This window comes from Alligator mississippiensis, chromosome 3 (genome assembly GCF_030867095.1).
Source record: "Alligator mississippiensis isolate rAllMis1 chromosome 3, rAllMis1, whole genome shotgun sequence".
NCBI lineage: Eukaryota > Metazoa > Chordata > Crocodylia > Alligatoridae > Alligator > Alligator mississippiensis.
The window spans coordinates 201,671,443-201,815,621 of NC_081826.1; the positions used below are offsets into that span (position 1 = coordinate 201,671,443).

The 144,179-nt window shown below is 41.4% G+C and overlaps 1 protein-coding gene across 7 annotated transcripts; it reads right to left on the reverse strand.

Moving 5' to 3' along the window:
* Positions 1-10,922: 10,922 nt before the first annotated feature.
* Positions 10,923-102,461, reverse strand: TLE1 (TLE family member 1, transcriptional corepressor). 7 transcript variants are annotated; one of them, XM_014608710.3, is made up of 20 exons: positions 101,997-102,459; positions 101,212-101,312; positions 99,025-99,088; positions 98,878-98,922; positions 80,632-80,694; positions 78,539-78,613; positions 48,384-48,588; positions 47,584-47,600; positions 37,424-37,540; positions 36,120-36,173; positions 33,430-33,582; positions 32,374-32,518; positions 31,460-31,650; positions 30,146-30,222; positions 19,121-19,370; positions 17,158-17,405; positions 12,766-12,913; positions 12,261-12,411; positions 11,707-11,783; positions 10,923-11,546 (listed from the first exon to the last, which is right to left on the reverse strand). In XM_014608710.3, exons 1-20 carry the CDS (start codon positions 102,018-102,020, stop codon positions 11,439-11,441), a joined length of 2,313 nt encoding a protein of 770 aa, XP_014464196.1. In that variant the 5' UTR covers positions 102,021-102,459; the 3' UTR covers positions 10,923-11,438. The 7 variants fall into 7 exon arrangements, with proteins under 7 accessions (XP_014464196.1, XP_014464195.1, XP_059580793.1 ...); XM_014608709.3 differs by having other exon boundaries at positions 78,509-78,613; XM_059724810.1 differs by lacking the exon at positions 101,997-102,459 and adding an exon at positions 101,589-101,675.
* Between the last annotated feature and the right edge of the window lie 41,718 nt (positions 102,462-144,179).

The window sequence follows — 144,179 nt, forward strand, 5'->3', positions numbered from 1 at the left end:
GCACTATGTTTGATTACTTAATCTTCAAACTATGTGTTATCTTAATCTCTTTCTTGGCAAAAAAACAGAGATATATGAAGGATGTTCAGGCGATAGTATACCTTTAAGCCATGCAAAACGGCAGCCCTTGGCAAGCCACATACAGTATCAAAATTTCACACTACTGTGTACAGTATCTCTGCTATGAATCATTACGGTCTTAACATGAAAGAAGTCTACATGGAAAATTACAAAGAAGGATTAGCCAAAACTTATCACAAAAAACCCTTAATAGCCCAAAAAAAATGGATTCTCATAAAGCATGGACTCAAAATCTCTTGCTTCTGTATCCCTCACTTTTAGAAAGGATGGCGGGGGTGGGGAGGGGGGGAAGACACTACATTCATTGCTTACTTTCTAGAACAATTTTCTCAAAAATATATTTAAAAAACTTTTAAAAAATAATGAGAATAATTTCCAAGGAACAACTACAAAATACCCAATACGTATCTCATGATTATAACCTTACATTATTTAGCCTGCTGAAACTGCCAGACAAATGTTACAATTAGTGATTCACCGATATTGATTACCTGATATTTTAAAGGATATGATTTAAAGTGTGGTTATTCTTACAAGTAGGGAACAATGATAACTTCTTTTTCCAAGCTGTTCCCTGATCAGATTTTTAAAGCCTTTTGTCTCTCACTTCAGTGAGAAAAATAAGTTGTTATAGTTGACTCCTACTAATGCTACAAAGCCAATGCAACAGCGAGAAAATGAACCAGATTCTTTTCTGGCCCACTCATTGAGAGCAGACTTGTTAACTCTCAAATGTGGATTCTTTCTGCAATACTAATACACAAGCCAGAAAGGACACAGCTTGATTTTCAGATTCTAGGAGGAGTGTGTGGTACCCACAATTAGGAAATAGGAAAGCCATCTTTTTACTTGTAAACTGTGCAAATTTGATAAGGAAGTCACTGAGATAACAAACATGGAACCCTGCAATGACAATTTTACAGTCATTTTTCAGAGCAGAATTGTACTTTAAATCCAATCCAAGGAAATATAACTTCAGCCTTGTGAAGAATACATATGAACACAATAGCACCAGATTCCCTTCCTCCTCCATCCTCTCCCCACTCCCCAGACCTTCAAGGCAACTGTCTTCTGAGCCCAGGCTGCTGCTTATTCATTTTTTTCTCATTTCCTTTGTTTGTTTTCATTATTTGTCATACTCATGCTGCATAGCATTTTTTTTGGTTTTTTTTAAAGTTATTTTGCTTATGTACTCATTCTCTGAACCAAGTTTATCAGCACAATTAAGGCAAAAAAAAATTGAAAGCAAAACGTGCAACCTCACCACTTCACATTATCTGTAGTTCAGGTTCCTTTCTAGGCTGGATGTTAGTAACTTTACTCATGTAAAGCTTTAGATCTCAATAAGACTAATGACTGTTTGTTTTCTTCAAATGGGCCTCCAGGTTAGAGCCATAAAAGGATGCAGGCATTGTACATAACTTTTAGATGGTTGGCTCCCAGATTGGAATCCATGGCCCTGAGTTAAGTCATTTAAATTCCTAACAAATACCTAGTAAAGGTTATGCATCTCAGAGTAGGGTTCACAACAGCCAGCATGCTTAACTGAGAGCTATCTAAATTAGACAATAGCTGAAAATAGGGATATCTTAAATCCCTTCTGTGATGGGGCTTTAAGCATGTCACACTGGTCTGGAGGGGAGGCACTTATCTCCAATTGAGATTCAGAGTCCAGACATCTCTAGGCTATTGTACGAAAAGAACTGGATGACCCTGAAAAACAGAGCAACAGAAATAGGTTAAATTGCAACAATTTAGAAGACAAGGTCATATGCTTGGTGACTAATACAAAATAAATTCTGCTGTAATTTGATAGTCATTGGTTGGAAATGACTGAGGAGAAGGACTTGGATATATCAGTTGATCTTAAGAAGACTATGAGCTATCAATATGATGAAGATATGAAAAAAGCAAAATGATATCCTAGGATGTTTCAATAAAGGTGTTACCAAGGAGATGGAAGCATTAATGTCATTGTACAAGGCACTGCTATGACCTCATCTGGAATACTGTGGACAGTGTTGGACACCCGACATCAAGAAAGAAAAATTCAAACTGAAAGAGGTGCAGGGAAAAAGAAACAACGATGAGCAATGGAGGGCTTATTTTACAAAAGGTGACTGAAAGAACTTAACTTGTTTAGCTGGGTGAGGATGTGCTTGCCCTCTGTAAATGCATCAGGGCTGGTTGAACACCAGAGAGAGAAAAACAAGCTATTTAAAAAGATAGGCTGCCTATACACATGCTCAGGGGTTGTAGGGGATAGGTGTTTTAATTAGAGCGGTTCTCAGACAGCTGTTCTAATTAAAATGACTCACTGTCACATGTATTAAGCCCCTGCACATTTCAAAATGGCCATGGGACACTTATTCGACAAGGTTTAGATAAAGCACCCCCACGGCCATTTTAAAATGATGGTGGGGGGTGGTGTTTAATGCATGTGATGGTAAGGCAATCCTGGAGTGTTCCAATTCAAATGCAGATTAAGCAGGTCTGCTCTGACATGAATAAGCATGTCTATAGGCACCTTGTGTTAGTACAAGAACAAAGGGATATAAACTGACCAGGCCTAAATTTAGTCTGGAAATTAGACGGTTTAACCATCAGAGCATCCTTGCAATAGGAGGAGCAGGGGCAAAAACCTGATAACTTTTAAAGTGCTCATAGAAAGCAGGGGACTAGACTCAGTCATTAAGAAACTCCGTTCCTATGTTCCCCTCAACTTAGGAACCTTATTCCTTTCCAAAAAGAGTCCTGTACCTGGGTCTGGGCACTCCTCAACCTCTCAACCCCGCCTATCTTCCTATCTTGCCTTCCAGAATGTGTCCTAGTTAATTGGCTGCAGGCTGTTCAGAGTATATACATAAGATATGAAATTCTGCATCCTTTCTGTCCAAGCTGAATCACTGTACAGAAATGTATTCAGAGTTTGTTGGCTTAAGGAGCATGACACTATCCCAGTAACTAGGGAACTCCCTTGACAGAGGGTGCTCATTTTTTGGATCTGGCTCAAAGTAACTTCAGCACTTAAGTGATATGGGTGCTTTTAAAAACTGTACCCCCTTCAAAATGAAGTTACTGAAGTGCAAACGAGTGAAGGATACAGTCTCTATTTTGTTTACTAATGCATATATAATTACATGACAGACAGATTCATCTTTGACAAGATGTAAATTGGCCATTTTTGTAATCTATGCACTTCAGGTTCCATTTGCTACACGCATTTTTAAAAAATAAAGAGTACTTGAAATACTAAAAGCTCTTAAAAGAATTCATCACAAGAATTCAGATAAATTCAATGTCTTCAATTAAGGACTAGGTTTTTGTGGGCTGATATGGGGAAATGTTCTTTGCTTTGAATTATATAAATAGGATGTTACTACTGGGAGATACATTACTTGCAACTACATCATAACATTATATGCAATTGATTTAAGGGCATGCATAATATACACATGCTATATAGAGAGAGACACAGAATAACCAGTACGAGGATCAAATGGAGTAGCTATTTCCATAAATCTCTTCTCCACCAGCCTTCATTTTATATTGACTTCCAATATACAATTTTAAGGACTCCCTGTCTCTCTCCAACATTAAAGTGCTCTTGTGTACTGAAAGCCACACAGCAAAGAAAGACAGATAGTTTCAGAAGGGAACTAAGCAGGAAGATACTTTGCAATTTTAATTGAACTGGCAAGCAAAAAAAAAGTGATGGTAGATTCAGGCATAACCTCACACATCCAAATAAGACAGGCACCTTTTCTGGCAGAAGTCTAAATGAAGTATTTTTCCAGAGTTATAGCTGCATAGAGCAGGGACAAAACCTAATCTTCAGCTCATTCCTCTTCTCTTTCCTGCTCAAAGGAAAGCCATAACCCTTCAGGTGTGGCTGAAGACTGGTTTCTAAGGTTGGATCTACAAATTTGAAAAGAGATAAAATCAATCTGTAGAGCTATGAAATAGGAGGAGAGAGACCAGGAGTAGTTAAAAGATGGCAAAATTGCCAGAAGACAGGTTAGCTAGATTAGTGGAACATCAAAATCACATTCCTTACCTCCTCATAGAGGACCTGGGTGGTAAGGGTCAGGGATTGGCAAGGCCGGGAAAAGCTGAGCCTGAAGATTTACCTTCTCATACCTTGCAACACCCTTCAGTTCCTGGGACCCTGGTTGAGAATCATTACATTAAGCCAACTGACTCAGTCAGCTGCCAGAATAAAAAAATGCAACTGTTGCTGCCGCCTGGTGGAGCAGCAATTAAAGCAGGGCGCTTCTATTCCAGGCAGAAAATAAACTTCGCTGCTTAAGACACACACCCCAATTGTAGGGGGGGGAGGGTAAGTTTGTTTGGGGGGAGAAAAAAAACGCGAGAGATATGGTACTTAAACTCCTCTGTAACTACCACTAGAATTTCCCAGATGCTCATTTTTAACGTCAATTTTTCAAAGCCATTTCTGCTACTGCAGGAATATACAACAGGAAAATTGTTTTGAGTTTGTTTCCCCAACATTCTCCTATACTTCCCATCTATATAAATTACAGCTCTTATTCTGGAGGCCAGATCATGGGGGTTGGTAGCTCACCCATGTCAAAAATTTCAATTACAGTCCACAAGAGAAGAAAGCAGATGGAAACAATGGTCTGAAAGCTTTTGAAGTTGGAACAGGCAATGATGAACAAACCATAAAGTGAAGATGATGATGATGATGATGAGAAAAGGTTATAAAAAATAAAAAATGAAATTAATCATCTGCAGCAAAGCGTGGGTTCAACTAGTTATTTTATGAAATGAGGGCAATGGTAGAAGTAGAAAGTTACAGGTTCCACATTTACGGATTTTATATGTAAAATTTGGAGAAACATGTGCTGAGGTTTAACTGAATGAGGTACCATCACTTCATAAAAAAATTTTGGAAACATATTTAAAAAGACTTTGCAATGATGAGTGCCAAGGAGTCTCACAACTTGACAGTTACATTCAAATACATTTCTACAATTTGCAAAAGCGAATGTATGAAGGCACAAGACCTCCATCTTGTGTGAGAGAGGACTGCTGTGCTCATGATGATCTTGACTGGCCTTCATGAAGTCTGGCTCCTTGCAAACACAAAGTCTTCCCACATAAAAAACTGCAGGTTCAGCCCTAGAAGAAGCATGATCAGGGATTACAGGGGTCTTATAAAAACAGACACTGACTTTTAAAACAGCACCCAAATCATTTGTATTGGCTAAACTTCTCTACACAAATAAAATTCCAATTCTGTAAGCGTGCAGTTTTACCACGTAGAGTAGCAGATACCAATACATTTGTCATCGAAGAAAATACTTTATCTAAGCAGTGAAAAGAAAATCTTAAGATATGTCTTTCTCCCACTATCAGTCATATTCTTTGCAACTGCCCATTTGCAAAAAACAAAAACAACCCCCGCCCCGCATTCCAGATTATCAGGATTTGGTTATCAAGTAGGGGTGTGCGAAGTGGGCCCTATTTGATTTGGATTCAGCCCGAATCAGGGACAGGGATTCGATTTGTTGATTCAGATCACTTCCCTGATTCAATTCGGCTGAATCCGAATCTGAAGATTCGATGCTGATTTGGAGAATCAGCAATTCAGACATAGACACAGCTTTAAAAGTTTTTTCTACATACCTTGACATAGCAGGCGCAGCTCGTGATTGCTGCAATGCTGAGGGGCATGGAGTGTCTCACAGGAGTGTGGGGGGGCCCTCCACATGCTTGGTGGCAAACCTGGAAGTGGACTGAAAGTACTTCTGATCCACTTCCAGGTTGCCGGGGAGCATGCTGCCCCCACACCCCAGCGCCTCCGTGGCTAGGCAATCAGCTGCAGGAGAAATCATGCTGCCCCCCTGGACCCAGGAGAAACCAGTCGCTGAGCCAAGAGGGTGCAAGGAGGCCCCCCAGCACACTCCCTGGCAGACCCAGAAGTGCTTCTGGTCCACTTCCACGTCTGGTGCTGAGCATGCTGGTGAGCCCCCCATGCTTCTGTGGAACACTCCATGCACCCCAGCACTGCAGTAATCATGAGCCTCTGCCACCTAGAGGTATGTAGAAAAAACATTTAAAGCTACCTCTATGTCCTGATCTCCAAATCTTTCCGAATCTCTCAGAATTGATTTGGAGGGTTCTGATTTGATTCAGAGATTAAAAGGTCCTCTGATTTGGCCACCAAATTGGGCCAAACCTCCGCCGAATTGAATTGGGGACCGAAGCTTTGCACACCCTTAGTTATCAGCTACTAACCACCACTGTGGTGTTATTTAAGGAAAAATATACCTGAAATAACCTTATCTACAAGGCAAAGGTTTTTTTGTGATATCTTCTATTGATCACACTGTATAGTTGGGAGACTTGTTGGACAAGATTTCCAGCATCAAGTGCCCTTCCTTAGGTCTAAGAGGCAAACACACGCTGAGCTAAGTATCAGAGGAAAGCCTCCATGCAAATGCAGTGTTCTTGGAGGGATGGAAGACAGCTTATGAACTAAGTGTCAGGAGATGTTACAAAGGAGCCATTGTGAGACAAAATTGCAGTAGAATAGACAATCTAGTTAGTGCCAGAGCCAGACCATTCTGAAAGGGAGAGTAGTTTTTAGTTGTGAAAGTGCAGGGAGATGAGTTATGTTATGTTGTAATGAGCCAGAGACAGTGTCTGTATTAAGTACAGATTTCATACTGTCTAGTGGGGTTATAAATTCTTGTTTCCAGGCCTGTCTTCTGGAGCTGGTTTTAAAGTCCTTTTGAACACGAGGATTTGGAAGTCAGATAGGGAATGGTTCATTTGTGAAAAATGTGCTCATAACTAGTGTACAAGTGCAAGAGAGAGTGAAGGAATGCAATATTTTTTCTGTAAGAGTTCATTGTGGTGAGTAGTTTGTTTACCTCCACCCACAGTTTCTATGAGAGCATCTGGAATCCTGAGGCCCGGAACAGAAGTTATACGTAAGCTGGTTTAAGTGATCAGAAACTGGTTTAAACCTGTAACTGAAGTTCAGTGCACATAAACCATTTTCAAAATGGCTGAAACTGATTTAAGATAAGCCTGGTTGAATGTAGTATCATACTTAACTGATCTAGGTTAAACCAGTTTATCAAACTTCTGTCCCAGAGCCCTCCCTGGTTCAAGTTAAATCATAGTCCCCCAGCATGCTTTCCAGCCCTGCACTGTGCTGTGCTCTCTGCTCCAGAGAGCAGGGAAAGCCCCCTAGCTGGAGCAGTGAGGGCTGGCTAACAAGGCGGGAGGGGCAAGCCCAGCAGGGGATGCAGCCCAGTCTACAAGGGGGGGAGGTGGACTGCCCGCTGCAGCAAGCCCCAGCTGTGGTCTGAGGCCAGGCAGGGAGGGTTAAATACCCTTTCCACTGCTCAAACTTACTGTTAACTGCAACTGTGGACTGCAAATCCCAGAAGCACCTGAAAGCAGGAAGAAGTGATGAGCAACCCTGCAGAGTCCTGCTGCTGTAATTCTGGACTGCAAATCCTGGAGATCTTGGGGGCAGCAGGCAGAGGAAGTGAACACAGCGCCAGAGATCTGTGCTCTAGCACCCCCTGGCTTCTGGCCTGAGCCACTGCAGGCATGTGGCTGCATATCCTGAATCAAAGGTAAATGCCTGTTCACTTCTGTTTCCATTTAATCTGTGCAGTTTAGACTAACCTGCAAAGACTGAATTGATTTAGCCTAGGGCTTTTTAACTGTCTGTACCTAGCCTCAAGAGATATACTACAGAATGAGATATACTACATTCTGTAATATGCAAGTGTAGGACCTGGGGATTCTGGTAGTTTTGTTGTAAGAGGCATTGATAGTTGTGATGCTGGAGATGTGTTGAGAGCTTGTTCATCATTATCAGAAGCAAACTTCCCTATGAGTTGGGCCAGGCATGAGGGTTGTGTGAAAGCCAGGAGTGTAGGAGATGGAAATATTTCCCTGAAGGTCTCATCTTTTTTTATTATAATCTGTAATTTTTTGATGACTCCTGTTTGAAAGAGATCTTCATCTACCTCTTCCTTAAACCTGAGGATAGGCACTCCATGCATGAGAGCTTGTCCAACAGCTCTCCCAACTATACAGCTGGTCCAATAAAAGACATCACAGAAAATCCCTGCCCCTCGTGCTTTTCCTGGACCATCATGGTGCCGATATTACAACACTTCAGCTAAAAGGAAACTTTTTATAAAGTAAATTTATTGAAAAATTAGAGTTTTTTGGTCCAAACACTAGTTTTATGGAAATAAAAAGGCCTCCCATTAAATGAAAGCAGGAGTTATAATTTGCAGATATCAACCATCAGCTGTCTAGATCTACAAGTGCTGGTTACCAAAGTCAGCTTCAAACAGTAGGCTCTTAATATTTGTAATATTTTCAAAATGTAAAACAGTAGGGACATTTTAAAATTAGTCATTTTAAATAATCCCACATGTTTGTTTAATTTTTAAAAACATTTCATTTTTAAAATAGTTCAACATATAAAATCAGTATTTCACCTATATCAGACAACCAATTCCTTCTGGTTGGTGGGAAACAGTTTTGGCTTCATACCTCACAATGCACCAAAGGGCCACAAGCAACTCTTTAACCACACCCTGTCAGCCTGCTATTTTCATACAGATGTATATTCATTATGTAGCAATAGCATTATTATTTACATTATAGGCAGAGCACTAATTTTGAAAGGCTATGAAACTAGACTATCAAACACGGTTAACATTTTATATTCCAAATGCAAGTTATATATTGGGGCTATTACAATTCCATGGTGCTGTTTCAGTAGAATGGTCATGTAAATTGAAAAGAAAACTAATGTCTCTTCAGGCACTGGAAACCAGACAGAACATTTGCTCTCAAATGGGAAACTCCACAGCCAGACAATGATTCTCTCAACCACATCCTTATCTTCCCAGGAACCTGCCTTTTTGTAAGGATGTGGGGATATGGGTTGCTTCATGAAACATCAGGAAGAAAATCAGAAAAGACTAGTCTTAGAAAAACATATCTGAGTTTGTCCACCATTTATGCAACCTAAACTATTAATTTGAAGCTTGCATTGCTGTTAATACTATAGTTCCTTGCATGTAAACTTCTTCTTTCCCCACAAAATCAGCTCACAAAGTCTGGGGTATGCATTATATACAAGGAAAAGGGCTTCCCACAGGCCTGGAAATTGGCTTAGGGGGGCAGTGGCAGCAATGCAGCTTCAGGAACCCCACTACCCACTGACAAATTTCTGGACCTGTGGAGACTCCTCTCCCCAACTGCATGCTGGATCAGGACAGTATGTGGAGTTGATCCAACCTAGCACATTGCCACATAACCAGCACGTGGCTCCAGACCTAGTATTAGACTGGGCCCCACCATGCAGCCTCAGCACCAGCATGCGAGACTAGGCCCTGCCACAAATCCCCAGTACCAGTAAATGGGGCTCAGACCTCTGGTACTTACCCATACTTCATGGTAAGATTTGTTTTCGTTCTTGGGGTCTTCCAAAAATTGGGTGCATGTTATATTCAGGGGTATGTTATGTTATATGTGAGAAAACATGGCATATAGCATGCTGCAATTTGAACTGACCATCCAAGTACACAAAAGACTGTCATTAGTAGCTGAGTTTATCCTGTATACACTTGATAAAGCCCCATTAATTAGCAAAACCAAACCCAACTCTCTCCACACACACACACACACACACACACACAGTTTAACAGCATCAAAAGAAATAGTTCCCACTTTTTTTGAGCGTATGAAGACAATTCAGATACTTTTGGCAATTCTAACCTTTGGTATCTAGCTTTACAGTATGGCTTTTTAGATCTGTTGCACACAAAGATCCAATTAATGGCAAGAACACTGCCAAATCTGGTTTATTAATCTGATTGGACTTTTCATTCACAAATTAATGAGATTTTAATTCAGTTTAGTTTATTTTACTTCCAAAGTTAACTAAATTAAACCTGCTAATTCTACCCAAATTTAAACCAAATTGAAAGCACCAAACTGAACAAGTGTCCAAACAGGGGTCAAATTCAGTTTAACAAATCCATTAGCTGCCAGGCCACATCACCTCCCTAAAGAGAAGCTAGAATATGAAAGGGTGTAATTTGTCTAATAATGTTTAACCAGTATAATCTCCCACTTATACATCAGGGATTTGTTGCAGCAGTTTCAAATGTGGTGTGACCTTAACTCATTAGGTGAATAAGAAAAGCTGCCTCTTACTCTGTAATATGTAGATTGTCAAACAAGTTATGACTGAGCAGAAATATCCCTAATACAAGGGTGTTTCATGAAATAATGGCAATTTTTAAATAAAACCATTGTGTGTGCAATGATCATTTTCTGGACCACATCAATGTTCCACAGTGTCATAAACGATGGGTGCCATTCAACAATACCACCATTTGTGTTCCCTGCTGCTAAGTAGCTTCCCAGTCATGGCACACAAAACAGTTTCATTTTGAAATTGCCATTACTTTCTGAAATGCCCTGGTACATCTGCCAAGAAAATAGTTTGAGACACCTGAGTAAACTTATAATAAAATGCACATCTTTACAAACTGTTCTTTGATTTTTATATTTACACTAAAACTAATTCATTACAAAACTTTGCCTTTTAAATTTTCTAGAGCACAAGACAGTACCTACTGAATTTGATACACAGGTGTATGAAACTACTAGTTTCAGATATTATACTGAACTGTAGGAAGGGTTAGCATATAAAGAATAGCACACTGTTCTCAAAATATACATAGTGTTTGCATTATAAAAGGTAATTACATCTCAAAGAAGTTTTAAATAGAACACTTAATAAGTGAGGGGAAAAAGACTGCTTGTTGGTACTAAAGCCTTTACTGTAATAAACTAAATATATTTACAATTTATACAAATGTTTGACCTTCAACAAAAATACAAAAAACATATCACAAGATGCAAAACCAGGAAACAAGTTCTTCTGAGACTTCACTGCTCTACACGGGACAGAATGCAAGTTGAACTGCAAAGAACAGAAAGGTAATCCCACATATTCAGGCAATGAGAACGATTTGCATGAGGTCACAAGGAAAGAAAAGAAAGAAAAGGCTCGGACATTCTCCAGTCAACTCAGTTTTTAAATCTCAAAACCTAGGCTACATCCACCCATCCTGAATCCATGCTTCTTTTGGTCCCAGTAGCTGATATCTAGTTGCTGGATGCTGCCTTCTATTTTGTACACTTGGGAGTCATTTCATGTCATGTTCTGACACTGTATTGTTCCTTTTTTAAAAAGGTAAAACCTTTCTACTTCTACAAATTAAGAACATTTTGGCCCAGTTCAACTTCTAAAATGTATGTCCCCGTCATGTTTTTCAGTAGATAACTTCATAGACTGTAGCTTTCTTGTCTCCGGAGCCAGTGACTATGTATTTATCATCCACAGAGATGTCACAACTAAGCACTGATGAGGATTCTTTGGACTAAGAGAAAAAAGAAAAAAAGATTATTTAAAAAAATGAAAATACCTTCCCTTTACCTCCCCCCAGCACAGTGATTGGTCATGCACTTAGCTGAGGATAAAAAGCTAGATCTTTGTACATCAATTTCATCTTTTTCTTTAAAAAGGCTATTTATTCCTACCTGGAATATGCTGGCTCCGTAGGGGGTCCGCCAGGCATTAAGAAGGTTATCTTTTCCAGTACTCACAAACCACTTACCTAAGAATGTAACAAAGCAATGTTACATTGCAATGTAAAAGCAAAGAGACCATATAAGAAAAGATCTGACAACTGACAGATGTTATATTTTCAACTCACATTGTCTATGCGATTTGACTCAATAGACTTATTAACCTCAGGGGTTATTAGTTGGCTGATTAGCACTATTCAAAGCTCTTAGTACTAATCAACAGGGTATTTTGCTTCTATCAGTGGGGGTATATGTCACCCACCCACATAGGTACACAGTTGCTGCTTATAAAAATAATACTTAAAATAAACTACTTGGCAAGAGTAAATTGTTTTACAAATATGTACTAATTCTTACAACAGCTTTATAGACACGTATTATCTTTGTTTTACAAATGGCGAATAGAAGACAGAAAGGTAAAGTGACTTTCCCAAGCCCCACAGCAGGTAACAAGCGGAGTATGAATTAGCACTCAGGCTTTCAGTCTGATCCTCTGTCCGACTTACCACAATAAGCAAACTTAAGTGACAATACACAGCTCTCATGAAGATGCAGTTGATACTTGTCTGGTTTATTCACATGCAGTACTTCTACATTACTGCTCTCCATTCCCACAGCCAGCCATTCACCAGTAGGACAATATCCAAGGGAAAAGATCTGGGGACGGAAAAATATTTACTTCTGCAAGGTCAGTAAATGAAGCAAGACCATGGGGAAGAGAAGAAAACATCCAAACTTTTCAAGGATTAACAAGAATTTAATTCAAAGTCTTGCAAATAAGTATTCTGTTCTCCTAGCTATTTATGTAACTCATAATATTTTAAGAGAAACAGTGAGCTGTCATTTAAACTGTAGATGTGCTCTGTGAGAGTTTTAAAAACATTATGCATGTTTTGGCTTTTAAACAGCATAGTAACTATTTCCCACTTACACTTAGTTTAGTTTTTGACTATCATCCTAAATAAACTAGCATGTTTAAAAAAAAAAAAGATGACAAGAAAAACAAGTAACCTGTGATGTGAAGTCATGCTGTTGTAGCTGCCTCCCTTCTCTCAAGTCCCAAGATCTGACGGTGTTATCCAAACCTCCTGTCCATAGCTTGGTGCCATCATTAGAAATGTCAATACAGCTGGCTCCATCTGTGTGGCCCTGGAATTGCCTGATAAAACAAACCCGATTGAATAATGATTTCCTGCCAGAGCTCAAGGTAAACACTGTTGTGTTGTTAGTTTTGGACTCTGTATGCGTGTGTCATCTCTTCTGTGTCTGCTGATGTGCAAGGTTCTGCCCCTCCCTCTGGCTACAGATGAAATACACTCATATTACAAGAACCATTTTGCAGGTGCTGGGGAAATGAAATTTACCACAGCCAACTAAACAAAAGCAGTCAAATATTTGCTATCAGATTATGGGAGGGAAACAAGTTATTTAAAAACCATGAAGTTTAGTAGCTATCACATCTGGAAGGAAAAAAAAAAAAAAAAAAGCAAAAAACAAAGCCTATGAATCCAAACCAGGATTAAATAAAAAGAATAACTGGAGAACAAATAATTTCCTTATGTTAAGCCACTTATTTCTGGGATTTTCTTTAACATTAAATACCTATCAGATTTGGGTATATAAACAGTAATAGTTTGTAAAAAAACCCAAAGCAAACCTATTTAACTAGTAAAATATTAACACCTCCTTGGCTGCCACAACTAAGCTGGCAACATTATACCCTATGAGGCAGCAAGTCATAAGATCTCATAGTTATAAGCAGTATGTATAGTTTTAAGAAGTTGTGCATTTGGAATTTACACGTCTGAGAAACAAAGGGTTGATTTACATTTTTCTTAATCCTGTGAAAGGAGTCTTCTGAGACTCCTGCATTTTTCATCAGCAATTAGTTTGGAGGAAGTCCTATGTTTTAGCCTCAAAGGCGGAGGGGGGAAAGCAACTATCTTGGGACTGATGGCTAGGGATCATTTATAACTGCCACAGAAAGGTCACATGACATGTTTTGTTTTGAGCTGATCATTTGAAAACTCAAAGAGGTTATCAATTAGTAAAGAGCAGCAGGCAATAGGACACTTCAAACAAATACACAAATGGGTAAAAAGTGCATTAAGGGCACAAAGGCTAGGGACAGACATTCAAAAAACCTGAACCTGAATTGATTCAGTCTTTACAGGTTAGCCTAACCTGCAGAGAGTTAACTGGTTTACAAGTGGATAGACATTCAGCACATGTCTGCAGTGGCTCAAGCCAGAAGTCCAGGGGCTTCTGCGATAGAGGTAGCCAGCACTGCGCTGGGGGCGAGGAGCACAGCCCCACACAGCTTGCCCGGCTGCTTCTATCCCCATGGCTCCACGCCGCTCCCACAGCTCTGCACTCAGAGAGGAAGCCCCCCACTGGACTCTGCGGGGAAGCAGGGGGTGAGGCTCCCTCCACTCCTGGCAGAGTGTGAGATCTGCCCCATGAAGAGTGGGGGAAGCAGCTGGCTCCAGTGCGGGGCTTCTCCTGATGCAGGCTCAGGCTCAGAGAGCAGAGCTGTAAGGATAAGGCAGGCAGGCTTCACTCCCTCCCCTTGCACACCACTGGCCAGAGCTGTGCCTGTGCTGAGCACGAGCATTCTGACCTCCCTGACTGCTGCTGCTGCCAGGCAGTGGGGGCTGCATGCCATGGGGGGAGTGTGTGCAGGTCCCTACACCCCACCCACCCTCCCTCACCCACCCACTCCCTGCCCAACTGAGCTCCATGCTCCCACTGCTCCTGTGGGAAGAAGTGGAGGAAGAAGAAGAGTTCCCCCCAGCATGGAACAGAGCATTGCCTAGCCCCCTCCCCCCCACTCTGGGGCTAGGTAGCATTGCATGGAGCCTGCCCCCCTCTCAGCCCCTCAGAGGCAGGGGGGGAGGAGGGGGAAGGAGAAGAAGGAAGAGGAAGAAGAGTCTCTATCCAACACCTCAGAGTCCTCCTCCCCACCCTGGAAGGAGGGGGAAAGCACAGAACAGAGCTCCCCTCCCAACCCTGTGGGACAACCTACCCAGCATGGCCCCATGGGGGCAGGGAGAAGGGTTAATTCCTCCCTCCATCCTTTCCCTGCAGCGGGGGTCTGCCAGTTCCAGGGGCCACCACTGCAGCCCCCTCCCCTGTGCTCCCTGGCAAACAGGTTGACCACAGCTGAGGTGGGGAAAGAGGGGCAGGAGGGAAGAATTAGCCCACTACCTGCCCACTTTGCCTTAACAGGGCCATGCCAGCCAGTGTCTCTGCTAGGGCTGGTCCCTCCCTGCTCCAGCTAGAGAGCAGAGGGGAGGGGCCAGCCCTGCAGCTGGAGCAGACAGCCCTGCCCAGCCCAGAGAGCATGCTGGGATGCTGGGAGTATCTAGTTTAACTTAAACCAGGAAGGGGTCTGGGACAGACATTGCATAAACCAGTTTGAGCTTGAGCCAAATCAGTTTAGTCTGATACTACCTTCAACCAGGTTTATCTCAAACCAGTTTAGGCCATTTTCAAACTGGTTTATGTGCACTGAATGTCTGTTCTGTTACAGGTTTAACCCATTTTCTGATTACTTGAACTGGTTTGTGTGTAATGTCTGTCCCTAGCCAGTAGCAAGTAGTACTAGTCATTCACAATAGATTCATAAACATCTGTTCATAAAAAATCATAAAAACTAAAAATCAAACAGATCTTTTCTACAGAGATATAGCATAAATATACAGCAAAAAAGTAAAAAAAGGAGATTGTATATAGATAGCATAGGACATACAGGTTAGACAAACATTTGTCTGGGACGGTTTAGACAGGGATGATTCTGCTTCAAGCAGGGGGCTGGGCTAGATGACCACCCATGGTCCCTTTCAGCCTTAATTTTCTATGACAAAAACTAATTTGTCATAGAAACTTGGATCTTTTCATCGCATTTACACAAAAATCATCAATATGAATATCTGGGCCTAAACTTTAAATAGTAACTAATGATTTTGGGTACCTTTTCTGAGGCACATTAAATAGATCTGTTTTTACAAGCACTTTCTGAAATCAGGCCTCTTTTTAATCCAGGCTCCATTTCCTGATAATATTATGGACTGCTGCAAACTTACTAGGAATGTACTATCATTAACTTTTAGTGGACCACAGGACTAATGTGCTGTAAGCTACCCCAGGCACTATTAGATCCACCCTCAACACGATGACTAAAAGGAGAAATATTGCTATACCAGGCACTCGCATTTAGAAATGGATTCTTCCTCCAACATGTTCATTGTTTTTGTTTTTGAGTGTTTGAAAGGAAGTGGTTTAAGGAAATAGCTTATGTGGGCAGTAAGTTAATCATAATCTTTGCCAAATAAACCTAAAAGCATCAGAGATTAGTGACAGGGAGAATCATTTCTCAAAAAAACTGAACTACTGCCAAAAACAATATCTTAAAAATGTGAGAGGAGAAAACCAAGGGGGGATGGAAGAAAAGCAGAATGCATGAACTACTTTAAACTTTCATTTAACATCATTTAAAATTTGGTTATATGAAACAATTTAAGAGCCACCTCAAGTCATGTTTACAGACTTGGGTGAAGCCCAGCATCAGTATGACCAGTGATGTAGTAACAGATCTTAAGCAAAAGAGCCGAAGGATTCATGGAGTTTCCCAAAAAGCATGTCAAACGAGCAATGCATTGGTCTCATGCATTAAGAGCTTTTTACATTTCAAGCTTTAATGACATAGTTATCAAAATCCATATTCTTCTACATTCCTCCTGAATACTGGAGTATTTGTTACCATAATCGGGTAATTTTTTATGTTTACATTAAGTATTTTAGACAAGAAAAGAAAACCCAACATACCACAACTGGCCCTGCAGTTCGCATTTGGTTTTCAACAACCACAAAAATTAAGTGACGTTTATTCCAAGGTTTGTAGTGTTTTGGAACCATATAAAACTCAAAGCCTATGGAAATTTTACATCCAATAGGCTTTGTGTATCAGGCTTTTAATGATCTGTAAGAATGTCTTTCAGAACCACTAAAATTTGCTATGTCAGATTCAGACCATGTTCTCTAGACCAGTGGTTTTCAAACTTCCTAAAAGTCAAAAGAACTCTTTCATATCACTTCTGCTGCTGTGTAACCCCTACCCCTGGCTTTGTGGGCTGTGTAGGGTGACGTGGAGCCAGGCAACCTGGAATGGCACTGGCAGTGTACCACCTCTTGGCCGTTACCCCCAATCTCTTTGAAGCACTCATGATCGTCTACCACGAAACTCTAGGTTTCCACTGAACACAGTTTAAAAACCACTGTTCTAGACACTGGGACATCTACTCAGCACTTCTACCATGAAATATACTTGACACAGGTATTTAGCTAGTCTTCCAAAGAGTAACTTTATTAAGCCCGCTTTTGCGTAGCGAGAAGGATTCTCACCTGACCAAGGTCTGGTTGTGCAGGTCCCACACTGCAATGTTCCCATCACTACAGCAGGAGAAGCAGACCTTGGAATCGGGACTGATGGCCAGAGCGTAGCAGGCTGGGGCAGAGGATGTCAGCTCTGCTTTTATACGAGGAGTTGGAGCTGCCAGGTCCCATATGGATAACGTGCTGGCTTCCCCACCAACTATGAGGGTACATCCATCAGGCAGCAATTTACAGGAGCGGATGTAGTTATCTCTGTTCTGTATAACACAAGCCACCTCAGTTACATTAGTAAGTACCTACTGATAATGACCAACGATACCATTCATGTCGCTTCCAAGTTTTAAACACTAGACTGTATTTTCCTGGTGCCAAAGTATACAAAAATCACCAGCTGATCCTAAATGGTTTCAATCTCCTACTTGCAATCATCATAGAACAGAAACTGCAGCTGTGGAAATTAAACTCCAGTTTTCGTATTGCGAATCCGGCAGCATACTTTGTTCTGAACCTGATGGATGGCAATTCTTCCATCTCATTATAAACTGACAGAGCCAAGTTCACAGAGCCAAGGTAAGCTCACTTTTGTGCAAGCTCACTCCTCCTGCTATTACTGCCAACACCGCAGGAGTATTTCCGAAAAAGCAAACGACCTCTCTGTTTGGCAACATGAAGAAACCATCTATGAAAAAGCAGTTTTCAATCCAATGCCCAAGAATTTGGGATTTTCTAAAAATACTACTTTGTGCTTACCACTGGTAACTACAAATGCTGCACATGTGTTCTCACTGCTCTTAACCTATTTCTTGGTATTTGTACTGAATCTTCATTGGGTTCTAATCAGATTTTTACATAATTGGTTCAAGATTTACAATATTGCTGCTGACCAAAAGTACCACGGGGAAACTGGGAAAGAAATATTCCAGCTATTATAAGTTTCACTCCATAAATGTATTGGCCATCCTAACTTCTTCATTTTTAATAGACAAACTAATGTGGTGAGGGTTTTATAGCCGTCAGAAGCATAAAGCCTGTAACTCAAAACATCCAAAACTAGTAAAAAGAAATCCGTATTACTTGCTTTGTCTAACACCTTCCTTACTGGAGCAGAGCAGCAATACATTGTGTAGGCCCTGCTGTAGGCAGCAGTAAATAATTGAAATTTAGGCAGGAATACTGAACCCTGGAATGCATTTCCCACAAATCATTGTATATATTATTGTAATCAGAAAAGCAGTACCAAAGGTCAGGTAAAGACAAAGTATACACCTTTGCTTCTGTCACAGCACTGTCAAATACTGAAACCACAATGACTGCGTTTTTAATAGGTATTATTGGGCTTCCTAACTTCAGCTCCCTGAAAGGACATTTGCCCTCACAATTCACATTTTATTCACTACCCTTCTTTCCAACCATTTTAATTGACATAGGAGTTTGAGAAAAGGGTACAGAACATTATACACTTTGCTCAGCTCACTGTCAGCGCTAAACAAAGGTATAGGTGTTTGGAACAACAGCAAATGCATTAGTGCCATACTAATTGTAAGACCATTTCTCACACTGTTTAATCAGGTACTTGGTAACTACCTCTTTTAGAAATGAAGTGAAGCAAAAAGAGAAACATATTTTTGCTATACTCTGTCTTGCAGTGCAAGCTTGACTGCATTCCTTTTCAGATGTTTTTGTCTCATCTACTGGGAAAGCTTCCTATAAGGGTGCAGATTAAAACAACTTTGGCAGATTCTTGCTTAGAAGTCCTATGTCCACTCAACTCTGATTAACCAATGTTGATCATATTTATGATAAATAAATAAGGCTTCTTTTTTCATTTAAAAAAAGACTTAAATATCTAAAGCAGGAAACAGATCTGCTGGCTATTTCCTCATAATATGAATGTAGTCCAGGGCTGGACAGCTATTTCCTTATTGGGTCTCCAAGGAGAAATTACTTTATGCACATGTTCCTGTTCACTTACCAGGCAGTCCAGCTGAGAGACAGGGCTCTTGTTGCCAGGTTGGCTGATATCCCAGACTTTAACACACCCTTTTCCACCAGTGTACACATGCCTTGTGGGGTTGCTGATGGTTACTGCACATACTACTTCCCCATGATTCAGAGTGTTGATCTGACGTGCATGCCGAGGGATTCCCGGACCAATGAGGGCATCAGGAGGGAAAGGTACAGGCTGCATCTGGCCATCTGCAGTAACATGAAAGGAGTATGCTCTTTTTTGAAGCAGAGAAAGGAAAAAAAGGAAAAAGAATTAGGTCAGCTAGGTACATTGCTGAGTTGTGAGAAAAAGTATTTAACAGGTCCTTTGCTTTGCTGATTCTATTTTTCACATGGCATCAATCAATGCTGCACTGCAAAGTGGTAGAGGCACAGAAAATCTGGGATGGGAGGAGAGCACTCACAACAGACAGTTCCATTATCTCTTACACAATAAGTATTTCACAGGAAAAGTACACATTAAGTGGTACAACTTACAAGGCCTTCTCTAAAGGCATCTACAAGGTTATTGCTGCTACCCAGTAGTGTAACAAGCTGAACTGGAGTCCAAGGCAGACTCTGTAAAAGCTATTCCCCCACCCCCTCCCACATCACTACCCCACCACTTAGCTGGATGGTGAAGTGGAAAATGTAGAACTGGCAGGAACTGGAAGCCAGGTTAGAGAAGCTTTTTTGGAGCCCTGCTCCAAGCTGCCAGTTTTTACATTGCCGCCTTGCTCCTCACCTGAATAATGGGAGCTGGCAAAGCCCCCTGCCTCGTCCCAAAACCAGAAACTACTCAGCTTGCGGAAGAGACAGGTAGTGGTAGCTGCTGCTCCCCTTGCCTCAATCCGTGGAAGGTGGGCAGCAGCTGCCCTGTGCACCTTCTCAAGACTGGGATGACTGGTCTCAGGAAGGCAGGAAGACTTTCCCCCAGCTCCACTCCTCCTGATCCCTAACAGGAGTTAACCCAGGGGAAGCATATACATGTTTAGTCTCCCAGGAGAAGTTATTTCAGAAGCAATTGAACCCTGTTTGTTGCTGGGTTATTTTTACCCTGGAGCAGCCATTTTTGCTTCAGGAGAAAAAGCCTGAACATCTGTACGTTTCTGGTTTCTATCAGGAGAAAAGTAATTCTCCCGATAAAAAATGAAAATCTGTGCCTGGCCTCAAGTTGCTTCATTAACAGTAATGCCTAATGTTTTGAGCATTTCTTTTACAGCTTGAACATTACTGCCTTGGTGAGATCCTGTTCAAATCTTTCTTCATTTTTTTAATGTACATCTGATTCACATCAAAGATCATTGTCACCTTTAGGGAAGATTCAGAGGTCAAATCCCAGATAAATACAAAGTAGTGAATGAGTTACCATCTCACTAATCAAAGCTAAACCAAGCAAAAGTATGTATTTTTCCCTACCTTCACTGTTGGAAACGGTTTATACTTTTGGATTTACATTTATTTTTAAAAATTCAGCCTAAGCGAGCTGAATATGTACTTTCACATGGAAAATTTAAGCCAAAATGATAAAGGTTTGTAAAAGTTTCAAACAACTGAAAATGTATCCTAAAATAGGAGGGGGCAGGCATGCTTTAATAAGCTGTGCTACCAACCCTGGCTATAATAAAAGCATATCCAAGGTAACAAAATAACACTGAATCAGACTTCTTTACATTTTCCATGAACAGATGCTACCGATTCCATCTTCTTAGATCCATTTTTATGATTTCTCCTACACTCCCCTCACACATAAGAGCTAAAGTTAACCCAGATGGAGGTTGAAGACTACTAATGGCATACAGCAATGCTCAGAGACTCCCAATGAAGATCAGAACTTCATTGTACATGGCACAAACACTCAATCTCCCAAGAGTTTATAAACCAAGCATGATACAGACAAAGGGTAGGAGAGAAAACAGATGAATAGAACAGTGAAGTAACTTGCTCAAGGTCACATAACTGGTCAGATCCAGTAAAAGTATCCAGGTACAGAATCAATACAGTTTAGAAAAGCCCAAAGGGCAGTCTCCCACATCAAAATCAGAATGATAAATTCCAGCTGGAGAATGCTTCTTACTTGTAAAGATACATACGCAAAACTTTAATAGCGGCCCTAAATTTTAGAGCTCCCACTGATTCTTCAGGGCTGGAAGTTATAATAAATATCTTTCCACTTATAAAATGATCTTTTCTCTCTGCTGGCAGTAACCGAGAGAAAAGCAACAAAGCACCAAGACATTCTTTTCAGACATCTTTCAAAGGAATTGCCACACTTGTATGGAATTTTTTTTTAATAGGTAAAAGGCACTGCTTAATTCCTGATATTTCACATGAAAATAACTGGTTTCAAAACACCAGTTTTCCAATATTCTAGTTTATTCATAAATGACTGTGCACAAAGTGTGCTACGGGTTGGGAAAGAAGAAAAGGAAAGGGCAGGCTCTTCCTGTGTGTGTAAAGTGTTGGTAACATCATTAGTATTCTACAAGTAATAATTACTATTCCTGGAATGCAAAATCTTGAACTGATTTTTTTAAAGGTTTGATAAGTATACTGTTGTGTGTTCATTCCCTAATTATTTAAGTTTGATAAATAACATAAGCTGAAAATGTGGAAAGAACTGAGAACCTGATTCTCTTTTTTCCTTTTGAAAAATTTAAGTGCTTGTGAGATTTCCAGGGTACTACTCCTTCAGTCACTAGCCCAACATGAGGCCTACAAGCTCTGGCATACAGATAAGAAATTGCATGAGTGACTTCAAACCTGTCTACATCACATATGACTGCTAGAGAGAGCTGCCCTGAAAACGTACCTCACCTGCCTGGCTTCTGATTGATGCAAGTCAAATGCTTAAAAAAAAGTAGCTTTTATTTGGCATGTGCCCACAACTCAGTCTCAGGTGTGCTTTTTTTTTTTTTTTTTTTTTTTTTTTTTTTAAGGAGTACTTGGCTCTAACAGCAGCTTCATGACATTTTCTTTTTTGGCAAGTGGTACACATGAACCATGGTTTCGGACTGCACTCTAGCAGCTGAATACAGTATAGACAGGGCAGAGACCTTTGGGTCTCTGTTACATTCTGTGTATACATAGGCCAAGGTTTTCAAAAGTGACAAGTTATTTTAGATATCCAAGTGGAGTCTTAAGAGGAGCCTGATTTTTCAAGAGTCTCAAGTGCTGAACATTTGTCCCTTGGAGTTCAGCTATGCCAAAGGTAATTCAAGTTGGGCATCCCAAATTACAAGTCACTTTTAAATGTCTTAGCATTGCACATTCTCCTTCATCATGTGTGCTTCCCTCATCCTAAGGGGATGAGCAAGTTTGACAACCTAGGCCAAGAGTGTTGTACCAGATGAGTGTCTTGGGGCAGGCCCATGTGTTAGATCAGGCCCACAGACCCACTGCCCCTTCTGCATGTCTGATCCACAACAAGAGGTACCTACCTAGGGTGCCACTGGCCAATGCGAGAGTCATAGGCAGTGCTTATCCCAGACATTGTGGGGGGATAGTCTGGGGCAGAAAAAGGGTCAGAGGTTCCATGGGTCATACGACACCCCTGGCCTACGCCAAAAAACATTACATGGCTCCAGAGTGAGTAAGCTTACCCTTTTTTGGCTGCTAAATCTCAGCTTCAATCTGCTGTTTTATTTATAATACAATGTATAGCAAATCTTTTCACCTTTGGCAAGATCATTTGTCATTCCAGGAAATAATTACATAATTGAATGCATGATATATTACAAGGAAGAAGTCAGGATAATAATGCATAAAAACTATTTGTAAATATATATGACACGTAATTATATAATAATATACTTTGCATAATAGACGCCTAAAACAAACTGCAAAAACTGCAAAAAGTGAACACAAAAACAAAGCAAGGATAGAACAAAGCACTAGAGGTTTATGCTCACCTCCTTTCCTAATATAAAACACCCGCTATCATTTATTGCTGTATTCTCCAGAACACAGCAGAAGAAGAGGTGTTTTTTTTTTTTTGCTTCCTGCATTTAGGGTTTACTTTCTATACCAACATAATGTATTATTAGTTGCAGTTTTCCCTGCAGACATTGAAAGAACCTAGCAAGGTATCTCTCTGCATACAGAGCAAAACAGCAAGGGATAAAGTTTCCACAAAGGGACCACTACTCCTTTTGACCAATAACTTCTTTTGATAGTGCATCCAAGAACAGTTTTACAGAAACAGATCATTCCATTCATACCAATGCCTTTATGACTGAACAAGCCACTTCTAGAATATTTCCCAACAGAAATTATAACAAATTGCAAGTATAAAAAATATTATTTGTAAAATGTAGCAGTTTTGACATTACTGACAGTGTTCCAATCAGCTTATTAGAACTTTTACAGTAAAAATTTAAACAGATGCAATCACCCTTTCCTATTAAAGCAGCTAGTAGTATTTTTGAAAGAAGTTGTATTTCCCCTCTATCTGTCCCTGACTATTTCAAATCAAATGAGATTTGATAAAAACACTTGTCCTCTGTATAATCATATCATTCCATTTTAAAGCAGTATAGTTCCCAATTGAGAGGTCTGTGATACTGCTGCCATTTAAGTCTAGTATGAATGACTAGTACAGCGAGCTCATGTGAGAAGTTCGTGTTACTCACTAAATGAGGAAGTCCATGATACCTGTTCCTTCCATAAGACACAGGAACTAAAAACCATTTGTTCCACAAGAAATATGAATTAAAGGGGCAAACAGAAATATAGCCTTAAACCAAAAAGTATAAATACTGTATGCTGCGTGCTGTAATGTAGAGAGAGAAAGCAGGCGGTCATTTCTGAAAATAGTACCAATTTCTGGAAGAAAAGTAATTAATGATTTGGAAACTGCATATGAAGAGAAAGAAGAACAGAACAGGAGCTGCCAGGAACATCTAAAAATTGGCCAACAGCTGAAGAAACTGAAGTGGTTTAAGACCACATGACCTCTTCCAATCATTACTGTCCATGGGGTTTCAATATGAGGTTGAACATTTTGTTACAGTGACAGAAGTATGGCTTGAGCCAATGAGAAGTAACAAGTAGCAAGTAGTACTGGTGAAGGGCAAAAGGGGAAATGGGATTTGTAAATACAGATAAATTAGTCAGAAATCTACCAGAGTAATGTGCGGGGGAAAGCAGCAGTGGGTTTCTTCAACAGCACTGCACCCACTGTCTGTCTCTTGCCTCACAGGCCTCAGGGACCTATAATCACCTTAAATATAGCTTTCCTTAGCCTCATATCTTGTACAGGCCCCTTCCACCTTGTTGCAACTTTGCCTATCCCTTCTAGATCAGTTTTTAATGTTATCTTCCCATCAAGGTCTGATACCCTCCACTTCAGCTTCCAAAAATCTGCCTCTTTAATCAGTTCTCATGATATGCCCTGCCTGTTTCATTTTTTTGTGCTATTATCTTACTCAAGACATCAGGCCCTGCAACCACACTGAGGATAAAATGCAGAAGAGCTGCAAAGAGCATTCATCTAGACCTTTTTCACAAGCAGAGGTGTAAGGAGTTTAACCAGCGCTCGAGGTTGTGGGGGCGGGTTGGGAATATGCTGACCATTATAGAAAGGGGACAGGAGAAGAGAGGGATTCTTACCTGCCTGGGCCTTCTGCACACTGAAGGCAGCCTTTTTGCATGAGCTCCCTGGGAGCCCACGTAGTACCTGGCTCATAACCCTACTCTCTCCTCCCCTGCAATATATTACTGCAGGGTTGGGCAAAATACAGCCCATGGGCCAGATTCAACCCACCAGACCATTCTATTAGCCCCCAGGGTCCCTAAAAATTTTAGAAAATTAATATTTATCTGTCCCAGCAGCCTGTGAAAGCTGCCAAGAGCAGGGGTAGTGGGACCCAGGGGGAGCCTCAGCAGGACTGAACAGCCCCAGTCCACCCCAAGCCATTTCACTCCCTTCCTGCCTCTGCCTTAATCCAGCACTATGTGGCTGCCGGCTGCATTGCCCAAACGGGGAGCACAGGGCTGAGCCAGTACAGGGGTGTGAGGGGTGTGCGTGCATGCGCAACTGTGTGTGTAGGCAGGGACAGTACATGGGGAAGCAGGCAGGGAGAGAGAGAGAGAGAATGTGTGTGTGTGTGTGTGTGTGTAGGCAGGGGCACTGCAAGTGTGAGTGCGTGTGTGTTCATAGGTTAAGTCCCACATGCACACCCCACAATACCCATGCACCCACACCCCCTTGCACCACCATACATGCAGACACCCACACCCCCTCATATACCCCCCACACCCAGGTGCTCTCACCCCACACACCCACAGCCCCCCACAAACTGATACCCACCCCCCCAATATACAAGAGCAAGACTTCATTTTAAGCTATTTTGTGCAATCGCCTCTATGCACACTACACAAACATGTGTAAACCAGGGCAAAAAGATATCTGAAACCAAATTAATGAATGCTGTAGATGTTTGCTTTTTAGAATATAATTTGGTATTTTTCTGGTTCCAAGATGGCAAAACTTCTTGCTGAAAGGAGTACTTCTGGGGGCAAGGGGAGGGATTTCTGGTGGCAGAGGTCAGGGATTAGGGAGCGGGACTTCTGGTCACAAGATGTCAACCAGGGGACGGGGCACCTGTCAAGAGGTGGGGCTACCAATGCGGCCCTCGACAGCTTGCCAAACCTCAGTAAGCAGCCCTCCACCCGAAGTAATTGCCTGCCCCTGTACTATTGGGAACAGGACTAGATCCATGTCAAGGACTCTTGGAGGTAGAGGGGAGCACCACTCCACTTGCCCTATTTGCTCCCTGCCCTGCCAAATATACTGTTGCACTCTTGGGTGTAGGGCTGCACTGCCTGGCTCCTATGGCTGAGCAGCAAAGACTCTTGCGGAAGGGATTCTGGCACCCTCTCATAGGGCTGTATGTGCTCAGGGCTGTTGCTCCACTTGCTCTACCCCTGCTGCCCCCCCCACCCTTCCCTCCCTCAGCTCACTACTGTCCATAAGTTAAGTTTATTTGTAAAGCTGCACTTGCCTTGTCAGGCAAAAACTGAATCTTTTCCCAAGATGATATAGGAAGATAGGAAAACTCCACAAAACCACAAAGTAAATGCAGAAGAAACTGAAGGATAAACATTGGAATAAGTTAGACAGGAGGATGAAGAGGAAAATGGAAGGGATGGTTTCTGGGGAAGAAACGTAGGAAAATAAAATAAACAAGTGCCTGCAGGCAACCTGCTATCAACTGCATACAGACCTGCTAATTTGTGGCAATGAGAAATGAGAGTGGCAAGACCCTGCCACTTTTTATGTCTGTATGCAGTGAACCAAGATCGCCAATATAACTAATGACAGGATTAGGCTCAAGAGCCAACAAACTTGACCAGGGTCACAATTAAAAAAAATTAAAAAAAAGGCTGGGAGAAAGGGACTTGCTTAAATTCAGCTACATTTAGCAGAAAGGAAAGAAAGACAAATTTAGGAGTTTTCCAGAGGGAGTTTTTGTACCAACAACAGACTGGAAAACAAGCACAGGTTCCTAAGGGGCAGCTTATTTTCCTAGCAGCAATTTATTCTATTAATAAGGCCTCTGTGTGTTCAGTGGTCAAAAGAGAACAGGTGCTCATAGAAATACTGGTTCTTTAGAAAGAGAACAGAGTCAATTGTATTTAGAATGAAAGCTGCAGAGTAGTTATAGATAACTGCAGCAGCTAACACACACAGATGGCTGGGGATTCAGCATTTCTAGCTGAAAAATCCCCACCCTACTCACCTTTACCCACAACAGGATACACAACTAAAATGCCACATCTCATTTACAACACAAACTGAATGTGGCATCACAATTTGTGTCTGGGAGAAAGTAGGCTTCAGATATAAACTGAGAATTCTCCTGCAGTCTGTGCAATTCCATGACAGATGTCATGTTATCCATATTTTGTACCAGAAAATTTCAGTAGAGTTGTCTAACCCAGATAAGAGATGCTATCAGAAAGTTGCTATGGGTAACAGAAAGTATCCTGCTAGCTGTTAATGAACAGGGCTAAACTAAGTCTAGATTTAGAGGCATTCAAATGAAGAATAGCCCAGATTCTGAGTTTACATTTTACCCTATTTATAGTTAAGTACAAGCAAAGGAGGAAGCAATTAGCAGCAAAGGAGGTAACTCAGCCTCTAAGTACAGAAACCAGGAAATAGACTACAAAACCTACCTAATCGCAGCTTGAGAGATTAGGAAGTAAACATGAGTCTGAACTGGAGGCGAGGATTCTTAGAAGCAGTATGAACAAGCTCTCCACCAAACCAGAGACCAATGGACAAAGCATCTTGAGATATATATTTTAAACGTGTGCATCTGTGTTTGAGTAGAAGGATATAGATATGACTGATGTGTCTTGCACATTACAACAATGGCTGAGCTGCCTTGGAATAGACCTAAGTGTTACGGAAGTTGCTAGTGGAAAACCAACATTTCAATATTAAGAATAAAGGCAAGAATTAAAAAAAACATTAATTTCTAATGACTATGCACAGTCCAATAATATTTTGTTTGTGAACGAAATTCCACTAAAATCATCAGGAATTAGTTTGCTCTCTTAAAAACAGTCTATTTTAAGAACTGGTATTTATTTCAATATTAAAATGCTACTCAGTGCCTCATACATAATACCAACCCTTTGGGCCCCTCTGTTAGGCAGCATGTTTTGTACCCCTTCTGTCATCTTCTGCTCAAGTGTATGGGTGAGAATTTGCTAATGAAATCCAGACTAAGCAGGTGCTTCAACAATAAGAGTTGAGAGGTGGAGTCTGCACACAGAAATATGTTAAATAGCAACAAAAAAAATAGGAATAGTAGCTTTCTTTCAGTAAGCGTAAAAGAGAGAAAAAGGGACAAGAGATTAAACAAGGCATCGTAATCTCTGTGCTATTCTGAGCATTGTTATGATGGCCGACGTGGTGGCAGGCCACTAGGTATCAACAAGGTAGTGCAAATGATACTGTAAGCTATGTATGTTTATAAAAAACTCCGTGAATGCTTCTGATAATGTAAAATTCTGACTCAAAATTAATAGTTGCTGCCTTCCTCTGAAAAAACTGTGCAGAGCAACTGAAACTGTAAACGTGAAGATTCATCACAAGAACTCCTCAGTGGTTGAGGCAGACAAGGTTCCTTGGGTGAATTTATATCTTTTATTAGACCAACCCAAATGGTTGGAGAATAGTTATTAAGCAAGCTTTCGGGTTCAAAAACCCTTCGTCAGGCTGAGGAAGCTGCAGCAGTTGCTGCGTGCTCTTCCTGGATGGAATGAAAAGTAAACAAGCCAGGGGCTGGGCTGGGCTGGGCTGGGCTGGGCTGGGGAGTCAGTTGCCAGGCAGATTGTAATGTATCAAAAATCCAATGTCTGTGTTTAGTCCATGATCTCTAGTATCCAGCAGATTGATGAAATGGAGCTCATAGGCTCGTCTCTGGGATGTGTTGTGTAAATTTCCCTTGAGGATCAGGACTGAGAGATTGGAGAGAGAGTGGCCGGCCCTCCTGTGAGAAATGTGCCCCCACCGGTAATTGGGTGTTTCTGTCTTTGATGGATTTCCAGTGTGCGTTCATTCTGGTGCGCAGTTGTTGTTTGGTCAGTGGTTGAGCAAGTATATATGATGCATCTGTGACAGGAACACACAACTGCGCAAGGGAAAATTTGAAGTGGTTCCACTATTAAATTATCCACAAAATTAAATGGAAACCAGAATCAAAAGGAAGGATCTCTCATATGAAAAGGTAAGTGAAAGCAAAGGTCAACAATGCAAAGAGACGGAGAGTAGGTTGTGATGGAAACAACTACTGTTGCAAAGGAACCACCATCCAAAATATGATTACTTTTAATCAACAGTGTTTTTTAAGGAAAGTATGCTTTGTTTAAAATCAGTGTAGATTTTTCTAGAGTTATTTCAGGAAACTGCTACAATAAGAAGCTTTGAGCTTTTCTTTTAGAGACTACAAATGTGGAACCTAGCTGGACTAAAGAACAACCTAGCTAAACCAACCTGCTTAAGTTATGGTAGAATGAAATCCACCAAACAGACTCGTGGATATTTTAATAATATAACATTTATCAAAATGTTGCTTAGTAAGCCAAAAATATGCTATCTGGCAAAAAATTAAAAAGCCAGCCATTTTGAAGAGGCTCTCTACATTTTCCCCCACCCCCGATCAAATAGGTTAGCTAACTGTATAACCATTTTTAATTCTGTTGGCCCTACAGTAAAACGTTTCACTAGATAGGCCAAACGTGACTATCTGTGAATGAGAAACATCACAATCACCATTAACAAAAGCACTTTTTCTAGTGCTCCTTTTTACTTTGTAGAGGTCAGCATTAATACAAGCTTCTAATTTCAAAGAACTGCTGTGAAAATAATCCCTCATACATTTACACATCTACCGTGTACATCCTTTCCTGTGTATCCTGCTGCTCTACAGCTGCATATCTCTGAGATTGTTTTAAGAAGTGCCTGCTTCATTATGTAAGTTTTGTATCATTTGCCAAAGTAACTACTTCAGATCCTCATTAAGTACCCCCTACATTTCCGAAGCTTGAGATCCAATGGTTTCACAAGACCTTCAGTCCTGCTAAAATGTGTTCCAAAATAAAGGGGATTGCAATTTACAACCACTGTTTCTGCTGGCTTAATGACAGCTTCACACGTTATGAGTTCTAATTTAAAACATCTTAGATCTTTTAACAAGTACTACTGATTTCCAACACTGCTACCTTTCTCTTACTCTTTTTCAAGCCTGAAAAAGAAGCAAGCCAGGGATGTATCCCACCAACAGCTTCTTTCCAGAAATAAGGAAATGTGTACGTATGTGATTAAGAAGATGACAGTGGCCAGTTGAGAATTTAAGACATACTCCTTATCAGGAGAGGACTACAGCATTCTCCTAGACACACCCAAGATATAAAACTTTCCTTTGGAAATCTTGTTTGCTGACATAAGATAACTACATGCCCTCTAGCTATTACTAAGGTGCTAAAAGTTACTTACGGTTTCCCCCCAGGGATTCCTGCTAGATTTGGAGGGATTCCTGGTACTCTCATGTGAGGAGGAGGATCAAACCCAACCTGATAATGGAAAATGAATACAACTTAAGCCTGCTGACTGCAAAAACCATAAGTCCCCTTATCTACCCTCCAATTCATTTTCATCCCTTTTTTCTGTTTTGATGCATATGTTGTACAGAGTATTACAGAAATGGAACCATTTCTTAAAACAATGTGTTAAGGGGACATGACATGTCTTTTAGCATTTAGTAAGTGGTCACATTTGTGCATGTAATGGCTAGATCTTAAAAATGAACAATAACAATATGCTTAACACAGTAGGTGCTTCCACAGGATTTCCAAAAATGTTAACTCTTATATTAATTCATCTCCCATAAACTTGTCTTTTAAACAATCCCTACAACAAATCTGAACAAAGGCTCATTCAGTTCTTCCTTTGAAAAAGAAACATATTAATTAAAAGCATATTGCAGGTTGGTTTAAAGGCTGCATGCACCATTTGCAGTTTCCATCCATCCTGCTGAAGAAAACTAACCTATTTTTCCAATTTTTTTTTTAAAAAAGGCTCATTCTAAGCCGATGGCACCAAGTCCTATAAATCCAGAGCTCAATCCTGCAAATACTTCAGCATATAAATATCCTTATAAACAGCATTGTTGAATTCACTGGGACTGCTTATGTACATAAAGCTACCCACATGCTTAAAACATTTGTAGAACTGGGCCTTTACTTAACTTTAGTCTGGTAGGGGTGACTACTGGAGGACCTTATTTGATTATTGCACTCATGCTAGGAAAGAAGGGGTGCAAAAGTCATAAGAGAGAGACCAATCAACTTCAATCTCTTATTTTCATAAAAAAACTAAAAATATAAGCTCAGAAAAGTGGATAAAAATGCCTTCTATGTGCTTTGAGCTTAATTTAGGATGTCTGTAAAGCACACAAATCTGCTTTGGTAGGAGAAAAACAGATGTCCAGACAACCAATGAAGTGCTTTGTAGCTTCCAACACTTTTTATTAAAAAAAAAAAAAAAGGTAGAGCTTGTAATTTCTTAATGAGCCAAAGCATTAATGAAGGCTAACAAAAACTGGAACATACATAAATGCACTGAGATTCTTTGTTTTCAAGGTGCAAGTTTGCTTCTTCAGCCACGTAGCAAAGTGAAACATACAGTGAAATAGTCAAGCCTCTGGCATTGTTATAGCCCAGGAGTTTGACAATGCTAAATGAAGCATGTAGTTTTTCTTCAGTGAACCAAAACCCATCCAATTGAGATTGCAAGCAGTGTGTAGCCTACCATAGGAGATCGTCCATAGGCAACCACGGCGGCTGCAGCTGCAGCAGCACTCATCTGGGGGGACATATTGTGCAGGCTGGCATAAGCTGCCCCTGGACTGGTTAACTCTCCATTCATGCCAGCATGAGGTACCATTCCAAATGGAGCAGGGTATGGTCCTGGTACTGCCAAGGGAGTCCTCAAACCAGCAGCTGCAGTTTAATGAAATAATGTACGTATTTTGAATTTAAGTAACTTTCTTTCTGTCTCTCTGAATGCAGGAAAGAACAGTCATTCCAGACGGCTACTGCTTCTTCCATATCGAGCCTTCCCCCGCTGTCTACACTCCTGTTTATTTTGTCAGATTTTGTACCAGGCTCAACACCACCATCCACCCTGGTTTTGTGTAAAACAGAACTCTTATATGCACAGCTTTCCGATTATTTACACTGCCCATTTCCTCCTGCACACCATTGTTTCCCTATTCAGTTATTCTTTGTTTCTTTCTCCAAATGCATAGCAAGATTGAGACATATAAATAAAACTTATGTCTAAAGAACCTATACCACTCCAGACTGAACAGTAAAGGAAAGCTTCAATCTGAATTTGTCACGACTTACATTTCAACAAATGTTAGCTATCCTAAGCAAAAACAATGGAGTGGGCAGGGGCTTACATTCAGAACAACAACCTGATGCTTCAGGAAAGTTATTTTATAGTTTAGATTATATACAAAGGAGATAAAAGGAAATGTGAACACTCAAGACAGAAAGAAGTTCAAGCTTCTGACAACTATGTCTGAGCATCTGCTTTTTATGAAGCCTCTTCAGTAATATCAAAGATGAAGCAATACATTTATTTAGTATTCATACAGAATTACGTAAGTACAAGACTAGTGCAAGAATCCTAAAGGCAAACAAAAGCCAATGCATTACCAGCTTGGTTAACCAGAGGGTCCATTGTTGGAGGTTTTCCAAGGCCTGGACGAAGTCCTGGAGTAGCACTAGTGCCCGGGGTTGGCACATCACTTCGAGGAGTTGGTGTGCTGGATTTCAGAACAGGCGTGCTGGCTTTTTCATGCTGGTATCATTAAACAAATTAAATGAGTATTATTTTTAATCCCGGCCATATTACACAATTTATCACAACAGCAGCTGGGATGCTGGGCACCCACTACCTAGTCCCTCAGCCATTTTCATAAATCCACGCAATGTTGACAGCATTAACTAGCGAGCAAAAAATGTTGACCTTTCCTACTCCTGCCAATATTAAAAAGCAAAAAATGTGGAAAGTTATTTTTTCTTCTTCCACAAGAGTTAAAAATGTCTGAGCTAATTTTTCTTTGGAACAATATTCAAAGTATCACTAAATTCTTTTGGTCTAAAATCAGCATTTCATTTTACCACTTACAATAATGCATCTGACAGCATAGATCAAAGCACAACATCAAACAAATTTTTGTATAATTCATAATGTCTTAAAAATGGAGTGGTTTAAGAAACAGAGACTAACAGCCAAAGATGTTTTGATCAAAACATTAATGATACTGTAAAAAAAATAAATAAATAAGGGAGGGGGATGGTAAAGTATCCTACTTTAAAATTTTGAACCTGATTCTGTGGAACTTTTAAAGAGCTCTGTATGTGTGTACTTATGTAGCAGAGTTTAAGTGTAAGCTATTTTTAGCTCAAAAGAAATCTCTGTTTAAAGCAAACCCTTTGCACTATGCAGTACATTTGGAAACCATTATATATAAGTGCACAGGAGAGATCAGCATGAAGCAGTTTTTATCAGCAAGGAAGAGGGTTGTATAGCACTATAAAGATCTGAGGGAACAAGAATGTGCTTCAACTTCAAGTGCTTAAAAAAAAAAAAAATCAGATGCCTGCTGCCAGCAAGTATGGCAGTATGCAGGGCAATTAGAATTAGCCCATACTTGTGAGAAATAGATAGATATTTCCTCTGGGCTACAGACTCCTTTTAATACTCACCAAACTCATTTCTTTGGATTTCAAGGAAGTAGAACTTCCTGAGGAGGCTGTAGATGCTGGACTGCTAGAGGCATCTTTTTTCAGCAGGCGGTTTTTATCTATGCCATTTTCACGGGGTGAGTGAGATGGACTTGCCCGTGGTGATGAAGGATCCTAAAATAATAGCAATGAATAAGAGCATAAGGAGAAAAGCCCTCACAAAAGTTCTCTAAGATCCCTCACTAAAAAAGTGGAAGGTTTTAAAAAGCTGACAAGTTTACGTGCATTTTTTCAAAAGCCAATGTATATTTGTTTCTCTGCAATATCATCTGCTGCTTCTTCTGGTTAATGGGGGTATTAATAATAAATAAATTAAAATAAATCCAGTTTGCTTTGCATGTAATCTTTAAATAGTAACATGGAAAGTTCTTGTTCTTTAGTATGTTAAGAGGAGTTAACGTCTAATTAGAGATAAAGCATGATAAGTGTGTATGACAAATAACGGGAGGGGAAAGAGGACAAGAATAGTATTAACAAGATTATTCAGTTTTGGAGTGTCCAAAATCTACATGATTCTGCATAACATAAATCTCATTTTAAAAAATCCTTGTCAGGCCATTACCAACTTTGCTCATTCTTACTCTCAAAAGAAAATGACCTTGAGCTCATGACCTAAAAAACACATTATGTTGCATTTCTTCCTTCTATACACACTATGCACAACAGCTCCTCTGTTTGGAATCGATTTATTTTCAATATATAAAATAATTCCTCAGGTGATGGAATAATCTTCAGGATTATTCCTTTTCCTTGGCCATGGCCTGCTTCCCCCAAGGTGCTTGCCCTGTGTAGAAGACCTGAAACTGCCAAAACTTTAATGGTTATTCCACTCTCTTCACCATTCTCCCTGGTTGTAGAATGGATTCTATGTAGGTGTCAGCTGCAAAAGGTCAGAAGGTCTACTGGTTAATTATGGAGCAGATACTCAGAGACTGTTGCGATCAGAGCCTGCAAATATACAGCCAGAGTCTACCAGTCACCCAAAACCCTGCTTGGATACCTGCTTGCCGCAAGCCAACATGAACATTTCACAGAACTGACCTCATCTGGACACTGTGGCTGTGTCCCCATGAGCAGAAACATGCACTTTGTGGTACTTCAAAGGCTTTTTAAAGAACATACATTACATGTGAAAAAAGTCACTGAGCTGCATATTTACAGCACAGAGCCAAAATCAGATACCAGGAAATCCTGCTATCTAAAAAAAATAGTCCAAAAAGCAGGACAGCGCATGTGGCAGCAGTGTGTGCTGCCCGAGACCAAAGCCTGACGGGCCAGAGCCATGCTCCAGCTGCCAGCCAGGCTCTGCGTGCCTGGATCATGGCCACTGCAGCCTCAGGAGGTCCCCAAGAAAAGCTGCTAGGGCCAGCCCAGTGCTGGCCCCAGCCTCCCCTACCCCACCCAGGGCAATTTGCCATGTGCCATAGCACATTTGCAGGGGTATTCCCCAGGAACAAGTAGTAGCAGCACAACTATGTGCTGCTGCTTTTTGTCCTCAAGAAATGCACGTGTGCACTCATGGGGATGCACCCTGTGGGTTAGCAAAGGCACTGTTCCTCATCCCTACTTGTCTCAAAGTGGATGGGAAGCACAGAAAAGGATTACTGGCATTCCATGCTCTCAAGACTATATTCTGCAGGGCATGAGACAGAAAGGAGGGAGTTCTCTCGGTCCCACCATCTTAGTGTTGCTGCCATGAACTGCTGCCGCCAAGACTCTCCCTCTCAAAGGACACTAGGTCTTCTTAAAAGGTGTTGGAATAAGTGTGGTGGTGTTTGCCACAACCAGTCCATGTTTGCTCACCTTACTTTAAGCTGCATGAATGTAGACTGGGAGTTGCATGTAATAACAACTTGCTGGAGCTGGAAGGGATGCAAAGAACCTGGTGTAATTCTGGGTGGGGGAGGGAGTGTGTGGCAAGACTGGAGGCAGTCACAACTCTGGGGGGGGGGGCGGGGGGGCACTGTCTGGGGTTGGGGGTGGTCAGAAGGCTAAATTGCTCAGTCAGGCCTGCAGGGTGGGGAAGGGGGGATTGAAAGAGCACAGCCCTGGGGCTGAGGCAACTGTCTGGGCTTTTCTAGCCCTGGCATTGCACTCAGGCATTCAACAGATATGGTTAATCAGTTCCTGATCTAAGTTAGTACACCTCCTCAAGTGAACTAACTCAGACTGGGCCTGCCATTTTTTCCCTGATTTAAACCCCATGAATGCCTGCACAGATGGTCATTTAGATGGACCTAACATACGTAACTGCTGTATGTGCTCTTGGTCATTCTCTGTGGTCATTTTGTGTTAAATATGATTTTTCCTTTTTGCTTGGAGACATGTTGATATAAAAAAAAACAGAGCTACTAACCATTCCATTCCTCTACATGCATCACATAACAACTCTGCAAACCACACCACGGCAGTTTTGATAGCAGCTGTGAAATATTAGAATGCAACCTCTGAGGGCAAGGGCAAGCAGGGAAAGTAGCCTCATTTGCTGTCTGGCAGCCAGCCGGCATTACATATTAGAGGTTTTTCAGGTTAATTAGTAAAAGAAAGATAAATCAGAACAATGATATACATTTGGATGGCAGGAAATTAACTTTCTAGAGTGTATTTTTCCTTAATTTTTGGACAAATGTTCAAAATGAAAACTAAGTTACCTCATTGGATACATCCACAACCAGGTTATCATCACTCTTGTCTGCATCGCTGTCCTAGAAAAAAGTAGTTCACTGGGATTAATTTATTTGAAAAACAGAGTGGGGGGGAAGGGGGGAGGAGGTAACCTAGGTGTCTGCTATATTCACACTTGAACTTAAAGCATACTTTTTTTATACAAATTAAAGGCGCACAGCCCTTTGACACCTGTTAGTTATAAAAAGACAAATATATAAAATTTGATAAAAATAGTAGTCTGAGAATTTAGTTTCCAATTATACTTTTATAATTCACACACACTATATTTAACTTAACAGAATCAAGTAACTTAGTAAACTCGTACATGACAATAATATGAGCCATGGTTCTTCTGGCCCTAAAGTTCTCACCCTAATGAGAGTGCCCTCATCACTGCCATTAACGAGCAATATTCTCACAATCAAACATTACAAGAACCCTCTCCCAAAGGCTATCTATATATTAATCTTGCATGACATTTATCACTCAACCTGGTTGAAATCAGAATCTCTTTTACAGGACACCTGCAGGTTGATTAGGCAAGAAAAAAAAAATACTGAATATTTTGAAAAGGTTTTGAAAAATTCTGATGTTTCATTTCAATAGTTCCAATCAAAACACAAGCCTCTGACACTTCCATTTAACAATTGGTAAGTTTCACTGTGATTTGTGGATCTGAATTGAGACACTGCTACTCAGTTCTGTTTCACTCTGGCCCAGGATGGGTGAAACATTCTGAAGTACTTCAAATGCTGCTTCAAAAATGATGGACTTCAGCAGTGCCCAAACATTAAGCCCACCACTAGAGTATTTACAATAGTTCTCTCCAGCCTTGGTGATCATTATTAAATGATATGTAAGAGGATGTTCATGGAAATAGACAATCTTCTTCTGAAAATAACTGGGTTCTCTTCCCAGGCGAATCATGCAACAGGGCTTAGAAGCAGCTCACAAAAGGACCTACTGCTGAAATCCACCGGGAAGTAGATACTTGAAGGTTTTTGAGTTCTAAAGGCAGGTGTGGCTGGCTCTATTATCTACTGAGAGTAATAATGTACCATTAAGCTAAACTATTCATTATTCTAGTTAATATAGCATTATTATAGTACATAAATATAGCTCAACATATAGCATAATTAGCATGGTCTTGGTAGCATATATTCATATGCAACAACTGCGTGAAACCTAGCAACTGCAAAAAATCTAGCTCTTCACAACTATTCCACTTTTCACACAAACTCATTATCTCCAAATAAATTAATCATTTCTTTGACGTATATTTGCTTACATAGTGGCTGGAATCCTTATCATCCACCTTTCTTTTTTTGATGTCATTGGAATACTCAGGCCCATTCCTGCGTTTATCTGTGCTTCGCAGGCTGTCCGGGACCAACAGAGAATTACTCTGTAAAGACAAAAAACAAGGTCAATCAAAAATTCCTTTCAGGATTTCTTTGTGTACTCTTGAAAATACAACTAGATATGATAGAGGCTTTAGAAATGTGATACCTACAGTCTCATTTCATTTAATTCAACTCAAAAATCCTTCAAGGCAAACATTTATTGAGGCATGTGCATTTTAAAAGGGAAACTTGACTTTGCATAGATCAGCCTATCAGAACTTCAGTTAATATGTCAGTCACCATTTATTTTCCTACTTAATTCAACTTATTATTTGAGAGAAAGAGACTTGCTGCTTATTCATTATACAATTACTATAATTATCACACACACATATGCAGGCATTACATAACTGCTAATAAAATCTATAGTTCCATGGCATACTCATTTTTAAAACATCAGAAGCAAGCAAGGCTTGGAGGACCTGCTTATAGTACCTTTATGAATTGAGGCATGTAATAATGCCCTCCACCTCTTAAAACAATAAAAATTAAATGGGTGTTAACTATGGATTAAGGTTACTGAGTAGCTCATTTATTTATTAGCTGTGATAAAAACTCCAACTAGATGCCCTCAACAAATTTACTGCAAACACAAGAATCAAATATTTTTTACTGCCAACATAAAATTCACCACTAGTGTGAAATTAAGACTAAAATGTTGTATAGTCAGACTTGCTCTTAAAAACTAGGGCCAGACACACACAAAAGGTAAGAGCAAAGACTAATCTTTTCCACAAACTACACAGGCTATTTTCATTCAGATATGCTTAGTACAAACTGTTGACCCAAAGAAAAAAAAGCCATTTTAGATATTTGTGGGTCACATGACACAATTTGACATGCCTCCCATTCCCATCTCTTCTCTAGCTAAAGCATTAAAACATGTTACAATGAGTTCTTTTAAGTGCAGGATTAGCATATGCAAGAGGGCAATTTGTTCAGTGATGTGTTAATGCCATGAACAATGCTGAATGAGTTGTGCAGAAAAACTCCTTTCACAAAGGCAGATAAGCCTGGTTCTAAAAGCCATCTCAAAAAATATCACTAGAGGAAAGCGTGGTGCCAACATATGTTTATGCCAAATCAGATACAGTGGTAAATCTATAATGGAAATATTTGTGTGTACTTAAAAGCCATAGATATTTACTCTTAAGAGATCACAAACATAAGCAAATAGTCAGTTTGATGATATGCACTGAATAACACCACATTTTAAAAAAAGAAAGAAAAAAAAAGGGGGGGGGAAAAAAAAAAATCAGAAGACTCCAACATAGCAGCTTTGCAGTGCTCAGACATTACCGTTCAGCCAAAAGGAGAAGGAAAACAAAACAGGGTACATAAGGCAATCTGAATCCTCTTTTGCCTACTTCAGAAGCTGCACTTTAAAGCTAGATCTAAGCTCTTTTATTCATGACTACTCAAGCTAAACAAATGCCAGGGTGCTTACACAAAGCATAGGGGAGGGTCCAGTGAAATTCAGTATAAAGAAGCTCACAGTAATGTCTTTACCACAATGTTTTGTAGCTAAAAGGTGGGCTTGTTGGATCACTGAACTAATTACCTTAATAAATACAGTCTAAATTTAACCCCTCTTCTCCTTCCAAATGCACACACAAAAAAAAGCAGGGAATGTTGTGGAAGCAATAAATACTAAAATCCATTGCAATGAAAACTAGATTTTTCTTTCAAAACAAACCCCCAATGTTTACAGAAGAAGAAAACTTAGAACTACTGTCTGTTCAAGTTTGACTATAAGGTCTAATGTTGCAAAAGCATTCCTTTACTAAATTCAAGACCAGAAAAAAAATGTTCCCTTAGAAAAACTCTAATAGAAATATTTTTTTAAAACCTACAAGTAATTCAATTATTCCAGCATTTAAAAGCTGAAAGAGTAACTTAATATAAACACATGAGAAACTGATTTCATTAAATTTCCATTGCCTAAGAGAAGGGGAAAATAGCTGCATAAAGGAAGAGTAGTAATTTGTATTTTTAAGACCTATCCTGCAAGTTGTTTCACACGGGCAAAGATAACCACCCCTGACAACTGTGTGCAAGTTTTATATTGAAGTACTTAATTACCAGTACTAACTGATGCTTATAAAGTCCTTTTTAAATTTAGAAGCCCTCTAAAACACAGAACTTGCAGCTTGTATGATTATATACATGGATAGGGCACGTGCATAGGTATATTCAAATAACCCTGGCATAATTCTGTGTAATTTACTATCCCAAAAGACAATAAAGATAAACCGATTTATGTATCCAAAGTGCACACGTTGATCTACATAACCCCCAAAAGCATGCACATGCTCAAACACAATTCCTACATGAAACATTTAATTACTAGGTTTGAAAATAATCAGCTACAATTAAGAAACAAGTGCATTGCACAGCTTTTGGGATGCAGCTCCCTGCCCGCCCTTCTCCTGACTCACCCAGAGTCATTAGTAGCACTCAAAATTTTTTTTTCTTTTTATTGAAAACTAAAATTTCTATTAGGAATGAGAATGCAGTTCTTAAAAATACACGTAGACAAGACTCAAGTGCTAACTTCATATACTGAGAACTTCCTTCTCATTTATTCACTCACTCAGTGTCCCTCAGCATTACCACCACTACCACAATCCTCACTTATAAAAGTCCTAATCTCACTTGACAAGTTTAACTTTTATCTTAAATGCCACCATTTTATTTTCTGTAACCCATCTATACATCTCTTTTCCAAGTCAGCTGTTTTCACTGGGTTGTAGTTTTTATCATTTATACCCTGTGAATAAGGTAATTATTTTCCAGGCTCTGCCAAAATTAATGTGACTTTTCAGATCTAAGTGCAGACCTGACAATATTTCCTCCTACTTCATTAACTTCTGGGTAAGGCCTTAATTCTAGAAATTACTTTTATTAAAATGTATATTGGAAGTGAATTAGAGGGGAGGAGGGATTTTCTGTGAGATACATGTTCAGAATGAATGGGTACAGAAGGAGTGGCATATTTAGCCCTCTCCCCCAAAATAAAGTTTCATTGCTCTGAAGGGTCATGCATGATAGGCATGGTGATAAATGGGTAAAAGATGGCATGGGATTGCAGAAAGTGAATTCTTCATAGCAAGTGCCAATCCACATGGGAAACTGATTGGAACACCTACTGAAAAGGTAACTATTCTTATTCCAGAGAAAAGATGCCTTTTAGCAGTTAAAGGTACTCTTACTCCACAACAGTGTCCACCTGTGGTGTTGCTAGCAATGCCAGTCAGTTTCCTCATATGTTCAAACCCTGAAGCCTATCAAATAATCACTAATTCTTCTCACATTCCTGCTTAACAGGAACCACATCCCAAAGTTGAGACCTAGAATAATTTGGGCATTCATTCGCAATTGTCAGTGTTCTGTGCTTCCTAACATACCAGCAGAAAAATAAAAAGAAACTTATTTAAAACATGACAATTTAATCAACAGTTCCAAACAGGACACTGACATTACTGGGCCTTCAGTTCTGAGCAACAACTATATGGAATGGCCTCTACTTCCACTCACTGTGGTAGCACTTTTTGAAATATTCCAGTAATATAAAAGCGACATAAGTGACAGCAAACAAAAACCACAGGTGACAATATTAAACGTCTTTACTTGGGGTTGTCGGCATGCCACATGCCCGCAGAAGTGAGTTATGGGTTTAGGGAATGATTCTAAGAACAGCATACTGAAAAGCTTCTTCTAATATTACAGCTCAAATGCCATCTGTATTTGCCAAAAGATTGGTATCTCAAATAGTCTAATATATTGTAAAAGAGGAGCAGCTTCACAACACCAAAGTGAAGCTTATATTTCTTCAGGTACCTTATTATTTAGCACCACTTTTCTGTGGCTAATTTAATAAATCAAGTTGTTAGCTCCAACTTTCTAAAACTGTCCTATTTTAAAATGACAGGTAGAATTCCTAGTTTCCCCTGTAATATGTTTCATAAATAGCATAAGAATTTTCACTCTGGTTTTTAATCTCCAGTGTTTGGTAATCATTATATGATGTCAAAAAAGTATCTGATTGGTTGGCTATGAAGAAAAAATTGTGAGACACCTGAATTTCAGGAAACTAAACACTGAATTGAGGATAAGCCATGCTTTCATGCTAAGAACCTAATCTGTTAGGGTTTAGGAATGCAGGGTCTACATATGATACATACAGATTGGCATAAATAATTGTTTTTTCCCTGACAAAGGGCACTTGGTGCCCAAAAGCTTGTCCAACACTTGTCCCAACTATACAGCTAGTCCAGTAAAATATACCCTTTCCTGACATGCAGCTCCTAGACTATCATGGTTACAATCCTCCACTCCTATTAAAGCAATTTTGTTACAAACAGGTTTTTGGTTTTTTTTTTCCAGTGGCTCAAGACTATTCATATAGATTCCCACCTTTAATTAACTTTGAAAGTGTGAGTTTGTGTTGGAAGCTTAATGTAGTATTACTTCCTGTCATTGTAACCAGGCCTGCATAAAGGCTGTATTAACAGGCAACCCAGGATCTCAAAGTAACTTTGCTGCCAACATTCACAAACCGAAACTACTGGTAATACATGTAAGAAAAGAGAACCTACTCATGGGTACACAGAGAGAAAGCAGGTTCCCCAGTGTGAATATAATGCACATTATTCAAATGGATTTCCTTAGCTGCCATACTGATTCCCCTTAGGAACTATTTCCAAACCACAAGAAAAGCACGTGAGAGAGATATTCAGACAGGGAGCCCATAACACCTCATTCATCCTCAGGTATAGCATAGCACAGGGAACTTAATTGCTAGCAAACACAACCTTGAAAATTAGCTTCATGTTGAACATGATAACAATTAGGTAACAGAGTTTGCATTATAACTGTGTGCAGTTTAACTACACCTGGTACCAATTAAGACATTCTCTAGAGCTGTATACTTTTTTCTTCCCCACTGCATTTGGTCATCCATAGATGCTACTACACATCTAACCAGCTTCAGTGGCTGACCTCAGCCATTATAGTGATTGAACTCTTTGTCTATACTGTCAGCAGACAAGAAAAAGGCTATGTTCATTTTACTACCATGTTAGAGCTGATCCGTTATACCACACACAAACACTTATCGGCTGCTGTCCATATATACACACACAAAAAACCATTATCCTTCATTAGAAAGAAATGCAGGAACAAATCTAATATTTGCAACAAAACAGACACTGGCACTCACTACTCAGAGAAACATGACTGACATATTGTACTAGTAAAACTAGAACAGCATGAGATGAGTAGGAGGGGATAGCACTTACCAGCTCCTGTGGGTTGTAATTTTTAAAATATCTACCCAATTGAAAAAGGTTATTTGACTCAAGACCTAACAACTTACATAAAACAATAATCCTACCAGTCTTCTGTATCCAGTACCCATATATCTGAGATATTTATTTTGTAAGAAAGCACAAGATTAAAAAATGTTAATTTTGTTTAAAGTCGTGTAAGTTATTTGCCTTTTCCCACATCATCTATAATTTCTCCCAATGCTTCTTTTTTGTTCCCATGTCTTACTCTATTTGAAATTAAACAAATGTCATATTTTGAACAGGCTACATTGCCATTAAAAAGCTGCTATTTACTTAGGTGCAGTAGCAACACAAGTTCTGTAGGGCATCTGCCATACGTTTCAGACACTAGGAAAGGAACCAGAAAAGCTTAGAGAGGAATTTTGAATGGCTTTCCATCTTGGTTTAATAACCAGAAGAGGTTAACAATAGATTAAAACAAGGCTTCTATTAAATTGAATATTTTTCAGCTACAAGCAACACTAAAAATGGAGGTCAGGGATTACCCATAAATATTTATGCTGGACCACCCCTGATTCTGTTCCCCTTTGCTGATTTTTTCCTCTTTGGGGGAAGGTGGAGGGGGGGGGGGGGGAGCAGGAAGAGAGGTTGGTTTTGTTTTGTTTCATTTTAAACTTGTAACCAGCCACCAGCTCATGCTGGGTTTCACAGCAAACTGAATTCAATGCCCTGAAGTATGCATGTGCACATAGCTCTCATTGGAATAAATTGGTGTTTTCCAATGCATAAAGACTGAGGGATTGGGTCCTTAAAGTAAATAAGAGGCTTATATATGTGGTTAAAATAAAGCAAGTTTCTTTTTTTACAAGTTGTATCAGAGATATGTATGCTAAGAAGATGGCATCTGAAGAGCATCATTTCTTTTTATGTAAACATTGTAGACTTCCAAATTATTATTTGTGCAAAATTTCATGTCAAGTAGTTTTATAAAAAGTTGGCTATCACTCAGAAAAGGGAAGAAGACAATAAAGCTCTTTTTTGGCAGGCAGAGATCACAGGGAACTGCTTTATTTACTGTGAAATAGAAGTGACTGCTTTGTAAATAATCATGCATTTTCTACAAACAATCATCACAACAAAAATTAACTGCTTTCTAACCTAAAGGTACTTTTTGAAGGTCCCACCCCTTCTGGTGGGGGAGGGGGTTGTTAGCAGACTCAAAATTCTGGTCTTCACACAGAAGATATACTGCTCTTTTAACATGAATCCCAAATACATAGAAAGGTTTAAACTCTACTGTCTACAGATTACAATTGGTACAATAGAGCACTTGAGACTATTTGCATTTCTATGCTGTCCAAGTAGGATACTAGAACAGTGGGAGGGCAAGTGATAAATGAATACCTGAGATGAGTCTGACAGATGTTGCCATTATGCCCTCAAGAGAAAAATGTGAACATCAAAGCTTTCTTACACTGGAGTCTTCTCAAGCCCTTATTAAACTTCAGTTACAGAACTCGCTTAGCATAACTGACTGAACTAGCTTCATTAGCTGTGGCAAAAGGGTCACAATAGTTAAAATGCCCACATTCCCACTTCAAACCCTATTAAGGTGGCTCTATTCTGGACAGCTGAGATCACATCCCATGAAATGTGGTTTCAGTTATCGTGCAGACTACCACCTGTGTGTAGCATGTGCCTGTATGGCAGTCACCTCAGTAAGCACTGATTGTACCAGGATCATGAAGAATGATAAGGGAATTACTTAATGTACCTTCTCCAGGCTTGCAGGGCATTTATACACATGCTCCAGGAGTGGGGAGGGTTGCTTCAGAGTGGTTCCAAGAGCCACTGTAAATGAAGTGCCCAGAGCATCTCATGTATCGGTGTCCCCACTGAAAAATGGCGGAGGGAAAGCTTTAGTTAAAGCTCATCAAATGAGCTTTAAAACTGCCCCGCTGCCATTTTTCAGCACAGGAATGCTGATAGACAAGATGCTGGCGTCTGCTGGAGCATGGTAATTACCATGCTCCAGACTCGATTAACTGAATCTGTTGCAACGCACTGTAATTACAGTTCATCAGAGCAGCCTCACTGCTCGTGTATAGGTGCCCTCATTGTCCAATGTCTGTTTCAAACCTTATAATTCTTAAACTTGACTACATATTAGGCTGGAGCATATTTTTGCTGGAAGTTCAGCAGCATCAGTAGACATAGTTAATGTGCAAAGCTGCATTGAAAGAATTATTTAGGTCAGTAACACAATAGAGTTACATAGTAATTTGCATGCTAAGAATACAGTACTAGTTTCAGAAACAGCGTAAGATTTGTAGCCATATTGGTGCAAGTTATGTAACTATGACCAGTTGACTATATGCCTTGAAAAAAAATTCATAACAATACTAAAGATTTAACTAACTTTGCTGGAATTCAAACAAATCAAAGATCACTTTTTAACTACACACACAAACCCCTACAATTTTAGCCACAGACAAATTTGAATTTGGAGAAGACCCTTTAGGTTTTGATGTACTTTAGTATGTGACAAAACAGTTTAAGTGCTGCATTCACTCTTAGTTTTATGACAAGTAGCATAGGTGTTTTCAAGTACATCCCTATTCAGCTATAAAGCATATTTAAGCCATTAAACATACTGCAGTCGAACTGAAATGTAAAAGGTGCCACATACACAATAGCATACCAACATGATGTCAGTTCCAGGTGGTATATCCAACTAGCAAAGCTGAAAAGGACATTCCACACTATTTTCTTAACATTTCTGACATCTTTCAGTGCCCTTAAGTCTCAGACTGCTTCCATGATCCTGTATGGTATCTTAGCATGCACTCTTCTGGTTACATCACATCCAGGTCAGAGAAATAGTCCAGCATGCATACATTTGACATATGGTGGATGGTAGTGACTTCTATGCAATGTTTTCATTTATTACAAAGACTTTTTACTTTTTAAAATTATGCCCAAGAGAACAGAACTTGCAACTCATACAAGATACTAAAAAAGCATTTCCGACAGCTGTTCCCCACCCCCAAATCAGATCTATATTCCAGAAGATTTATTTTATGGACACAATGTATACAGAGCATAAGTCTGAATTTTTTATAACATTGTGTGGTCATTCTGAGCCCCTGAACTTAACAAAAAATATGCAAAGAGCATTTGACCTGTTGATTTTATAAATATATAGAACCTTTTCTTAAAGTTATTTGCAGAAGACTTTTAGGAAAAAAATACAAATATTTGTAGGGCCAAAGTGCAACAGGGTTACTCTTCTGGCTCCCAGAGCAGTTAAGTTCAGGCAAAATTCTCAGGAACACCAAACAAACTTAGGAACATAAGCTTCATTGAACTCCAATGCTCCTTGTATTTCTAAGTCCCTTCTGTGTTTTTGGAACTTCCATCCCGAGACCACTTCCACAGCTATATTGACTTTAATGATGTCACTGCAGTTCACAAGCAAATAAACAAGAATTGTAAAATTCAGTTTAAAAACAAGAAAAAAAAAAGATTAGATTTGGTTTGTCACCTAAAAAGTATGCAGGAAATTCTTAATTAAATTATTTCAAATCCCACAATTTAAACTACTAACAATTGTAAGCATATAAAGAACCAAGCAGTTTAGTGCCTTCGGGCCAACTTATTAATTAAAAACTTTTCCTATGAAAAGAAAATACATTTTTTTGCTTCTTAATTGGAAATACGAGAGTGTAGTGGTCACAACTCATTTTCTGGATATAGGACCAAACTTGCCAATGGTATCACTGGGCGCATCCTACACAAGACGCTAACTGTGCAGTAACCTATCAATACTGTGGGGTAGCATGTGACAGCACAGACGGTGCTAATACACTACTGCGCCATATTATTAGACTACTGCACAATGTCATTGCTAAAAAGGCATTCACTGGTGCTACTGAGCAGTAACTCAGGTCACTGTGCATTTTACTCGATTGATTATACAAGCACTAAATTAAATGTGCAGTAACCACTGCAAATTAATGAACGTATAGACAGGCCCACTGAGACCAAATCCCTTTTACGAACAAAGTAGCAATGTACCTACAGAAACCAATGGTGAATTTGAGACTGTCAGTCAGACAGTGTGAAGAGATCACAATATAGCACCTGTTGGCTAACTTTAGGTTTAACAAAGCTTCTCATTTTATAATTCAGGGCTTTTGGGGGTTTTTTTTCCCCTTTCTTTCTTTGTTTTCTTTTTCTTTTTACAGTATATGTTGGAAAAAAATTCCAGGGAAACTTCTGCTAATCTGCAGATCAAGGAGGCATAGAGTCAGAGTGCAAAACGCAAAAGACTACAATAACTGCACAATTTTAATTTCTCTCCTGTTCTGTAACTTTAAACTTCTACATATATACATATACAAAAGCCACTCTAACAACTACTCATAATGTGAGCAGCTATAAAAATGACTTTAGCAAGCTAAATCAAATCATGTCTGATAAAAGTTCAAATTTCCTTAAAATCAGATTGCTTGGCCATTAGTTTATCACGACCGTAGAAGCTTTTTAATTAAACAGTTTATTTTAATTCCTCCATCATACACAGAGTATTAAGTTATCCTAACAGAAAACACATATGCCAGTTCTTACAGCTGTGACTAAACAGAAGGAAAACAGGGAAACCTACAAACTACAAGCAGGAGTGAGTCACTTTTGCTTATTAAGTATTTTAGAAGTCGAAACATTTTAACGTTAGCAGGAGTATTGGTACTTACTGTGCCCGGCTCTCTGTCTGCTCCCGTAGTAACCAAGAAATGCACAGACATGCCCGTTCAGACACAGAGGCAAGAACAGAAATAAAAAAGGGGGGAAAAAAAATTAGAACACAAGCCGCGAACAGTTTTAAAATGGCTTTATTTATATAAGTCATTGCACATTCCTAATACAGTGATTTCCTGAAAATTACAGTAATTTGTAAACATGATAGATTTACAGTTTAACCATACACAAAGCCTAGTTCTTTTTTATTTCATGACAGAATAAATTATTTTTTTTTCAAAAATTAGTCAAGTGCAATTTTGCCCGATATTTAAATGCGTACTAAAACTTAAGCCTATCAAACTAAAGTAACAGATGCAGTTATCTAAACCTGTCTTTTAAGCACATTCACCTCAAAATTTAACTTCTTATCCCATCTTCCCTCCCCCACCCATTTAACAACATTACTTTCTTTGAAAAAAAAAAAAAATCACCCAATTATGCAGTTTAACAGTTTTTCATAATATTGTGCAGGCCACTGGTGTTACACTAAGCATTTGCCAGGATGTCAAGATGCCCTGCAATCTAGAAAGCAGGAGACACCTAATGGATCCCCCATTTCGAATACTGAAAACTTCCAAGCTGAATTTTGCTTCAGTGATATAAATGAAGACACGCTTTTTTTTTTGTTTGTTTTTAAGTTTGCCAACAGTTTGTTCTCGTTTTCATTCTATATAACTCGATTTCTTTAGAGATGCACACAATTTGCAATGTGCGAATTTGACAATGTCCTAATCAGGCTTGCCATGCCTCTCACCTCTGTGGTGTTCTGCATCGTGATGCTTCTTGTCATCTTTTATTGCCAAGTGAGACTGCCCACCCAAAGCACTAGAAAGGGCAAGAAGACCAGCACTGCTTCCAAGAGGAGGAATTCCAGGAGGCTGAAGTCCTGATGGGTGTGGTGTTAGAGGCACTGGAGGTCCATGGCCATGGGAAAGATGCTGAGCCTGCAACTGCTGCTGCTGTAACCAGCGGTATTGGTATTCCCAGGAGAAGAATGGATAGCACATAGTTTAGGAGAGAGAGACAAGAAAAAGACTTGTTAGCTATCCAAAATCAACACTTTTTTTTTTTTTTTTTTTCTTAATTCTAGTGATGTCTCCCCTCTTCACATCCCACCACACTGCATGTCCGGTACATACCCTAAACTGTTGCTGTCTGGCAAGATGCCCTCATATTTTTCTCCATAAGCCATAGAACCTAGGTTATTTAATCTGTAGCCTGGATCACAAGAGGTATCCCCACAGTAGACAGTTCAGGGTGGTCTCCATAGCTACAGCTTCACTAGTGGCATTACCAGGAAAATGGTATTCTAGCAGGAACTGAGACAGCTGTCCCATTTTTCATTTAAATCTATGGACCACAATAATCACTTATTCCTGCTCCAAGTACAGCTAAATAATTTAGCCAAAACTCAAAAACCTGTTCTTAATATTGCATCCACTATTTTTCTCAATAGTACTGTAAATGAGGATTTTTTTTAAAGAATATCTAACACAGACAACTCAAAGACCTGCTCCATCTCATATTTCAGCTACCCAGCTAAGGTTTCACCTAAAGCAGTTCAATGTGTACACTATAAACATTTTAGTCCATATATTGAATATTACACACACTCCTTAGAAGGAGCATTGTTACACCTGTAAATTATGAAACTTATCTTAGTTCCAGCTGCATTTACATCAATCAAGTATATAATACATGAACGCATATTGGATCCAGAGTTGGTAGTATTGCCCATACAGAGGATACTACAAAATGCCATTTTAACTTGTTCATAATCTTCCAACAATATCCAGCCAAGCTAATATTTCCCGTGCCAATGCAGGCTACCGGCTGTTATGTCCTGCCCCCCAGACCCCAATTTCAGACATTTTCAAAAGGAAGATAAGGCTTTTTTTTTTTTTTGCCCCTAAAAATTGATCGAACAATCTTCTAACCTTCTCAGCTTAAGACTGTGGAGCCTCCAGCTTGCAGCAGATTTGAAATGTCTCACTACACCCTTTACAGTTCTTGTGTAAAAATCTGTTTCCATATGTTTAAAAGAGGCTTGTAGCTAAATTTTCCAAAGATTTTATTTGATGTAGGCCTGTTTCACCCCATCACTGCTATAGATAAGAATGGATCTTCCTGAAGCTGTTTGCTTCTGGTTACCACAAGAAGCTGAGGAGCTGGACAAAGGAATGGGAAATAGAGCTGTTGCCCTGCTCTTATAACTTGATTCAGGGGATACTAGGGTGTAGACTAAGAAGAGGTTGGGGAAAAAAACTAGGCCAAGAAGCTAGGTTGAGGAGACGGGGGGGAAGCAGGCTAATTTAACATGGAGACTGGGACTGGGATTAAGAGTCCAAGAATGAAGACTGGGATAAATCTTTTTTTAATAGCTAATGAGCTCTGGAGTGATGAAGCTCAGTTTGTTTTTTGATTGATAAGATTATCATTAATAAAGCATATAAATAAAAGTATATAAAATGGTTAAAGGCATATATGGGTTACTCCAATAATAATTGAATTAGAGTTTGTTTTTCCAGGTGAAATCTCTTGAGTAAAATAAAAAAGTGCATTAAAATTGTATATTAAAAGTAGACTTTTGGGTTTTTTCATTAATGTCTTGGAATCTGTCAAATGAGGGGAAGGGAGGACCAGCTAGGTAAAGTAAGAGCAAACTGAATCAATAATCAGAGTGATTGAGGGGAAAGAAGTGGGGCACTGGGAAGACCAGCGTGGAACTGTACCAGAAAGACTAAATTAACTGAACTGATGCAATGCTACTAGAGATTGTAAACTGGAAGAGTTCAGACTGATCTGCGATAACAAAAGCTATTATGAGACTTCTCCAAGACAGCAAGTTATCACAATATTTGGAACACTTGTGAAAGGTTACAAGATTTAAAGCATTCCAGATATTTGATCTATTGCTGTAGATACCTGGATTCTCCAGAGTAGACCAGCTAAAGTGTCCAGGGCTAAATCTAGCTTTACCCTTGGGTATCAATTATGCCCTACATGTTTACTTATAACCCAAAGACGCACATCTTATACCATTTATGAATTCACACAAGCAGAGATGGATGATGTAGAAAGGAGCTTGATTTCATTATTACTACTCTTACTGATCTGTAAGATTTCAAGTTTCCAATTCCTTTCATCTCCACCCTTAAACACTGACCACACACTAATAATAGAGTCCTTATGGAAAATGTGACATCTTTGAGGGCCCAGTCATTCATTACACCTGGCATAAAATTCTTCCACCAAATTTTAGCTTTGATTCCCAAGTCTGAGTCTCTTTGTTGAATATTGAACTTTAGTGTAAAATCTTTATATATTTGTAAAACTTAACAGGTAAAATCTTTTATTTACCCAGCCAACTTAACAATGACAATAAAAATACCTTTTGAAACAGGAATCTGGGGGCAGTTTTTCACATTTTGGTGCTATTTTAATAAAAGCATTTGCATACTAACATTTCAAAAACTAGGACCTAAAGTCAGACTCTTCAATTCTTATTTAGGTTCTCAAAGTGGCAACTTAATTTTCAAAATGAAAATCTAAACTGGATCAGTCACCTATTCCAATTGAGGTTTTCCTTAAAATTAAAGGCCTTAAATAGATTGAGGAGCCCGACTCAAGGCTCACAATTTTCAACGTTTTGAAAGAACAGAAGTAATTTTCTTCTTCATAATACTCTCCTGTGACTGCTATGATTGGCAGCACACTTCTCCCAGGAAACAAGGGCTAGGCAAGTTCCCATTATAAGTCATAAGCAATTTAAGAGCAGTTTAAGAAGCAAGGTGAAAGGTGAACGTGATCTGAAAGGACCTGCCATCTCAATCATTTCTCCTTCTCTTGAATCAACAGCATCAAGCAGATCACATTAGCCTAGCAATCCATACCCTGCATCATTAACACCACTACACTGGCCAGACTAGTTCATTTTTTGACTGTTTTCCCCACCCTTCTTCCAGCTGGCACTGTCACCTGTTGCTCCTTCCTACATCTGGTATTCACACTATCACCTTTCATAACTGGATATAAGAAGGTAAAGTACACACTAAAAACAAAAGGAGAGAGCCTAAAAATGGTATAACAAAACATTATGTGCCGAGGAAGACAAAGGAAGCATGAGCAAGGAAGAGATGAGATAACACCAAGACAACTTGACTGGATTACTTACAGCTAGCATGGCAAAGCTAACTAGAGACAGAGCCCAGTGACAAATGTTTGTCAATAACATCACTAGCCTTCTTGATGAAGATGGCACTTGATTGATTAGGAAAATCAAAGCAGGGGAAATGAGAGGAAGTCATGCTCTTGCCTCTAAAATGAGTTATTCCGTAGGGTCATCTGAATTAGCCAACATGATCTCAGAAGCTTCATGTGGACAGTTAACACCCACAGTAGCATATTAACTGACTGTGATCAGTGCACTGTTCTTTGTTTTGTATTCTATATAAAAAAAATGCTTTTCAGAGTGCAAGGACAAGAGAAAAGCAGGAAAGACTTTCTTCCACTAGCATGATGGCTGTTATTGCCAAAACTGGATAGGCAAAATGCTGTCTTCAATTCCCCTGACAGGTCCCCACAAAAAGTAGAGTGGCATGGGGGACTTGGAAATGGCAGGATGGTGTTTAAAATGGTAAAGCAGTCACAACAGGAGAAGTGCTTCCAGCAGTGCCATGGGAAAAGATTGCTATATAATATGCTCTCCAGAAAGAGTACTGTAGAGTGGTTAGCTGTAGCAGCAGCATTTAGTACAAGGAAACACCTTCCTTCTGCTATGTAAGGACCCTCTGTTAAACCTAACTCTGCCCAGAAAAATTAGGGATCCAAAACCAATTTCAAACAAGAGACTCAATTTGGTCCTCTGTACTACTGGAAGAGCAAAGCAGGTACATGTTTATTGTTTAAATCTACATAATTTTAAAACTGATTTGCTTTAAATGATTACCTGTATACCACTCATGCACCACGCATCTTAAGGCCTTCCCAAGGAATGCATCTACAGCTCACAGCCAAGAGGGCTGCTGTGAGCCATGCTCTGCCCGCTCAGACAGACGCAAGGAAAGAAGGCAATGTAGTCATATTAGACTGGCACTGAACACCGTTCTAAGGCTGCCATCTAGTTTCATTTTCAGGACCTGGACTGGAGGCTGCTAGTACATGTTTCACAGCAACAATCCTAGGCACAGCATAAAGGGGGTGTGTGCGTACCACTGAACACAGATAAAAAAATCCCCACCCATTGTGTCATTTTTAAATAAATAAATAAATAAATAAATAAATAAATAAAAGCCATTCACTTAATTCATTTCCCTAGCAAGCATTACAAAAGCAGCTTATAATGTCCACAAATGGGGAAAACAAGAGTGACTGGGGAGATGCATACTTCCTCTGAATGCTGCTGTTTCTGCACACCAGACATTCACCGCATTAGATCATAGTAACAATTATATTACTCATATAATCACTTTCCTGTCATTTCAAAGACACTAATGTCTGCTCTGTCACCTTTTAAGCGCTCAGCAATAGAGAGAGATAAAAAATAAAGAAGTCGGCAATAGTATCATGGTCCACTAGGCATGCTCATTAGCACTCAATTAAAAATGAGACACCTGCCATAAGAAATGTGCTCAGAGAAGGATGAGTAACAGGTCTGTCTTACCACCAATTATTATCATTACTTGCAGAGCAGGAGCTATGTCCGGTTTCTGGGGGGAAAAACGTGCAATGATGCATTCACAAGCAACTGCATTGTGGTAATTAACCACAGTATTGATTTAAAGAGCATTTCTAATCCACACAGAACTGCTTTGTTATCCAATTCCCTCCTCCCCCCCCCCAGTCAAAGTTCTTATTTTAGCAAAAGAATAATTCAGTTTATTGTTCATAAGTAGTATTAAGCAGGTTTTATTTTGTCAAAAGTTCTGCCTCTAAATTAAAAAAAAAAAAAAGAGGTTTAAGACAACCATTTCCAGAAAGGGAAAAAACTCAGTTACACTGATATAGTGAGAGGATAATTAATATCTCTAGATATTCTTCACTGCATTAAAGGTACTTACCCACAGCAGAATTCTAACTATTTTTTGGGACATGGACCCCGAAAATCTGGATTCAACTTCCAGCTGTCACAGACTACCTGGGGCATATCAGGAAAATCTCCTTAAGCCTAAATTTTCTATTTGCAAAATGATTTGGAGTTCTTTGCCATCCAAGATACTATTCCGGTTGAGTATGCTTATTCTTATATATTTAATAAAATGAATGACAGGAAAACTGAAAAAAAAGCCAAACCTCATACAAACGCAGTAGCTGCTACTGGTTTTAGTCACTAGAACCATCCTGTGCTCACCAAATCCTATTGCCACATACACACAGTTGTGTCACATCTGTGATAAAAGTACAATCATGTCAGACATAGCAGGCACCCCAAGCCCTTCCCTCTGAAGGTACAGAGAGATGTAACCAATTATAATCAAAGGATACTGATATGAGCTCATAGGATGCAACTGTTGCTTCTGCTCAATTCTGTAATGATATAAGTATAGCCAAATTGCTCCAACCTTGACCCAGGATAAACAAGGGTTAAAGTTAAGTTGATTCAGCTAACTGTATTACTATAGGATAATGAAGACGTAACAGTTATAACAGCTGAGAGGGGGGTCAACCAGCTTAGTCTGATGTCCAGGGTTGGGGTGCCGCAGGTGCTAAGGTGCACAGTTGACAACCCAGAGGTCACAAGTTCAAAGCCAGAGCAGATGTGCAGCCCTGTCAGATCCCAATGAATCTGTGAATTCTGCTGAATACGCTGTCACAAAGACACAGAGAAGGAAGTCAAATAGAAGGTAGGGCAGGATGGCACCTTAGAGACTGAGGAGTGGGCAATTATTTTGGCTGGAGAGCCATAAGAGTAGCCCTGTCCCTTGACAGGTACCTCCTAGTCACCATCTGCTCCTGGTCTCCCTGCACTGGCAAGACTGCAGTTGGAGTACTGCATCCAGCTCTGGGTACCATACTTCAACAAGGACATGGAAAAACTTGAGAGGGTCCAGAAAAGGGCCACCCGTAGGATTGGGGACTTGCAAGACAAGCCATATGAGAAGCTGAGGGACTTGGGCATCTTCAGCCTACAGAAGAAAAGGCTGAGAGGGGACCTGGTAGCGGCTTACCCCTACATCAGGGGAATACATTAAGAACTCAGTGAACAACTGTGCACCAGGGCACCCCTGGGGAAGACCAGGACTAATGGATACAAACTCCTGGAAGGCTGCTTCAGGCTCAATTCCAGGGAAAACTCCTTCACAGTCAGGGTGTCCAGACTGTGGTATAAATTCCCACTAGTGGTGGTGCAATCACCTACCCTGGAAATCTTCAAAAGGAGACTGGACAGTCACCTCACTGGGGTCACTTGACCCCAGTTGTCTTTCCTGCCTAATGCAGGGGGACTGGACCCGATGACCCCAAAGTCCCTTCCAGCCCCTAACAATCTATGAATCTAGGGACCGGAGGTCCCAACCCTAACCTCTGCCACCCAAAATCCATCCCCTTGCCCCTGGAAGTAGTTCTTTGGGGGGGGGAGGAGTTGCCACCTTGAAACTGGAAAAAAAACAAAACAAGTCGGCCATCTACTATAACATATTTTAATTTTATTTCAAAAAATATTTTGTCTCGATGCATGTGCGTTTGTATACTGTATATAGAGGTGATTGCATAATAGCTCAGAAATAAAATCTTACTCTTGTATATTGTGAGGGGTGTCTGTGTGATGGTGCCAGCAGCCTGACACTGCTCCCTGCTGTCGCATGCAGCTCCCAGGACTAACAGGAAGCAAGGAGTGGGGCCCCCACTCCTTTACTGCAGGGAGCAGTAAAGGCAGCCTGCTTCATCACATGGGGCTTCCTCTGGTGGCACAAATCCCAGGAGCTGCATGTGAGCTGCGGGGAGGCCTAATAATGGAACTGGTCCAACCTTGGCTCTTCAGTCCTGCCACCCCACTGGGTGCAGGCCCCAGGTCCTGGGCTCCATGCTCCTGCCAGGCCCAGTCCCATGCTCTGCACTCCTACCCAGCTGCAGCTCCCCCCACCAGCCATTGCTGCCCTACCTGCTGCCCAGAGCAAGCACTGCAGCAGGGACACAAGGAGGAGCAGCTGGAGGCTGGAGAAGCCAAGCAGGTTCCCTGGCAGCTGCAGCAATGGAAGCAGTGGCTCCAACCGGAAGCTGTGCATTCTGGCTGGGGCTGGGGCCCTCCCATGCACGAGGGTGGGAGCAAAGCACGTGGACTGGGTAGGGTACAACTTAAGAGGTGGGTGCCTACACGCCAGATGAAAAATTGCCTGCTGGGCCATATCCAGCCCATGGGCTATACTTTGCCTATGTCTAGACTTTCAGAGAGGCAAGAGCTTTCATAGGCAACAACCTATTTTATCAGACATGGTCACCTGAAGTAAGTTGCTGCCCATGAAAGCTCATGACTGAACCAATTAATCTCCAAGGTGCCACCCTGCCCTACCTTCAGTATTAAAGCTGATGAACTCTCCTGCAGGAGCTCTCCCTCCCCTTCAAAGCAGCTAAAGTATACATTGTTCATACCCTAAGGTACTTATAGCACTCCCAGTATAGTAGCAAATGACTTTATCCTGATCTGTAATGCACTTATCCTCACAACTTTGAAAGGTAGCACAGAACTATCATCCCCTTTAATAGATAGGCAACTGAGGCACAGAGCAGTAAAAGTAATCAAGCACTTAACTCCCATGATCTTCAAAACCCCCACTCAGATACCACCTAATTTGGGGAATGAACCTAAATACCACAGGTACTTAAGTTTTCAACAGAAAAGTTCATCAGGCACTCAAGATTCTGCTTACAGCAAAATCCAAAAGCACCTCAATCTTGGCAGCTCAGTGCTTAGCTTACAACTAAGCTACATCAGGGTCCAAAGAAAAGTAATCCCTTCATCTATTTTACTTGATGGGAATAACCCAAAATCATGCTTGGAGCATGCCTAACACATCAGACTCTGTGCAAAGCCTGGCAGGGATGACACCCCCTTTTTATCCAACAGTTTCACGTGGTTAGAGCCTGGACTCAGGATGGGAAGGACCCATGCTCAATACCATCCCAACGCTGGAAGGAATTTGGTCAGGAGACTGCCCTAATCACCAAGTTGTAGGTTACTCTAACTCGAGGCATTTGAACCTTTTCTGTTGGTTTCACACCTGTATCAATAACAATTTATCTACCTAAAACCGAATTTGTCTTTATTTTCTTTTTGCAAAGGATGTCTGAAGCCTACCAGCTAAACAGTGTGCACCTGCTGGCTGGCATCACTTTGCCTGACATAAGAAGAGCAGTGGCCAGTAGGATCAAGACAAACTGAAGATGCAAGATACCTGCTGTACAACCGTTAGATTCATAGATTGAGGCCGGAAGGGACCTTCGGGACCTGGTAGCAGCTTACTACTCCACAAGGGGTGTATATCAAGGGTTTGGTGAGCAACTGTTCACCAGGGCAACCAAGGGGAAAAGCAGGAGTAATGGCCATCCCGCAGCACACAAACATCTCAAGTCCCGCAGGAACTTCCTTACCAGCACCCAACCTCTCAATGCCTCACCAAAGGAGACACCACTAGAGATGTGGAACGAGAGGCTGAAAAAAATACCCGACAGGGCAAAAAAAAAAAATAAAAAAAAAAAATGTACATTCCAGTGACCAAGTCCTTACGCCAGGGGCTGAAAAATCACAGCAAAAGTGGTGATGTTTCAGCCATTGCACACTGGAGTTGGATGTTCCAAGGAACTAATGAAGAAGTGGGGTATATCATTGGTTCAACTGCCTGCAACTGTGGCACAGAACTCCAGACTATGCAACACCTGCTGCTCAAAGGCACATGAAAGATCTTGCAAAGTACAATAAATAAGCGTGAGCCTGTGTAACAATATGGTCAAATGTGGTGTAGACACATGAGGACTAGTTTTATGAAGGAGATGAATCCACATCCGAGAACAGGCCAGAGGATGGTGATTTGGGTACTCTCCTCAGAGCCAAGAGACCTATGTGGGTTAGAATTTTCCTCAGCTAAAAAGGTGAAATAAGCCTCGGTCTACAATATCCATAGTAAGTGGTCATGCTACACAGTTACTGGATAAAGGCAGCACATGCACCATCACCACCAAGCAAAGATGTAGGTGCCTAACTAGGAGCAGGTTCAGGGCTATCAATGTCAAAGGGATGGAGTCACATTCCTGAAGCTCAGAGTAAGGCAAAAACTTAAGATACAGATAAAATAATTGTCTTTAGCATTTACTACTGGCTACATCTGCCAACATGCCAACTGCCTGAAATCCCATTCTGAGCTACAAAACTTTCCTCACCCACATCCCTCCCTGTCCCCTTTCCCCATTTGCTATACAGGGGGACTAGGCATCTAACTCAGTGCTGTGATTTCCACTCTAACAGCAAGGCATTTAAGACTTTCCGTGGACTGAAACCTACATGATTTGCTCAAGATCACGCAGACAATCTGCGACAAGGTTACCCAAGTTCGAGGCTAGGATCCTTAACCATGGGCCCACCATCCACCATAGACATATTACATATACCAGTGCCTGCAAGATGTCCACAGAGATAACAAATGCAAACATTAGAATGAAACTAACTTCTTGTTGTGGCAAAAAGATTATTTTATATTTAAGATGACACCTCCTTCCTAACCTGCTCTGGCCACCTTCTGCTGCCTCTCCCCCAATCCTGTCTGTCCATACAACAGGAAGTTTCAAGTGCTCTATGCATTATGACAATTTTTCCTTCCATCTCTTTGCCAAGTCAAAGAAAAAGCACTGTGCCTCAGCCTAGTTACTGCAGTAATATGGAAGTTCTTTCCTTATTTGCTTTATCCAACCTCATCTAGAAATGTGATAACATAAGCACTAAGTATCAGATCCCCTTAACACTAGATAAGAAAAATAAAGCTCCCCTACATTTTCATGTCCAGTACCTAGCTATTAAAGTGACTGATACTCTATGAGCACTAAGTTGCAAAGAGTAGTTAAGTTAAGGCAAACAAGAAGAGACTACCAGCTCGAAAGTTCTCACCTTATCATCAAGGATCCTGGTTTTCACCGTTTAAAAATCATTACTTCTCTAATTTAAAAACATTGCAAATTCTCTGATTAAAAAGCCCCAAATCTATGTTTTTCTGTGATTATAGAAATAGTGGTGTTTCATTTTAGTTATGCATTTAACACAATGTTTTATTGTTTCATTTACAATTTTAAAGCAATTTGGAAACCTACCAGTGCCTCAATCATTATAATAAAATAAATTATAAATACCTATATTTTGGCATTTGATTTTGGTTTCATAATGACAGAAAATCAGAGCTCCCCCCACCCCCTTCACCAGGACACAGGTCCAGCTTCGGGCGTGTCCTCCCCACCCACCACCACTGCTTTGTGATACTGTGCAGCCCTGATATGCTGGTGTCCCTGGAGGTAACTTTCCCCTTCCCTCCTTCCTTGCAGCTCCTCACCCCCAGCTCCCCAGTGTATGAGGAAGAGAGTGGGAGTGTGGAGAAGGGGGGGGGGGGGGGGGAGGTATGTGGGCACAGGCAATATGGTGGAGGGTGCAGGTGCCAAACTCCAGATTTTGCATGAGGAGGCCATGCTCCCCCCCACCCTGATTTCTGAGCCCACAGCAGGGCACAGGGCTGTAGCTGGGCCAGACCAGCTCTGGGCAGGAGCCACCTCCCAGCAGGTGGGACCTGGCGCAGAAGGGAGCGCTGTACCACCATGACCAAGGTGTGGGTGCAGACATCGGGGGGGGCATGTGCCCCCCCTGTATTGCCTGTGCTCCCACCCCCATAGACTTACTTGAAGGGAGCTGTGGGAGCTGCTCTCCACCACCCTGCCTAGCTGCCATGTGCATGTCTACGCACACACGCATGTGGCACTCCATGCCCCCTGCGTTCCACTCTCCGCAGCACTAAACAGCCCCTTGCAGACTGGAACTCTGTCAACCTGCAAGGGGAAACCCACTATTTCCAAGGTTTTTCCCCCTTAAAGGAGAAAACCTGTGTTTTTCTGCAGCAAACAGAAAACTTGGATCCCTGCTTATTATTCTCGTACAAGACAGTTACATTCAATTAAATGAACTCTGTGTGTAAATAACTGTACAAATGCTACTTAAACACCCATTCCTGATTATTATTAGGCACATCCAGTAGGCTGATTTTACACCAAGCTTCAAAAGTAACTATGACTAATATATGTTCATTTGTTCCTACACAGTAGTCCACAGCCCAGGGCCACTACTGAAAATAGTACTATTTTGGGTTTCTGTATCCCAGCTACGAATCCATGAAGAAAAGGACCAGGTCACAGAAGCATAAAACGTGAGGTATGCTCAGCAGTCTGAACAAACTTTCAAACACAATTTTTTCCTTATGCAGTCAACCCATAAATTCTATTTGTGCCTTAGCCTACCTCCTAAGCCACCACTCAATGCAGCATATATGAAAGAGCAATACTAGGGCAGTAGTTTCACCATACAAGCCAAAGCCTGATGAGTATTTAAAAAGCTGGCCCTGAGATTAACACTTCATGCTATTCTGGTGAAGTTGAAGAGTAGGCGAGTTTACATTGTTCTATTGCCAGATTTAGGATGCCAATTGTGGTATCCTTTTCCACAGCCAAAGGTAGCATTTGTGCTACCTTATATACTAGTTGAAGGTAAATCACTTTTTAACCCCAAAACTCGATGTATAAACTATGAACAAAGTTATTTTACCCAAGCTATCTGACAAAAAATAAGCTTATCTAACTAAAACCAAAAGGACTACTCTACAGACCGTAAGAAAATTAAATGACTATATGATATATTCTACATGGGCTTTTAAATAGTTAAATCACCTTAATACCCCAACACCTTCCTGTAGCACATTAAATGCATTTGTCGCATGGGATTCATACGTTTTGACAGGATCCAATTTCCTTTTCTACTATAATGCATGTAAACAAAAACAGCAAAGATATGCAATCACAAACATGCACGTGAGGCTTGCAATCAAAACATACCCATCTACACCAAGTTTGAATAGCATTAGCATCTTTCTAAGATCTGGTCTTTCCAAAGAGCAGCCACAAAATTTCTGAATCAGCATCCAACTTGGTCTTATTATAGCCTTTCATGCCTACCTCCCACTCCCTTAATCCTGTTCCTGGCACCATCTTCCACATTAGCATTCATCGCTTACAAAGTCACAGGGACAGAACACACTTTGAAAACGAAGGCTACCCCAAACTAGTCTCTTCTAGCAAGCACTGGCATCTCTTATCCAAAAGGGACTGGGTTACAGGAAGGCTTTGCTAAGTACCACACACGTACAACAGGAACAACCCATAAAGGTCATTAGCTAAAAAGGGCTGGATTCTTCCTCACTACCTGCAGTCTTTCCTAGGTGTACTAGGTGGTGCTGAAATTAAAAGGAAACCAAGGACTCTATGCTTACATGTTTTAGCCATTTATCCTTCCCCCTCCAAAACGTCCTCCATCTACATAACTATCTGTGGTTTCCACTTCTGAAGAACTCTATTCAGGATGGTGCCCACGGACTTTTGTTCATACAACAGTGTTTCCTGAACTGAGATACCCCTACTGGAGTCAGGGTTTATGTTTATAAATGGGTCCTGGTACAAAAAAAGTTGAGAACCACTGGCTTAAGCTATGGGTACTAGTCTCCCTCTCCCTCCTGCCTCCCTCACTCCTCCCACCCTCCTGCCTGCCCTGTTGCCTTCCAATTCCTGCTGGGGCACTGCGTGGCTTCCCTTCCCCCACTTCCCTGAGAGACTGTGCCTGCCCGGAGCTAAAGGGTAACCGGTAAGCTAACTGATTATCACTGCACTTATTGGTTAAACGATTAATCATTTAACCTTCCACATCCCTATCTGCTTCCCAGGGAAAATTGTGTCTTGAAAGTGATTTAACGCATGTGCTCGCTCCCTCTTGCTGCCTGTACAAGCATACTTCAGGAAGTCTCTCCACTTCTTTGACTGCTTAATCCAACATCATCGAAGCTAGCTAAGCAAATCCAAGTAACAGAGCATAGACACCTATAACTTTTTTCACATTGGTATTGCTTTCATTGCTACTATCACTGGTGCTACATCAGCGGAAGGGGTACTGGGGAATGCTTGAATTGAATTGGACACTGTTTAAAACTCTGAAATATTGTTTTTGCTAAAACTAGGTCTGTGATCTCAGTGTAGCCATCCGAAGTATAAAGCTTTGAGTACATTTAGGGGCAAAGGAACAGGGAAGGGAACAGGGAAAAGCCAGAAAAAACGAAGGGAGGAAGTAATATTGCCCCATTCAAATCCATTGCCACATCATCCCCAAAGAGAACCAACCACTGCAAATTATTCCAAAACACAAGGCAGCTTTGGCTGGAAACATCTTTTCAGCTTTAAAGACTGTGACCATTCCTCAAAAAACACGCAGACAGCCACATGAGACCCATGCTTTTGTAACCACAATCACAAAGTTAAGTCATTGTACTTGGAGCTAACCTCAAAGGCCAAGTGCAGTACATGGCACCTGCTCTTTTAGAAACCAAGGCCAGAAAAATCACACTTCTCCAGCCTCCTACCCACAAACACACCAACAATCATCAAAATTAAAGCACTAGTCATGTCTCTTAACATGGAGAAATTTTTAACAGCCATAGATAAAAGAAAAAAGTTTCCTGGCATGTGTAGCATAGTCTGGAGGAGATTCTATGGTGGCCCCTCTTCTCCAGAGTACAGTCTTTTAATCAATATAAAGAACTCCATTAAGTACATTCTATACCAAAACAAAGTCCCAAATTGGCATAAATGTGTAATGCTCTGTATTAACAACAACACACTACCCCATGTTCAGATCTCCTTTGACAGCCAATGCTGGATTTTCCTCAAATTAATCTTTTGGATGCTATCCACTACCATCTTAGCTAATTCCAAAAAGTCAGCAGTGAAAAGTACATTTGCCAGTTCTCATGGTGCACTCCTTTTAATTTATTTAACCATAATGTTCAATGCAGCTATAGTTGTCCATCAAGCTATCAAGTAGAGGGCTCACAGTTCAGGTAACATCATTTTTTCATCATTATTGTTTATTGGTTTTCTCCATATTTGAACTCATTTGTGGAAAGTGAAGTTACCTACTGCATTCATCGATTAATTTTCCACCTGAATCCTGTACAGTCTTGGGCTTATTTTGGCTCCTTTAGCTTCCATATTTCTTTCCTCTTCCTTAAAAGGCCCAGGTCATGGACAGGTGTTACATTACTAGTGCGAAATATGCCATTCTAGCATGCCAAAAAAAAGTGTGCAGCCATTCAAGCAATTTTTCATGGGGAAAAAAAACATGGCAGTCCCACCAAAAAAAAAACAAAATAAAAACAAATACACAAAACAACCCCCCCTCCCGCCCCCGCCCCAACTTCTTTAACATCACTGCATTCTTTACAGCAGCAATGATTTCCAGGGCCACATGTAACACCTGTCCAATTATGCAGAGTACCACTGGCATGCCCTGGACCTCCAGCATCCCAGGAGGCTGTACTCCTTGCCCCCCACCAAAGGTTCTAAGGCCCCTGCAGGGAGGGGGCTGATTCTGCCAGGTGTCAAGTTGGGAACCTTTTGCTTGCAATTCATAAAGGCCACAGCTGGGACAAAGGGAAGTCCCTGCAGCCTTCCTGAAGTGGTACCAACATCAGAACCTCCTCTCCCCCTACCACAAACTTTGCCCATGAGGCAGACAAATCACCGTGCCAAGGACACCTCCCACACTGACTCCTCCACTGTAGACTTGCCTATGCCATACTGGTTGGCAAGCTAGAGATGATGTAGCTATATACAGTGCTGCGCACCAGCCTGTACTGTCCTGAACAAGCTCTCTGAAGAAGCAGTGGTAGGCTTTGACCCTGTGCCAAGAGGAACACAGCATACACTGGACCTGCTGCATCAGATTTAAAAGAAATTCCAAGTCTTCTCTGCATTCATTTTCCTGAACTCCTCTTGCCATACAACTTCACCAACTAGTTCCCTTAGTTTGACAAAACTGGTCCATTAAGGAAAACTCCAAAAATAAAAATAATTAAAAAAAAAATAATAAAAAAAAAAATTACCTCCCCTTAACAAGAGACCTATTTTGTTTTTCCCAGTAATTATTTGCAAATTAATCAATTCATGACTAAGGTCATTTTCTATAGTGTCCTTGTAACTTACCCAAACTTCCCCCCAAAATAGACTCATCTGGATTAGGAGCTGCAGGGTGCATGATCAGCTGGGATCCATTACAGAGCGAAAGAATAGACAAGCCCCTTTGGCAGCGGAAACTGAACAGATGTGCTTGGGATTGGCAGACACCGGGGAAGGTGTGGTGGGCACCTATGGCTGTGGGGCCCACATGAAGGGAGTTCTCCAAGCTCATTAGCTTGTTGGCATGGCTTCTGGAGATGGCACTGGCAGGGCTCCAGAAACCAGAGAAGGAACAATGCTTTTACTTCCCCCCAGCAAATCCAGTGGCAGGGCAAAGGAAGGGCTGCAAATAAATATCTGTTCATGGCTCAAATTTTATTTGTAGGGTAAGGGAGCAATAATCTATCACAGTAAGCAAGCACAAAAGTGCACATTACTGCATGTATTGCTAGGACATGGAGAATGAAAGCCTTTGTGGCAATGCACAAGTTATTTGAAAAATATTCATTATGTGAATAAGTCACAGTACTTTTGGTGGGGGAAAATCATGTCTCTAAAACAAAGAAACAGTCTTTAGCAAGTCCCCTGCATTTATGCTAAAAAAATTAAGTCCAGAGCAAGACAGTATTGGAAAAAGCTACAGAAGGCCTACAGGTTTCATATACATACACCCCCCCCCCCCCACGTCTATATATATCTATATAGATTTATACATCTATGCAAACCCACTGTCACCTGTGAGAGATACACACACACACACACACTTTGAACCAAGGCTGCAACCTGGATCCCCGGCACATGGAGGATATAAAATTTTAGCTGATTTTTTAAATGAAATCGTCATATTTTCCCAAGGAAGGACCAACTGTGACCACCTGAAACCTGAGACACTGTTCTTGCCTTTGTTCAAGGTAACTGGCATAACAGAGCCTCACAGGAAAGTTGAGAGACTCTTCACCAGCTAAGAACTGCCTGCCCAGAGAAGCTTTCCATCTACTGACTCCTTTGTGAAATCCTATGAAACATGAACTTTCATTTCTACCCAGGAGAACTTTTACAATCTTTTCTCTGATGCCTGATGAAGACTGTTTGCGCTCAAAAGCTTGCAAGTAAATAATTTTTTTTGCAGAAGTCTTGTTAGTCTAATAAAAGATATCACTTCTACCATGAGCCCCGATTGCTTATATAGCTCATGGGTGACAATGGTCCATTATTTAAAAGGCCTCTCCCTCTCATGGGAAAAAAACTGTTTCCCTTTTCAAGCTTTGCTATGGTCAGATACCTGAAGAAAATTATCATCTTAGTCTCGCCACTTGTTTGCCCTCCCACAAAATCATCTCATTTGTGGCTTAATACATGGTTGTAAAAATACCCGATGTCAAAGGAAAAGGTGGTCTTGTCTTAGAAGCACAGATTAAGAAATTACTTTGTATTAAAAACATGAGTAAAGAGTTTTATCAAACATTAGCAGAATGGTCTCTGAACAGAAGGTTGTTTAAAATTTTCCAGAGCTCCTGCCTCAATTTGTCCAACCCACAGCACAAACCATGTTAGAAATCCTAACTGCACATTTAAAAAACACTGCGTGTTAGTTTACTTAATTATTTCAAACTTGTTCAACTAGAACTGGGGGGCAGAGGGTTAGGGAAGTAAAGAGGTTCTGCTGGGAACAGACCCTCCAACTCTCCCCATCGCTCCAAAAACCTAACTATAGTTGAACTAAAGGTGAAACAGAAATATTGCATACTCTGCAGAGGCATGTTACATGTGTATTTAGTATACCAGGACCCACTGTTTCGGTCTACAATGGGACATGGCCTGCAACAGGGCACCCTTTAATATTCTACAAGTTTCCATTCTCTTTTGGCTGTTATACTTTTCCCTATATTAAGATATTCTTTCATTTCCTCTACATTCCTAATGGCACACAGGAGAACCTTGAACTACTTTCCCCTACCTAGGCCTAGTTCCACTTCTTAACTCCTTTTGCCCTCTTGATAGGAAAGACACAAAAGGCTTAATTCTTCAACAAATTCTTGTTTGGTCTTTGTTTGTTTTACACAAATCTCAAATGGGAATGAGGGAGGTTGATTCCAGCTACTTACATGAATGTAAAAGCTACATGTCCCCTTTTAGAACTTGCATTTTAAAGCACCTCTTTCTTGTTGAATGCATTGCTTATACTATGATACAAGCCATAAGAAGGCTAACTTTGTCTGTTATTATATGTCTATATCAGACAATCAATATATATATATATATATATATTTTTTTTTTTACCTTGAATTAACAGATTATAAACACGTTCGTTTATCTCACAGGAATTGGCAGGGGAAATTAGCATGAACACTCCTCACACACTGTTCCAAGTGACTGTTTACTCTTTACCCATGGGAAATGGAGGAATGCCTTTAGGAAAAAAAACAAGCATTTGCACTTAGAACAGATAAGTAAGGGGCATCTATGCTAACCCCATACAAAATGTGCTAATTAGCAGTTAATTCCAAGTAAAGAAAACCAAGTGAAAAGTCACCCTGTGGGAATAAAAAATTTTCTGCTCCCTCCTCAAGATTCTCATCAGAAGGGCTCTTGCCCCCAAGTGTCTTCGTGTCTCTGGACTCAATTTTCTTCCTATTTAAATTAGCATTGAAACTAGGGTAACCCATCAGTTTAGCATACTTTGAGACTACGTGCCAATTTTACTGGGACATTTCCAATTTCCTGTAATTTTTTTTTTTTCACGAAGCCTGGACTACCTGTTTTTTTTAGTACATCAATTAAAAAGAAAACCTACAAAATGTTATTCAGTGTGTAACAATACCAAAGCTGTTCTTTTGCACAAATTTCACAACTTCACGCTCAGTATTTCATGATGAATTCAGACAACTAAATTACCAGAAAAATCTTCTGTATGAGAAACTCATACAGTTGTGTTGCTCATGCTGTTCAATTATAAAGTTGACAAGAGCAATACCAGCCTACATGTGTACACACTGTATTGTTGTAGGGTCCCAAGATCCTCGTTTTCTTTAGATTCTGAAAATGTGATCAACTTTATGCCTATATCCCTAAGAAAATAATCAGGGCTTCTGGCACCCCAATCTGATACATGAACAAGTACCATGTGTGAGAATGAGAAAGGAGACCACCGTTCCATTCCCACAGTAGCCATTTATAAAAGGAGGCAAACCTGCTATGAAAGCTACCTTTTCTTGTTTTTAATTGCTTGCTCTTCCTCCATGTTCTGTGAAGGAGGCAGAGTGATCCAGCAAATACCCAGTTTTGCTCTCCATTCCTCTGAACACTCCGAAGGCAAACCAAGATAGAGAGACATGGACAGGGAGGTGGAATTACTACTTCAGGGGCCCAGAGCAGGCTTCAGCCCCCAGTACATGTTATGGCATCCAGTGAATAAGCAAGTTAGAGAGATGGCTGCCAAAATGATCAATAATTAAATACTTAACCAAAAGTCTAATAATAATTTTTAAAATGGAAACATTTTTAAACATCCTACTAATGTTCAGGGAATAATTATATAGCATTATAGATGCGACTGGCACTTACAAAGAAGACCTGGGCCTTGCCAGTTTAAACTATGCCAGAAAAGCCCTCTAATGGAGATACAGTATATATACCAGGAGGAATTTTTCTGCCGGATTAACTACATCACACCCCACAAATGACATTAGCACTCTGTTGGCATAGTTGCATCTGCACCAGTGTTTTTGCCAACATACTTGTATCAGTTACTGTGTCGTTCTCCCACATGCACAGAGAATTCTAGACAGCATGTGTATGGTGGCAAAACTGAGGCCTGTGTTCAGCAAAGGACTTCTAGACTATACTAAGATTCACTGGCAACTGTGCTCTGGTCACTTGAGATGACACCAGCACCACTGAGCAATATTAAGCCTCATCTACACTTAAAGCAGTTTGCCAGTGTAGCAAGAACACAGAAGCAGATGATACCAGCCAAGAAAATTCATGTAACTTGAGCTAGCTACCAGACAAAATAAGCTTTATCAGCAAAGATTTCCTTTGGTCAGTAAAAAAGCATACGCTGGGGGTTTTTATTGATGTAACTATAGCATATATTGAGCAACAAACCAATAAACTTTGCTCAAAGGGTATGTCTACATCATGGCTGCACAACCTGCAGCATGCATGCTACAAGTGACATAGGCAACTGTTGTACATGGCACAAGAATCCCAGGCACTCGGTAACAGGAGGGACTGGAATGGAGACGGGGGCACGGAGAGGTCCAGCCTCTGATCCTGTGGAGCAGCACAGGGGCCGGATGCTGCTCTGAAACAAGGAGTCATGGATCATCACTAAAACCATGTTTATCACCAAATTCACCAAATTCAAAGCTGTGGATCCTTGCTAATGATGTACAGAACTATGGCAGTTGCAGGGCCAAGAGAGGGTCAGCCTTGCTCGTGGTGATGACAAATCTCTCATAGGGAGGCTGGGGCCCTCATGCCTCCATTCCACCACCCAGGGCACAAAGTCCATCAGGTGCACCTCTAAGCATCACAGATCAGAATGGCGGGGGGGGGGGGAAATCAGGGCCTAACTTGGGGTACAGGTGCCAAAAAGGGTGGCCACCATGGCTCAACATAGATAAATGTCATGCTGTATAAAAATACTAAACGTGAGTCTTAAAGACACAGTGCAAACATCTTTCAAACAGTGCTGCAAGAAGCAACTGAGCCAGATGGAGTATTCTGTCAATGTACTTGAACTGCTCCGGTTCCCAAAGCTACCTCCGGAGTCTTTACACAATCTTACAACACAGAGTGTAGGCATACTTAAAAAGTTTACAGTGACAAGAGAGGGGAATAAAATGAAGAAAACAGGAACAAGTTAGAAAGTTTCAAGTCCCAAAGTCATAAGGTTCCTGGTATTTACACAGTATGACTTTAATATATTAAAGTGACCAGGAGTAATGAGTTGGGGGTCAGAACCAGAGAAGCTAAGGACACAACCAGAACAGACCAGGTTCCCACCCTGTGGGACCAGGAAACCTATTATAAGCAAGTGAAATGGTAGAAGGAAGGAAACAGTGAAGGGAAGCAAAACTAGTAGAGCAAGGGGTTCTAACAAGGGAGTGAGTAGCTTGAAGTCATCATTGTCCAAAGGCATCCACAAACTCAGATGACAGTACCACAGTGGTTGAATTGCAAAGTGTTCTTAACCATAGCTTTAGAAACTAAAATGAGGTCTCAAATACTTTATCTGACTCCATTGTACAACTCGATTTATACATCTGGATCAGGCCTGCTGGCTGGGCATCTGAAACAAACGACAATCAACGTGTCAATTATTTGGGGGGAATGGGAAATAACAGCCTTACAAGGCTCTTAAAAAGCATAAATAACATCCCATTTTCCTCCTTCATTTTAGACAAATATAATAAGCAGTTTGCTCTGAAAATCCTAATATAAAACTTAAATCACTAGACGGAAGCAGTCAACATACTGCTGTTGTTTTTGGTTTGCACCATTTCCAAATGAAAGTTAAGTTTTTGTTGGGTTAACCACATATACCTGGTAGTCCCCACACCTGCATATTATTATGCTTAGTGCAGCTATTACTTTTCTACAATCTAACCACTGCTAAAGTGCATCCAGGATGCCATTAGAAGCAGAAATTGTCAGTTTGACATTGGCCACAAGATGTGTCCTTGTATGTTTATTACAACTGTGTAGCAATGCACTGGGTGTGGCTGCTCCTTTAAGGGAGCTAGCAGCCTGTGAGGCTGCTTGCAGGTGGGGAAGGGAAGGCTGGTGCCCATGACCAGAGGAGGGCTCAGGAAGGAGCTATAGAAGCCCAGAGAGCCTGAGCATATCAGGGAGATTCTCTCCCTGGCAGCTGCAGAGGAAAGAGCTCCTGCCCCGGGGTGCTTGACTGCCTACAGGAATAGTGAGGCTCAGGGAGCTCACACGGTACCTGAGCTAGGAGGCATGCTGTACTAGGGTGTAAAGGTTTGCCCTCTTAAAGGGGCAGAGGGCTGTGTCCATTGTTATTGTTACGTTATAGCTCAGGGGCTTATGTTTATGCACCTTATGTTCACCGCCCCTTACAGTCCCAACCCAAAACACTGGTTTGGGTTGGGACTATAAGGGGTGGTGATGGAGGTCTCATTAGTGTCTGGGAGGCATGTAATAGCCTCGAGCCCTGCCAGGGGCAGACTCGAGGCCTGAACAGCTGTCAAGCCAAGTGGGGAAACCACAAGGCCATGGGGGCCAGACAGAGGGGGGCAGGGGCCCGTTACCCAAAAGGGCCAAACTTCAGACATTAACAAACATGAGGCTTGGGGCATGTTAAGGAGGCCAAGCAAGGGGTCCTTAGGGCCCTAAGGATTAAGGAGCCACACAAGGGGCCCTAAGGCAAATCAGTGCCTGGCAGGGGAAGAGGCAGGCTGAGAGGGCCTGCTGGTCTGGGGCTCAGGACTACTGCTAAGGGGACTCTGGGAGAGCCCAGTGAGGATCAACACCAGCTCAGGTTTATGTTCACATAGTGCCTACAGGCAGCCTCCCTTTAAGGACTTATTAAGATCAAGGTATGGCAGGTGAGATCTAGGGGAAGGGTTGCAGTTGAGCCTGAGCCAGGCAGGGAAGGCACGGCTAGTAGGGGCATCACAGCTGGCCACGGACCTCATTACAAACCGATATATCAAAAGACTTGAAAGAATTTCCCTTGCTTGCCCAGCTTGCTTTGTATATGAGAATTTCAAGCCCTCTAGAATGAGAACTGCAGAAAACTAGTGGCTCAACATTCAAAGAGTAAAAGTTGATCAACTAAGGATTTTTCAGTCTGCTTTAAAAACACAACAAAATCATTTTAACATTTCAGTGGCTAATATTTCAGATAGTGGTCATCATTTAGATTTAAATACCACCATTTTTTACAGTGAAGCTAGAAGCACAGCATGCAAGACCCTTGATACAGAATCATGAAAAACTAAGATTATCACAATTGTCAAGTTTAAACACACACTCTTTCAAAATATTATCTTTAAGTATGCATTCAAATAGTTCCCACCTGTTCCTCATTTCTGTTATCCAAATATGAACCCACAGTGCTATTAGTTTAACTGTTGCAATCTTGTACATGTATTTTCATAGATTTCATAGACATTATGGCTGGAAGGGACCTCACAAAATCATCAGGTCCAGCCCTCTGCCCAAGGGGCAGGAAGTCAGCTGGGGTCAGAGATCACCCCAGCAAGCAAGACACAAGAAGTCGTCCTCCCGCTTTACTCAGGCTTGGTGAGGCCATAGCTGGAGTACAAGCAGTCCTCGACTTACGACGTTTTGAGTTACAACATTTCACACTTACAACGTTTATAAACTGACACCCTGGTTTCAACTTTATGACGTCGGTTTCAACTTTACAACGCTTGATCTGATGCGACGCCGCGTCAGCAAACAAGTTCACTGCCCATCTCCCTGGAGAACATCTTTCCAAACTTTGTTGGACACTTTCTTTAAGAAAGTGGACAAGACTCCAGAAAAACCTGCAGCCAAGACTCCTCAGAAAACTCCAGCCAAGAGCCCTTCAAAAAGTCCAACCAAGAGCCTTTCAAAAAGTCCAACAAAATCACCTCAAAGAAGTCCTTCCAAATCAATATGATTGCTATTTACAATATAAATACATTAATGTAGCTATATTACTCATCTATAATTGATCGAGTACAAAACTCTGGGGTATTTTTTTTAGTGAAAATAGAGTATCAGGCCTTGGTTCAGGAACCAATCCCCCATTTATAACACTGCTTTTTATGAGAAAATTGGTTCCGAGTTACAACATTTCGACTTAAGGTGCAGTTTTCAGGAACCAATTGCATTGTAAGTCCGAGGCCTGCTTGTACTGCATCCAGTTCTGGGCCCCACACTTTAGAAAGGATGTGGAGAAGCTTGAGAGAGTCCAGAGGAGAGCCACATGCATGATCAGAGGTCAAGAATACAGGCCTTTATGAGGAGAGGCTGAGGGACATGGAACTCTTCAGCCTGGAGAAGCAAAGGCTCATGGGTAACTTGGTGTCAGCCTATAGGTTTATAAGGGGTATGCATCAGGAACCGGGAGAACTTCTATTCACCAAGCCACATTTAGGTTGTGGTCTGATTTTCAGCAATGACATAGCTTAGGTCTTCAGATCTCTTATTTTAAGCATAAAGGTAGCCTCAACATTAAATTTTCAACATGAGGCAAGTACCTTTGCCTCAAGTAAGCTAATAATCCAGAAGCAAGAATGTACTCCCTTCAAATACATTGTGTATACAGAACAAAATACAGACCTTTCAGGTAATTTCATAAAGAGCAGCAAATCTGTACATCCATTTAAGTGTAAATATTTTGTGAACAGCACATCATCATTTACAAACATATTATAACTGAAAAGTGTACAAAAGTTTATAAAATAAAAAGCAACTGTTAGGCAAACTGGCAGAAAGCAAGAGAACCTGCTAAAAGCACTAGGAAGCTGCTCTTCTTGCAGGGTGTTTCCTAATACTTTCCCAAAACGTTGCTGACATTTTTGATCTTCTTGTCTATTTGAATCTTCCACCATGAATCAACCCACCCATTTCCTGCACACATGCTGTCCTTTACTGCCTCTCTCATATCATCCATTTAATTCCAAGCTTTATGTGTCTTTCATCCAGATCCACCACTCATGACACCAACACGAACATCTGCACCAGCCTCTCATTTTGGTTGACATTTGTCCTAACCCTGAGGCTTTCTACCTCCTCCCCATGTCTCCCACATCACCCATTCTTAACTTAATGCACATCTTTCTCATGCCACTTCTAGAATGTCTACTGCAGCTCTAAGATCATAGTCCTTCATCTCTTGGTCACACCTTCATCTCTTGGTCACACCAGCTCCTCGCTCTCACACAGACCCAAATTTCTTTACATGTCCACAGCTGTTCTTTCTTATAATCCTCAGACCAATGGGAGAGAGAGAGTCAAGCAGTTCTTCTACCATTTGTCACTTCTGCCCTCACTTCCCCCCCCCCCCCCAAGAACTAATGCTTCCAACCCTTCTCTTCTCATACACACTGTTATTGTTATGTACTGTTCACTCAACTCATTATTGCCAGCCTTCTCCCTTGGAGCCTCTCCTGTATGCCTCATGGTCTCTCTCCAACACTTGTCTGTGGGAACTTCAACTTACATGTTAATGACCCATCTACTACACAGTGTCCCTAAGCTACATACATCTTTGCTCTCACTTCTTCATTCAGCCTGCCACCCTGGTTTAACTCTCTTGCTCATCAAAAGAAGTATTAAATGCTGCTCTCCAGTCTGTCACCACAGTCTTCCTCACTGAACATCACCCAGTCTTTTCTGCAGTACTAGCTCCCATCATTTAACCTTTCCAGGATTTCCACGTGATCAGTACTGACATTTTCTTCTCTCAGCCCCGTCCTCTCTTAGTTTCCTTCTACTGATACAGTTGTTAATTATCTCTGTACTTCACTATTTTTCACCCTCAACTCTTCTGCCCATTTCTTCCATCACAAGGCCCTCCCTATCAACTTTCAGTTCTCTTTCTTCTTTCATTTCATAGCACCCTTTTCCTCTCATGTCCCCTCTCATGCTGTAGATCCACTCTAACCAGCATGAAATTTATTTTTTCTTTCAATATTGCCACTTGCCTTGCTTACATCCAACTTAACTCAACCCCATGCCTGCAATCCTAAATCTGTTCTCCGTCTTTGTCTCACACCTCACTCCATCTCTCTCACCAACTACTTCCAAGACAAAATTCTTTCCCACCACCTCCTTTATAATCCTTCCATAGTTGGAGATAGTACCCAAATTAAGACTTCCCTCACAATCCCTAAATCTAAGCAACATCTAATCCTTTTGTGTGTTTTCTCCATAACATCAAAAGGCAGAATACAAATCTAAATGCCACAACAGCCTTTCCTATGCAGTTATACAGTTAGATCTGTTGTCAAGGTTCTGCTCATCTTGCAATTCACTTACTGCAACATCTTTCTTTGTAGCCTTGACAAATGTAATCTTGCCCTGTCCACATCCATTCAGAATGCCACTGCAAAGGTCATTTTTGTAGCCCACTACACTTTAACCATATCACCTCTCCCTAAATCCTCCTTCTCTATTGCTTTTATACATTGCTGGTTTTCACTACACAGGCCCTTCAAGACCTCACCTCACCTATCATCCTTCATTTACTATTGATAGGAACCAGGAGTTGGCCAAATCAGCCCAAGATGCCAGGCTTTCATGCTTGTTCAATTCTCCAACACCTTTGTGCTTTCTCCCACACTGGCTCATACACTGAACTCCATAAACTTCCTTATAATCCCCCTGTAAATCTCTCCTCAAAAAAAAAAAAAAGTGCAGTTTGCTAGAATGCCTCCAAAAAAAGATCTTGACAAAGATTAAGATACTGACTTGCTGCTTCCCACCCTGCTGACGAATATTGCCTTATTTCCCTGCACAACCCTGTTAATCTATCTTCATCTATCATCTTGTTCAGACTAAAGTTCAAGGCAGGAACTCTCTTTTTCCTGTTTGCACAACATGCAGCAGAATGGGATCCTGATCTATGACTATGTTGATAACCAAGTATTATGGTAAGATAAATAAATAAATAAGAGGAAACCACTGAATGTCCATAGGTCTTTACTCATAAGAGGCCATAAACTACATTACCTAAGGTCTAAGTTAACTGGATTCAATGTTAAAATAAAGACACACAAGCGCCTTGTGCTAAGTTTTCTTTTAAACAGAAAACTAATAAGTCATTGCCCTCAAAGCCCCTGCAAATATCACTTGGCACTAAATACAGATCACAGCTGAGGAGGATCTAAAGTAATACTGCTTAGCTCTTCCCTTGCACTAAGTTTTGCATTCATTTCTGTTCTAGTCTGTATTTCTGTTTCATAATGAAACATACAGCCTAGTTATTTATAGGCTTTCCGAGGATTAACTACACACTCGTAAGAATAAACCCTCAAGAGGTTAACCTCATCCTCTTAAGCTTCACACACTACAATCCCAGAGATAGCTAGCAACCACAGCCAAGGAGAGAAAAATAATCCAGCATCTTGCTAATCCGTTAGCCAATCGCCTCACACAACAGTGGAGAGCCCTCTTGGAGGCCTACAACTCAATCTGTCTCAAGAGTAATGTCAATCCAAAAAATACATTTCACAGAGCCATTAGCAACCTACCTCAAAAGAGGAACATGAGATGAGACACATTTGAGTAGTGCACAGAACAGAGCATCTCAACATGCTGTACTAAAAACCTTCTCAACTTGCACGTGTTGCTTAAAGTTTAAATATACTTATACAAAAATAAAAGTTTACTAATAAGACAGTACACAAGGGTTACAAAACTATGCTGCTTACATCTGGATAGACCAATTATAACCGTCCCTGAGGCTTTTCTGCTTTGAGCACCTTTGATTTTCCAGCCTGCTGCTTATTCATGCAAAAAAAAAAAAAAAAAAAAAAAAAAAAAAGCTTCAATTTATACCATGCTAATCCACTTAATCTTTTCATGCCATGATCTGAATACTCTCCTACACCAAACATGGGCATGGCCTGAAGTCTTAAGTACCAAAACAGTGGTGCCAAGGAACAAACATGTAATTTCACATTGCTACATAATGGCTAAGAGTAAGACACTCAAACACACTTCAATAATCAAGTGCAGATGATGCATCTGTCTCTAAGTATATGTACATATACCTGTCAATCACTGAATTCCTCCCCATTCCCAAATTATATATTAGATAGAAACTAGTTTAAGGCATGAATATCCTGTTAAGTGGTTGGACTGAACAACTTATATTATTTTCAGTTTTAAACAAGTTCTTGAATGCAGTAATTGACTCTTCTTATGCACATATTGACTTGTGCCCACTGGAACCAAACTTATTCTGTCTCTTTAAATAATCTTATTAAAAGAGAACACTGAATTGCAAAACTTGAATCACCTGGTATCAGAGAACAACAGTTCAAAAAAAGAGGGGAGATGTTAGAGAAAGAGAAACCAGTGGTCAAGCAGAAGCACCAACACGCATTTTTTTTTTAAACTAGCCAAAGGAAATATCTAACCAAGTATATGCTAGGAAAATGATTTAACTTCCTTCCCAATCCCCCCAATTCACTGTACAAGAATATCTTTAGTGCTCTGAAGCCACAGAATACTCTGTTGTACCGTATGCTGTTGGAGAATGCTTCGGCCTATTTGCATGTTGAAAAGAAGTTTCAAGATCTTTCACACTCATAATAGATGTCTACACCGTTAAATTACTATTTCTTTTCTTAGCCTAAAAGACACTGCCATTTAAGAGCGTGGCCTCTCTATTGTCCTATACACTAAGTCGGGGCCCTGAACAATACTGACAGCTGCTATCAAACTGAGCTATGCTTACTTTCAGTGCAGCTGCTGCTTGTAGGAACAGACAGGCTCCTGATGCCTCCTCCCCTCTGGGGAGACAGGTTGACACACTGCATGTTCAATGAAGGGGAGCAAAGGTCCACTGAATTGTCAACCCAATTTTATGCTACTCTGATTTTCCAGGATGCACACAATCCCCTTCAAACAAAATCAAGCATATGTCAGAGCATGAAACTTACTGTGTAGCATAGGATAATTATTGATCATCTAAAACTGTAAAAGATCACTCTGACATGCATCTGATTTTAGGAGTATGCAACATAGCATCTGTATTGAAACTGAAGTACATCTGTGCCACTTACATGTTTGTTCCCTCATTCCCAATTTTTCAACTATAAATTACATTGTCGAGATGTCTTTCACAAAACACATGGTAGCATTTTTACTTAAGGATCTTTGGAATTGAAACATGACAAAAAAAACAGAGATTTCTAGTCTTAAGACTAACATACCATTTCCTGCTTCCAAAGAGGCGCTCTCACAAAAAAAAATAAATAAATAAATAAAAAATGAAGTCCTAATTGCAAGCTGTAGATCCAAAAAACTGAATAAAGTATTTTCAAAAGAAGCAACTGACTTCTTGTATTATTTGGGATAAAATTGGCAAAACAAGTATGGAAACGCAAATTTTGCTCTGTTGTCAGAAGATCTCTTTTTACTGTGCAGAATTCCCAACAAGTTTAGTCCAATGAGAAAGGACTTTTCATACTAGATCTGTCCTCAAAAGAAACCACACACTTTTAAACTCCAAAAAGCACAGTTCTCTAATCTTTGCTAATCAAATATCATACATGCATGTGTACTGTATGAATATTTGATTTGATCTTTGAACTAAAGCAATTCATTACTCACAGAAAGCATAGAGAGGACTGCAAATGAATGCAGACATAATTTTTAAATGTGATTAGTGAATCAACTAAGTAACAGTCAAAATTTGATACTAAGGGAAAAACAGGGCTCAGATTTGAAGAGGGGGGTATGTTTATGCAAAGCTAATCTGTCAAGTGTAATAAAGCAGCTTGAATAAAATTTAAGCTGAAAATCCACTGAAGCTCCCCATTTCATGGAGGAAAAAGCTATTAAAAGGAAATGAAGGTCACCCTCCCAGTTTATTTCACCTAATTGACTGCCAATAGCTTACCACAGGCAAACCGACTGCAGATCTGCAATTGAGAAACTGATGAAAGGAGAGTTTTCAAGCTGAGGCTCATTCTTTTAATCCTCCCTTGCTCTTATGTTTTTTTTCCATCTCCAGTTGGGATGTAATTTTAAGCACAGATGGATTAACTGGTTCCATTGTCTGTAGACGTCATTGGACTATGGCACTGTTAATCTGTACAGCAGCATGTCTAATTATCATTACAAAGTGTCTGAGGGAACTATAAAGACCAGCAGGGCATCTTCTCACAAGCAATTAACATAAATTGATAAATGAGTAATTTGAATCCGCTCAAGGCGCTCACATATGAATAAAATCAGAAAGGACGGCTTCTTGTTTCGGCTACTTCTTTCACTTAGCCTGGAAGGGGAGAAAACATGAGAAATATTCTAGACTTAGTGGCGGGGGAAATGAACTCATGCAGCGGAAGGAATGCATGGTTCACAAAGTTCATTAATGCAAAACAAATGACTTGTGATTGACAACCAGTCACAAGCAAGTAGTATTAACTGATTTCAGCATATTTAGAAGAACAAACTTGGTGAAAGGCTATTAGAACATTGTGTCTGACCATTAATACCGTTTCAAAAGCAAGAGAAGTTTCTTTTCATTAGGCTACTACTTTAAAATTCATGAACGATACACAAGAAAGGAAAGAAAAGAAGAATGAATAGTTGTACGAGCTCCAAAACCCTAAATTTCATAAAGAGCAGGAGGTGAAAGCAGAGGTAAGTAGTTCAACTGGTATACAATGCTCATGATCAATAAAATAACTACCCAAAACATAATTTTCTTTCTTATAACAGATTCTTTTTTGCTACAAACAACACAGGTGCACCAAAAGAACAGAAATAATCCTGTTACAACATAAGCTGATGTTAATTCTACCTCCCCAGCTAAAATGTTCTCAAGTCAAATAAGTTTAAGTAACAATATTAATATCCAAACAGTATTAGAGACATTAATGCATTCCCAAGTTTACTTTAAAACTACCAAAGCAGTAAGAAATGAAAGCGGGTTATACACACTGTAGGAGGTAGACCTGGAAGGCCACGTACCCCGATGATGGCATTCAGTTCAGCCATGGTCACTTGTTTGGCACGTTCTACCGCTTGGGCAACTTGTTGCTGATGCTTCAAAGAAAAAGAGAGAGATTGAACATCTGCGTTAATAAGCAAATCAGCTATAACATTTAAGGCTACATTAAAACAGAGACCAAAAAACAATTACAATGTCTACAGAAACAGCTTTTTAACAAGTGCTGGAAAGCCAGACAGAAGCCCAAGTTATCCACTGGAAAAGTATTTTATGCCAGTTAAGATCAAATCCTGCGATCCTGATCCATTCATTTCACTGTTTAAAAGTAAACGAAGAGCCCTGAAGACAATAATCCAATATTTTAAAATTGTCTTTTATAACTGAAGCATGAATTGTTTATCAACTCCATTAGAAAAGTCAAATTAAAGTTGATACTCAGATTTTCTTGGCTGATACCAATTATTAATCAGCCACATGAGCTGATACCAATCCAATAGCCAAATTTACAGGAATGGAGCCCAGCAGCTTGGAAAGCATCATCCTGCCAGTAAGTCTGTGGGAGGGAAGGAGCGTGGGGGAAGGAGACTGAGGCCCCCACAGTAAGGAAGGGAGTGGGGCAGGGGCAGGCGCTGCCCAGACAGGGTGGTATATGCGACACTGGGGCCGGTAGTGGGATGGAGCCACGGGCAGCTCGTCTGGGGGGTACAGGGAAGAGGGCAGCTTGCCACCACTGCATGCACCCCTGAGAGAGGCATGGGGGGCATGTGCCCCACCAGACTTACACACGGGGTGAGAGCAGGCTGCTTGCTGCAGACTTGGGGCTGCACCAGCCTCTTCCCAGCACAGAGGGCTGGGGCTGCAGCAACACTGGGAAGGGTGGCTATAGCATCCCAAGCCCCCCCCAGTGCCACCACTGCTGCCACCTGGCCCCATGCAGCTAAACCCATCCCTCCTGAGCCTGGCCCAAGTTCAGCACCCCTGCTGGCAAGTCTGTCACAGGCCCTGGCCTTGAGCCCACAGCAAGCCACCTGGACTCGCTCTACACACAAATCTGGGGGGGGGGAAACATTCCCCCCCCCCCCCCCCACGCACGTGCACAGCAGCAGGGAGCCACCTCCCTCCCCACCCACTTCATGTTCCCTGGACGAGCTGCCCACAGCTCCGTCCCACTTCTGGTCCCAGGGTGACATTCACCACCCTGGCTGGACAGCACCTGCCCCTGCCTCACTCCCTCCCTCACTGTGGGGGCCTCAATCTGCACCCCCCATACCCCTTCCCCTGCTCTCCAAATTGCCAGGCTGCATACCTGGCTATGTGCATGCTGCGGTTGCACATATGCACACGGCATTTATCAGTGACGCAAATCGGCCAACAAAACCCAGTGGCCAATAATGTTAATTTTCATGTTATTACTGCCAATCTGAGATGTGACTGATATATCAGTGCACCTCTAGTTGATACCAGCATCAATTTTATACCTCATATAACCTTTGGCCAATGATTATCCTGACTTTTACCAAAAAAAAGAAAAAGAGGGGAAATAGGCAGTGTGCTATAAATATACTTAATAACTATAAACAGTGTTTGAAAGTATAATCTAAAACAGGTTGTAAAATGTAGTAGAAGCAGCTTCCAAAGCTTCAGACTGTAGGCAACTGGGAACAAAAAAATCCTGTAGGTATTTCTGAAAAGTGTTTTATACTCTTAAACATTTTGTGCAAGTTAACTACTCTACATTGTATGTTACTTACTTAAATATCAGACCCAATTTTAACATAAAACTTCCTTATTTCACTGAATGTAACACCTGACTGCTAAGTGTGTTAAGGATAGTATGTCATCAAGAATGAAAACAAATAATCATTATTTTGATAGTCATTTTACAGATTCACACCCCCCCCCAAGAATTAATTTGAGGATGAGCTATTGTCACCAGATCTTCAGTCTGAGCTAAGATCTGTTAGACCAAATTAGCAGGGGGTTTGCACACTTCAGCTCTAACAGATGTTCCTCACACTTGTGCATTGTGATAAAATTAACTTCTTAAAACTAGCTAATTTGCAAACAGAGAAGCAACATAATTGCACTGTAACAGCTGAACAGTTTTACTTACTTCCTGAGACAAAAATGGGATGACTTGCGCACAAATCGTATTCAATCTCTTGGCAATTTCTGTCTGTAGAAAAAAAGCAGATATTTTGGTTAAAAACATATTAGGTATGTTTTCATACATTAGCTAGTTTACAGGATCAAATTAAGTAAAGGGACTGTAAAAATTCACGAAGATGTTGACCTTCTCATTTGCAATGCATGTGTGAGTGGTTCACATATAAAATTCCAATCAGGACACAGGTCTAGTCTAGTGAGTTACTCCAGGATACAGGTCTATGTGATTACTCCAGGACATCTGCTACATTGCAAGTATTACCACTACAAGTATTACACACAAACCTGGTCTTTATGAATAACTCATTAACAAGTAAAGCATTTGTTAAAATCCAGCATAAATTACAGCCTTTTAAAAGGGAGGATTTATTATGTTTCAAGTTAAAGGAACATAAAGCAGTGTGATATAAAAACAAAATTGATGCAAGGAAGACTCCTTTTCTGTGATTACCATCTAGAGCAATGGTGCCCAACCTTTTTGGAGTCAAGGCACACCCCATTAGACTGAAGACCCCTACTGGAAAATGCCAGCTCTTAACTTCCACTTGTTTTTTGACTATGGAAAAACAACAGCACAATGTTTCCGTTGCAAACAACTGAGAAATGCCACAAAAGGCAAGAATATTTTTGACACTGTGGATTTCTGGGTTTATCTTGAGAATCTCCTTCAGGTATATGCATACCTAAAGGTGCGAATACTGTGCGTGCATGACCCTTAAAAAAAAAAAAAAAAAGTCTTGCCACATACAGTTTGAGAATCACTGATATTGAGCAACTTATGACCAGGGACACCCTGACTTGGTGGTATTCATTGGCAAGGGACTCCCCAGGTCCAGGCTGCAGTCAGCTGCCTGGGCTCTTGTGGAAGGGGGGAGCTGTCCTTGTGCCACACTACATACAATAAAGCTGCCAGGGGCTGCAGTGGAGGGAGAGTTCAGTCCCTGCTGCCAGAACAGAGCTCCAGCACAGGGCAGGTGGGGAGGCAAGAAGCAGCAGTAGTGGTGGCAGCTGGGTCCTTCTGCCTGCATGCCTCCTACTCAAGCTGGATCATTCTGCCCCCCTTAGTGAAAGATATTATATAGCTGACCTAGATCTATAAGTTTACCACCCCCCTTTAAACAAAGAGTGAGAAAAAGACCTATTACCTGCCACAAAGTTTACATCTTATGAATCAGAAGCAAAACAGAACAGAACAGCTTATAGTTGAGAGCAAGATACCACAAAAAATTCCTAGAAGGGTCTTTAAGAAGAACAAAAAGGGTTTGTCAGGCAATGCAGAAGGCAGCACCAAGAATATGAGATGAAGGGGGCACCGAGAGAAGAGAAAAATGAGGTCTACTAATGTGTAGGCAGGAAAACTTTTGGCAAGAATACTGATAGTGAGGCTGGAGAAGGTAGTATGGGAAGTAGCGAATAAAGAAACCGATATACTAGAAAGGGATAGGCGCAGACAGATTAGAAGGAAAAGTCAATTTTGGAGACAGCAAGATAAAAATCAGGAGCACACAGGAGGTACTCAACTGACAGCAACAAGATAGGACAGAGTTATCAGAGACAGATTTCAAAAACGTCCATACAGGAATCAATTGAAATAAAGAAGTAGATGGAGGACCAGAGCCCAAGGGGAAAAAACATAGGAGCCCTGATCAAGATAAGGAATCACTTAAGCAGATGCTGAAGCAGCAGTAATAACTTAGGAGAAGGAAAAGAGGATGAAGGATCACCCGCATTGAAAGCAGAAGAGAACACAGTTTGATCAAATATTGTGAGTTCTGCAGAGCAGACCTCAGTTTCAAGTGTCACTCTCCCCCTGCCCCAAACACACACACAACAGTCTACAGAGTCACAAACAAGGTTCCTGGGGGTCAGTCATTTCCATCTGCCACAAACTTATATTTGCATTTACAACAACATTTGAAACATGTAGCTATAACTAGCATGCAGGGAGGTAGGTAGAACATCCTCCAACTTGCACTTAACCTCTTTAGTCTTAAGGAGGAGATTTTCAAAAGACATAAGTGACAACTCTTCAGCCCACTGAAAGTTAATGGAAGCTGGGCAGCCTCTCCAGTCATGCTTTTGAAAAACTCCTTGAATGATCTGTACAAAAACAGAAACCTCACAGGGCAAGGTAAGAGAATTACAGTCCATGACTCCAAAGCCTGCACCTCCTACACTTTTAAGGAGTTGAATCCTTGATAAATCACCAAATCCTGTGTCCGTTTCCCCAGCTGTAAACTACCAAGAGGGAAACAATAGAAGATAACTAGTGCTATGCCAGACAGCATCAACTTCCTTCCAGATTTCCCTGAAATAACAATAACACATTGAAGAGGTGTTGTTCCTCTCAGTGGCTGATCAATACTGAAAATCCTGCTGTACACAAAAAAAGCCAAAAAACAAACAACAACAACAAAAAACCCCAATCCCAACCCCCCCCCCCCCCAAAAAAAACCAACAAAAAAGCACCCACTATCCCCCAAACCTGCAGAAGGATCTTGGGGCAATTATTTTTTGTCTCATTCTGATCTGTGCATGCCCCCAAGGAAGGCAACAAAAGGTCCTTCGTGAGTCTTACCCAGATCAGAGGTAACCTTCCATGGGCATAAAGTTGGTAGAAAAAGCTCCAAGCCCTGAGCCCCACAACTTCAGTTACTCAATAGCTGTCCCACTGGAGCTTGCCATAATTGTACTCCCCACTCAGGGTAGAGAATGGGGTCTTTCTAGAGAAGAAAAAAGTGTAGTAGTCTTTAGTCTAAGAGGATGAAATCATAAGCCATTGTTTGTTTGTTCATGGAAACACTTTCCAACAAGAAAACAAATACCAAACTAGAGAGTACTGGGGGGGAAAGTGGGGCATGGGGGGAATTTGAATTGCATGTCTAGCACAAAGGGACTCCCCATCCCAATGTGTGTTTTGGGCTGCACTGCAATCCAAATAAGCTAAAAGCAACAGTAGTACATTAGGAAAGCTCCTTCTGTATGATCGAACTGTTGCTGAACAGTTGTTAATTATGGGAATTTTAGCCATTTTAACTTTCTAGGCAGGGAGAAGGCAGGGTAGCATTTCACTTTATAAAGCAGCAAATGTCTCTGAATTAGTTTGTAAGGTGCAGTTCTACCCTGCCTTCTGCTATAATTCACTCAGTACAGGATGGACAGAGAACTCCACCCCATGCCCTCCAGAGCTGGAGATCTGCCATTAAAATAGGAAGACAGGTAACTGCTATGTAACCGTCTTTTATCCCCATAAGGGACAAGATACACGCATAGACCCCAATAAAAAAAATGCCCCAATTAAAGACAGGGCACAAGACCTTGGCTTTTGTAACAGAAGTGTAAAGAGAGCTTGAAGATGAAAAGTAAAGTGAAAGGAGTACATTAGTTTCAGGTGAAAAGCAGGTTTAGTCAAAAAGAGCCCATATGAAGATTCTCCAGCCTATACTTCTTAAAACAGATGCTGATTTACCATAACTTTGCTGAAACCATTTGGTTCTGATCAGTTAATGGCTCTTTAAAAAAAAAGAAAGTCTTCTAAGCTGTTCAGTATTGTGTGCAAGGTGCACACTTAGACAAACTGGCCCTCAAACACGTAGATCCGAGGTTTACAAAACAGGAATCTAAAGTAATTTGAAATAAGGAAAGCAAAACAAAAATAATAAACACTTGCCTGGAATAAATTTAGACAGGAATAATCCTGCCTTAGAAAAGTAGGGTTTATAAGGACCTTACAAGATCCAGTCCAGCCCTGATCTCATGATTCTAAAATATGGCACCACTTTATTTGGGATCACAGTAGTGTTTCAAGTTTAACACCTATGAATTTTCAAATTCCTTTTTCTCAGAAAACTGCAAAAGGGATCAGGCAGATTGGAAGCAAGAAAATACCAGGATAATATCACTTGTCTTTGGACACTGCATCACTTTCCCATTGTTTATTTAATATAGCATAAACTGATTTTATATTTCTCACTCCCTCAAAAAGTCTGGAAGGGCAAGTCAGTTAACATTTACAAAAAAAATAAGCTTAAAGCGATTTGTGACAATCGTCCTAAAATCAAACAAAAAACCCCAAGAAAATCCCACCCCAAAACACACACACACAAGAAAACATTGTTTCCACAGTTCTCTTCTATTCAACTACTCTACAAAGATCAGTTTCTCGTTGTATATTGAAAGGTCTGTTAAACTGAGCAGAAAGGGACACCATCAACTTTTAAAGAAAAAGTCCCATTTTAATTTGAATAAATTAATTTGAATACTATTACCAGCACCACCACCCCTCCCAAAAAAGAGAGAAAGTTCCCCAACTTTCAACTTTATAGGAGTCAAATGAGACCCAGGTTCAATCAAAATTGCTACAGGATCATGAAGAAGTCACTTAACATTTTTTCATTTGTAAAACATGCTGAATGAGTTCTTAACTCTTCATGAAATAGATAAGAACTACAACTAACAGGAGGTTGTGAGGTACCATAGACATCCAAGCTGGTTGCAGAAGTAGCATCCAAGCTGATTACAAGAGCACCCAGCACAGAACTTGGGTTTCACTGACGATGTGAACTACACCAAACCTCCTTCCAAACACAGCATCTCCAGAATTTCTACAAGTTAATCTCCAACAAAATTCTTCAGAAACAGGCACACACACATATACAAGCTTCATTAGTTTTACCATATGTTGTTAAAGGCCTAACCATCACATTTATAAGACTTGTACACCTTTATAACTTGACTTTAGTTCTCCTCCTCCTAGAAATATGTCCCACATTAAGAAACACTACTCTAAACTAAGCAGACCAAGTTCTTTGTGTAAATCTGATATCTTTTATTAGACCAACTCAAACAGTTGGAAAAATTCTTCTTAACAAACTTCCGTGCACAAACACCCTTTGTCAGGCTGAGGAAGCATCTGCAGATGGTCTGTGCTCTTCCTGGATGGAGCAGCAAAGCATCCAGAGGGCAGTAAACATGCACAAAGAGTGTTTATGCCCAAAACCCTGCTAAGAAGAATTTTTCCAACTATTTGAGTTGGTCTAATAAAAGATATTGGGATTACCCAAAATACTTTGTTTGCCTTTGTCCTTAGACCAACATGGCTACAACTGACAACCCTAAACTAAGCATGAATTGTAATAGGTGTGGGGGGAATGGAGCGGAAGGATAATGAATGGGTTTTTTTAATAATTTATTAAAATGTTTCATTTCACCAATGCTTGGAAATTGTGGTAAGTAATGTGCTCATGCACAGTGCAGCTGGCTTTTGCTATGAATTTTACAAACGTTGCAATGTATGCAACTTTTATGCATTTAACTTAGCGATTCTCATCCAGGCTGCCTGGGCACCCTGGGGTGCCAGGTGTCCTGCGGTGCAAGTGAAGTGTTAGGCGATAAGCTGATAAACTAAGCAAATCAGCACAGGCTCAAGGTTGTCCCTGCCTGAACTATCCTTCATCTCCACTGCCAGGCTCCTCTGCAAGGAAATTAAGAACTGTAATCTATAAATTAGTTGTTGAAATTGGGTGCCACTCAATTCACCAAAGTTCACAAAAAGTGGTACCTTGAAGGCAATGAGACATGCATCAACTCCAAAGTTTGAGAACCACTGATTTTAACTAAAGCATTCAGACTTCACACAGCATGTATTTGCATACACAGCCATAGATATTGCACATAATTATGCACTTCAGTACTGTTGCTTTTCTGCTTTGATCATATTGTAATAATTGTGTATATCAAAGCAAAGTAATTTTGCTTTGCATCTACTCTTTGCAACTTTTAAAGCAAGAATTTCAATTCAGGAAAAGACTTTAGTGCAAAAGAAAAGAAAAAAAATTAAAAAAAAATAATCCTACAGTGCTAACATATCAAGTCAAATTTATCCATTGAAGGGATCACCTAATATCCAAAGTATGGCACATGTTATACTGCTGTAACAAAGCACAAACAATGAATACACACAACACTTGACTCCTCACCTCTCCTCCCCTGTCCCCACTTCTCTAATAAGCTTTCTGTCCAAATTTTTCAAAAATGTCCATTGACCCCCAAAACCTAAAGCATGCAGATCTTCTGACTGGAAGCCAGTTCCTATGTGAGTTCCACCATGTCGTTCACTACTGTAGAAAAGTCAGTTGCTCGTTTTAGAATTGAGGAAAGAACACAAACAAGAATATTGCATCCACACACATTTGCTGAATGAAAAAGCTTCAACTATAAGATCCAGACAGGATTGTAGTCATTTAAACCCTCTACTTACTATGAGATCAATCCCTACCACAACTCCTCCTGAATTATGCTCCAAAGTTGAACCAGTCAAAACTTCTTTTAAAAGGCATCTGAGTGGTTCTGCTAATCAGGACTTAAGTCACCAATTACTGATGCTTATGAAGATGTATATAGTTCTTATTTTCTGTCTTAGACATCTGGCAGTCTCCAAAAGTGTTTTAGCAACACTTACTCCCAATTTAACACAGCTGTCATCCAACTGCTGATCTTTTAGGCATATAGGGCAGTTAAAACAATGAGGGGTAAAAAAAAAAATCTTGAAGAAAGCTGCTTGAGCAGAGACAGCAACACTAATTGCCTATGTTCTTTGGCTCACTGGCAAAGCAGATTGCAGAGGCCTGCATCTCATGTGAAAGCTCTTGTATCTGTATGGCAGCTCTTAGCAGAGCATCTCAAGTGCCCTTAATTGTTTATGTTCTTAATGCAGAGCCTCTTGAATACATTCATTTTTAATAGAAGGCTAGAGTGGCGGGCCTATCAAAGAATGACAAAGCAATCCCATTCATTGGTTCTTGCTGTTGCAATGATGGTCTTTTGATTTATTTGCAAATGACAAGCTTGTCAGGCCCCTGACTCAAGTGCTGCCCTCCTTTTGAAGCATCATTAAAAATTAACATGAAGGAATTCAGCAGCATTTTGTAAGACGAAGCTGAGCCTGCAATGTTTTGCATCTTTATTTGTGTATTTTTTTGCCTTAGTTCCTTCTAATTAATGACTTAAATGTTTTGACCTAACTGTTGCCAAGCACAAGTTTGTACTTTAATTTGTCATTTTGCTAAAGTGCATTCTTGACATAAATAGCAAAAACAAAACAGCCATGCTAGCTACTAAATACAAGAATCTGTTATGTAGATCTTTTTGTTAAGCAGTTAAGACACAGTGCCCATACAACTGTACTGATTTATTGCACATTGTGAAAAAGGAGATTATTAAAAGGAAAATTTTCTACAAGTCCAGTTCATTTTTTACAATCATAATTTGGGAATAATTTAAGACATTAGAAACTCATTTTAAGACATGTAAAAACTCATGCAGAAACCAACAGTTTAGTTAGGAAGCTGCTAGGTTTTTGCTTTGGGTTAAGAAAAGGAAAATGCAATTCAATCTTAAAAGAGTCTATTTAAACAGGGGTGGCCAACCTGTGGCATGGACAACCTCTTTTTATGGCACACAGCATAGGAGAAGGAGCAGAAAAAGCAGGAGATTGTGGAGAAAACTGGAGTGATACTCAGGGAGAGTGCAGGGCTAATTTGCTGCAATTATTCCAAAAAAGTACATTCTGGTCTATTTAAACAATAGGAAAAAGTTGAAAGGAAGTTTCACATGACTCCCACTGACTACTGTGAAACCAGGATTTTGGTTTTAAAAAAAGGAGCTGTGGAATAACAGCCAACTGGCTTATCAGGACCATACTCATACATTTTTTGTTAATCATGAAGTACAGAAAGATAATCCACTGTAAAAATAAAACATTTTAGTATACCAAATTAGTCTAACATTTGATTTATATTAAGGGAAAAAATGAAATCCATCAGAATAAGAAGAGCAGAATTACAAGTGGAAAAAAATCATCAACACCCCTTTTGTCAAAACAGGACAAAAACTATTTGTTTCTAAATTTAATTTGAACACTTTTGATAACAGCCTGAAAATAATGATTGATCAAATTATCCAAAGCCATATTTAAAAAAGAGAAGGTGGGGGGAGAGCAATCATAGAGAATGTCAAACTTCAGCGAACACACAAAAAATACTGCTTGTCAAGTTCACAAAAGCAACAGAAACCAAATTTAAGTACACTGTGTCCACTTGCACTTTCCCCCCATATAAAACCTAGTACAACGCTGAACTCCTAGATGAACAAAATGGACTTCCTGCCATTTATACTGTGTAACACAGTAATCCACCAGGGACTAAAGGTCAATGTTGCACGTTTGGTCATTACTGAATCATTTGAGATGATCTGTGGTGAGGATGAGAGGAAAATCGAAGGCTGCAAGAATGCTGCAAATGGCTTGACCTCAGACCAATTTTCATCTCCATCTGTCTAACAGACATGTGGATAAAAGCTTTCTTTATGGGGCATATTTGACTGTTTTTAAATTCATGCTGCAAGCCATGAATCAGTCAAAATGTAACATTAAGGAAAAAAAACACACTATTAAAAAAAAGAAAAGAAAACCAGCATTCTATTTACATTTTTTATTCATCATCTAATATTTAGCTCCCACTGTGTATCTTCTCATCTTCCTGCTGCACTGCTGTAGAAGCAGTTCAGTTATAATAGTAATTATTTTGCTTTAAAAAAAAAAGGAAGAAAAATATCAAAAATAACAAAAAGTACACACATTCATATATAATCCTTCCCTGAACACACCCACAATGAAGAGGTACTTCCATGCTATGCAGTTAAGCACATGCCTGCTAGAAGACTGTTACATAAAGACCTAAGTACTTCTTCTATAAGCTGTAGTTGCTAAGAATTTTTGAGGTATAATTAAATGTGAAAACCTAAATATTCAAAAGCCTCAAATGATTAAGTCTAGCATTCTCTGAACTTTGCTGTTCATGAGTTACTGAATCCAAGTTGAGCACCAAGATAAGCATGTATTATTAATGCCCTTTTATTTAAAACTAATACACTACAGTCTATTTTGGCAATGGCTGCAAAAAAAAGAGGGGAAAAAAAAATAAAGGCAACATGCCATTTAAAAGTTTAGGCCCCCACAGTATATCAATGTCAAACAACAGCATGTCAAGCTAAGATTCAATTCAGGTAAGTGCCACTGCCAAATTTTCTTGTTCCCAGACGTGCTTTAAGATTATTTTATTGCTTAAAATTTAATTTGTTCCAACTCGCGTCTCCATGACAACGTTGGCTAACCCTGCAAATCATTTGGGTAATTGGATATCTTATCTTTCTATAGCTCTCAAATCGAATGATTCTGCTAGAATTGTAACAGCCAATCAAATTTACAGGCCTCCTGAGTAATAGACTCAGAAAAGTAGCCACATTCATCTCCTCTTTACAGCCATATTAACCAGTATGCGACAAACTGTAGAAGTTGGTCTTCAAACTGTATTTTAAATTATAAACACTGTCATGACTAATATTCTCACCAATAGGAGGGGGTGGGAGGGCTTATTCTGAACAGATAGTTTTCCCCCTTTAATAGACTGTTTGATGCAACCTTGCAAGCAGCAATAGGAACAATCCCACTTCAAATAATGGGAACAATACCTGCATTTTGGGCAAAAGCTAACAGTTTAACATGACATATCATTAGCAAAGTGCAGCTCTCCCACTGCCCCACATTTGTACTTGTACTCATCTTAATCACAAGGTCAGTCACCCACAAGATGAGGATATTAAAACAGTAAGACTGCCTTCACATTTAATTTTTGCATGTGGGGGAAAAAGAAAAATTGAGAGTGCAAATGGCATTTGGAGGAACAAGGAGAAAAAAATTCCAGGATGTACAAGTTGCAAACCTCAATACATTAATTTCCATAACACTGAAATTTACATTTTTGAATCCAAGACCCTAGGTTACATTATTTGAAGCCTATCAGATGTCAGTTTAAGTTACAAAAAGGTCAAATTATTCAAACATGAGGTATATATGATGCAGGAGTCAACTGTTACACTTATCAGATGTCTACTATGGGTTTGGCTGTCATTCAACTATAAAGTGCAGCAACTGGATACATTTCACTTGTCTCATTCCAATTCTCTCTATAACAGTGCATGGAAAGCTATGTAGCAGTTCTTGACCAAGCACTGTAAAAAACTGCCTGTCCCACTTGCAGCTGTAAATGCTGTTGAACCCAAGCCAACTGGCAAACAGGAGGCTGTTGTCAAGATGCTAAAGTGTTTCTTTCACACTTCTTTAGCAGGTCAAGACTCTTTTTAAAACCAAGCTAAACAAAAGGGACAAGTTATCACATCTCTCCACTAATCCAACTTTCAGCATATCCTTGCTTCAGGAATTCGGCTCTATGCCACTCAGCACCTGTGTACTGGAGCCCATTGACCAGCCTTTGAATTACACTGTTCCTGCTTCCTTATCTAGCCTTCAGTAGGCACTAATGTTCAGTTAAGCCTCTGAATTGAAGGAAGAAATAATATTTGCCTCTGGTAAGTTTCCCACCCATTTTTCTCCCTCAATCCTCAAATTCCACCTAGATGCCATATTCATCCAAGAACATCTTCAGAGCAATTCAACCTGCTTATCAACAGTTGTTTAATTATGTGAAGAGTCTCAAATCGCACACTAGTGCATGCAAGATCCTGCACTGCCGCTTTCAGAGAGGATGTTCCAGGAACACATCTATCTATACCTGCTCCACTTCATGTCTGTACTTTGTTCTCTCCCTGGGGGACACTGTCTCTGGAACAAAGCACTCTTTGTAGCCTCTTCATGTAAAACTTTCCTATACTGTAGGGTGGAGGGAGAAACCTAAAGGTTTCTATTAGTGCATATGGGTAGTTTTATCAGTTTCCCAAATCTGATTTTAAGCTCTTAGGATGATTTACTTGTACAGATCCTGGACAAGGAGGCTGATGCTACTGATATTAAAATAGAAGTGAAGTATGGGTGGACTCTGGCCTTGAACAGAAAGGCCCAGATATGAATGAGGAGATCTGAGGATGATTTGAGGTTATTAGACTACAAAGACCTCTGGGGTTTGATTTACTGGAAAACAAACATTTGTAAAGCAATTCTAGAACAAGGTACACTTTGTCAGTCCACAACACTTCCCTTTTATACATAGTTTTCTTATCTTGACCTCATAAAATGGTTCTTTGCCCCCCTCCTTCATGTTTAACATTTGATCAAGATGCAACTAAACAAACAAACCCATTCTGCTCCCCTTCTACTAAACCAAAAGCCACCTTCTTGTTTTCACTCACTAATCCATAGATGCCTTTCAAATGGCACAAATAGAGGCGGAAGCATTTTGTTCTCTAAATCAATTTTCCCCTCAGCCATCAACTAGATGTTCCAGCACAGAGAAAGAACAGTCCTTCCTTTCTAATTCAAAAATCCATATTGCCACTGCCCTTGCAAACTGCTAAACAAGCAGTATCGGCAATTCACTTGTGTTCTGTAATATATTTACTCAAATCCCAATGGCTTGCCTCCTAATGCAGTTTTCTATTGTGTCTGTTCTTGTCAATATACTGACTGGTCACCTTACTTGTAAGTTGCTTTGACCAACTGTTTACCCAAGACATCAAAAAGCTGGAAGAAGAACAAAAACACTGGAAAGAAATCTGGGCTTCTCTTTGAGCAATATCATTAGCAGTCTATTAAATAGCCAAAGATGCTTTGTTTTTAAACACCTATCCAGAGAAACACAGATGACATTTCAAATGAGCTGTCATCTGCTCCTCCCAACATCCTTCCTAATAAATTGAAAACCAAATTCTTATCTGCACCAATTTCATTGTGTTTACAAGGAAACTGATGAATCACGAACAAGAACAGTTGTGATTAGTTCTGCACTTCCTTTCCTTGCAATTTGCTAGCATCTCCTTTATAAATATCAGAAAGGTTCTCCTTCACTAAGAGGGATTATTGAATCCTTAAATAAATGTTATCTAAATCATTTCTGCTAATTGTTAACTATAAAAATTAACTGCAGCATGCTTATGGATGCTAAATGGTTCATTATAAACTCAGTGTTTAAAGGGATACCAACACTTAAAAAATCATAAAACAAGACTCGTTAACTTTTTTAAAATGTGCCAACTGGTAGTAATAGCACCTCTGACTACAGTTTTTGAAGATTTTTCTCCCCCATTCTGTACATGTGGCAACACTGAACAGTTTCACTTTTTCTCTAGTACAAACAGCTTTGCTTTGTGTTTGTATAAATCTTTCACGTAGCAGCTAACCATTTTTTCTTACATAAAAAAGATTAGTGATGATAAAATGAAATAGAAGGAATAAAAAAACCCTGATGATTTAGCCCTCCCAAGCACTTAAGTGAATTATATTTTCCGCTTGTATCCATTTAAAAGTAAGCTATATTTTGAAAAGTGATTTGTTATTGATTTAAATACTATAGCGCCCAGGAACTGCATCAACCATGAGACTACTGTCCAGGACACTGCAAGTAACATATACACACACTTGATACTTGCAGGCTCTAGGTAAAAGAGAAATGTAGCGGTTCAAGATTAAATGAAATACACAGAATTTCTTTAAAACATTCACACTTAGCAAGCATGTTTATAAGAATACATTTGTTAAAGTATCTGCCTTAACATTGAGGAAAAGCACACTTCCTCCATGTCACCTTCCCAAACTACTAGACTTTGATAAGAGGTTGTTAAAGCCTCTTACTTCAAGAACAGTTACCCACAGAGCAAGCACCAAGCCAATTTCAGTTCGTGATGTGAATTATCCATGCAGAAGTACAAAAGAAACGGCTATCACGTGTACCTAAAAGGCTTTCCCTAATTATTGTTTAAAGGGAACAATAATTGAATTCAAGTTGTCAGGAGTGCACTCCTGATAAGTAATAAACAAACATTCATTATGGTTTCCGTGGCCACACCTGACACAGTCTAATCCAAAACAGGGAACCAGGAATAGGATAGCCTGGGTTAGTGGAGACCTAATAAATCCATCTATCCAATCTTGTACAGTAAGAAACAAAAGTCAAATCAACTAGTTTCCTGTGCCTCTAGCTCTACTATGACTAGCTCTACCCAAAGCTGCAGTTACTTTTAAAAGTACAGTAGAATATTACACAGCTTCACCCTCATACAACCCGCTTATCTAAAATTTGTTCTGAAGGAGTTTAATGAGGTGAAAAGTGACCCATTATTAAACTGAGAAAGTGAGGTCCTCCATTTTAAACACGGCTTTCAAGAACCAAAGGCAACGAAAGCTTCTCCTGTACACACACCAATGCATCTTAGACACAGAAGAAAGAAGGCAATTCAAATGCCAGACCTGACAGTCTTTTGATTTGTCCTTATAAACTGAGTGAAAAGAGTGAAGTAAAGGAAGAAGGAAATCCAAGTAAGGGTTCTTCCTTCTTCTGATCTAAATACCAACAGATGCAAGGTGGAGGTTTGCTCACACACTGCTGTTTATGCTCCCAGGACATTACCAGTATAGCTACACTGATAAGTCACAACTAGAAATGCAGTTAAATCAAGCTTAAATCAGTTCCCTGAGGAGATAAAGATATCTGAAAAGAGTACTCTCCTGCAGAATAAAGTTTCATCAGCATGGACTGAAGGACAAGAGAAGTATTTCAAGTAAGCATGCGATTTCTCATCCCCTCCCCCGCATTCCCCTCATTACTGACAGCTATCCAGGAAACAATTATGAGGAGAGCAAGCTTTATATGCAAATCTAGCAAAGGAGTCACTGCACAAAAAGGTAGTTTGAATGCACATGGAAAGCAATGTCACAAGTATCATGCATTTAATGCGTCTTTAAGGTTATTCTAACTCTGGAACTGATTACAATAATTTCAACAACAGATCGCCATGTTCTCAGTTCTATCCATTTCTTAGTAGACGGCATCTACCAGCTCATTTTCCACAGTCCACTAAATAACTACCAGATAGTAGCTTTGTAACTGACCTAGGACACATTCAAGCCAATGATCAAGAAACAAAATGTTCCATCTCATTACCAATCCTCTCAGCTTTCCAATTCCCCCATGCTCAGATTGGCAACATTTATTATACTAGTACTGGGTGTATAATTGAGATGAGGGTACTTGATCAGAAGTTTTAGGCTGCAAGTATTCACAAATTAAACACAGCTTTTTGTGAAGGGAAAAATGCTATATTACAACTTTGACAACTTGATGTTTTCCTTTAAGATAAAGACAGATTGTGTGTCCTTTGTGCGCAAAAGGTAACTGAAAAAGCCTCTAGCTTTGCTATTACCCAGCATCAAAATCTTTAAGAGCAATGTTTAACTATTCACTCCAATAATTAAAATGCAAGTGGCAGGGGGAAAGTATAAAAAATTGTCTTTAAATCCCTTCTAACAATACTGCCACCCTATTTAAGAGCAGAGCAGAGCCAAGTAAGCCTCTTTATTCCCCTCTATTTAACCCACTCCTGGAGACTGTTGCTCTAATAAGATATCACTAGAAGATTTAAACCTTTAAGTATGAAGACTTTAAAAATGATTCCACAAGACAGACTGAACTAAGTAGAAATTTTGCTCTTGTATTACTGGTCAGTGTATTGGTCAGGTTATTATTTGGAAGACGAAAAGCAACAAGTCAAAGAAAGTGAAAAGGTTTGCCAAATAACAGGTTTGCCTTAAGGCACATCACAAAGATCACACTAATCCACCCAAAGAGACAGAGACTCACCTGTCAGTGTTATAATGGCAGAAACTCAAACAAATGTACACTGCAGTGGTTTTATATACTGTTAGTGGGTTCAACAGCAGTGAAGTTTTTTTGGCTGCCTGCCACTGAACAAAAGCTAACCTTGCACCTTAACAATTTGGACTCTAAAAAACATAAGTTCTCTCTCATGACTTATTTCAGAAAATGACAGAAATGGCTGACGAAAATAAAGCAGCATAGCTCTAATACCCAATGACAGCAATGCTTCGAGTTCAGTACAACTATCAGCATCCAATGAACTCTGTGCCCTGGTGCCAGCACACGAAGTACCCTTATCCGTAGCCATAGAAGTCATAATGGGAAAATCAGATTTGGAAAGGATTAACCATGAAAGGAATAGTTCAGAAAGAAAAACTAAACAATGCTCCCGGATATAAAAATGCAGATTCCCATAGTGTATAAAACCTGTTTTATACGTTTATGTATTCTGGACACCATGTCACATCTTATATCTAAGTGCTATTTGAGAACAATGGTCTAGTTTCTTAATAGGACTGGCTGCAGAACAACATAAAAAGCAGTATTCAAATGGTACAAGGAATCCAGATTAAAGCTACAAACGGTAACACCTCAAGCTGAAGCTATACTCCTTGACCAGTATCCAATTATACAGGAATACTAGGAGTGAAATAAATAGTTATGCAATTAAAAACTACCGCAATACATATGCACGAGAGAGGAAGAGAGCGAAGGCCACGAAGGCAACCTGAAGTTTGTCATTTCCTGACTTCACTTCCATTAGAGAGAAGTGTACCAGTTTTAATGCAGCAATCTGCATGTGCAATATTCTGTCTGGTAGGAATCTTAATGAAATAGCTGATATTATAAATTCCTGAACTGAAGGCTTTGGGAACTGCTGACACAACACAGTATCAATACAACAAACAAACCTTTTACACAAGCAGGCAAGCAACAAACACATCACTTTTTATCTGAGTGACACTTCCATTTTAACGCTGGTGCACACACTGCTGTATGAAGTGACACTGAAATAACATAAAAACACACCAGCTCAACAACTCTGAAGGGCTTCACACAGAGCAAGGGTAGCATCCACACAGGAGACAGGCCTTAAGAACATTAAAGCTTGTTCAGTGGAAAGTTTCCCCATCACTGCATTTTTCAGTAACAAAGATGTTGTCAGAAATGACAATTTTTCGTGTCCCCTGATGATGCCTTGCTAGCATTTGGTTATAAGCCATAAAGCAGGAATAATTTCAGCCTGTCAGGAGTCTAGCTAATGCCCAGTTTTCCCCTAGAGAGAATTCCTGTCAAACGTAATGAGAGCTCCAAAGGCCCTCTCTACAACATAATGAGCACTTAGGCCATGCTGGTGATCAGCCAGCAAAAAGCATCAATTTGAGCCTGGCTACACCCTAGGGGCTAGACGTCACCAGTTTTAATAAGAATTATGATTACTATCTGCCAAATGCCTCCTCAGAACTTACTGTTAATGTTGAAAATTCAAAAGGATGGGGGTTTTTTGTTTTGTTCTGTTGCTTTTTTCTTTTTAAGGCCACCTATACTGAATTAAAACTGTGTTTTCTTTTCCTTACACTTAATATTTTGGGACTAAATTTGAAGCTTTAGCATACTGCAGCAGGAAGGAAGACAGCATTCTTTTTTCACAGAAATTACAATACTTTTGTAAATGGTAGCATGCCACCTGTACATACAAGTAGCCTTCAACATTAAAGCAACTAATTTACCTATCAAACTTAGTTCTTAAACCTACCTTACACATCTACAAAAGTTTATTTTCCCTCCACTCAAGCTTTTCTTAAATCTAAATTAAGGCAACGTTAAGACTACAGTATTAGCCACACACCCTGCCTTCCCCAGGTAGACTGCTGCAGGTATAATACATCCTTGTTTACTTTAAAGAACTTCTACACTATCACTGCACATTGGTATAAAACTAGTCACCACGTTCACATAAAACATTAAAAATTTGCAATGCACAAAGTTGTGGTCAAAATGCAAGTCTCGGATACTCTGATTTTGTGAGCTGAAGCTTTAGAGTAAATAGCTAACATTTGATACATTTATTAAAGTTGCACACTCCCCCAAACATTGCAATATTTTATAGCCCTCTACGAAGACAGCTCCTAGAACTTTTAACCCAATTAATTAACTTTACATAGCCCACAACATGCATCAAGAGAGGCCTGATTTAGGTTGTTGTTTCAGCACAATGTGTCAGCATGTTGAAGTCTAAAATTAAGTTGAAGATAAATATTTTCTAAGAGTCCTTCATGGAATCAATAAATTACCTCAAGGCCAAACTGACACTTTTCCAAATTTAAAGTTACAAGAAAAAAAAAGTCCTAAAGCACTAAACAACAGCAAAAGAGCACTCTAGTTCTTCACCATACCTCAAAGCAATAAAGTTGTCATAATATTTCTATAGTAGTCAATGCTCTGACTTTAAAACAAATACAATCTCAAACACCACATCTAAAACTAAAAATATCTAACTTTGACAAAATGATATCACCTTGCCAAATATTAAGCATACGATAAATTTACAAGGGGGGACCAAAAAAAAATAAAAAAAAAAATCAAAGAGTTCAAAGTTACAAAAGCAGAATTCAACTCTGAAATACTCTTGCTTAATGAAAGTCTTTGAATATACTGAAGATCTGAAGCCTGAACTAATCAATTTCTTTGCTGTGCCCTAGCCGGTCAGCCATGCTCTTTAATTTAATGAAACAAGAGTTTTAGATGAAATAGCACATATACATCAAGAAAGAATTGTATTGTTGCACTTTGAAATGTGTCCAACTGTGCAACTTCATCTAATGATAATTTTTTTAAGAGGCCATCGATTTCTGAAAGACTTATTGTACCAGCATCTTGATGAAAAAGTGAATGTCAGCATATCTACAGAATACTTGCACCCTGCCATTAATGCTTTCTTTGGCAGACAATGACTACTCAATTGAGGGTCCTCTGGGCTGAGCAATCATTTAGCTTTTCTTCTCTTATGAGGTCCTTAGTGCCTTGTTCCAGTTCAATACTCTTTTTATTCACCATTATAGTGGCCATAAGTGTGAATTTTATGGGAACTTGCAAACTCGAAGTCATAACTAGAGCTCTTCAAGTCACTAATCTTTTCATACTTTTAAAAGACAAAGATTTCAGCAACTATCAACATATGTTGTGTACATATAATTCTTGTTAAACAGATCCCAGACTATGTCAGCCAAGAATTACTCCACATAGTTCCTTATAAGATATCAAACTTGAGCACTTCTCTTTTTTAAAATTACAAAGACAAGCCTTTTTCTAAGATCCCTTACATACCGCAAAACCAACAGAGAACAGAAGGTTACTGTTCTGGATATCTTATTTATACTTTCAGTGATGAGTTTACCAATTACAACTATGAATCAATCTACTCTTTCAGACAAAAACATGCTAATATAAATACAAATCCAACAGCTATATTGAAATCCACTAGCCACATTATAGGTTAGACTGTATATTTCTGAACACAGATATCTTACCTGTTTGTGCATTTCAATGTTTAGTCCATATGACATTTCATAATACTAAAATTAAAAAAAAGGAAAATACATTAACCTAAAATTGTAAAACAGTAATATTTTGGAAAAAACTCAATTAATAGAGCAAGACAAATCCACCATACTTACCATCACATAGTGCCTTTGCATTTCTGTTTTTTCACTTGCCAGTTTCTCACATTCCAATTTAAGGCTATAAAATAAAACACACTTGAATGTAAAGGTTACATCATTTGTCCTGAAATCTACCTGCCTTATTTCCACTTTGGCAGGGGAAAAAAGTGATTTGGGTAGGGGTGGGGACAGGGACAAGTTCTCATTGCTACATATCCATAAAATTTTTAGTTTAGTATTTAATACAAAGACTAAATAGGAACATAAGAAGAACTACTGTTCAGTCAGATCAAACTTATTTTAAATACATCTATTCATTACAGCCTGTATAACAAAAATAGTATGCTTAGTTAGCCCTTTGACCAGAAATTGTCACAACTCCCAAACTATAGTATAATGTGATTTCACTACAGTTTAACTCCTAATGGGCTACAGTCGTGCACTGAAAAGGAAGTAAAACAAGTAAGAATTACTGACACAGCTACTTCTATAAACTTGTTTAGGTTCTGGTTCTAAGCCTTTATTTCGAGTGATCTGACTGTTTAGCTGGGTCAAACATGACTATTTTTGGCTTTAAGCATTACTTAAAAGTCAGTTCGACTTTAAAAAACTTAGAATAAAAATAAAAACTAGTTTCACATAACCAATTCCAATGCCTTTGTTAAAATCAAAATATTATTTGCTTCAAGATAGGGACTAACGGTCAACTTAAAATAATATATATCAGCGAGAAAACAACCTTTAACAAGTGGTGAATGTGCATGCTCAACTTTTTATTCATACACATGTAGTTTACATTAAGAATTGCACAATTTTAATTAAGGGCTTTTTGATAAGCCAGTGCTCATCTACAGATAAGGCCCAGAGACCACAAGATCACGCAAGACAAAATATCTAACCAAAGTCTTCAAGAAATAAGAGAATTTGTATGCAGAACCCTATATAGATCATCTCTACACTATAACAAGATAAAGCTGCATGCCAAAGAACACAGTCTCTGTTAATGCCAGAAGTGCTGTGCATGCAGAGAGAGGAAGCAGATCCTCAATATACACACAGAGACCTTGGCACAAAGTATACAAACTAAGAACAGCATGCTTCAAGGCTGGGAGAGCAGCCATTAATGACTGCTTCAGTAGATTTAAGTCATCTTTTCAGTGGTATTCTGATGAGTTTGCTTTCTTAAAAAAGAAAAAAATAAAATAATCTTCATCCCCTGTTTACATACCAATTACTGGCATTTCCTTGATCTTTTCATTAAAAATGCACACCATAGAGGACAAACTACCATGAGAATTAGCTCCTTTAATATTTCCTGCTACCAAGTTAGACTGGATATTCTCTCAATTTACTTTGCCCTTACCAAGGTTTTGCACTCAAGAATTCTAACACACTTTTACAAAGGTGAGTTAAGTTTCACACGACCACGCTAAGTCAAACAGTCTCCCCATTTTACAGATGGTCGCACTGCATAGTAAAGCTAGCCCCAACTCCCAGCCCACATCCTTAGTCTACACTGCCTCTTACTGAACTTTTAAATTAACTGAGCAATTAAAGAAATTTTTTTTTGCAAAAATCTAGTTGGTCTAATAAGAGATCACCTCTACCATGAGTCCCGATTCCTTTTGCCTCTAGACCAATAAGGCTACAACCCGGATACCTGACATCTTATTGAACTTGAAGTTCTTACTTCAACAGTAACTCAGTAGTGCAAGGATGGGGCAAGAGTATCCACTGACCTGCTTGTTCTCAGCCTAGCCCATCAGCAAAAGAAAACACAAATATTGACAGCTCTCAGGAAGCTTTGAACGCACACGAATAAAAGTTCAACCGGACATTGTTGCATGGGATGATTTGGATAAGGATGATCCTGCCTCAGGCAGGGGGGTTGGACCACAAACTCTGCAGGTCCCTTCTGGCCCTGCTTCTCTACAAATCTAACAGCAGCAAAAACAGTGAAAACAATGGCAAGTAGAGAGAGGAGCGAATGACAGGGCTTTATCTGTGACTCCGCACGCCACCATCTGGTGACAAATACAAACGGCAGTTGCTTTTCCCCCAGTGAGCACAGAGCAAGAGAGAAAGAAACACACCCTGCTAGCCAGCACACTGCGTACCAGCCTGAAATCCTCCTCGAGGCAGGATGTGGCCCAATTCTCTGATGCAGAGAGAGCAGGCAAGAAGCCGGCAGGCAGGACTCACCTGTGATACTGCGCTTGGAGGAACTGAAACTCCTCTTTGATCCGATCCAGGGATTCCGGGATAGTGAATTTGAAGGGCTGACCTGCAGCCTGGTGCGGCGTCTGAGGCAGAGAAGAGAGAGAAAAAAAAAGAAAACCTTGAAACAAAAGCAGGCAGGGCACGCTAGGGACCACAGCCCAGCTCCCTGAAGCATCCTGTCAACTAGGGTCCCTTCTGCAGCATCCCACCAGGAAAGCTAGTGGGACGGGCACTGGGAGGGAGCAGCCTGCCAAGCTCCATTGCTTCCCTCCCCTCGCACTTGTTACTCGTTCCCCCTCCTTTCCAAACCAGGTGGCCCCTGCCCTATGCCCACAACTCCCCCAGCCCCTCCCCCTTACAATTGTCACCACCATGCCAGGCAGGGCAAGGGGCCAGCTCCTCCCCACAGTTACACGTGAGGCCAGGGGGGGAGACAACTCCCCAGCCCCGGCTGAGTTTGGCTGCAGCAGAGTGGAGAGGGAGAAGGAGCCAACCTGGCAGCCAAGGGCAGGGCAGCCCCTCCCCTCCCCTGTCATTTGCATGCAAATAAGTTAGACATGAAACAAAAGGGAGGGGAAGAGGGGGGGACAGGAAGCCCGGCACAGCCAGGGGTTCTGGGCTGGGGGGGGAGGGAAGGGAAGGGAGCGGAGTGGTGGGAACTCAACCCCCGCCCCCCCGGGCCCGGGCTAGGAGAGGGGGAGCAAGACCCCAGTCCAAAAGGGGCAGGAGATGAGGGGACCCCCCCGCCCGGGGCACGTGCTACTCACAGGATGCCGGCTCTGGGGAAACATGGCTCTGGCCGCAGCCGCGCTCGCCCGCAGCTCAGTCCTCGGCGAGGTAGCCCCAGCCGCCGCCCGCAGCGCCGCTCAGCGCCCCCGCGCCAAGGGCATCCTCCTCCTCCTCCTCCTCCTCCTCCGCCTTTGTTGCTGTCGCCGCCGCCGGGGCAGCGGGGCCCCGGGCGGGCGGAGCGGGCAGGCGCCTGCTCCGCGGGACGGGCCAAGTCTCGGCGGGCAGCAAGGGAGCGGGTCCCGCGGGCGCTCCTCGGCCACGCGGCAGCAGCGGGGCGCCGCTCAGCACAACCCCGCGGGCGGCATCGTCCCCGCCGCGCAAGTCCCCCCGGGCGCCGAGCGCGGCTCCCCTCGCCTGGCCCTGGCCGAACCCGCGCTCCCCGTCTCTCCCGCTCGCTCGCTCGGCCGCGCTCGGTGCATTAACACGCGGTTTCGCACTCAGCTCGGCGCCCGGGAGGAGCGGGGGGGCGGGGCCGCGCCCGCCACCAATCGCCTCCTCGGGGGCCAACGTGGGGCTCTGACGTCACGCCCAATCGAACGCGGCGCCAGAGCTCGCTCCGGCTCGCCCGGCCTCCACCAAGAAAGCGTTTGTGGCGGGGCCGGCCCGGACCCCTCCGGGCCGACCAATAGGAGACAGTGGAACTCTCCGAGAGGCAGGGAGAAGGGGAAGGTCGGTGGAGAGGCTGAGCTGTCAATCAAAGTAACGTGGGGGCGCCGGGAGGGGGGGCGGGAGCAGCGCGCTGGGCGCCGCTTTGTGCCGCTCTCTCGCGGCGGGGGGGGCGGGGGATGAGCCGTGTCCCAGGCTCCGGGTCAGCCCTGCTTCGGGTACCTCTGCTCAGACCTGGCTGTCCAGGCGCGGAGCAGAGCTGGGAAGCAGGAGAGAGCCCTTCACAGGGGCGGCTGGCCCGGCCCCACCTTCAAATAATCATAATAAAGAAAAAATGAATCAAATTTAAAAAAAAATTAATTTAAAAATGTATTAATAAAATATATTATAAAATAAAATTATTTATTTATTTATTTATAAAATAAGATAGAAATAAAAATTTATTTAAAAATAATTAATTAAGTCAAGCTGCAACAGGGTTCCCAGCCCTGACTTGATGCCCGCTGGCTCTTTCTACAGCTGGCTGGTCATTTTTAACCCTGCGGGCCCAGCTGCATTTATGACACGCTCTTCCCCAGTTGGTTGTGTGATATACACAAGGTAGCAGGGGCCCGAGGAGCGTGGCACAGCAGGGTGGGTGGAGAAGGACACTGCTATGTTCGTACCCTGTCTACACACGTGCAATTTGACTTGAAATCCCACTTGCTTTTCCTTATCGCCATTAGAGCCCATCAGAGGCAATTCCCAAATGGTGCACACGCACACACAAAAATCAGCCCCGTTCTGCTCTCATTTATACTCATTGCAAGTAATTACATCCCCCCGGCTGCATCCAGATGAGCACGGTCATGGGGTGTGGGGGTCTGCGGCGCCATATATGGCACATTCAGGTGTTACCCGTGCTGCTACATTACAGTGTGTGGGCAGGGGGGAGGTTTTGATCTGGTGAAATCCCAGGGTCAAAAAAATCTGTGCGGGGAAAAAAAGCAGCGTGGTGCATGTGGTGGCAATGCATGCCACCCAAAAACTGGAGCCTGGCAGGCCGGAGCCACCCTCTGGCTACCAGGTTCCCAGCTGCAGGGCTGCCATGGCTGCAGCTTCCCAGGACCCCAGGTAAGGCTGCTGGAGCCAGCAAAGTTGCTGATCCCAGCTTCCTGTACCCCACCCAGGGTAACCTGCCAGAGGGCATCTAGCACGGGCGTTCCCTGGGGGCAAGTAGCAACCACACAAGGTGTGCGGCTGCTTCTTGTCCCTGGGGAATCAAACGTCCTCACTTGTGTAGACACGGCCTCAGAGGACAAGGATCTGATCGTGAGTTGGCCTGCGCTGTTTTTTGTTTTCATCCCAAAGAGTTGACATCTAATGCAAGCAGGCATATGTGGCCCCTCTCCATATTTTATTTATGGGTTCCATGCAGATATAAGTGCACCTGCTGATAATGTACTCAGAATAGGGAAACTATCATTACAAAGGATGAAAAGTGCCAGCTTGATTTAATGCGTTGCAATGCACAAACCGCAGCGGTAGTGACCCTCAGAAAGGACTGAAGTTGTCCTTTGGGAAAAATTGACTTCTTTACAAGAGGGTTCCACTGGAGCCGAGGAGCCAGAAACTTCCACTACTATAAATAGTTTATAGTTCTATTTGAAGTAGAGCAGGGTCAAATAAATTCCACATGCTCTGTATGTGACTATGGCCATGCCAAATAGTGACACAGCCTGTAATGGGAAGTAAACTTCAAAACATATCCTCTATTACCAACCATCTTATTCATAACAGAGTTGAATAATGTAGCATAAGTAGCTTTCCACATTTTCAAAATGTTAAGTGTTATTATTCAGGCCTTATGTTTTACCTAAAGGTGTTATAGGAAGTCATTAAAAAAGAGCAATTTTGTAGCAAATGTTTTCTTATTCTTCCCTTTAAATTTGTATGCCATTTATTGATCCCTAATCCTATCAGACTTCAATCTATATTTTAAAAGAAGAACAGATTATGTTTAAAGCTTGATGTGAATGAAATCGTTAGGTCCCTAAATACAAGCAAATGTTGACTTGGTGTAGTTCAGAGTGTGAACATTTATGCTCTATTATTCCCAGTATCGCCAACGTAAAAATGACAGGGGAGGAGGAAGCCTTCCGCATTTGCCTATGAATATTTGACAGAACACATGATGAATTTTGAATTTCTCCACGGCCCCAGAGGTCTGAAACTGAATACAGTTACCCAAGTAAGAAAGTGGATTCTCTTCTTCCACCTATTTCTTAAGGGCAGTCAACACAGGTTTGCTTCTCTCTGGGAGGCAGTGGTTGAGTCACCAGAATGTGAATTTCCTTACTGATTTAGGCACATGCCTTGGAGTGAAGATTCCCCGCGTTCTTTTCCCAACTCTGTCAGCAATGTGTTGCATTACTTAGACAAGTCAGTTCACCTTTCCATGCACTGGCCTACACATGTATAAAATAGGTATTATCCTATTTACCTACTTCACAGAGGTATTGAGAACTTAATTAATTCTTATGAATCACTTAGATCTTCAGATGAAAGGTGTCATAAAATGCAAACTCTGATTATATAAGGTGTCTGTGAACCTGGTAACTAGGCAACCTGAAACAACAATACAGGCAGTTTACCCAAGTTTGGTTCTACTATGTTTAACCTGATGGCACAAGTTGCTAGTAAAATATAAACAGATACAATGTTAAAACAACAGTCTATTTCGGGGCATAAACAGAAGTAGTTTTGTAATTGCTTCCCTCCACGAAAGCTGAAATGTTTTGCACTGTATATTTAGCATGCTTAAAATTTTCAAGGCACACTTTAACATTTCTTTGTTTCATTTAACAAATGCTTTTCAACCTACTGAGACTGGAAACTTGAAAGCATTTTGAATCTCTTCTATCAAAGTCAGAAGGGAAGAGCTGTAAAAGCAGGAGTAGAACCATGCATATGGAGGCTTTTTGATTTAAGGGAGTAGCTACAAACATCTAAAAATAATGTAGACTAATTCTTTACATGTTTAACAGTTCTTACAGTTCATCATAGTTTGATAATGGAGGCCCAAAATATGCTCTTGATTGTACCAGTGTAAATCTGGAGTAGTTTCTTTGAAGTTAACTCCACCTGAGTCCATGGCATGACTCAGTATTTCTAAAAGTGGAACCTGGACCAGATTTCCTAGAAGTGGGTTTGTTTCCCATTAAATTAATATTTCCTTCTGGATGTCATCCTGTAATAAATACACAATAATATCCCTCACACTGCATTACAAATATCTGTTTGACCCTTTTCTTATGATTTAAACAAATATATAGTAAACATAATCTGCCTTACATATTAAAATACTTCCACTACACAATACCTTCTGATTCATTATTATGTCCACCTTTCCATTTGAAGTCTGATAGTTTTTCCCCATGAGCATACTAATGTAATGTTCTTACCTCAGACAACTTAGAGCTTAATCCTACACTAAATATCGAAGTCAGTGGGAGTTTTGATGGACAAACAAAACAGAATTGGGTCCAAAGTATGGTCTGAATGTATTATCAGGTTTCAGATGCAGCAGCTTGCTTTGTTAGGAAAAGGAGGAATGCTATGGTGCTCCATTTACCGTGTGTGTGTGTGTGTGTGTGTGTGTGTGTGTGTGTGTGTGTGTGTGAGTGTGTGCGCGGGCATGCGTGTGCACTAGTTCATTTACTGCTGACATTATTGGTTCCTACCAGTTTGCATGGATGAGTTTTGTTTGTTTTTTACTTCCTACAAAGCGACAAAAACCCTGTAATAAAATGTTGATGAGGTTAATTATCAAGACATCACAGGGAGGAAAAAAAAACACTTTCTGAGATCTGGATAATGGAGTGATAAAAGATATGCAATTAGAGCAATTATTGAATTCAGTAAATTTTTACATTTTTAAAGTTTTGGATTTAGAATTCTTTGTATTTTAATGGAAGAAGAAAGAGGAGTTGTGTATTTAAAAGATGTTTTTAAATGAGTATACAGCATGGCAAGATGGCAAACACAGAGACCAAAAAGCTCCTAAGCCATAGAATGAATGCAATAAAGTAGATTTACATTGTGAGAGGCGTAATTATGATGACAACATGCACAAAAAAAAATTGGTTTTAAGATTCACCCTTATCTATACATAATGATGTGGGTAGACTGTTGTGAATATTTTTCATTACTTGATTTCTTTTAAAATTAGGATTTATTTTTGTTGTGCAGGAATGTTTGAAAAATTCCAGCAGGACATTTTCCCATACGCTTTATACTACCTTCTCCCAGCCTTTCACCCTTAAAAATTCTCCAAGTCAAAGTAGGAAAAAAAAAATCAGTAGCAGATCATGCAGCAGTAAAACCTCAAATAAAATCCGATCCAAAGAATCTCTTGCGGTTTCACACAATATGGTAAAATTAGAGATTGCAGGAAACCAACAAAATTAAATTGGGAACATTTGAAGAGAAATGACCAGGTTTTATGAAAATGACACATTGACTGGCCAGTACGCTTTTTTTATCAACGATTTCTTTGTTGAAGCATACATCAAAAGAACCTGCATATGTTTTCATTTTGTTCGAAGTCTAACTAGAAAATTACATCCAGATGTTTAATAGGCATTCTGTTGGTTTTTCTGCATTGATTAGATATGTTGGTACTGTTTGCTTACAAGTGTAGCCGGATCATTAGCTAATGCAAAGAAATGTTTGCAGTGAGTTGCTAATTAGGTCTTTTGGAAACTCTCCATACTCAGGAACAATTTGTACGGTGGCCAGAAGAACTTGCAGTACTTGAGGAGTTGCTTTCCCTTCTACGTCTGGGAAAAAACAGTCAGTTGCTTTCCCTAATCTTCCTTTGCCTACAGGGATTGCAGCTTGATCCCAATGGGTTGAAGTGCAAATAAATTAGGAAGAGACCACACACACGCACGTGTGCACACACGCAAAAATACACACAAATAATGATCTCTCCTTTCAATCTTTAGTCATGCTAACAAAAAGCTAACCAATACACAGTATTTAAGACTAAAATGTGATAAATTTTCAGTCTTAATGTTATCAAATACACAGCATTTTTGAGCATACTTTAGAGACAGATGAGAAAACCCTTTATGATAAATGAGAGTACTTGAATTCATTACTGTAGTACTTATAATTAAAGTAGCTCCTTTACAACTTCACTACTTTTGCAGAGTACTTGAAGACAAAGCTTTGAGGAAGTGAATACATGGATAGTGGAGGAATAGGAAGGGATAACTTAAACAAGAGGGGGAGAGACTGAGAAAACTGCTTTCACAATTCAGGGCAGCATGGCACCTTACAGACCAACTCATTCGGAGGCATGATCTTTTGTAGGCTACAGTCTCCTTGGCCAGATGCTATGAATGGAGTTTCAGAGAGCAGGAATATTAAACAGAAAGGAATAACTCATTTCAATACATGACTAACACCACCATCTCATTCTGCGTTCCCAGTGTTAATCTTTTATACTGTGTTAAAGCTAAAAAAGTGTCCGAGATATTACCCATTTACAATGTTGTCATAGAAATTGTTTTAGACTTCATGGCTCCGGCCTGATAACCTTTTAGGTACAGTGTCACCTTTCAAAAGGTGCTTGACAATGTCAATGACCTTTATAATAAAGACCACCTGTCTGTATATCTATGCTTGAGGCTGTTACAGACAGAAATCATATCAGAAAGAACAATGTATATTTATTTTACATAGTAAACATGCACACATGTCTGCATACAAACTGCTTGATTATGCAAACACATGCTTAACTTGATTAATGTTAAGCATGTTATATGTTTAACTTGATTAATGTTAACAATGACTTTGAAGTCAATGAGGCTACACACATAAGTAAAGGTATATGTAAGGCAAAGTTAGGCTTTGCAGGATCAGGGGCATGTACAATACACATACACTTTTATAATGTGGCTACACAAAAATACGAACTGTTTTTCTCTGTAGTTAAGATCACCATTACAAGATAATTAGAATATTTAATAATAGCTGGACAATAGACCAGTGGTACAAATATTAATTTTCTGTCTGCTTTGAAAATAAAACTGCTATTTCACAGCTAATATGCATCATTAGTAGCAACTCCATGGTTTAGGTACTGTTGAGATTGCATTTAACACAGGGTTAAAACCTCTCTACTGATATTCTGCACTATGGGTCTCATAAAACAACTGGATTTTCAATGTAATTTTAAAAATAAACTAATGGCTTTAAACAAAGGGAACATTTATAAATGCCCCCTTCAGGAAATTTTCCTCCTATTTTCCTCACCTGTATTTGGCCTCCAAGGCCACGTCTAGATAAGCGCGAATGTTTGGTTCTCTGGGAATAAGTAGTGGTGCAACTTGTGCCACAGCAGCTTGTCCCCAGGGAACACCCCTGCCCCACACACTTTGGCACATGGCAAATTACCTGGGGAGCAGTAGGGGAGGCTGGGACAAGCACTGTGTTGGTCTCAGCAGCCTTACTTGGGGTCCCAGGGGCCTACTAGGGCTGCAGCTGCAGCGATCCTGCCAGGCAGAGCCTGGCTGACAGCCGCAGCACAGCTCTGGGTGGCCAAGCTCTGCTTGTCAGCAATGCACCCTTACAATGCAAAGCACACCTTAGTGTGTGATATGTGATGCTACAGACGTGTTTGCAGTGCCACATACCACATGGCCACGCTTGTCCCATCTACATAACTATATTTCCCATGAACTCTATATACATGTGCCTGATGCCTGCTCCAACATGTTCTAATTAAATTAATTGAGTTCCTGGAGAGTTCTAATTAGAAGTCTCCAGCAGTTTCTGCATCACATATTCAATGTCCCTGCATTTCAAAATGGCGGTGGAGACACTTTGATTAAAGTTCATGTCTGGACAGAGGACATGCTCAGGCAGGATGGGCTTCATCTCTCCCCAAAAGGTAAGCATGTTTTTCCTTTCAGGCTGGCTGATCTCGTACAGCAAGCTTTAAACTAGGGTCGCCGGGGGACAGGGATGCAGAGGAACATGAGGACACTTCTCTGTCAAGCCAGGTGACGCACACAGGTAGTACCCAGGTAAGTGACAGGGGCCAAGGCAGGCTTAGGAACAAGGGGGTGGCACAGGCACCTACAGGAGGCCTCAACTGCCTCTACACCAAGCATGGGGAAAATGCAGGAGAAACTCACCCTCCTGCTACCTGGCAAAAACCCAGACCTAGTGAGGCTCACGGAAACCTGGTGGGATTCTACCCATGACTGGGCAGTGGACATTGAGGGATACAGGCTGTACAGGTGAGACAGAGCAGGGAAAATGGGGGGGGAGGAGGAGGGGCAATGTAGTGCTATATGACAAAGAGCAATACATGTCCTCAATGATCAGGATGGGGTCAGAAGAGAGGCAAAATGAAGTGCTCTGGGTAAGAATGCAAAGGGGGCATGGGGAAAGGGACATGATAGTAGACATCTACTACGGACTGCCTCACCAAGGGGACGAGCTGGACCTGGAATTCTCAGGTCAGCTCATGGAGGCAGTAAAGTCAAGGTTGTCATAGGTGACCTAAACTACCCAGACATCTGCCGGGAGGAGCAGTCAGCCAGGTCCGACTGCTCATGTACGTTCCTAGCTGGGATACAGGACCTCCACCTAACCCAAGTAGTGCATAGTCAGTCCCACCAAGGGAAATGCCTTGCTGGACTTGGTCCTTGCCACAGGTGATGACTTGGTGAGGGGTCTGTGGGTACTCGACCACCTGGGCGACAGTGATCATTACCTGCTGGAATTTACTATCCAGCACAGGGTGGTGAAAGCAAGCAGCAAGGCAGAGGTCCTTGACTTCAGGAGGGCTGACTTCTGTAAGCTAAGAAGGTTAGTAGGAGAGGCATTGGGGTCTTGGAGCTTCAATGAGATGGGAGTCCAAGACAGGTGGTTGTTCCTCAAGGAGACGATCCTTCAAGCTCAAGGGAGTCAGTCCCAATGCACACCAAAGGGGGCAGGAGTGCTAAGAAGCCCCCATGTCTCAGCAAAGGCATTCAGGGATGCCTGAGGGCAAAAAAGGAGGAGTACAAACAAGGGAAGCAAGGAGCTGTCACCAAGGAGGATTACACCTCCGTTGCTCGGGACTGCAGGGAGACTGTTAGGAAGGCCAAGGCAGAGATGGAGCTAGGGCTAGCGACCAGAATTAAGGATAATAAAAAGTCCATTTTCAAATCCATAGGAAGTAAGAAGAAGGCACGGGGTAACATGAGGCCCCTGCAGGATAGGCTTGGCAAGCTGGTGATTGCAGCAAATGAAAAAGCTGACCTCTTTAACGAATTCTTTGCCTCCATAATCCTGAACAGGGACCAGGACATCTCCCCCACTAGAATTGTGGATGGACCTAGGGGAGGCACCACCATGCCTAGGGTCAGGGATGACTTAGGGAACTTTTGGAGGGGCTGGACATGTTTAAATCAGTAGGTTCAGATGCTCTTCACCCGAGGGTGCTGAGGGAATTGGCAGGGGTCATAGTGGGCCCCCTGGCATGTCTCTATGAGCGCTTGTGGGGCACTGGCCAGAAACAGCCAATGTGGTCCCCATTTACAAGAAGGGGAGAAAGGAGGACCCCGGCAATTATAGGTCGGTCAGTCTTACCTCAGTCCTTGGGAAGACCTTTGAGAAAATTATCAAGGAGCACATCTGCAGGGGCCCGGCAGGAGAGGTAATGCTCAGGGGCAACCAACATGGGTTCATTGAGGGCAGGTCCTGCCTGACTAGATTTCATAGACATTAGGGCTGGAAGGGACCTCGGAAGATCATCGAGTCCAGCCCCCTGCCCAAAGGGCAGGAAGTCAGCTGGGTTCATAGGATCCCAGCAAGATAAGCATCCAGTTTGCTTATAGATTTCATAGACTAACCTGGTTTCTTTTTATGATCAGGTCACAAAGTCCCTGGATGAGGGTGTTGGGGTGGATTTCATAGATTTCATAGACATTAGGGCTGGAAGGGACCTCGGAAGATCATCGAGTCCAGCCCCCCGCCCAAAGGGCAGGACGTCAGCTGGGGTCATAGGATCCCAGCAAGATAAGCATCCAGTTTCATCTTGAAGGTGTTCAATGAAGGCGCTTGAACAACCTCCGGTGGCAGGCAGTTCCAGACCTTGGGGGCTCGGACAGTAAAGAAATTCTTCCTTATGTCCAGCCTGAAACGATCTTGTAGCAGTTTGTGACCATTCGTCCTCGTCATCCCTTGGGGCGCTCTGGTGAACAAACGTTCCCCCAGATACTGGTGGTCACCCCTGATAAACTTGTAGGTGGCCATCAGATCACCCCTGAGCCTGCGCTTTTCCAGGCTAAAGAGCCCCAGGACTCTCAGCCTGTCATCGTAGGGTCTGCTTCCCTGACCTCTGATCATGCGCGTGGCTCTTTGGACTTTCTCAAGCTTCTCCACATCCTTTTTGAATTGTGGAGCCCAAAACTGGACGCAGTACTCCAGCTGCGGCCTCACTAAGGCCGAGTACAGGGGGAGAATGACGTCCCAGGATTTGCTTGAGAAGCATCTATGGATGCAAGCCAGCGTTTTGGTCGCTTTACTAGCCGCAGCATCGCATTGCAGGCTCATGTTCATCTTGTGGTCAATGGTGACCCCCAAGTCTCTTTCTTCCATAGTGCTAACCAACATAGCACTGCCGAGCCTATAAGGATGCTGCGGGTTTTTTTTCCCAAGGTGGAGAACCTTGCATTTATCGGCGTTGAACACCATCAGATTCTCATCCGCCCACTTGCTGAGCCTGTCCAGGTCAGCCTGGATCATCCGCCTGTCTTCTGGTGTGGATGCTTTGCCCCAAAGTTTGGTGTCATCGGCGAACTTGGCCAGTCCACTTCTGACTCCAGTGTCCACATCATTAATGAAGATGTTGAACAGTATGGGTCCAAGGACAGAGCCCTGGGGGACCCCACTGGTCACCGGACACCACGATGAGTGACTTCCACCAATTACTACCCTCTGGGTCTGACCCCGGAGCCAATTTTCCAGCCAGTGGATCGTGGGGGACCCAAGGCGATAATTGGCCAGTTTCTCCAAGAGACGATCATGGGACACCAGATCGAAGGCTTTTTTGAAGTCAAGATATATGACATCAATCTCATCTCCCTTGTCCAGGTGATAGGTCACCTGGTCGTAGAAGGAAATGAGATTGGTCAAGCAAGACCTACCCGCAACAAACCCGTGCTGGCTATCCCTTATGATGTTGGCGTCGGCCAGTCCATTAAGGATGGCCTCCTTAATAAACTTTTCTAAGATCTTCCCTGGGATAGAAGTCAGGCTGATGGGCCTAAAGTTAGCCGGATCCACTTTCCTCCCTTTCTGGAAGATAGGCACCACATTGGCCTTCTTCCAGTCTTCGGGCACTACACCAGAGCGCCAAGAGTTTTCAAAGATCCGCGCTAGAGGCTGGGCTATGATGCTCGCCAGGTCCTTGAGTACCCTGGGGTGAAGATTGTCAGGGCCGGCTGACTTGAAGGTATCCAGCTTCTCAAGATGTTCCTTCACAAAGTCAGCATTAATGGAGGGCAGGGGATCACCCTCACCCGGACTTCCCGGCCCTGTAGCGGGCACGGGCGTCTCATGGGGCTGATGAAAGACCGACGCAAAGTACCTATTTAATAGGTTGGCTTTTTCCTGGGCGTCAGTTGTCAGTTGCCCCATCTGGTTCAGCAGGGGTCCAACGTTGCCCCTGCTTTTTCTCTGGCTCCCCACAAATCTGAAAAAGGACTTTTTATTGTCCTTGATGCTCAAAGCTAGCTGGAGTTCAGTTGCAGCCTTGGCTTTCCTGGTCTGCTCCCTACAGGACCGGACCAGTGCAGAATAATCCTTCTTGGAGGTGACTCCCATCCTCCATCCTTTGTAGGCCTTTCTTTTTAGCCTCAGGAGGTCTGCTAGGTCCCTGGAGAGCCAGGGGGGCTGCTGTGCCCTCTTGCTGCCTTTCCTCCGAGATGGAATAGACTTAGTTTGTGCATTGAGGATCACTCCCTTGAGGAGCAACCACTCTTCTTGAACTCCCCTCTCCCTGTGGTCACAGTCCCATAGGGCCTCACTGACAAGCCTCCTGAGCTTGTCAAAGTCGGCTTTCCTGAAGTCAAGGACTTGCGTGTTGCTGACTGACTTGCCAGCTTTTCGGCGGATGGTGAAGGTGATCAGCTCGTGGTCGCTGTCACCCAGCTTCCCATCAATCACTAGGTCGCCGACTAGGTCCTCCCCAGTAGCCAGCACCAGGTCGAGCAGCGCTTTGCCTCTCGTTGGCCCATAGACTTCTTGAGTCAGGTAGAGGTCATCCACGCACGAGAGGAAGCTCTGCGACCGCTCAGATTTTGCTGAGCGATCCTCCCACGAGATGTCTGGGTAATTGAAGTCACCCATGACAACCATGGTCCTGGAGCAAGCTGCCTCAGCCAGTTCCATGGGCAAACTCCTGGTCTAGCTCAGGACTTTGGGTGGGAGGTCTGTAATAGACTCCCACCATTGTGTCCCCTGTGCCGTGTTCCCCACGGATTTTAACCCAGAGGGTCTCCAGCCGTCCACCCTGGTCACCAATATCGGCTTGCAGGGACGCGTAGCTTTCCTTAACATAGAGAGCTACACCCCCGCCCCTTTTCTCTACACGATCCCTCCTGTACAGGGCATAGCCATCTATCCCCGTGGTCCAGTCATGGGTGGAGTCCCACCAGGTCTCCGTGATCCCTATGACATCGTAATTGTTTGCACTGAGCAGGAGGATGAGCTCCTCCTGCTTATTCCCCAAACTCCTGGCATTAGTGTACAGGCAGGCAAGTGCCCCCTGGAGGGCTCCTTCCTTGCCCACAGATTTTACCAGGGCTGGGGCTGGGGTGGGCTCCCTTGAGTGCCGTGGTCCGCTGGCTTTGCAAGGATTGTTCAGCGGGCCAGCAGTGGTGGTAGTCCCCCCATCCCCCAGCGGGCTTAGTTTAAAGCCCGGTGGAGCAGGTCAGCCAGTCTGGCTGAGAAGAGCCTCCTCCCTAGGGGAGAGAGGTGGAGACCATCTCTTCCCAGCAGCTCGCTGCCTCTCTCGCCAAAGAGCGGGCTGTGGTCATGAAAACCAAAGCCTTCCTGACGACACCAGCGCCGCAGTCTTTGGTTGACCACATAGATCCTCCTGTCCCTTCTCAGCCCATAGCCTGAGACTGGGAGGATCGACGAGAACACCACCTGTGCCCCCAGACCCTTAAGCCCTGCTCCCAAATCCCTGTAGTGCCTCATGACCTGGCTGGGAGTGCTCCGAGCCGTGTCATTGGTGCCCACATGAATAAGGAGCATGGGATAGTGGTCTGTGGGTTTGAGGAGCTTGGGGATCCTCTCTGCAATGTCCCGGATGCGGGCCCCTGGGAAGCAGCAGACTTGCCGGGCTAAGGGGTCAGGGTGGCAGATTGGCCCCTCCGTCCCCCTCAGGAGGGAGTCTCCCACAACAAACACCTTACGTTTTGTCTTCGGGAGAGCAGGGGCAGGAGTTGCAGTTAGGCCCATGTTGCCTGTGGGGGCCGGCAACTCAGCAGGCTCTGCTGGGGCAGCAAGAGGTGCGTACCTGTTGCTCAGTTCTGGCGGGGGTGGGGCCTTGGTGCGGCGGGCCTTAGGGCCCTTGACCACCTTGGTCCATGCCTCTGGCTGGACACAGCAGGAGGTCCCAGAGTCCTCCTCTGGCCTGGAGGGAGACTGTGATCTACCCTCTGCCTCCCGGGGGAGAAGAGCCTGGCAGTAGAAGTCTATCTCCTGCTCGCAGTCCCTGATGGCACGCAGTCTGTGGACTGTGGCCTGGAGCTCCTCCAGCTGGCGTGCCAGAGACCCCAAAAGGGAGCAGACCCCGCAAGGGGAGGTTGCCATGCTCCCAGGCCCCAGAGCCTGAAAAAGGGACAGGCAGCCCCCGCAGCCGAGAGCCAGGGGCTCCGTCTGCGTGGAGCCCGGAACCAGGGGCTCCGTCTGGGTGGCAGTCTCTGAGGTGCCAGAGGGGGGGGCCGCTGAGCCCGAGGGGACCCTCGGGGTGCGGCGCGTGCCCATCCGTGTCATGCCTCTGGTAGGCTGGCTACGGCTGGGACTGTCTACCCTGGGGGGTGCGCAGGCAGGGTCTGGCGCCCTCCCGCACGCCCTCCCGCGCGAACTCTGCGCTAACTCACGCGCTGGCAGAGAAGCGCGCCTGTTTGCGCAGCCTGTTCGTGCGGCTCTGGTCACGTGGCTCCCTGGGGGGCTGGGCGAAGTAGGGGCCTGGGCGGGGCTTGACCCGGCCCGGCTCCACTCAGCTGCCGCCTCCCACACACACACTAAGGGGGTTAGCCCCTTCTCTCCACGGGCCCCGCTTACCCCGGCTGCGCTGGGGGTCAGCGGGGGGCTCCGCGGCTGCTGGAGGGTTTCTTGGGGGCTTCGGGGGAGTGGGGGCGCAGCGAGCTTTCACCCGCGCGTCTCTCGCCGCTCCCGCGTCTAACTGGGCTTTTTCCCGGTCGGCGGGCCCTTTTAAACTGCGCGCATGCGCAGTGGGCCTGCCATCGAGGAAGCTGCTCTTAAGGCAAATAAGGGGGCCCTGCCCGGGATTTGGGGGACCCTGCCTTACTGGAGGGGGGCTGGTGAGTACCCCCCTTCTCTCTCTCTCTCTCTCTCCCTGGGGGGCTGGGCCAAGTAGGGGCCTGGGCGGGGCTTGACCCGGCCCGGCTCCACTCAGCTGCCGCCTCCCACACACACACTAAGGGGGTTAGCCCCTTCTCTCCACGGGCCCCGCTTACCCCGGCTGCGCTGGGGGTCAGCGGGGGGCTCCGCGGCTGCTGGAGGGTTTCTGGGGGGCTTTGGGGGAGCGGGGGCGCAGCGAGCTTTCACCCTCACGTCTCTCGCCGCTCCCGCGTCTGATGTCGTCTTCTTGGATTTTAAGAAGGCCTTTGACAAGGTTTCACACCACATTCTCTTAAAAAAAACTAGGTGACTGTGGCATTGATTCCTACACAGTCAGATGGATGGCAAATTGGCTTAATGATCACACCCAGAGAGTGGTAGTGGACGGGTCATTTTCGTGGGCAGTGGAGTCCCCCAGGGCTCGGTCCTGGGGCCTGTACTGTTCAACATCTTTATTAGCAATCTGGATGTGGTTGTGGAATGCATGCTGTTCAGATTCGCTGATGACAGCAAGTTGTGGGGCAAGGTGGGCATGCTGGAGGGGAGGGACAGAATCCAACTAGATCTAGACAGGTTACAGAGGTGGGCGGATGAGAATAGAATGGAATTCAACGCAGACAAGTGCAAGGTACTGCATCTAGGGAAAAGGAACCAGCAACACACATATAGGCTGGGGAACACCCTTCTTGTCAACACGGTGGCAGAAAGGGATGTGGCTAGCATTGAGAGGGTCCAGAGGAGGGCCACTCACATGGTCAAGGGGCAGCGGGGCAGGCCCTATGAAGAGAGGCTAAAGGGCCTGAACTTATTCAGCCTCCACAAGACAAGGCTGAGAAAGGATCTGGTGGCCATTTACAAACTCATGAGGGGGGACCAGCAGGAATTGGGGGAGGCTCTGTTCCCCTGGGCACCACCCGGGGTTACTAGGAATAACGGCCACAAATTGTTAGAGAGAAGGTTGAGGCTGGACATCAGGAGACATTACTTTACAGTTAGGGCTGCCAGGCTCTGGAATGGGCTCCCAAGTGAGGTGGTGCTCTCTCCTACCTTGGGGGTCTTCAAGAGGAGGCTGGACAGATATTTGGCCTGCCCCATTCCTGCCTGGGGCAGGGGGTCAGACCTGATGATCTGTTTAGGTCCCTTCTTACCCTAAGCACTATGATACAGTAAACTCTCCAGTAACCGGCACCTTACAAGCTGGCATGCTCTGTTAACCGGCATGCTGGCTTGTAAGGAAAAGTGAAACTGGAAGTGCCCACTGTGGCACTTCCAATTTCTCCAAGCCCCCATAGCCCGGGGCAAAGCAGCCTGCGCTGCCGAGCCCCCACAGCCTGGGAGCATAGCAGGCTGTGTGGGACCCGCCTCCCTGTCCTGCGGGGCCCACAGGGCCTGCGTGAGGGGTGGCAATGCTGCGGGAGGGGCGGGAGAAGCAGTGGCCCGAACAGGCAAGGACGCCTTTTTGGGCCGCTCAATTAACCAGCAAATTTTGTCATCCACCGTCCCCCATTCCGGGGGGATGCTGGATAACAGAGCTTTTACTGTATTATGATACTATGACAAGCTCTAGTTAAAGCACCCCTGTTGCCATTTTGAAGTACAGGATGCTGAACACACAAGATACTGTGGGCTTTTTAATTAAAGTGGCTCCCAAGAGCCACCCTAATAAAACTGCCCCCCTCCCCTCAACAGGCCACTCTAATTAACACCTCTCTGACCCCTAGTGCACTTTTAAAGATGAAAACTCCATGATCCCACATTTACATAAAGTATCTCAGACTAAAATCACTTTTCAAAACTGAGTACAGAATGAGTTATTCTCCTTATTTATCGTAATTGAACTGACTCACTAAGAAGAACCAGCAAAAGTGGTCAGATCAATCAGCTCCTTCTGTTTGGCAATGCTGACCAGCCTGCTTTTTTGTGTATAGGTTTAGCACTTTGGGGTCCCAGGGGCAGGTGTCATTAGTCCATTAGTCTCTCCTGTTGGGCCTCTTCCCCCTTCCTCTAGTTGCCCCTTCCAGCCTGGGCCCACTGTATTGAACCTGGCTTTGGAGGTACCAGTTCTAATTTAGCCCTTTTGGGCAGCCCCTGCCCCTGTCTGGGCTCTGTGGCCCCATGATCTGCTCTGCTTCAGGTGCAGTGCTTACTCGGGCCTTGAGCCTGCCCCTGGCAGAGCTCAAGGTGATTGCGTGCCTCTAGGACACTAATGGGACCTCCAAATACCACCTCTCACAGTCCCAACACAGACCCCCATTATGAATTTTAACCAAATGCTGAGCCCCCAGGCTATAACAAACTCTCCCTTCCAGGCTCACCAACATCAACACAAAAGGGGAAGTAGCCTCTGTCCCTTTAAAAGGAAAAACTTCCCCTCATCTCTAGTATCAGGATAACTGCCCAGCTCTGGGTTATATCCCTGTGAGCTCCCAGAGCCTCACTGGGGACCTAAGGCAGCACAGCAGTGCAGCTAGTATTTCCAGATAGCTCTCCTGATCAGAAGCTCCTAACCCTGCAGCTTGCAGGGATAGACTGCCTTGCTAGCTCAGGCCCTGGGCTTATATACCTCCCACGGCCCTGCTCCCTTCTAGTCAGGAGACTATCCTGGGCTGCCTGCATGTACCTGCTAATTGGTCTCATATGGCAGCATGTATCAGCTGTGCCCTGTCTGGCTAGCAACGCTCCCTCTCTGGGCTGCTTCTCTCTCTTCTAGGTCATCCCAACCAAAGCTTTGTCTAGCCGGGTTTTGAAAACCTCCAAGGATGGACCTTTCACCACCTCTCTGGTTAGCTAGTTCCAGTGTTTTACAACCCTTCTAGTGAGAAAATTCCTCCTCATATCTAACTTAAACTTCCCTTGTTGCAACTTGAGACCATTGCTCCTTGTTCTGTCATCTGCCACCACTGAGAACAGTCTCACTCTATCCTCTTTCAATCCCCCACTTCAAGTAGTTGAAGGCTGCTATTAAGTCCCTTCTCAGTCTCCTCTTCTCTAGACTAAATAAGCTCAGTTCCCTCAGTCTTTCCTCGTAAGTCATGTCCCTCAGCCCCCTCACCATTTTTGTCCCCCTCCACTGGACTCTCTTCAATTTGTCCACATTCTTTCTGTAGTAGGGGCACCAAAACTGAACACAGTACTCCAGATGTGGCCTCACCAGTGCTGAATAGAGAGCATTTTTTCATCCAGTTGCCTCCATTGCCATAAAGACACTGGATTCCCATGCATGCTGAACTACTCCCTGTGGGACTTTTGATTATGCTAAACTATGGTTAAACTAAGGCTCCAAGAAAGAGCTTATGAAGAACAGGCCTCACTGACTGATGAATGACCTGATAAATGATGCAGAAAAAGAAGAACACACTAACGCTAAGAGAGATAGGGAAAAAACCCACACCTATGAGCAGGGAGGCTAGTACAAAAAAAAGGAGTTGAGAAAAGAGAAGAAACAAAGGGGGCCAGGTATAAACTTGGCAAAGAGACAAGTAGAAATGAATATCTTGGCAGAAGCACAAATATATTTTGGCATGGAAACTTGGGTATTTTGGATATAAGTATAGGTGCCCTGGGGCTTGCTTCTTTCTAGCGATCCAAAGGAGTGAAATTTATGCACGGCAGTGCTATCGTTGTCCCAGGCAGTTCTACTGAATTGGACCGATGACTAAACAGACCAGCTGGTGTAGTGTTGAAGTGACAGTAAACATGAGTTTATTGTGTGCCACAGTTCTGCCCGGCTTGCAGCAGGGCCCCCCGCTGGGCAGGGGCTTGCATTTCCCAACACTATGACAGCGGCTGCTACCCCCATCAAGGGCCCTGCCCCCTCCTCAACATTGCAGTGGGAGAGCAGGGGCTTGGCCAAACAGTGGCTGGCAGGGCCCCTTGGGAAGGGACAGGGGTTATTCCCTCTCCCTCCAGTGTCCAGTGGAGAGGGATTATTCCACCACTTGCCCCAAGGGGCAAGATTATTCCACTGGGGAGCAGGTGGTGGTGGTTGGGGTATGCAGACCTGGCTGTGGTCCCCTGGGGGCAGTGGGGGTAGAAAGGGGAATAACGCCCCTCCCTGCCCCCTCTGCCTTAGGGGCCATGCTGGCCTGCCACTGCAGTAGTGAGGGGGGAGTGCCTGGCAAACCTGGCTTGGGTCCTTGCCAGTGGGACAGGGAAGGGGGAATGTATCCCCTTTCTGGCCAGACCCCCACCGGTGCCCGTCCCTCCCTGTTCCTGCTCTGGCTGGGGAGCAGAGGGGTGAGGCCAGCCCAGACAGCATGCTGGGATGCTGGGGGTCTCTCGTTTAAGTTAAACGAGGAAGAGACAGACCTTGCATAAACTGGTTTGAGCTCAATCAGCTAAGTCTGATACTACATTCACCCAGGTTTCTCTCAACCCAGTTTTGGCCCTTTTGAAACTAGTTTATGTGCACTGAAGGTCTGTTCTGTTACATGTTTAAACCAGTTTCTGATCACTTAAACCAGTTTATGTGTAGCCCTGGAGTGCACAGGCCCAAACAGCCTGAACACTGAGAATGACAGCAAGCAAGAAGCTACCTGAACACATGCCTCTGAACAACACTCCTAGGTACACTTTCTAGCAAATATTTTGGGAAGCCAATATGGAGACTTATGAAGAAGGAAGAAGTACAGATCTGCCTATAGGCCAGAAAGGGAAACAGGATTAGGGAAGCTGGAAGACATTGGAACCATGCAGGTGGCCATATCAGAGCTAGCCAGGTGACTAACAACATCAGTGCATGCATTTAATAATAATGCTAAGAAATCTCAGTGGAAAAACATTCATTTTAACTGTTAAGACTTTTAAATGCAAAACAATTCTTGCATCTCTAAAGATCAAAGAAGTTAGCGTTCAGTTACCCAACATTCCATTTGCCATCCACTTATCTGTTTTCCTTCCCAACCCAAATCACTACCCTTTTACCACAGCCCACACCTCTCAATTACCATGCTAACCTACCATTATATAGTCCTGAAGCTGACCATGGATATAATATACTTATTCACCAGTATGTGCTGATTCAATTTCTGCAATTTACTCACAGATTTAGAACAGTCACTAATACAGGTCAGTCATTCAAATACCATTTTTTTAAAAACAATGAAGAAAATATGATATGATATATATATATATGGGATATGGCATACTAGACTGCTATTTTCTTGTTTTTTGTGGTTGGAAAGGACAGATCTGGAATCTAACCACTGGAGCTCAAACTTAATGAAGAAGGTTCCGGTAATGTATCCATGATCTCCCATACCAAATTATATAGTAAATATTCATATATAATGTATAGGATATAGAAAGAAAGTCTCCAGTGAAAAAATCTTCATTAGCTTTGAGTTAAGATAGCCAAATTGAAGATTCTACCAAAGCCATAGAAACAAAGGGAATAAGCAGTACAACCTATGCATAAATATATATACTTTTAATATAAACATAAAATATACTACCATATGTTGAATTAATTTTATATTATGTACATAAATCTGTAACTGCTCAGGGTTTGCATTTTCTCATTAATTTAGATTTTGTTACTCGAATGGAATAGGTATGTGATGAGTTTTTCTGAACTAGTTCAGTCTGTGTGCACTTCTATCAGTGTAGTGAGATGTCCTTGAAAGATGTGGACAGTCTTGTGGGCTTTGTAGAAAGCTGCTAGTTACACAGACCATTAATAATGAGGTTCTATGAAGTTAGGCACCTTTATTGAACTCCTTCCAATAGTGCATAATAGTACAGACAGTACTCTTCCCTTTTTCATTTTTTCTTTTAGCTCAACAAAGACTAGAAATCATTTGATTAATAAAAGTGTAAAGTAGTTAAGTATTTAAGGGATACATTCTGCATCTACACTCATTTCACATGGTATATTACATATGTTGTAGAACGTCATTTACTCTTCACTGAAATGCACTACCTAATCTTTAGGCCAGTAACTCTGCTGCAAATTCTTTTAGAAGCATTGAATTATTTTTTATTTAAATAATATTTTAAAGTTTTTCCTACCTTATGGTTTTTACTCTACATTCTTTTTTTTTACTTGCTTGAATCCTACTTGCATCCCACATAAATAGTTTTTTATGTTTATCAAAAATTACTATTTATTCAAACAAATACATAGCTTTATTTAGGAATGATAGTAATCAAACACATGATGTCTACGTTAAAGACTCTGGCTAGAGGTGCACCGTGGATTAGCACCGATATAAAGAAAATTGACAGTATTGGCAATCGTGTTTTTTTGGCTGATGTGGCCGATAATGTGGCTAATAAATGCCCTGTGTATGTGCACAGCCACAGCACAGCACAGTATGCAGGCAGCTAGGAGCCCAGCCTGGCAGCATGGAGAGCAGCTGCATTCAGCTGGTAAATCTGTTGTGAGGAAAGGGGCATCGGGGGGGGAGGGGGGAGAGGAGAGCCGACTGAGGCCCCAGTGGTGATGAAGGGAGTGGGGCCAGAGCAGGGGCTGCCACTACACAGCCAGGGTAGGGTGTGGGACAGAGATGTGAGCGGCTCATCTGGGGGCGTGGGGAGAGGTGGCAGCTCCCATCGCTGTGTGCACCCTGGGAGGGCATGGGAGGCATGTACCCCAGATCTGTACACAGGGCAAGGGTGGGCTGCTGCTGCGGGCTGGAGCTGGGGGCAGCACTGGATTCTTCCCAGTGGGGGCTGCTGCTGCGGGCTGGGCCAGGGCTGTGCTTGGGGTGGTTGGCAGTGGCTCTGGGAGGGAGGTTATGTTGGGGGGCTGCAGCCACCCTAAAATTCATCATAAGCCCCCCCAAGTCCCCTCCCACCAGCGCCACCACCCACCACAAGCACAGCTCAGCCCAGCCCCCTGCCAAGAAGAGCCCAGTGCCGCCCCTGGCCTTAGCCTGCAGCGGCAGCCTGACATCACCTTGTGTACAGATCTGGGGGCACACACTCCCCATGCTCTCCTCAAATGCATGCAGCAGTGGGAGCCCCCCCAACCCACACACACACCATCCAGACAAGCTGCTCATGGCTCTGTCCTGTGCCCCAACCCAGCTGTGCAACACCTGCCCCAAACCCAGCCCTACTCCCTTCCTCATCATGGGGGCCTTGATCTGCCCCCCACCATGCCTCTTTCCTTCCCCCCTTGCCCATTCCACCACAACAGACTTAGCAGCTGGACCCACATATTGGCAATCGTATCGTATCAGCCGATATGGCCATCGGTATCAGCCCCCAAAATCACTGCTGGTGCACCCCTAACTTTAGTCTGAAATTATCTGTATAGCTTTCTTTCATTTGACTATTCTTGGTTAGATATTACAGTTCCAATCAAAAGGCAATACTATAAATTTTGAAGTAAAATAAACTTGAAACAGGGAAATAGGTCATTATTGTTGCTTAGATTTAGTGGTGTCATAGGTCCAGGCTACACTGTGAAAGGAGCCATATTTGAGAACATTTTCTTAAATGATTCTAATGTACCTGCTGAACTGGCTGTCTGGTAAAACACAGTTTTTAAAATGATTGTTTGAACTTGGGTCTAATATGGGTTGGTTCCACCCCTATCAGCTGGCCAAATCATGAACCAGATTCTATCCCTAATTGAGCAAAATTCCATGAGAAAATTGCACAAGGAAGGCAGGCATAATATGGCCTTGTATTTTACAAAAGTAGAAATGTGTTTCCTCCCCATTGTCAATGGCTAAAGTCTCATTGACTTCAGTGGAGCAAGGACTGCACCCCATGTGACTGTTGCTTCTTCTACAAATCACTAAGCACTGTAGAGAATGCTGAGTGAAGATTTATAAGGAGAATTGAGGGCACTATGCATCTTGTTTAAACTGTGTTTTAATCTGGTTCTGAAAGTACTCCCTCATCAGCCTAGGGTTAGCAATAGTTATGTTGATCGAGAAGGTTGTAGTAAGTTAAGTGGAAATGTGTGTCCCTCTGGCTTGCAGCTTCTCATTAAACAGCATCTAATAATTTTGCTTCCTTCTTCTGCTCATACAGCAGAGCTGTGACTCTACTAAATTTGACTGCCTTTTTCTGCCTCTATAGTAGAGCTGGGACTTGTTACCGGTTAATTTATAAGTCTTTCCTGCATAGAAAAACACTTTAAGACATGTTATTTGGAACATGAATATTAGGTTGTTGAGTTTGTTTTTAAAAAAAATCTTTTTATCATTTATTCTATTTTTGTAGCTTTTTTATATAATTCCACAGAAATGTTAACCTCTAATGGCCACATACTAAAACTGTTAAAAATGAAAGTCTTCAAATTGAATATAATGTTGACAGTCCCTTAGTGTATTGTTATATGGTGCATAAAGCTGAAACTAACCAGAAAATTTCCAATAAAAGCATGGAACAAATTTATCTGTGCAATAAGTATTTGAAAAGCATCAGACAGTGGCAAATAAAGTTTAATTTATTTTTAACTACTACTTCAGCTATTTGCTGTACCATTTTTTTTTTTCACTAAAGCTGTTTAGAAAATCTTTAAATCAAGACTTTGGCCTAGTTAGATATTTTTCAGTGGCTGGATGAACATTGGAAAAAAACAGACAGTTCCCATATGGCACAAGAAGGAAAGATTAATCTTGTATAAAAGATAGGCAGTATTTCATACAATGCTGATTTAGGTTTATTTGTTACCTAATATGCATTATTTTGTGTGCTAATGAATGAGCCTTTAGAGTAAGGCTACTTTTAATTTAGTAGAGAAAAAAAATATTTGAATTGCAGTAGCAAAAGCTACTCCAGTCATCCTAGTTATATTCTTCCAACATGCCACATTAAAAAAAAGAAAAAGAAAAAAAATTACACATACAATTCTACTGCTTCCCAAGGGCAAGAAAGGAGAAAGACAACATGAATCACTTGTGAAAGGAGCTGGCTACCTCATTTAAGGCACTCAGGGTGTGTCTACATGTGCTATTAATTCACAGTAGATTCACTGCACAGTAAAATATCGTGTCTTGTGTAGACACACCCTCAGATGGGCTAGTGATGGGCAAGTACGAGCAGTGTAGAATGCAAGCTTCCATTTCCTGATTACTTTCACCAATTTCAAAGTTTGTTGATCAGGGAAAGTGAGAAGATCAACTGTATATTCAACATACAAATCAATGGATCAAAATGGGTGGGAAAATGGTCTGAATTAGAAAAGTAAACTTTCCATTCTTACAATGAAAAATAATAAGGGGAACTGATGGTAACCTCCCAATGTTGTTCCACCATTCTCACAATTGCAAATGACTATGCAGAAGGCAGGCTTCAAAAACATCTCTGTTATAGTATTAGAAAATGATCCCAGGGGATGCAATTCTCTTCTGGTTTTACCAATTTCCACCTTCTGGTTTTTAGCAGACATGGCAAACTGTAACTGGCACCTGAAAAAGTGTTACGAAACAGTAAAAAGTATTAGAATAATGTTGATGAATGTAAATAGCCTGCCTCAAGGAATACACCTTTGTTTAGATCATCTGTTTTCCAATTCGTGTTTCTGTGAAACCAGTGCCTTAAGATAGCTCGTACCAGCAAATCTGTTCCCAGAGAATATTTAAGTAAACTGGCATGAAGGATGTAAATGTTTATTAATTACCTAAGAGAACAAAAATGCATAAAAAAGCTCACTGTAGTTTTAAAATATTAAAGTCAGAAATTCAGGAAATGCAAGGTTATGTTTAAGAATTTTAAAAGAGGTTTAGGCTTATAGAAATTCAAGATAACATAAAAACCTAAATTTTGACCATAAAAACCTAAATTTTGACCATATCCCACCACAAGGTGCAACTTTTTCATAGCATGTCTTTGAATCTACTAATATTTTGTTCTTTTTAGCACACTTTCTTATTGAAAATATGACAAATATATTTTCCTTTTTTGCAATAACACATGTAACATAGAGAAACACATCAATGCACAGCTGCAGTTTATCTATATAATAAATCTATATAAATCTATATAATAAATCTCTCTATATAAATGAAATATAAAACAGAGTGGATGTAAGCCTCTGTTATTTCATTTTTTTAGTTAAAAGAGTAGGATGGGAAGAGCTATGTCTAGTTTTCATGTGGCAGATAAAAATGAGGCAAGTAATCATCTTATGAAAGTATATAGAGATAGAGCTGAGTCAAATGCATGGGTAGGTAAATCATGTCTATGTACTATGCTAAAAATGTGAAGGCTTAGTGGAGATCTTATTATGAATGGTAACATGTCTAAATCCCACAAACTTCTTTGAACATTTCAAACATTGTCTTTAAGAATATATTATGCAGAAGTTAATACATTATATGGAAGTTAAGGTTACGACCATTCTTAATTATAGAGCTCTCTTTTATCTTTTCTTCCAATTTTGGCTTCGAAAAAACTGGATTGGCCTGAAACCTGCCATACTGACACTGAAGTCAAATAACATTTCTGTAAATCAGAAACAAAATTAATCAAACCATATTTGCATTACTCATATTCAGTGTTCATCCTAATTTGAATTTAGGTTTGCCACACACCTTAGTGGGGTTAAACCTGAACATATATCTATTATCTGTTTGCAATAACATATCTAATACAAAGGGCCTAGCTACAGATAACAAAACTCTTCTTTTAAGCTCAGGTAGGAGAAGCGTCTGGATTCTGGAATGGAAATATCAGGGTTCCGTCCCAACTCTGCAGATCAGTGATGGAGCAGCTAAAACTAATTTTATCCCCTTTTGTAATTTTATTTTAAAGGAAATAAATATATTTCTTCTTTCAAATGTTCAGGATTATGTCTTCAATAACTACTATATTATTGGTGACTACCACAAACAAGCATTTCTTAATAAAGAGTTTTTAAATAACTACTTTCTACAATGTTTTGTAGAGTGCATAACTTCTAGGTGGGTTTTACTACTATTTATGTTCTACCACATCCTTAAGAAAGTCAGTCAAAGATTAAGCAATGTGGGGAGAATGTCATTCTCTACCCTTCCTCTAAGCTGTAGAAAGGGGGCAGAAAGAAATGGGTTTGGGCATTCACTTTGAAAAAGGATGAGTGATAGGTTCTGATCTTGGTACTGACACTGTTGTTTCTGTTTCCTTAGACAATGAATATCCAATGTAAAATCCATCTGGCCTGCAGCCTGATGGTTATGGTTCTTTTCTGCTTTGTGAGATGGGATTTTGAACATCCTTAAGCTGAGAAAATCTTCAACTTCAAGATTCCTATTTCCTGCTGGGGATGGGTGGATAGGATGATCTGAGGAGGTTCAAAGCTCTCACCAAAAAAGAGAGTGGAATTCAACGATATCCCCAGTGTGAGAAGGTTCAAACCTGTGTCTCCCAACTCCCAAGAAAATGTCCCAAGCATGAAGTGAAAGACTAGGAAAAGTGCTGGTGGGAAAGGGTTTCCACCCCTTGAAGCTGTGCCACTAGTCACACAGAAAGGCAACATTCATGGAACAAAAAAGCACAAGCAACAGCTTTGGTCTACCCCAGTAGTTTGAATGTGTACTTGGGACTGTGATTCTCAGCTGGGGCTATGAGGCATCCTGGGGTGCTGTGAGAGCCTTCCAGGGGTGCCATCACATAGCTACTACAGTACCTCCTGGAAGCAGCTATGGCTGAAAGCCATGCTCTTCCTGCAGCCCTTCCCAGTCCAAACCCACCTACACCTCCTGGAAACAGGCACCCACAGGCAGGTAAGACTGTCCTGCATCCTATGCACTCTGGCTGCAGCCCTTCACACTGCTTGGCTGGAAGGGTCAGGATAGGCTGTAGAGCAGCCCTTTACACTGCCTGTTCAAGGACCCAGACCAGGCTGGAGCAGCCTTTGCATTACCTAGCTGGAGGAGCCGGGAATACCTAGGGAAGGTAAGACCACCCTTCTTCCCTTCTCCACCCCCTCTCTCTCAATGGCACAGGGGAGTGTTGCCCAGGATACAAAACTCATTAGTTATGCCTATGCTCCCATTTGTGTTAGGTTGATCAGAAAACCGCTGAGAAGGCAGGAGCATGCTGCAATATCCTGGTTGAGAACCAATGAGGTAAGTGGAGGCAATACAACAAGGGTTCTCAACCACAGGTGCTGCCTAATTTTAAAAAATTGCAGAGGGGTGCCCTGACTCCAAAACAGTTGAGAACCACTGACCTAGGAGAAGATGAACCTAGGATACCTATATCCTGATCCCCTCCGCCCCCCCCCCCCCAAGACTATTTAATGCAAAATTCAACACAGTCAGCTTATAGATCTTTCTCAGAAAGCACAGTCAGTAGAAGAAGCACCCTTTTCAGTTAATGGTTAGAGTTGTCATCAGAGAGATGGGACACCCACACTCAAATCTCTCCTCTTTAACTCTGATCTCTCAAGGAAAGCATATTAACCATCAGACTACAAGATAGGGTAATGTTTGTACTCATCTCCCCTACTGAAGGTACTCCACTGTGAATATGTACAATTTTCTTCTGGTAGAGACTGGAATATTGTCCCTTGTTTCTCTAGATGAGTATTAATCAACAGGTTCTAGAGTCATTCCTCCAGGCATGTACACACACTTTCTCTCTTTCTCTCAGTCTCTTGACCAACAAATATTTAAATTTAATGCAAAGTAGAATAGCTTCAATGGGAATGATTGAGAATCACCAAATGCTCTATAGTAACGGTGCTCAAGGTTTTGGCCCTGTGGGCCAAATGAATGACATGGGGCCAGACCAGATCAGACTTTGTTCCATTCCTGTGTGACATCCCAGCCCATCCCCACATGCTAGGATTGGGCCCTGGGCCCCCACCCCACCTGCACCTATCCCCACACACCAGGATTGGGCTCTGGGTCCCACACTGCCCCTGCCAGGCCCCAAACCACCTGCTTCAGAAGAGGAAGGAACTGAACCAGGCTCCATAAGGGGTTTTCCTACCCTGCAAGGCAATTGGACAAAGGACAAGGCTTTTTCTCTCTCTCCAATTCAATGAATCTTTAACTAGTCCATGCAAAGTGCAATAGCTTCTAGAGGAGAAGTTAAAAGAACTCTCTCCTGAAATATTTTGGCTATTTGGAACTCTCTCCAAGATGAAAGGAGATGTACTTTTGAGTCTCCCTCACGCAGAAGAGGGACTTCAGCATGTTTTTCCTATAACCCAGGTGAATGCTTCTAACACTAGGTTGTTCACCTCGCCTGTGGCTGTGTTTTGTGAGAGTGAACTGTTGTAGGTACAGGAGGGGGTTCTGGGTTGTGACTCCTTATCAGAGTTTAGTTTCTTCCTCAGAATAAGGTGCGTACTGTGACTTAATATATGAGTCCTGTGCTGCCTTTATCTGATTTTTTAAAGCAGACAGAAATACAGGAATACTTTTTGCTCCAATCCTATTAACTTCCCAGCTCACCAATAAACTACTAAGACAAGTGAATAGAACACTTATATGTCTTTATGAAGATATACGTATGAAGCAACATGAAGAACTTGAAAGTCAAAGCCACAAGTCCTTTAAAGATGTTTTCACAGGGACTGGAGTGGAGAGTAAAACTAACAACTTTAGTGAATTCTATTTTTCTTAATACAAGTGTACATTTGGACAGCATCTTTCAAATCAGAACTCTATTACGTGGCTGTCCAACTTTGGCATGGCTAAGGGCCACACACAGTATGAACCGTATGCTTCAGGGTTTGGCCCCTACTGCCTACCTACCCGCATTGTGTGGGAATCACTGGGAGCACATAGCCCCCTGCCACGTGGCAGTGGGAGAAGTGGCCTAACAGCCCCACAGACTGTATGTTAACTGCTTGTGGGTCACGTGCTAGCCCCCTGCAGGCCACATGTGGCCCATAGGCAACCAGTTAGACAGCTCTGCTCTATAGAATTTGGTGTTCAGTTGAAATTAAATGAGAACCCACCAAATGTGACTGAACTGTCACAGGATGCAAACATGTCTTTGTAAACTTAAGTTTCAAGAACCTGCATTCTCTGCTTCCATGACAGACACCAGGAATGCTAACAGATCCTGAGTGCAATGGATATATGAGGAAATAAGGAAAAACACTTGTTGTTAGACAGAAAAACCCATTTGGCTTTTGGGCACATTCTAAGTTTTAACTGTCTGCCAAAAAGTTCAATGCAAAGATTCAGGGCATTTAAGTTAGAGACTGACTCTTCCCCATGCTGTCCATTTTCTAATACTTTGCTTAAAACAACATATTGCTGTTGGCATTCTTTTTAAGGCATCTTCAATGTTTCTGAGATAATGTACAAAATGCTGAAGAGCTTATGGTGCCCATCACATTGTAAAAAATCTTTACTGAAGTGACTGTCTGACAGTATCAAAAACATTATAGAAAACATGACTGGTCTTTTGTGGATTAGCTGATGATTCATCTCTGGCCTCTTGATCAAACATAATACATTTGATCAGTATATTAAGTTCTTTTTCTCGGGAGAAACAAACTTTGACTTCCAGCTTGTTTGCCATTTCTTTAGCATCAGTCAGGACTTTTATGATAGTTCATAAGGAAATCCTAAAAGACTTTTTAATTGATGCATACTTTGTTCAACATCCACTTCACCTTTGTGAAGCATTTTACCCACAATATTGACTCCATAAAGTATATGCCAAAGTACTACACTGCACAAAAATGTAGATTTCCTTTTGGTTTGAATTATGGTAATTACAACTAAAGTGTCATAGATGTCTGACACTTGATATCAAATGTCGACTGCATCAGTTCAGCATTCTCATCTCATTTCATTTAAATGTATTAGGGATAGATTGGTCACATGTTGCCCCATTATATTAAAATACTGGGATAAGCTCACAAAAAAGTATACCAAAATACCACAACACCAGTGTAACAACCAATGGCATCTCAAAGTATGAGATTCAAGGAGTGTATGTTGCATGTGAAAACAAAAGGAAAAAAAAAACCCTTCTTTAAGGCCTGGTAGTACAAGAGTAATATTATAGCTGTGATGGTCCAAAAATTATGTGAGGTGCAAGGATTTCTTAGGGTAATATCTTTTATTGGACCAACTATGTAGTTGGGATGGAGTTAGACAAGCTTTTGGATGCAAGACATTCTTCCTCAGGTCTTATCACACTGAGTCAGGAACAGCTGTTTTGCTTGTCTAACTCTATCCCAACTATATAGTTGGTCCATTAAAGATGTCACCCTAAGAAATCCTTGCCTTTCTTTTAAAGTCTGAAATTCTCTCTTGAACCACCACTATATTTGCCTCCCATATTGACCTACTGTCCTGGCTTTGGCTTCTTAAATCAGTCGAGGATTCCCACTTTTTTCCATTCAAGGAAAGCTTCCATTATTCAAATACCAGTAGAATCAAACCTGTTCAAAAATAAAATAAAACATTCTTTGATTGAAAGTTGCCTTCTCTTAACCTCAGTTGCTTTCTCTACAAGAACAAATCTAACAATCATTGTCAATGGTTCTAGCTTAATGATATCTTGGAGACAGTCAAATACTGTATAATAGACTATTACTGGCAGGTTTCAAAGTAGAACAACTAGCTTCTTGACCAAGTTCCCAAGAATTTGAGTAATATAATTTTTAATATTTTTGCCAACTAATGATCAAGAATTTCTTTTGAAGTTATTCATTGGAGATGTTCATCACAATGTGACATTCCCAAGAAAATCAACACATTTAAAACATTTCTTACTGGGATAAATATAGCCACTGAGCCTTGCAGGGGAACATTTCTATTCTATGCAGTCTAATCAAATCAAAAAGCCTTTCCAAAACTACTTGCCAATTTTTTTATTAGAGAATTAATTTGGAACTCATTAGTTTTATCACTAATACAGTCTTGCTTCAATCCAACTTCTAAACTTCTCCACATATAATATCTGCTCATATTATCTGCCATTTTCTTATGCTTTGGTAGGACAGTCTATTAGCTTTTCTAGATTAAATCACCATTCCTGGATATAGAAAAGTCTTCAGAGTTAAACGACTTTCAGCAGAAGCAATGAACAGAATCAGCTAAAGTAGAGTAGAGAAGTAAATCACTCTTTACATATTTTGTTTTTAAAAGCATAAAAAATGCAAAGAAGAAAATTTTCTTCCATTACTATCCAAAAGAAAATCCCTAAAATTAATTTGCAAAATGGGAACTCTTTCATTTATCACAGACCATTTGGTAGGCTCTTTCAGGGATAAAGATCTCGTCTGGATCTTCTGAAGATTCTTCCATATTCCCTGAATAACTATACAATTGAATCAAGTTGTTATTGCTCAAAGATATATCCACATGAATAAACTGAAGTGCCTTACTGGTGATGTTTTCTTCTGTCAGACCTATCAGAGAAACAAAACCTTCTTTGTTAAGAAATCTATTTCCAGAAGTGGGAACACTTATGTGTTGGTTGGCTGAACAGAAGATTCAGAGACATCAGCTGGAATTAAACAATTGCTTTCAGAAATCTTAAAAGTGCTTGACATTGTCTCGTATTGTTGGCTTCTCTTTTCACTTTTTTTTTTGGTGATATTAATGTCCAGAAAGCTGTTTGCATTTTCATAAAAGATGTCACTGTCACTTTCAGGCATGGTGATACATACCAGTGGGGGGACAAGTTAAGCAATAGATCTTAATTGAATATCACTCCAAATCCCCTTCCCCTTCCTGATCAGCTACTCTGCTTTCTGCTCTCTGCCCTGTGCTTCCTCCCCAATCTGCTGCTCTACTTCCTGCTCCCCATGCTATCTGCTATGGTACTACCTGCCACTTCCCAAATCTGTTGTGCACCAATACAGAGAGGCTGCCCATGCCATTTGTGATTTGTACTATCAGAGAAGACCACTAGCCAACTGCTCATGTGCACAAACACAAGCTAATCTAGGAATTGCTAACCAACCAAGTACAAGCCAACCCAGTTGGATAGAAAGGACTATGTGTCATCTATTGTTGTCCAACAGCAAGTTCCATGACATTGTTAATTAACCAATTTTAACAGAAAACAATGAATGTCATAGAATAGTAAATGTTTACATTAAAACATTTGCTTTTATATTACTCCTAACTTCTTCCTAGGGTAGATGTCTGAGTACATTGCCTACTGTTAAACCTGGCCAGACTAGTTCAGGTATCTCTATACTGCATTGCTCAATGCAATTTAGATATATCCTTGGGGCTTATCTGCACAGAGAAGTCACTATAAAGTAAAGTAGGATATGAATTTACAGTACACTAGCTACTGCACACTAACATCCCATATGAATACTCTTAGTTTGCAATAAATGCAAGGTAGCTTATTCAGCTTTCAAAACTGAGCTAGTTGAAACATAATCCCACTGATAAACATCCACACTAGGCTGAAAAGATATGACCAGATGTTGGTGAAGTACAATAAAAATAATTGGAGCCCAGCAGACAAATACATGGGTTCAATAAGAAACCAATGAAACAAGAGATGCCAGAATTTACAGTAGCTGACAAACAGGAGTATCACCCACTGCTGAGCAACAGGCAACACAAGCTATGGATTTGATACTAGTACCACAGCATGGTATTCTCTGTTTGAGAAAGGAAAAAGAACAGTCATGGTGAGCTCTGTCATACCTTCTAACAGAATAATGGGATGTATTTTCAAGAAGATGGACAGGAAGATGAAAAACTGAAATAAAAACAGACCTTTATGTGGACTTCCTAAGACTACCACCACTCAGAGTTTCATTGACCTGAGAGAACTAAGCCTGTGAAAAGAAGGCACCAGTATACCAACTGAAAAGGTGGTTCACCCCAAAAAGCAATCAGAAAATATGCTATATCTGTAATGAGCCAAAACTACTCAACAGAGCATTGTAAAGAAGTCACAACCCACTACCAGGAATTGAGGATGTATTACTGGATACAACCAGGGAAAAATTGTTCAGTTTGCAATATCAAACATGAATTTCAGCATACTAAACTGGAAGAACCATCCAAGCACCTGTCAACCTTTGCCCACATTGCTAATATGAATTCTATAGGTCTAGTGGCATCAGAGAAAAGTCTGTTTAGTACCATGATATCAAACCATAGCAACAAAACAGGTACTGGGAGAATATTAAGCTAAACTCACATAAGATAAAGCTAGACTGAGAAACAGGGATTGTTAAAGAAATTCTTTCATTTTATAAGGACAGGAAGCTATCTTTCCATATTTTGTTCATACTTGCCAGAAGCCTGTGAATCCTTGAAACAGTTACCATGCAACAATGCAATATAACAACAGTCAGAACCCCAAAAGCAAACATTTGAAATAGAAAGAAAAATCATAAATGAAGCAACATTCAGAAGGTACTCTAACTGTCTTATAATACAGAGAAACAGCTGAAGTTACAATGCAATGCTTCAAAAAGAGGTATAGAAAAATACTGATGCAAAGCCAGCAACCCATAGTATTTGCCCTGAGAGACACATAAAAAAGCAATATGCTAAGGTGAGATAGAAGCTACCAGTTCTTCTCTTTGTAATGGGACAATTCCCTGGAACATGAAGGGAGCAACACAGGTTGAAGGAAGGAAAAGTTTAGAGATGGCATCAAAAAATCAGTGTGTGTGCAATAACTGCAGTTGTAGCATCCCTGAACACAATCCTGTTACTGGAGTGTCAGTTTAGTTCTGTGAGAATGGAGTCCTTTCATGTTATCAGAGGTGTAACAAGTAGGGAATGGGGAGTGGGGAAACAGGAATCTTACCTATGCCAGGGCGTCAAAAATTTTCTAGCTGCTGCCGCTGCCACAGCCACATGATCTGCCTACCTCTTAAAGCAGCAGTATGATGTCTATGCACCATGCAGCTGCTTTTGCTTCCAAGGGTGTGGACTCTGCAGGGGTAGGAGGCAATTCTGGCGGCCCTCCTAAATTGGCACCCAGGGCAAGTGCCCTGTTTGCCAAGCCCTAATTATGCTACTGCACGTTGTGACTCAGCATGAAACATTTTAAAACATATATTTGCTATTTACATTTATGTTGGACAGTTTTTATATATGGGAGAAATCCCACTGAACTCAATAGAGCTACTCACATGAATAAATAAGTAGTACCTAGCGTGAAGAAGGATGGCAGCTCATTAGCTATATTTATATATGTATAATAAATTATGCGGGTATTACCCAAAATATAGTGTTCCTACCTGTACTGTACAGTGCTCAAAGTGTGCTAACTTGTTCATAGAGATGCTCAAAAACAGGCCTGTGCCTTTAAAGCTTAGTATTTAAATTTCTAACCCTGCAGCTCAGTGTGCTACCTCAGACTTTGTACACTGATTTCAGTAAGACTCAACATAGAATCAGGAGTCATTGTTACTGCACCTGTGTAAGAGGGAGTATCCCTGACATCTCATAGAGTTTCACTGTCTGGAAATAGTGGTAGATCCATGAAGGGGCACAACTGGAGACATTTTCTCTCTAAACTAACAGCCCTATATGTCATATGAATCTGTGGTCTGAAGACACATTTTCTTCTTTCCCATATTCACCACCACAGAAGAATTCAACACAGTTTTAAGGTGTTGTGTGCTTACCCCTAATGTTGTGGTTGCTCTATGGCTGATAGAAACATTCCTTCTTCACTTGCCTTCCATGCCTTGATGGAAAATAAATTAAATAGGAGGAAAACTAGTTGGGAGATGGCCATCCTGCTACCCTTCCAGGTCATGACCATGGGTCTCTTCACAGGGCTCCTCCAACCCCTACACCCTGTCCTCACCACACCTGCAATGTTCTGGGCATATGTGCCCCGTTTGGGACTCACTCTCTTCCTCTCCCTAGGCTTGGTTCCAGTACTATCCTTCCCTGGTGGTTCCTTTAAGTATCCGACTGCTGCCACTTGCAATTGACTAGCACTCCTCAAGCAGCTCTCCCCTTCAGGCTGCTTTCTTCACAGCCCCTCCATTGTTCCTGATAAGTGACCCTCTGGTCAGCACCAGTATTGCTGGCTGGCCCTTGCTTCCTCAGGGCCCCAGTGCCCTCCTATCCCTCTCAGCAGGGACACACCCAGGGTCCCTTTAACCCTGCTTTCAGTCCTTAGCCTTTCCAGGCCACTTTTGCAGTGAAGAGGGATCTCCCTCACTGCTGCTGCCTTACAAACTGGGCTTCTCTCTCCCAGCTTCCCTCTCCACAGATGCGTCCCCACACCAAGTCTTCCCTCAGCCTGGCTTCTGTATTCCTCTCCAGCATGGACATCTCCACTCCTGGCCCCCAGCAAGTACTTGTGATTGTTGTATTGCAGTGGGGCTCCAGACGTCTGTCTTCTCAGGGGTCTGCTGCACTGGTCTGCATCGTCCCTGTCATGTCACTGCTCCACTCTCCAGGGTCTTCCTTTCAGCCCCCTTCTCCCTTTTCTCCCCTGGGAGTCAATTGGCCTGGTCTGATCCCCATATGTTTCCCCACTGGGGCCCAAGCAGGGCTTCATTGGGAGCACCTGGGTTCCTGGCTCCCTGTATCATTCCGCTTTTCCCGCCACGGCATGGATGTGGGTGAGTCTTCTCCCCTTTAGAAACAGGCACCACTTTGGGTATCCTGTTGCAACAGTCCATAGGGTGAACCAGTTCTCTGCAGTATAAGCAGCTATTCCTACATAATTCTCTAGATTATTATAGCTGTTCTTACATTATCATAGCTATCTGCTAAGTAATTTAGTAATTAAGAAGTACAATAACCGTGGAAATTTTAATAAACTTAAATATGTAATCAGATATAATGTAAATGTACAATCTGCAAGTCCCCTTTTAAGAAACATAATCAACATCACAAAGTTAATTTAGTGTGGGTATGATTCTCTTTAAGATATTGATCAAGTCCTAGATTATTTAACACTAGGAACATCAAGTCTTCTCCAAGAAATGCTTGTTTCATGTCTAGCATTTCCTCCAGCTGCTTAAATCTGTGAATAAGACTTAGTGAGAATTGATGAGCCTTGCTTAAATAAAAATCCTAATGGTTGTGAGTTGCTGTTATGTGGTAGAAGTCAAACTCAATTATGTTTAAATTCTACAATACAGGGCCTAGTGAGACACTATTTAGAACCTCTTCTAGGTGTCCCTCTTCATTAGATTCTTACATTTGAAATCTGGCTTAGTGAAGAAAGCAGCAAAGAACTGTCTGTCTCTAAGTAAGCCTAGCTCTTTCAAGTAGGAAATACATCTGTGCCAATCACGGTTGGTATTTCTCTTCCTTAATCCTGGCATTAAATCTGTAGCCTTCTAGAACTGTATCAGTATCCCAGCTGGAGTCAGTAGGTTGATCAGCAAATAAGGTGATGCAGACCATGACTTCCAACTGCTCTATGACCTTGATTGCACCTCCCTGTAATTTATTGGCAAAATCCACTTTGTGAAAAGAAAAATAATAAATTTATTTTTCTCTTGCCTTATATGAAACATTTTTCTACTTATTGAAATAAAGAATCTCCCTTTCCTAATAATGTTTTCCCTGTGTACCTTTTAGATGGGCCTGAACATCTTTATTTCAAGAAATTTAATTCTAAAGCTTTCCAAATATAAAACTCAGATGTCTTAACAGAAACCAGCATTTTCAATGTGTCCTAACTTGTCTTGGGAAGAAAAACAATTTCTGCTGAACTCATGCAAATATTTATTCAAGTCTCTCCTTTTTTACTTTCTAGTTACTTCACTGGAGCACTATTTCTGTAGAACAACACAATGACAATACTTCCACCAAAGACTTTTTAGCAACAGGAAACTACTACTTCTGGCATGTAAGCATTTGAAATGTGGTACTAAGCATTCTAAGCACACTTACATCCTAAGAGATGAGTCTCCTGGAAATGGCAGTATTAAAGAATAATAATCATGGCAAAAAAACCCCAAATTTATTTGGAAATATACAGTATCTAAATTACATATTCAACCTGTCCTTTTATACAGATGTTCAAGATGCTGATAAAGGCAAATGGGAAAAGACTTGAAGTGTTTGAAAACAAAGCACTAAGGAAAATATTTGGTGCAGTACAAGAAATGGAGTATGAAGGAAAAGAGATAATCAAGAACTTGTGGACATTTACAAAGACCTGATGAACAAGGTAAGAGTGCAGATGATGAAATGGGCAGAACATACCATGAGAACCAATGAGAGAAGACATGTGAAGCAGGTTTTGGAAGCTGAGGTGAAGGGTATCAGACCCTCAGGTAGACCAAGGCAATAGTGGGAAGATAAAATAAAAACATATCTGGAAGGGATTGGTGAAGATGCAACAAAATGGAAGGAGATTGCACAAGACAGGAGGAGATGGAAGGCTTTAGTTAAGGTTGGTATAGGCCCTGGAGGCTTGTGAAAACAGAGAAAGAGAGAGAGCAAGAGAGAGAGATGGTACCTAAATATAGATTTGTAGGGTTTTTTTACAATGGTAGAATAGGGTATGGTATGGTAGCGCTTTGTTTTCATATGCATCATAGTTTTCCACATGTCTTCTGAATTATTTATTCCCAATTAGGGAAATAGGGAATGTGAACCAAAGGAAGAACAGAAGTAAAACCTTTATGAAACACATTTTGTGACTTTTTTGTAATATACTGCATCTACTCTGACTCACAAAATGGCAGATGCCCTGGAGGCTGGTAGATGCCAGAAATTTAAAGAAGCTTAGAGCAAACAAAGTCCTAGCAGATAGCTACATATGTCACAACTTACAGGGTGACTAGATATTTTAAGTAGCATTTATCTTTTTTTTTCCACTAGTTCATTTTGAAATTTCAACCAGAAATAGAGGAGAAAAGTCTAGGAACTCTCAGGATCTTCCTTTTAACTTCATTTATCAATACAAAAAGTTAATTTCTGGATAAATATAAGGTATAAGACAAAAATACTGTGAAATGTATTTGAAATTAATCCTTCAACATTTCTGAAATTTTGGACAAAGTTGAAGTGTGATGAGGGTACAGTGGGGAAAAAAAACAAAACTTAAAAGCATGTTAAGATGCAAGAGCAACAATCTATCATTTGACCTAATGGAAAAATCCTTCTGCTATTTTACTATTTTATTATGCCCTCAATTTAAAGGTACTTCTGATTTGAGTTTACAAAAAGATCTTTTTTATCATGATCATGGGCACAGGCAGAATCCCAAAGATACATAATATATACCATAAAACTACCACAAAAGGGCTTATAACCAGTAACTGGATACATTATGAGGACTTCCTTTTCTGGGTCTAGAACTGCAGACATTTTTTGGTAAGAATGTGTTATATCCATGACATTTCTTTCTTTTCACCTTACATATGGCTGCCACAGCAGCAACTATTTGTTAAATACTAGCCCAAGCACTGAGCCCAGTCTTAAAACAAATGGGTGATTTGTTATTAACTGGAATAGACAGCCTGCTGGGCTCCTGCTCTTCTGGGTGTTAGCCATTAGAGCAACTTCAATAAAAGAGGACTCAAGAAAGAAGAAAATGTTGCATGAAGAAGGGTGACCAAGGGCATACCACATGGGCAGATACAGATATAGAACAGGAGGACTTCTGGTACAAAATTAATAGATAAGGGAGAAACTTTGCATACTTCTAAGGAAGGCTGGATTTTAAATTAAAAAACCCCCCACATTTTTTCAAATAAAGCTAAGATTGTGATACAAGTTTATTATTTTTGTAGTACTTGGAAACTAGAAAGGACTACTTATAATATTAACAGTAGCTCATTGTCAAGGCTGAAACTTCATTGTTGCAAGTAAAAATCTGTCACTAAGACCTATCATGTACATATTGTTAATCTAAGATACTATAATTACTTTAAGCTGAATACATATTGGGGCTATCTTTGCCAAAGAAAACTTCAGGTTGGGATTTATAAGTGCTTAGACACTTTAGGAGCAGCCTAGAGGCTGAAGGGTGTGGGACTTGCAGGTGAAGAACCAAGACCTCTTGTGGTAGATCTATAAGCAGACACTGCCATTAGGACTGGTTAAAAATTTTCAGGTTTTCCAACTGAAAATGCAGCTTAGGCAGATTCAAAATACATTGTGGGAACACATCAATTCTGTCAAAAGTTTCAGATCAATGTTGAAAGTTTCAGACCAGAAAAGCACAAGGAGGCAGGGAACAAGCTCTCCAGCATTGATTGGGGAGTGTTGTAGGGCAATGAAAGCTGTGACAGAATTTTCATCCCACAGCTGTTGTTCCTTAGCCCCTAGAAACAGAAGAGCTAAAAAGCCTCCCACGAAGGTTGAATGCATGTTTGATGTGAAGTTTAATTTTAATTTGGAACAAATCTTTTTTTGAAAATTCAGTTTGAAAAAATTAATCTGTTTATTGGCCACTTCTAATTGTCATACATTATATCTAGCCAATAATACCCCAAGAGCTCTCTACAAGTGGGTTCAAATGGAGATCCACTTTCCAAGATCCTCTTGGTGATGGTATTTCTATGAGGTATAGAATTGTCTCATGCTTATTTATGGAACAAGCCTGTAGCCATTAAAATCAATGGCAACACTCTCTTGGTACTGGTACGTAATCAAGCCTCAGGTAGATTAAAAAAGTTATAGTGCCTGAAGGTACATAAAATCATTTTCAAACATTGACAAACAGATTATTCAGATTAAAAATTAAACCTCAATGGGCTAATTAGTCCGTATGGACTAAGGGTCACCACATTCCGTATTATATGGTCATGACATTTTTGATTGATAAGAAACCATATAAGGGGTTTGAAGCTAGTAAATTTAGTTTCAGACAGTGAGCTTCTAAGTTGCTGTCATACTTGTATATTTTTATCATATTCAATTTCAAATAGCAAAATAGACTTTGGGAGAATTCACTGACTAAAAATTCTGAGCCAAATTCTATGCTGGTGCATGGGGGAGATGTAACATTAAAATCGAAGGATCAATGCCAATTACAGGAAAAGATAATTTGGAACAATAATATCACTAATATGGCAGGAACAAAGACATACTTCTTTTTAATCAGTGTCTTAGATAAGAGAAAGGTTAACTAACTCTTATCTTTTTCTTATATTTACTTTTGCCCCATTTAGATTTTGCTTTCCCAAACATTTTATTTTGAAATCTAATATAATTATGACCATGGTTTAACTTATCTCACTAATCCTCCTAGTTTCCATTGTTTACATGACTAGTATTGCTGTATTTTATAGGTGTTATGCCAACATTAGGTTCCATTGCCCCATTGTCTTCTGCTCCATACTTAAAAGCAACAAATGATGTTTTTTATCTTTTCAATCTTGGACTTCACTCTATATGCCATTCAGTTTTCACAGATTGTATGAAGTGTACTCTCATTTGGAAACAAAGTCGTAATTCATGTTTATGACTAAAACAAACAACTGCCTCTGTCTCATTTCCAGTAATCCACTTTATGAGTAAACATTGTTTAAAAAAATAAAAACACTTCCTTAGAAAGAGAATATGCTTCTGTACAGCACAGAAAGACCAAACAATAATGGCGCCTCTTTGTTTGCATTTCTTTTACTCTTTGTGTAACCTTTTACTTCTGCAAAGATACATTTGACTCCAGGAATGCATTTTCTCCATGGTTATTTCTTCAAGTCTAACCATCAGGCATAGTTTCACCCCTTTTGCTGCATTAGCATGTATTACTCCTCAAAATTAAAGGAATCAGGTGGCATGATGAGTGTTTTCTAAAAGCCATTCTCTCAAGAACAAGTATGAGTAAAAAAGTAAGAGATGTTTCCATAGTAATTCTGAGAATTGAAAAGTATTATAAAAGATAAGATGACTGTCTGCTTCAACCATGGCATTCACTATTTAATTTTTAAACAACTATGCATCTTCCAGTGCTGAGTAGCACTCATATAATTATAATACTAAACTTCATTATGCTCTATTATAATTCAGTTTTGATTGATCCTTAAAGTGAGCTCAGTTTATTTCAGAAAAAATATAACCTGCAAAGGAGGGAGATGATTCAATTTAAAATACAATTTTAATAATTAAAAAACCTTTACAATCCTCTTATTTACCTTAAATATTCTTTCCATAACTTTGCTTTTTCAAATATTATTATTTTAAATATTGTATCTTTTCTTTGGTTGCTGTGTGGAGATAATTACTAGAGCATTGTGTTTGCCATGCTGTATCATGGGTCAGTTTCCATTTCTATTACAATTGCTATTTCTTATGGGTTTGCTATTGCCTGCTTTAATTCATATTGAATAAAAGAGGCTGTGAAAATATTTATTTTAGATGTTTACTATCTTTATCAGATTATTGACTTCTCCACATCTTCTAAAAAATGGAAATTACTTAATGAAACTGGAAAGCACGGGTTTCTTGTTACCTGGTACCTAGGCCTGCAAGCCAGTTTTAATTATGTTGCAGAAAACTCAGCTATTATGGTTGCAGAACCTGGATTTCATAGAGAGAATTTATTATTATTTACTGTAGAACCTGAGGAGCCCTCCTTATGAATCAGCACTGTATTGGGCTGGGCATTCAACAAATACTGAACAAAAAGACAGTTTGTGTCCAAAAGAGCTTACATTGTAGATTGAACCTTGCTTTATCACCTTCTGGCCATGCTGAATGACATCTCTTCACACAGGTATCAGCTTTCCAAATTGCTAAACAAGAACCTCAAGGCCTTGTGCTGTCTGAGGTCTTACCTATACTTACCCTGCTCTGCCTCTAGAAGTTCCGGCAATAGACTGCAGCCACCATCACGATGCTGTCAGAGAACATGCACACACATGTATTTCTGGCAGCTCCACTCAGCAGCTGTACCTGGGAAAGCATCAGTTGCTGAAGGGACTACAGCTGCTGCAGAGACTCAGGAATGACTACATACAAGTTTTGTAGATGAAATTTCAGTACATTAGGCAAAGGTAGAATTACTCTGCTAGGAGGGAAGGTTCTGCTACAGTGAAGGAGCTTTGGGCACAGAGCTGCCAACCCAAGTAATTTTTTCTTACTGACAATCTGTACATTTTTTTTACTGACACCCAAACTTTTCTACTGGCACATATTTTTACTGATATCTGTTTTACATAATGTAACTGTAGCTCTTATGCTAGGCCCTGCCCTTTTGCCAGCCACCAGTTAAAAAGGCTGGGTTCCAATTTAAGGGTTTAATACCAACCAGAATCAAAAAATTTAAGTTTGATTTTTCAGTAAAAAGTTTGCAGTATTTTTTTCTCAGTTGGTAACCAAGCTTGACTACAGCAATGGTTTTATATTATGCTGCCCCACCCCAGGGGTCCCCTATTTATCCCTATACCTAATGGCCCCAACCATACCCTGCACTACACTGCCCTTCCCAGCCCACCCCTCAGCCTTCCCCTGCTAGCTCCATTCCCACTGTCTCAGAAGGCCCCTGCCCCCAAAGAAACCTACCTGCAACCTAGAAGTGTTACACAGAGCTGACAGGACTCAAGAAGCAGCAGCAGCAGCAGCAACACATGGTTGGGGCAGAGGGGTCTACAAATCCCAGACAGAAGGCTCCCTTCAGGGCAAAGCTTTTTTGCTTTGACACCAGGGGCACCTATAGATGTACCAACATCTGCTCTGACACATGCTAAATAGCATGTACTGGAGCAGACTCAAATAATCAAGTCTGGTGGAGCATGCTAATTAGTACACTAAATCGGCCTCTCTGTCATGTGTATTCTGCATCCCTGTACTTCAAAATGGCAGTGGGGGCACTTTAAAACTTGTTGAACAAGCTGCTTTATTTAAGCCACCTCCCACCCCAACCACCCTGGAACACATGTAAAGATGCCCCAGGTCATGCTGCTGTACTCTGCCTGTCTTATCACTTTGCCCCCAGCTTCTTTCCAACTGTGGAGCTTCAATCAAGCTCTAGTTCTTAGTGTTTTTATGGATGACTCAAACTTTAATTAATTTTACATACTGACATTTTTAGCCTGAATTTTTATGGACTTTCTGTAAATTTATGGACAGTTGGCAGCCCAAATAGGCACTCAAAATTATATTTTCAAAAATTTGTAATGCAATTTAAACCTGATT

Coding starts and splice junctions, on each gene's coding strand:
- TLE1 (XM_014608709.3), bottom strand. CDS start 102,020: ATGTTTCCCCAGAGCCGGCATCCT. Junction 36,174..37,423: donor ATAAGGATTCCAGCCACTAT/GTAAGCAAATAT, acceptor ACTTTTTTCTAG/GACAGCGATGCAGACAAGAG. Junction 33,583..36,119: donor TTGTGGATGTATCCAATGAG/GTAACTTAGTTT, acceptor CTATTATTTTAG/GATCCTTCATCACCACGGGC.